At 48.7% G+C, this 141,996-nt stretch overlaps 5 protein-coding genes and 2 long non-coding RNA genes across 13 annotated transcripts; 4 read left to right on the top strand and 3 right to left on the bottom strand.

The window, feature by feature from the left end:
• Positions 1 to 31,956: 31,956 nt before the first annotated feature.
• Positions 31,957 to 46,223, bottom strand: LOC103651506 (uncharacterized). 5 transcript variants are annotated; one of them, XM_008677151.2, is made up of 14 exons: positions 42,097 to 43,134; positions 41,914 to 42,007; positions 38,098 to 38,151; positions 37,823 to 38,004; positions 35,810 to 35,945; positions 35,469 to 35,716; positions 35,186 to 35,389; positions 34,985 to 35,077; positions 34,782 to 34,892; positions 34,347 to 34,700; positions 33,990 to 34,223; positions 33,674 to 33,910; positions 33,553 to 33,604; positions 31,957 to 32,245 (listed from the first exon to the last, which is right to left on the bottom strand). In XM_008677151.2, the coding sequence occupies exons 4-14, from the start codon at positions 37,976 to 37,978 to the stop codon at positions 32,211 to 32,213; spliced, it is 1,860 nt and encodes a 619-aa protein (XP_008675373.1). In that variant the 5' UTR covers positions 37,979 to 38,004; positions 38,098 to 38,151; positions 41,914 to 42,007; positions 42,097 to 43,134; the 3' UTR covers positions 31,957 to 32,210. The 5 variants fall into 5 exon arrangements, 3 of the variants coding, with proteins under 3 accessions (XP_008675373.1, XP_008675372.1, XP_020406144.1); XM_008677150.3 differs by lacking the exon at positions 38,098 to 38,151 and having other exon boundaries at positions 42,097 to 46,223; XM_020550555.2 differs by lacking the exons at positions 41,914 to 42,007; positions 42,097 to 43,134 and adding an exon at positions 39,401 to 41,867 and having other exon boundaries at positions 38,098 to 39,315.
• A 16,226-nt stretch (positions 46,224 to 62,449) lies between these two features.
• LOC111591145 (uncharacterized) lies at positions 62,450 to 66,286 on the top strand. The gene is made up of 4 exons (XR_002750329.1): positions 62,450 to 63,168; positions 63,581 to 63,688; positions 63,802 to 63,935; positions 64,184 to 66,286. It is a non-coding gene; the product is annotated as an uncharacterized lncRNA (long non-coding RNA).
• A 10-nt stretch (positions 66,287 to 66,296) lies between these two features.
• LOC111591146 (uncharacterized) lies at positions 66,297 to 72,471 on the top strand. Its single transcript, XR_002750330.2, has 7 exons — positions 66,297 to 67,094; positions 67,507 to 67,614; positions 67,728 to 67,861; positions 68,110 to 70,089; positions 70,502 to 70,609; positions 70,722 to 70,855; positions 71,104 to 72,471. It is a non-coding gene; the product is annotated as an uncharacterized lncRNA (long non-coding RNA).
• Positions 72,472 to 74,217: 1,746 nt separating this feature from the next.
• Positions 74,218 to 80,550, bottom strand: LOC118476773 (uncharacterized). The gene is made up of 2 exons (XM_035966490.1): positions 80,280 to 80,550; positions 74,218 to 74,550 (listed from the first exon to the last, which is right to left on the bottom strand). Exons 1-2 carry the CDS (start codon positions 80,519 to 80,521, stop codon positions 74,496 to 74,498), a joined length of 297 nt encoding a protein of 98 aa, XP_035822383.1. The 5' UTR covers positions 80,522 to 80,550; the 3' UTR covers positions 74,218 to 74,495.
• A 6,842-nt stretch (positions 80,551 to 87,392) lies between these two features.
• Positions 87,393 to 93,437, top strand: LOC100383534 (uncharacterized). Of its 2 annotated transcripts, none has more exons than XM_008674991.4 (4): positions 87,393 to 90,112; positions 90,303 to 91,216; positions 91,611 to 91,662; positions 91,785 to 93,437. In XM_008674991.4, the coding sequence occupies exons 2-4, from the start codon at positions 90,435 to 90,437 to the stop codon at positions 92,850 to 92,852; spliced, it is 1,902 nt and encodes a 633-aa protein (XP_008673213.1). In that variant the 5' UTR covers positions 87,393 to 90,112; positions 90,303 to 90,434; the 3' UTR covers positions 92,853 to 93,437. The 2 variants fall into 2 exon arrangements, with proteins under 2 accessions (XP_008673213.1, NP_001169653.1); NM_001176182.1 differs by having other exon boundaries at positions 87,544 to 88,010; positions 91,785 to 93,436.
• Positions 93,438 to 94,562: 1,125 nt separating this feature from the next.
• LOC100285315 (protein transport protein Sec61 beta subunit) lies at positions 94,563 to 97,699 on the bottom strand. Of its 2 annotated transcripts, none has more exons than NM_001158208.2 (2): positions 97,462 to 97,699; positions 94,563 to 95,042 (listed from the first exon to the last, which is right to left on the bottom strand). In NM_001158208.2, the coding sequence occupies exon 2, from the start codon at positions 95,024 to 95,026 to the stop codon at positions 94,781 to 94,783; it is 246 nt and encodes an 81-aa protein (NP_001151680.1). In that variant the 5' UTR covers positions 95,027 to 95,042; positions 97,462 to 97,699; the 3' UTR covers positions 94,563 to 94,780. The 2 variants fall into 2 exon arrangements, with proteins under 2 accessions (NP_001151680.1, NP_001400636.1); NM_001413707.1 differs by having other exon boundaries at positions 97,372 to 97,555.
• A 791-nt stretch (positions 97,700 to 98,490) lies between these two features.
• Positions 98,491 to 99,993, top strand: LOC103651502 (DUF538 family protein). Its single transcript, NM_001350199.1, has 3 exons — positions 98,491 to 98,750; positions 99,119 to 99,173; positions 99,308 to 99,993. Exons 1-3 carry the CDS (start codon positions 98,676 to 98,678, stop codon positions 99,676 to 99,678), a joined length of 501 nt encoding a protein of 166 aa, NP_001337128.1. The 5' UTR covers positions 98,491 to 98,675; the 3' UTR covers positions 99,679 to 99,993.
• The last annotated feature ends 42,003 nt before the right edge of the window (positions 99,994 to 141,996 follow it).

The raw sequence follows: 141,996 nt of genomic DNA, 5'->3' as shown, positions 1-141,996 counted from the left end.
CTGCTACTGGTTGCCTTAAGAGCAACAGGTTGAGGCTCGTAGACGGGTAGTGGACCGTTTAGAGCATCATCCACGTATCGAGCTTCCTTCACCATCATGCGCCCACTCACAAATTTTCCAAGAATCTCCTCGGGCGTCATCTTGGTGTACCAGGGATTCTCACGAATAAGATTGACAAGATGGGGGTCAATTACAGTAAATGACCTTAGCATGAGTCGGACGACATCATGATCCGTCCATCTTGTGCTTTCATAGCTTCGGATCTTGTTGACCAGGGTTGTCGGCGTTTCGAGACCGGGGGGTCCCTAAGCCGACGAGTGAATGTCGTCGCGTGCCCCAGCCCAGATGGGTCGACGCGAGGCCGAGCGCGAAGGGGGGAAGTGAGGTGGCCGGAGACAGGCGTGAGAGAGGTGGAAATCCCGCGGCCTTCGTGTTCGTCCCGCGCCCAGGTCGGGTGCGCTTGCAGTAGGGGGTTACAAGCGTCCACGCGGGAGAGGGAGCGAGCGCCTGTCTCGTCCTCGTCCCCGCGCGGCCAACCCTCTCTAAGAGGGCCCTGATCCTTCCTTTTATAGGCGTAAGGAGAGGATCCAGGTGTACAATGGGGGGTGTAGCAGAGTGCTGCGTGTCTAGCGGAGGAGAGCTAGCGCCCTAAGTACATGTCGTTGTGGCAGCCGGAGAGATTTTGGCACCCATCTGGTGTGATGTCGTGGCCGTCGGAGGAGCGCTGGAGCCTGGCGGAAGGACAGCTGTCGGAGCTGTTGAGTCCTTGCTGACGTCCTCTTGCTTCCGTAAGGGGGCTGAGAGCCGCCGTCGTCACAGAGTATGTGGGGCGCCATCATTGCCTATCTGGCGGAGCGAGCCAGATGGGACGCCGGTCTTGTTCCCCATGGCCCGAGTCAGCTTGGGGTAGGGTGATGATGGCGCCTCCTGTTGACGTGGCTGGTCTGCGCCCTAGGTTGGGCGATGTGGAAGCTCCTCCGAAGCCGAGGTCGAGTCTGTCTTCCATGGCTGAGGTCGAGTCCGAGCCCCTGGGTCGGGCGAGGCGGAGACCGTCGGTTGAGGCCAGGGCGGAGTCCGAGCCCTGGGTCGGGCGAAGCAGAGTTCGTCGTCTTCTGGGGCTGAGCCCAAGTCCGAGCCCTGGGTCGGGCGAAGCGGAGTTCGTCGTCTTCTGGGGCCGAGCCCAAGTCCGAGCCCTAGGTCGGGCGAAGCGGAGTTCGTCGTCTTCTGGGGCTTAGCCCGAGTCCGAGCCCTGGGTCGGGCGGAGCGGAGTTCGCCGTCTTCCGGGACTTAGCCCGAGTCCGAGCCCTGGGTCGGGCGGAGCGGAGTTCGCCATCTTCCGGGACTTAGCCCGAGTCCGAGCCCTGGGTCGGGCGGAGCGGAGTTCGCCGTCTTCCGGGACTTAGCCCGAGTCCGAGCCCTGGGTCGGGCGAAGCGGAGCTTCCTATGGCGCCTGCGGCCGGGCCTGACTGCCTGTCAGCCTCACTCTGTCAAGTGGCACCGCAGTCGGAGCGGCGCAGGCGGCGCTGTCTTTCTGTCAGGCCGGTCAGTGGAGCGGCGATGTGACGGCGGTCACTTCGGCTCTGTCGGTTGAAGGGCGCGCGTCAGGATAAAGGCGTCAGGCCGCCTTTGCATTAAATGCTCCTGCGATTTGGTCGGTCGGCGCGGCGATTTGGTCAGGGTTGCTTCTTGGCGAAGACAGGGCCCCGAGCGAGCCGGAAATACGTTAGCTGCTGGAGGGGGGCCTCGGGCGAGGCGGAGATCCTCTAGGGTCGGCTGCCCTTGTCCGAGGCTAGGCTCGGGCGAGGCGCGATCGTGTCCCTCGAATGGACCGATCCCTGACTTAATCGCACCCATCAGGCCTTTGCAGCTTTATGCTGATGGGGGTTACCAGCTGAGAATTAGGAGCCTTGAGGGTACCCCTAATTATGGTCCCCGACAGTAGCCCCCGAGCCTCGAAGGGAGTGTTAGCACTCGCTTGGAGGCTTTCGTCGCACTTTTTTGCAAGGGGACCAACCTTTCTCGGTTGCGTTTTGTTCCGGTGGGTGCGCACGAGCGCACCCGCCGGGTTTAGCCCCCGAGGCCTCGGGGGAGTGGTTTGACTCCTCCGAGGTCTTAATGCCTCGCGTAATGCTTCGGCTGGTCTGGTCGTTCCCTCATGCGAGCTGGCCGTAGCCCGGGTGTACGGTCGGGTCCCAAGTTCTTGGGCTGGTATGTTGACGCTGTCAACGGTTCGGCCGGAGCCGGTTTTGCGAGAGCAGCCCCCGAGCCTCTGCACAGGGCGAGAGGGCGATCAGGGACAGACTCGACTTTTTACATACGCCCCTGCGTCGCCTTTCCGCAAAGAGGAGGGGGGGAGAGCGCCATGTTGCCCTCGGTGGGCGCCGAACATGGTGTCTCCGGTGAGCTGCAGGCGGGTAATTCGAGTGGATGTCCGTGCCCCATTCGTTAGGGGTCGGCTAGGGGCCCAGAGGCACGCCCAAAAGTACCTGCGGGTGATCTGCCGGACCCGGTCCCCTGGCGACGAGGTCCGAGGGCTCGATGCCTCCCTCCGATGGGATTCCATTACAAGATCGTTCCCGCCGGTCTCGGAAATGTCCTAGGGTACCTCGGGAGCACAGCCCGAGCCTTGGTTATGTATCGAACGTACCCATGGTCATCCCTCGCTCTGTGTCTGAGGCGGCTATGAACCCTTCGGGGGCCAGCCTTCGAACCCCTGATCAGTAGTGGGCGCGGAGCCCGAGTAGCCTGAGGCGGCCATTGAACCCTTCCGAGGGGCCGGCCTTCGAACCTCTGACCAGTAGTGGGTGTGGAGCCCACGCGATATGAGGCGACTGTTGAACCCTTCCGAGGGGCCAGCCTTCGATCCTCTGATCAGTAGGGAGGCTCGGAGCCTGTTCCTTCACGGGGAAGGATCCTTTTCGGGGTATCCCCCTTTCCCGGTCCCTGTTGCAAGAGAGAGCAAGAGGAAAAAAGGAAAAGGATACGAAATCGAACGGCGCGGCGTACCTTTTCTGACGCGGTCATTATGGCGAAGGCGAAGCGTCGCCCGCTTCTCCTGCCAGAGGCGCCGCCTGTCCCGCCGCGAGTTAATGCGACGGGGCGAGCGGTTCGCGGGGTGGCCGTTGCGCGTGCGCGAGCCGTTCGAGGAACGGAACACGGGCGCGTTGTCTTCACGCCGTGAGAGAGGGTTCTCTCGTCGCTCCTGGATGGGACGTAGGCTTGGCTGACGACGTGACCGCTGCTCCTGCCCGCCTGCCACCGCCATTACTGCCGGCCCATTTTTGGTCGCATTGACCGTCGCGCCAGGCTGGCGCTGTTGGGTCGTGTTCTGGGTCGCCTCGAGTCGCGGTACTGGTTCCGCAGTCGAGGAGGCGCGGTGGTGGCGCAAGTGGCGGTGCAGTTGCATGCACGAAGCATTCGGCGCGCCGGTTGCATGACGCGTGGGCCTGGGCCTCCATGCTGGGCGTGTTGGGAGTCGGAGAAGTGCGCCCACTTGGCGCGGTTGCATGCCGCCTGCATGGCTGCCCGCCCTTTCGCCCGCTGGTCTGGGCAAAAGTGGAGAGCCACTTGTAACCACTGGGCGGTTGTACGCATCTTGCACGGCGGTTTGTCTTCTTCTCCTTTGAGTCGGCTTGCATGACGTGTGGGACCCAGCCCCCGCGCCGTAGGAGGAGGGCCTTGGAGCGTGTTGGAGAAGACTCAGCCCGCGACGGCTGGGGACGCAAGTAAGGAGAGTCGCCTTTAAAAGGAGGGTGACCCCCTTAGAAGGCGACCATGTCTTCGCGCTTCCTTATGCATAGTGTCTTTCCACCTTCCAAGCCCCCGGATGGGGGATACTCGCCGTCTTTCCGCCTTGTCGTTGGGGGAACGCAACTCCGTGGGAGTTGGTACCTTTCAGCCATCGTTCGGCTTCAAGGATTTTCATCAGCCAGCCCGGCTGCACCCCTCCGCCGGCGGTCACCCGAGACGGTGACCACAGCCCCTGGGTGGGGAGAAGCAAGCCGGGCTGCGATCTTGGTCCCACCCTCAGCTTCAAGGATGTTCATCATCCTCGCTGGGGTGGGGGCCGGGCTGAGCCGGAGCTCTACCTCCCGCGCGGGTTCGTGGGTCGGCCTCTCCTTCGGCGTTCGAGGGAGAGGGCGCTCACTGGCCCTACGGGCGGGCCGGACTTCGACAACGTGGGGCTGGTCGACGGCGGGCGTCGTCAGCCTCAGCGCGTCGGGCTCGTCGGCTTGGCTCCCGGTGCCTCCTCCTGCAAGAAGGCGGCTGCCGCGCCGTGTGCGCGGGAGGACCGCCCAAGATATTGTGCGCTGCCAGGGCGGCGTTCGTGTTCTGGGGTGGTCCTGCCTTTGCACCGGTACGGCGCCCCCGCGCGGAGGTCGGTGCCCCACTCGTCCGGGAGGATCTGAGTGGGGATCTGCCGGAGGGCTGACGGCCCCTGTCGTCGGTGCCGAGGTGGAGGCGGCTCGAGAAGTCCCCGTTGCCGACGGGATCACCGTCACCATCCGCGCTTCGGGCCTCCGGCTCTTTGTACTTGTCCTCGCCCCTCGAGCGTCGGCGTGGGCGAGGGCAAGATTGCAGCAGCGTCCGCCCTGACGCCCCCGCTGCTGCAGTTCGGCCACCCGGAGCGGGGGTCGTAGTCGTTGATGCCGGAGCGGGCGACGACGAGCCGCCCGTTGGTCTTCTGTTGCTCCGCAGCCCCCCCCCCCGTCGAGTGGGGTTGTTCGTACCTGCGGAGGTGGAACCGGAGTTCCATTTTGTAATGGCACTTTGAATGCCAGTGTTTTTGTTCATTGTGGCTGTCGAGGCCTGAACATGTATGTAATTACGGCACGGAGCCGTGTTTTTTCCTCATTTTCGAGCACTAAGACTCGCCTGTTGGTTGTCTGAACCGCTTCACCAAGCGTGAGCCGCCCCGTGTAAAGGTGACGAGTGAGGTATATGTATCCCGGAGGCGTAGGAGTCCCTCGGCTCGGTCAGCCTTGTTGTCCGAGGCTTCCCTTGCTTAGTTAGAGGAAACCCCTCGGCCGCTCTTCGATGAGCCGAGGCCAGGGGTACCGGTGTCAGCGTGAACAGAGGCAGAGTTGGCTCAAAAAGGAGACCTGGTCGGCCGGAGCCTGGCCGGGTCATCCGTTAGCGGGATCGACGCCGGAATTAAACTGCCGAGGCCTCGGGCCGGGCTGATGTCCTCGGAGGCCAGCTGGCCGAGGCCCTGGGGTGATCGGCCGAGCCTCCTGCTCGGGCCGGATTCTCGGAGAAGACCCTGGCGGCGATGGCCCGGGCTTGGTGATGACGTTGTCCTTCAGAGCAGAGACCCTTGGACCGCGTCGCCGTCCGAGGCTAGGTCGGGCCTCGCCGAAGGTGTTGTCGACGCCGAGGGTGCTGCTGCTCCCTTTAGCCGTCAAGATCCGAGCCTGCAGGATCGGATTATCTTGTAGCGTGTGTTTTCTGCGGCCGCCGAGGCCAACACACACCCTCGCCGTGTTGTAAAGCTGCATCCCTTTTCCTCTTGTTTCGAGTATCTAGACTTTTTTGTCGGTAACGGAATTGCTTGTGCGAGCGAGAGTCACTTCTCACGGAAGGTGATGAGTGAGGTATCCGTATCCCGGAGGCGTAGGAGTCCCTCGGCTCGGTCGGCCTTGCCGCTTACGCGCACTCTTACCCGTCCATGGGGTTCTGTCACCGACGCAGTCGAGAAGGCTCGAAGAATCGCTTTGGCAGAAGAGCTTCCGAACGTGAAGACTTGTTCGGTCTGCGGAATCACTTATCCGAACGTGAGTTACTTATCGCAGAAGGTGATGAGTGAGGTATCCATATCCCGGAGGCGTAGGAGTCCCTCGGCTCGGTTAGCCTTGGCTGCTTACGTGTACTCCGTCGTTTTCAGGATCCACTTTCGAAGTAGTCAAAAAGCACGAAAGACATTCTGGCAGAAAGGATCTTTTTTCGAGGAAAAAATTCGACGCAGAGGGGGTTCCCCCCTTTTAGCCCCCGAGGGAGGGTCGGGCTTTGCCGAGGCAAGGCCGACCCTTCCTTGATGACTAAACTTTGCGTGGGAGCGAGGTATATGAACAACTTGAAAACATCTTAAGGGTAGAAGCGACGTAGTTGTTGGATGTTCCAAGCGTTGCCGTAGACCTCGGCTTGACTGTTGGCCAGCTTGTACGTTCCGGGCTTCAGAACTTTGGCGATGACGAACGGCCCCTCCCAGGGGGGCGTGAGCTTGTGCCGCCCTCGGGCGTCTTGTCGCAGCCGAAGCACTAGATCGCCCACCTGGAGGTCTCGGGACCGGACCCCTCGGGCGTGGTAGCGTCGCAGGGACTGCTGGTACCGCGCTGAGTGTAGCAAGGCCTTGTCCCGAGCCTCCTCCAGCTGGTCCAACGAGTCCTCTCGATTAGCTTGGTTGCTTTGGTCGGTGTAGGCCCTCGTCCTCGGGGGACCGTATTCTAAGTCTGTGGGCAAGATGGCCTCGGCCCCATAGACCAGAAAGAACGGCGTGAAGCCCGTGGCTCGGCTCGGCGTTGTCCTCAGGCTCCAGACCACCGAGGGGAGTTCCTTCATCCATCGCTTGTCGAACTTGTTGAGGTCGTTGTAGATCTGAGGCTTGAGTCCTTGCAGAATCATGCCGTTGACACGCTCTACTTGCCCATTTGACATGGGGTGAGCCACGGCGGCCCAGTCCACCCGGATGTGGTGATCCTCGCAGAAGTCCAGGAACTTCCTGCCGGTGAAATGGGTGCCGTTGTCGGTGATGATGGAGTTCGGGACCCCAAAGCGATGGATGATGTTAGTGAAGAACGCTACCGCCTGCTCGGACCTGATGCTGTTTAGGGGTCGGACCTCGATCCACTTGGAGAATTTGTCGATGGCGACCAACAGGTGCGTGTAGCCCCCGGGTGCCTTCTGCAAGGGGCCGACGAGGTCCAGACCCCACACAGCAAAAGGCCAGGTGATGGGTATCGTCTGCAGAGCCTGAGCAGGCAGGTGGGTCTGCCTTGCGTAGAACTGACACCCTTCGTAGGTGTGGGCAATTCTAGTAGCGTCGGCCACCGCCGTGGGCCAGTAGAAGCCTTGTCGGAAAGCATTCCCGACAAGGGCTCGAGGCGCTGCGTGATGGCCGCAAGCCCCCGAGTGTATCTCTCGCAGGAGTTCCTGACCTTCGGCGATGGAGATGCATCGCTGGAGGATGCCAGAGGGGCTGCGGTGGTAGAGCTCCTTCTCATCTCCCAGCAAGACGAACGACTTGGCACGCCGCGCCACCCGCCGAGCTTCGGCTCGGTCGGAGGGTAGCTCTCCTCGGTGGAGATATTGCAGGTACGGGGTCTGCCAGTTTTGATCAGGTGTGACCCCGCTTCGCTCCCCCCGACGTGCAGCGTCTCGCCCTCGGGGGCCGAGGGTACCTCGGGCCAAACCGAGGGTGCCTCGGGCTGAGCCGAGGGTGCCTCGGACTGTGCCGAGGGTACCTTGGGCTGGACCGAGGGTGCCTCGGGCCGAGCCGAGGGCGCCTCGGACTGTGCCGAGGGTACCTCGGGCTGGGCCGAGGGTGCCTCAGGCTCAGGCGTGCCGTCGATCTTGACGGAGGGCTGATGCAGATCTTGGGAGAAGACGTCTGGGGGAACCGTTGTTCGCCCCGAGGCTATTTTAGCCAGCTCGTCCGCAGTCTCGTTGTAGCGCCGAGCGATGTGGTTGAGCTCGAGCCCGTAGAACTTGTCTTCCAGGCGCCGAACCTCATCGCAGTAGGCCTCCATCTTCGGGTCGCGGCAGTTGGAGTTCTTCATGACTCGGTCGATGACGAGCTGCGAGTCACCGCGAGCGTCGAGGCATCGGACCCCTAGCTCGATGGCGATCCGCAATCCGTTGACCAGAGCCTCGTACTCAGCCACATTGTTGGATGCCGGGAAATGGAGGCGTAGCACGTAGCGTAGGTGCTTCCCGAGGGGCGAGATGAAGAGTAGGCCTACGCTGGCTCCTGTCTTCATCAGCGACACGTCGAAGAACATGGTCCAAAGCTCCGGTTGGATCGGTGCTGTTGGGAGCTGGGTGTCGACCCATTCGGCCACGAAGTCCGCCAGGACCTGGGACTTGATGGCCTTCCGAGGGGCGAACGAGATTGTTTCACCCATGATTTCCACCGCCCACTTTGCAATCCTACCCGAGGCCTCTCGGTACTGGATGATCTCCCCCAGGGGGAAGGACAACACCACAGTTACCGGATGAGACTCGAAGTAGTGTCGCAGCTTCCGCCGCGTCAGGATCACCGCATACAGCAGCTTCTGAACTTGTGGGTAGCGGATCTTGGTTTCGGACAGTACCTCGCTGACGAAGTAGACTGGCCTCTGAACGGGCAATGCATGCCCCTCTTCTTGCCTCTCGACCACAATCGCGGCGCTAACCACCTGAGTAGTCGCGATGACGTAGATCAAGAGGGCTTCTCCGGCAGCCGGGGACACCAAGATAGGCGCCTTCGTGAGGAGTGCCTTCAGGTTCCCGAGGGCCTCCTCGGCCTCAGGGGTCCAAGTGAAGCACTCGGCCTTCCTTAAGAGGCGGTACAGAGGTAGACCTCTTTCGCCGAGGCGTGAGATGAAGCGGCTCAGAGCCGCGAGACATCCCATGACCCTCTGTACGCCTTTCAAGTCCTTGATGGGCCCCATGCTGGTGATGGCTACGATCTTCTCCGGGTTGGCTTCGATGCCCCGCTCGGAGACGATGAACCCTAAGAGCATGCCTCGGGGCACCCCGAAGACACACTTTTCGGGATTGAGCTTGACGCCTTTCGCCTTGAGACATCGGAATGTCACTTCAAGGTCGGAAAGGAGGTCGGAGGCTTTCCTCGTCTTGACTACGATGTCATCGACGTAGGCCTCGACCGTCCAGCCAATGTGTTCGTCGAACACATGGTTCATGCACCGCTGGTACGCCGCGCCCGCATTCCTCAAGCCGAACGGCATGGTGACATAGCAGTACATGCCGAAGGGTGTGATGAAAGAAGTCGCGAGCTGGTCAGACTCTTTTATCCTGATTTGGTGATACCCTGAGTAGGCATCGAGGAAAGACAGGGTTTCGCACCCAGCAGTGGAATCCACGATTTGATCGATGCGAGGCAGAGGGTAGGGAACCTTCGGACATGCTTTGTTCAGACTAGTGTAGTCTACACACATCCGCCATTTCCCCCCTTTCTTTCTCACAAGCACAGGGTTGGCAAGCCATTCGAGATGGAATACCTCTTTGATGAACCCTGCCGCCATTAGCTTGTGGATCTCCTCGCCTATGGCTCTGCGCTTCTCCTCGTCGAATCGGCGCAGAGGCTGCTTGACGGGTCGGGCTCCAGCTCGGATGTCCAGCGAGTGCTCGGCGACATCCCTCGGTATGCTGGGCATGTCCGAGGGACTCCACGCGAAGACGTCGGCGTTCGCACGGAGAAAGTCGACGAGCACTGCTTCCAATTTGGGACCGAGCTCGGAGCCAATCCGGATCTGCTTGGAGGCGTCGCCGCTGAGGTCGAGGGGGACGGACTTAACCGTCTCCGCTGGCTCAAAGTTGCCGGCATGACGCTTCACGTCTGGCACCTCCTTAGAGAGGCTCTCTAGGTCGACAATGAGGGCCTCGGACTCGACGAGGGCCTCGGCGTACTCCACGCACTCCATGTCACATTCGAACGCGTGTTTGTACGTGGGGCCGACGGTGATGACCCCGTTGGGGCCCGGCATCTTGAGCTTCAGGTAGGTGTAGTTGGGGACGGCCATGAACTTCGCGTAGCATGGCCTCCCCAGTACCGCGTGGTAGGTTCCTCGGAACCCGACCACCTCGAACGTCATGGTCTCCCTTCGGAAGTTGGAGGGTGTTCCGAACAGACGGGAAGGTCGAGTTGTCCGAGGGGCTGGACGCGCTTCCCGGGGATGATTCCATGGAAAGGCGCAGCGCCTGCCCGGACCGAGGACAGATCGACACGCAGGAGCCCGAGGGTCTCGGCGTAGATGATGTTGAGGCTGCTGCCTCCATCCATGAGGACCTTGTTGAGCCTGACGTCGCCGATGACGGGGTCGACTACGAGCGGGTATTTCCCCGGGCTCGGCACATGGTCGGGGTGGTCGGCTTGGTCAAAGGTGATGGGCTTGTCGGATCAGTCTAGGTAGACTAGCGCCGCCACCTTCACCGAACAGACCTCCCGGCGCTCTCGCTTGTGGTGCCGAGCCGAGGCATTCGCCGCTTGCCCACCGTAGATCATGAAGCAGTCGCGGACCTCGGGGAACTCTCCTGCCTGGTGATCTTCCTTCTTGTCATCGTCATGGGCCCTGCCACCCTCCGCGGGTGGCCCGCCCTGTGGAAGTGGCGCCGAAGCATGACGCACTCCTCAAGGGTGTGCTTGACGGGCCCCTGGTGATAGGGGCACGGCTCCTTGAGCATCTTGTCAAAGAGGTTGGCACCTCCGGGGGGTTTCCGAGGGTTCTTATACTCGGCGGCGGCGACAAGGTCCGCGTCGGCGGCGTCGCGTTTCGTTTGCGACTTCTTCTTGCCCTTCTTCTTGGCGCCGCGCTGAGCTGACGCCTCGGGGGCGTCTTCCGATGGGCGGCCCTGGGGCTGCTTGTCCTTTCGGAAGATAGCCTCGACCGCCTCCTGGCCGGAGGCGAACTTGGTGGCGATGTCCATCAGCTCGCTCGCCCTGGTGGGGGTCTTGCGACCCAGCTTGCTCACCAGGTCGCGACAGGTGGTGCCAGCGAGGAACGCGCCGATGACATCCGAGTCGGTGATGTTGGGCAGCTCGGTGCGCTGCTTCGAGAATCGCCGGATGTAGTCTCGGAGAGACTCTCCCGGCTGCTGTCGGCAGCTTCGAAGGTCCCAGGAATTCCCGAGGCGCACGTACGTGCCCTGGAAATTTCCGGCGAAAGCTTGGACCAAGTCGTCCCAGTTGGAGATCTGCCCCGAAGGCAGGTGCTCCAACCAGGTGCGAGCGGTGTCGGAGAGGAACATGGGGAGGTTGCGGATGATGAGGTTGTCATCGTCCGTTCCACCCAGTTGGCAGGCCAGACGGTAGTCCGCGAGCCACAGTTCCGGTCTCGTCTCCCCCGAGTACTTCGTGATAGTAGTCGGGGGTCGGAACCGGGTCGGGAACGGCGCCCGTCGTATGGCCCGGCTGAAGGCCTTCGGACCGGGTGGTTTGGGCGAGGGACTCCGATCCTCCCCGCTGTCGTAGCGTCCCCCACGCCTGGGGTGGTAGCCTCGGCGCACCCTCTCGTCGAGGTGGGCCCGACGGTCGCGGTGATGGTGCTCGTTGTCGAGGCGACCCGGGGCCGCTGGCGCTGTGTTGCGCGTGCGCCCGGTGTAGACCGAGGCTTCCCGCATGAATCGGGAAGTCGCGGCATGAGGTTCCGAGGGGTACCCCTGCCTTCGGGAGGCGGAGCTCTCGGCCCGTCGGACTGCGGCGCCTTCCAGGAGATTCTTGAGCTCTCCCTGGATTCGCCGCCCCTCGGTGGTTGATGGCTCCGGCATCGTGCGGAGGAGCATTGCTGCTGCAGCCAGGTTCTGGCCAACCCCACTGGATGCGGGTGGCGGCCTGACCCTGACATCATCGGCGATGCGGTGCTGGAAGCCCTGGGGTAGATGACGCATTTCTCCGGCCGGGGGTTGGCCCACCCATGCCTGCCCGACGTTCCGGCGGATCGGCTCAAGCGCTCCTGCTCCCTCGTCGAGCCTGGCCTGCACCCCGCGGATTTGCTCGAGCTGTGGGTCATGGCCCCTCGCCTGAACGGGGACCACAGCTAGCTCCCGTGGGATGTCAACGCGAGGCACCGGCCTAGGGAGATCACCGTCCTCTGGCATGCCGAGATGGTTGCCTTCGGAGGGACCCCCTAGATCGACGTGGAAACATTCGCGGCTTGGGCCGCAGTCCTCGTCGCCGAGGCTACGGCTACCGCCGGAACAGTCAGAAAGGCAGTAGTCGCATGCGGTCATGAAGTCCCGCATGGCACTGGGGTTGCCAAGTCCAGAGAAATCCCAACAGAAGCTGGGCTCGTCGTCTTCCTCGGACCCAGAGGGCCCGTAGGTCGAGACGTCCGTCAGCCGGTCCCAAGGTGACCGCATACGAAACCCCAGAGGGTTTGGACTCGCTTCTACGAGCACGCCCGCCAAAGCGAAGCCGCTAGGCGGGTCGAGGCTGAATCCGAAAGGCGTGGGTTGGGAATCGGTCGGTACCTCTTGGTCGACGGGCGGTGATGAAGTCACGTCGGGGACTGACTGCACCGTCGTCTCAGGTACGAGGGTGACGTCCAGCAAGCCTTTCGCGAGCGTGCTGGCATCGTCCGTTTGCCCGGAATCGGCGCGTTGCGGGGAGACGGCGCTCGTCTTCGTCTCAAGCGCGAGGTCGATGCCCGGTGCGCCCCCCGTTGGGGTGCTGGTGCTATCGACTCGCTCGACAGCCGATGAGGCGCTGCCTCCTGCTTGGCCTTGGTTGCCCCGCCTCCCCCTCCGTCGGCGGGGAAGAGGGCGGGGTGAGCTCGAAGGTTGTTCTTCCACCACGCGGGGAAGACGTCGTCGATTCCGCCGCCGGCGGGCGGGCTGTCGGCCGCCATTGTCGTTGTCGCCCGGCGGTGGAATGAGTATCATGTCGTAGCTGCCGTCGAGGGACATGAACTCAAGACTCCCGAAACGGAGCACCGTCCCGGGTTGGAGAGGTTGCTAGAGACTGCCCATCTGGAGCTTGACGGGAAGTTGTTCGTCAACACGCAGCAGGCCCCTACCTGGCGCGCCAACTGTCGGCGTTTCGAGACTGGGGGGTCCCTAAGCCGACGAGTGAATGTCGCCGCGTGCCCCAGCCCAGATGGGTCGACGCGAGACCGAGCGCGAAGGGGGGAAGTGAGGTGGCCGGAGACAGGCGTGAGAGAGGTGGAAATCCCGCGGCCTTCGTGTTCATCTCGCGCCCAGGTCGGGTGCGCTTGCAGTAGGGGGTTACAAGCGTCCATGCGGGAGAGGGAGCGAGCGCCTGTCTCGTCCTCGTCCCCGCGCGGCCAACCCTCTCTAAGAGGGCCCTGATCCTTCCTTTTATAGGCGTAAGGAGAGGATCCAGGTGTACAATGGGGGGTGTAGCAGAGTGCTACGTGTCTAGCGGAGGAGAGCTAGCGCCCTAAGTACATGCCGTTGTGGCAGCCGGAGAGATTTTGGCACCCATCTGGTGTGATGTCGTGGCCGTCGGAGGAGCGCTGGAGCCTAGCGGAAGGACAGCTGTCGGAGCTGTTGAGTCCTTGCTGACGTCCTCTTGCTTCCGTAAGGGGGCTGAGAGCCGCTGTCGTCACAGAGTATGCGGGGCGCCATCATTGCCTATCTGGCGGAGCGAGCCAGATGGGACACCGGTCTTGTTCCCCGTGGCCCGAGTCAGCTTGGGGTAGGGTGATGATGGCGCCTCCTGTTGACGTGGCTGGTCTGCGCCCTAGGTTGGGCGATGTGGAAGCTCCTCCGAAGCCGAGGTCGAGTTTGTCTTCCGTGGCCGAGGTCGAGTCCGAGCCCCTGGGTCAGGCGAGGCGGAGACCGTCGGCTGAGGCCAGGGCGGAGTCCGAGCCCTGGGTCGGGCGAAGCGGAGTTCGTCGTCTTCTGGGGCCGAGCCCAAGTCCGAGCCCTAGGTCGGGCGAAGTGGAGTTCGTCGTCTTCTGGGGCTTAGCCCGAGTCCGAGCCCTGGGTCGGGCGGAGCGGAGTTCGCCGTCTTCCGGGACTTAGCCCGAGTCCGAGTCCGAGCCCTGGGTCGGGCGGAGCGGAGTTCGCCGTCTTCTGGGACTTAGCCCGAGTCCGAGCCCTGGGTCGGGCGGAGCGGAGTTCGCCGTCTTCCGGGACTTAGCCCGAGTCTGAGCCCTGGGTCGGGCGAAGCGGAGCTTCCTATGGCGCCTGCGGCTGGGCCTGACTGCCTGTCAGCCTCACTCTGTCAAGTGGCACCGCAGTCAGAGCGACGCAGGCGGCGCTGTCTTTCTGTCAGGCCGGTCAGTGGAGCGGCAAAGTGACGGTGGTCACTTTGGCTCTGTCGGCTGAAGGGCGCGCGTCAGGATAAAGGCGTCAGGCCGCCTTTGCATTAAATGCTCCTGCGATTTGGTCGGTCGGCGCGGCGATTTGGTCAGGGTTGCTTCTTGGCGAAGACAGGGCCCCGGGCGAGCCGGAAATACGTTAGCTGCTGGAGGGGGGCCTCGGGCGAGGCGGAGATCCTCCGGGGTCGGCTGCCCTTGTCCGAGGCTAGGCTCGGGCGAGGCGCAATCGTGTCCCTCGAATGGACCGATCCCTGACTTAATCGCACCCATCAGGCCTTTGCAGCTTTATGCTGATGGGGGTTACCAGCTGAGAATTAGGAGCCTTGAGGGTACCCCTAATTATGGTCCCCGACAAGGGTCTTGAGCCTGTTGTAAGTCTGAGTTGGCTCCTCTCTCCTAATCATCGCGAACCTCCCCAGCTCGCCTTCCACCAGCTCCATTTTGGTGATCATGGTGGCATCGTTTCCCTCATGAGATATCTTGAGGGTGTCCCAGATTTGTTTGGCGTTGTCCAAGCCGCTCACCTTATTATATTCATCCCTACAAAGTGAAGCTAGCAAGACAGTAGTAGCTTGTGCATTTTTATGAATTTGCTCATTTATGAAAATGGGATTGTCAGTACTATCAAAATGCATTCCGTTTTCAACAATCTCCCAGATACTAAGATGGAGAGAAAATAAATGACTACGCATTTTATGACTCCAGAAAGAGTAGCCTTCTCCATCAAAGTGTGGAGGTTTCCTAAGTGGAATTGATAGCAAATGAGCATTTGAATTAAATGGAATACGGGAGTAATCAAATGAATAGTTTTGATTAACCGTTTTCTTCTTTGAAGAGTCATCGTCGTGTGGTGAAGAAGACGAGGCATCGCTGTCGTAGTAGATGATCTTCTTGATGCGCCTCTTCTTCTTCCCTTCTCTCTTCTTTTGACTCGAGCCTGAGTCAGTAGGCTAGTCGTCTCTTGGCTCGTTGAAGACGAACTCCTTTTCCTTGTCGTTGACCACCATCCCCTTTCCCTTAGGATCCATCTCTTTGGGCGGTTAGTCCCTTAGATGAAGAGTACGGTTCTGATACCACTTGAGAGCACCTAGAGGGGGTGAATATGTGATCCTGTAAAATCAAACACTAAATAACCACAAAACTTAGTTATAGACGTGTTAGTGTGACTAAGTAATGTTGAGGCGAGTTCTTGTGGACAAAACAATCACAGAGAAAGCAACACAAGAGACACGCGATTTTTATCCCGTGGTTCGGCCAAGTGACACTTGTATACTTCCATGTTGTGGCGTCCTAATGGACGAGGGTTGCACTCAACCCCTTTCAAGTGATCCAATGATCAACTTGAATACCACGGCTTTCTTCCTTATAGTCTTTCTCCCATTTGCGAGGAATCTCCACAAGTTGGAGCCTCTCGCCCTTACAATAAAGATCACAAAGAAGGCACAACAGTAAGGCTAGGAGAGCAACACACACAACACACAAATCCTCAGCACACACACGCACACAAGCCAAGACTTGAGCTCAAAACGTAGCACAGAGAGTTAACAACTCGAACGGAGCTCAAATCACTAACACAATCGATCAAATGTGCGGAGGCGCAGTGTGGGAGTCTTAGAATGCTTAGGTTACTCCTCCATGCGCATAGGGGTCCCTTTTATAGCCCCAAGGCAGCTAGGAGCCGTTGGAGAAAACTTGGAAGGCCATCCTTGCCTTTTGTCAAGTGGCGCACCGGACAGTCCGGTGCGCCACCAGACAACTACTGTAGCCTGTCCGGTGCGTGATTTCCTTCCAATTCGGGCACAGTCGACTGTTGCAGCTTCGAGCCCGTTGGCGCATCGGACACTGTCCGGTGCACACCGGACACTGTCCGGTGCCCCCTGCCGACCGTTGGCGCGACCACGTGTCGCACAAAGATTGCGCGGTCGATCGTTGGCGCTGGCGACCGTTAGCTCACCGGACAGTCCGGTGCACCGTCGGACAGTCCGGTGAATTATAGCCATGTCACCTTTTCCGTTTCCCGAGAGCGACGAGTTCGCCGCGGATGACTCACCGGACAGTCTGGTGCACCACCGGACGGTCCGGTGATTTTTAGCCGTATGCCGCCGTCGAATCCCGAGAGCGGCGAGTTCACGCGGACCAGCCTGGCGCACCGGACACAGTCCGGTGTGCCAGTCCGAGCTGAAGTTTGGCTGCTCACAACCAAGTCTTTTGCAATCTGATTCCTCTCTTTTCGGCACTGTTTCTAGCACTTAGACGATCAATGTTAGTTCACAAAAACAATGTACAAAGTCTTGAAACATACCTTTTACTTTGTTTTGCACCTTTCACACATTTAGCACATAAGTACTCAAATAATGTGTTGGGCATCTAATCACCAAAATACTTATAGAAATTGCCAAAGGGCACATTTCCCTTTCAGTAAGGGTATTCCCTCCTCAAAGAGTCCTCACTCTCCCAGGTAGCTTCTTCTTCTCCTTCTCTGCTCCATTGAACTTTACAGAGCCTCACTTCTGAGTTTCGGGTCTTTCGGATGGTTGAGTCAAAAATCTTCACTAGCTTTTCTCGGTACTGCAGATCCTTCTGAATCTGAATTGACTCTTCTTCGATGTGACTTTCTGGCACTTGCAGGCATTTGCGGATCTGGGATACATGAAACACATTGTGGATATCTAACATGGATTCTGGCAATTCAAGGTGGTAGGCTGCGGGTCCTACTCTGCCAATGATAGGATAGGGGTCGATGAACCGCGGAGCTAGCTTTCCTTTCACTTGAAACCTTTTGACTCCACGCATTGGGGAGACCTTGAGGTAGACGAAGTCTCCTTCCTCAAACCGGAGTTCTCTCCGCCTGTTGTCTGCATAACTCTTCTGCCGACTCTGAGCTTCAAGTAATCTTTTGCGGATCAGGGCAACTTTCTCTTCTGCCTCTTTAACGAAGGCAGGCCCTTCTAGTGTCTTTTCCTCTACATTAGACCACATCAGAGGGGTCTGACATTTTCGCCCATACGAGGCTTCAAACGGTGACATCTTGATACTGGCCTGGTAGCTGATGTTATACGAGAACTCTGCATATGGCAAACTGGACTCCCAATTTCTGTCAAACGTCAACACATAGGCTCTTAACAAATCCTCGAGAACCTTGTTGACCCTTTCTGTCTGACCATCTGACTGGGGGTGATAGGCGGTGCTGAAGTCTAGCTTGGTGCCCATAGCTTACTGAAGGCTTATCCAGAATTTTGAGGTGAACTGTGTTCCTCTGTCTGACACTATCTTCCGTGGAATACCATGAAGTCTGACTATTTCCTTAAGGTATATCCGGGCAAGGGTGGCTCCTCCGAAGGTAGTTTTTACTAGGATGAAATGAGCTACCTTGGTAAGATGGTCAATTATAACCCAGATAGAATCGTTCCCTTTTTGGGTCCGAGGCAGTCCGGTTACGAAATCCATGCCTATTTCTTCCCACTTCCATTTGGGTACTGGGAGGGGTTGCAGTAGACCTGCAGGCTTTTGATGCTCTGCCTTAGTTCGCTGGCAAGTGTCGCACCGGGCCACATACTGTGCTATCTCCTTCTTCATTCCTCTCCACCAGTATCTGGTCTTGAGGTCGAGGTACATCTTGGTGGTCCCTGCGTGGATAGAGTAGGTTGAGTTGTGAGCTTCGTCAAGCAGAATTTCTCGTGCCTCTCCTTTTGGTACACATAGACGGTTTCTGAACCAAAGGACTCCTTCATCTGTCCTGTGGTCCGGGATTTGTTCTTTGCGAATTCTCTCCATAAGACTTGTCGTCTTAGTGTCCAGGCGCTGAGCCTTGCGTATGAGGTCTTCTAGCATTGGCTTGACTTCTAGGCTGCCATTGTTTCCCAGACAAGTATTCAGTTGAGCTGATTCTTTCTTCCAGTCTTCCAAGAAGTTGGTTTCTTTCTTCCTGAAAGGTTTTCGACTGAGGGCGTCTGCTACCACGTTGGCCTTTCCGGGGTGGTAGTGGATCTCTATGTCATAATCTTTGATCAGTCCCAACCATCTTCGTTGACGGAGATTGAGGTCTGGCTGAGTGAAAATGTACTTCAGGCTTTTGTGATCTGTGAAGATGTGACATTTGTTCCCAATCAGGTAGTGCCTCCATATTTTTAGGGCATACACTATGGCTGCCAATTCCAAATCATGTGTTGGATAATTTTGCTCATGCGGCTTGAGTAGGCGTGATGCATAGGCAATGACTTTCTCATTTTGCATAAGTACACATCCTAAACCTTGCCTTGAAGAATCACAGAAGATGACGAAATCCTGGTGGATGTCTGGCAGTGTCAAAACGGGTGCGGTTGTGAGCTTCTTCTTTATGATTTGGAAGCTTTCCTCACACTTCGGGGTCCACACAAACTTATTGTCTTTCTTGAGGATCTCGGTCATAGGTCTTGCTATGCTGGAGAACCCTTTGATAAAACGGCGATAATATCCTGCCATTCCCAAGAAGCTTCGAACTTCACTAACGTTGGATGGCTGCTTCCATTTGGATACTGCTTCAACTTTGGACGGGTCCACTTCTATTCCTTCTGTAGTTAAGATATGCCCGAGGAAGGCTATCTTTTCTAACCAAATTTCACATTTGCTGAGCTTAGCATAGAGTTGATGTGCCATGAGTCTTCCGAGGACAATCCGGAGGTGATGCTCATGATCTTCGCGACTCTTGGAGTAGATAAGGATGTCGTTAATGAAGACTACGACAAACTTATCTGGCTCTTCCATAAATACCTTATTCATGAGATTCATGAAAAAGGCGGGTGTGTTGGTTAGTCTGAAGGGCATTACTGTGAACTCATACTGTCTGTACTAGGTGACAAATGCAGTCTTCTGAATGTCTGCTTCCTTGATTCTCAGCTGGTGATATCCTGACCTCAGGTCTATCTTGGAGAAATACTTGGCCCCTTGAAGCTGGTCAAAGAGGTCATCGATCCGAGGTAGTGGGTACTTGTTTTTTATTGTAACCTCATTCAAGGATCGGTAATCAATACACATCCTCATACTTCCATCCTTTTTGGTGACGAAAAGGACTGGTGCTCCCCAAGGAGATGAGCTAGGACGAATGTACCCTTTCTGTTGGAGTTCTGCAATCTAGAGTTTTAGTTCTGCTAATTTGGTGGGAGCCATGCGGTATGGTCTCTTTGCGATGGGTGCTGTGCCGGGAATTAGATCAATGTAGAACTCTACTTCTCTTTCTGGCGGCATTCCTAGCAATTCTTCTGGGAATACATCCATGAATTCTAGTACATATATGCTTTCTGCTGCTAGATTAAACACCATTGGATCTTGGGCGGGTGGCGGCGCCTGACATGAAACTGACCTTCCTTGGTGGTCAGTGAGAAGAACTGTCTTATTTGCGCAACTTATGATGCCCCTATTCTTGGTTAACCAATCCATTCCTAAGATCACATCAATTCCTTGGGATGGCAAGACTGCTAAGTCTGCCAAGAACACTACCCCACTTAAAAGAATCCTGACTTGGGAGCATTTGAGCTGGCATAGAAGGTCTGACCCTAGGGTTCGGGTGACCAAGGGAATTTCTAGGTGTGTAGTGGGAATCCCATGCTTTTGCACAAAACTAGTGGCTATGAAAGAATGAGATGCTCCTGAATCAAAAAGTACAGTGGCGGGAGTAAATTCAACTAGGAACTCACCGAGCACTACTCCCGGGGCTTGCTAAGCCTCTTGAGCGTCGACGTGGTTCACTCGTGCCCTGCCATGATACTGGCTCTTGCTTTGCTGGCTGTTGGAGGAGGGTGCCTTGGAGGCAGGTGCTGGGGCATTCTTGGGGCCATTCACCGAGTTGAAGTAGGCCCAGATGTCTTCAACTGGGGGCAATTATTCTTGTAGTGACTGGGGTCTCCGCAGTGCCAACATGCATTAGCTGGAGGTTGGTTGCTTGCAACGGAGGGGGGCTGAAAGGAGCTTTGACCCTGCTGACTGAAACGTGATGGAGTGGGTCAAGCTGGCTTGTTGAAGCTTGGTCCCTTGGGTGGAAACCCAAAGGGTCGAATTCTCTGGTGCCTGTCCTGCTGCTAAGCTCGGAGGACCTGGAACTTTCTCTTGAGGTGACCCTTTTCTTCTTCTCTAGCTCTTTCCACTTGTATGGCCTTGTTTGAGAGGTGTGAGAAGCTGAGGAAATCTTGGCTGGCAAGGATAGTCTTGAGTTCTGGTCTTAGCCCTTTCAAGAAACGGGCCATCTTCTTGGCTTCTGTGCTGACATCGTCAGGCGCATAGCGAGCCAATTCTGTGAATTTGTGCACATACTCACTGGCAGATCTTCCACCTTGAGTTAGTTCCCGAAATTCATCTTCCTTGAGCTGGACGATCCCTTGGGGCACATGATGCTCTCGAAAAGCGGCTTCAAATTCTGCCCAGGTAGCATCTCTGACGGCAGTACTGAAGGTATCCCACCAGGATAGGGCCATCCTAGAAAGTTGATGAGCAGCCAGATGAACACGCTGGTTCTCGGGGCATCCGATGGCTTCTAACTTCCTTTTTATTGTGCGCAGCCAGTCATCAGCGTCGGGCGGATTGCTGGATCCAGCGAATGTGGGAGGCTTGAGTCTTAGAAAATCTCTCATCATGTCCTGAGGCCTTCCACCATTCGGGCGCTGGTTCTCAAGGCTTCTGGTGAGGACTTCAATGAGTCGGGTTTGGTTGGCCAGAACTTGGGCTAAATCTAATGGCAGATCCGGAGGTGCGAGGAGGTGGGTCTCACTCCCTTCTCCACCGGCTTCTCCTTCAGCTCCTAGGGGAAACCTTGCTCCAATCCCGGAGGTGGTAGGCGTGGTTTTATCCGAAGCCATCTGCCAGGGGGAGAGAATTACTACTATGCACATGTCAATTTTTTTTCTTCAAACATGTTATTTTATTCATCACACAAGTTCATTACAAGCATATAGTTACCACAAGTCATACTACATACGAGTGCTTTCTAAGGTGCTTCCGAACTCCTTTTCTAAGGTGTCCCCAAATTCCTTGAGAAGGTCGTCAAGGCTAGCTAGGGACATATCCTCAACGTCTGACAAGCTTTCTATCCTGGAGGGAGGCAGTGCTAGTGGGGCTTCCTTTTTCCATTCAGTCTGGCATCCTTGGCTCTTGGTCCGCTTCCGGATCTTCTTAGTGGGGGCGAGCTTTTTTAACTTCTTATCGTAATCCATCTTCAGGGTTCGGTAGGCTTCACGAGTGTTGGCCTCTTCACCTTCTTCTATTTCGAGACTTTCTTGGAGGGACGCCTTCTCCTTTTTAAGTTCCTTGATCTGTTGCTCTAAGCTTTCCACCCGGAAGTTTAGGTGGGTGTAGTGGGAGAAAAGGTTGTCATAGTGGTTATCAAGTGTGTGGAGATATCCGGCCATGTAGACTATGGTGGGGTCATCTTTAGTAGGATCTCTTCCTGATAGGGCCTGAAGTCTTTTCCTCCAGGTAGGGGTATTTTTGTTGCTAGGTGGGAAGTAACGAAGGGGGGTCTCAAAGACTTCCCTATTGTAGTTTTGGCATAGCTGGCGGAGGGCTTTTCGGGCAACATTTTGGCAAGTGTCTGGGAAGCGGTGTCCGGTGAAGGTGACCTGGAAAGGAGGGTGATTTGGGTAGTTTCGGCTTTCTCCCAGGTAGACTGCCATAGAGCATTTCTCTGTTCCATTCTCGTGGTATTCTTTCCAGATGTACTCCAGCTTCTTGCGAATCCCCATGCGAAGCGCGCAACTCTGCAGAAGGTGAGGGAATCCTTCCACCTCTGAGCAGTAGGATGTTCTAATGACAAAAGAGCCTTCCATCTGGTAGAAGAAAAGAAGGGTCTGTTAATATCGGGGAAAGGAGAGAGGATTCTTCTTAGAGGTAAGAGGTCTTTTCTTTTTAAGGCAAACTTTTAAGGTTGGGGCTGCGATCTACGGCCAGTCCTATGGCTCTGATACCACCTGAAGCGCCCCAATCCTCTGGGACTCAAATGTGATACAAATACTAGTCCTAAGAGGCTAGTAATCACATTCCTTACTTCAAATAGTACAGAGTTCGAATAAAAGTTATTACAATACCAGGGTACAAGCTCTAAGGAGCCTGAAATACAAAGCGCAGTGGAAAATAAACTAGCCCAAGCCATAGGCAGAACTGGGTGCAGACACAACCCCCTTCTAGTCGAGCAATGCAGAAAAGAAGTCTTCAGCTGCTGAAAAACATAAATAAATCTGGGTGAATACACTAGGTATTTCGCAAGCCCATCCCGCCCGTAAAGAGAGAGGGACCTATATAATACATGCTTCATATGGTGGAGTTCAAGTCACTCTTCTTTTCCAAAGAAAGGCAATACTTTGATGGTTTTCCCCCAAAGAAAGAAGTAGCACATTTTCACACTCAACCACCACTGAGCTTCCTGCTCCCATGGCATTGTTTTTATTTCCAAAAACACACCCACTCACACATTTCGCTGTTCGCGGAGGTTATAAACACTAATTGTCATACCACACCAGACTCGTCCATAACAGTGGACACGGACTATTCGAATAGGTTTTAACTCTGCGCAGAGGGGTACACTTTACCCACTAGTCCGGCTCTGTGATCTCATGGCCAATGAGATCCGAATCCGAATCTCTTTCTTTCCTCGCATGTCCTTACCTTAACGGTTATACCGGAAGGAGTCAGGCCACCGCCATGTCCAAACCAGACAAAACATTCCCCCTCCTTATCCTCCCGGTGCTCCCCATCCATCATAACCCTGGGGTTTGGACCATACGAGTTCAGATTGAGTGACTGCCCATACAGTCTCGAGTGGTTGTATTTGTCATGAGTACAGGTAGTGAAGGATGACAAATTGGTCCTTATGTGAGGGGACAATCCTTCTGCTCACACCTAACCCGGCTGAGCCAACACTTGAGGCCCTCCCCTAAACTAGGGAGTCCCTGATTATCCCACTCAAAAGGTGATAAGGGTGAATACCCTTCATCATACACTTTTTTGAAAACATCGTTTGGTAAAAACACCGCCCTTTTCTCATCCCACATTTTGTATTCAAAAGATATTCTTTAATGCGGGCTATCTCTCTTCTCACAATGCAAAAGACCCATCCCTTATTCCCGGCTTAGGTAGTGGTAGAAAGAGTAGGTAATTTATGCATCAAGGGAAGAATGGACTTGCCTTCGTCGAAGTTCTCCTGGCACAAAAGATCTATTTCGGAGAGGTCAGGTTCCCGCCCTTCTAACGGAGCTACAAATTCCGGAGGATCGGATCCCTCTTCTCCTAGCAAAAATAGGTAATGAACAATACATCAACCATGGTGACTTGGTGGAGTGTGCCACTTTTAGATGTTATTATTTTGTGCCCTATAATTTATTTAGACTATTTTTGGTGCATAAAATATCAATATATGCATAAATATATGAAAATAGGAAAAAGAAATGGAAAAAGGAAAAAGAAAAGGGATTTCCTGCTAGCTGGGCCAGGGGGGATTTTCGGCACAGCCAAGCGCGGACGTGCGCGCGCAGGCAGGCGGCCCAGCCGGCCCACCAGCAGGGAACGACGCAGGGATGGCGCCGTGGGCGTGGGCCCACGTGCTAGAGGGAGGGGGAGGCTGACGACGTCGGGTGGTCAGACGGGGGAGGGGGCGAACCGGCCGAGGTCGGAAAAACCGACCGCCAACGAGGTTCCACGGTGGTTCTCCGCCGTGGTTCTGGTTTCGGGTGGTTGGGGAGGTGGCTAAGCACGGGTGGGGGTAGGGGATCATGGTGGAGGGGTTAATTTGGCCGAAGGGTGCCCGGGACGGCCGGTCCACAGCGAGGTGGCGGGCGTCCATGGCGGTGAGATCGCCGGTGAGGCTGCCGGACGCAATAGGTGGAGGGGAGGGGTGTGTCGTGTTTGTGAGGGAGTGGTGAACCTTGCGAGCCCAACCAATTGAATGCTAGGCTAACAGAGGAAGGAAGGGGAGCTCACCGGAGCGGAGGAAAGGCGAGGCGGCGCGGCTCGATTTATCTCGGGGAAGGGGTGTGGGAGTGGCCGAGGCCGGTGTGAAGAAGGATGGAGCTCGGGCGGTCCTTTTTATAGGCGCTCGGGGCGGGGAAGGGAGGAGAGGTGGCGAGCACCGGCAAGCTTGTCGCGGCGGCGATGATGGCGCACAGTGGTGGCGACGGGATGGCTCGGGCAGGCGGGTGACGGGATGGCTCGGGCTGGCGCAAGGAGACAGGGCCGCAAGGCGCCAACCTTGCTGGCGAGCGTGTTAATGGCGAGGCGACGGGGTGGGTGGCGACCGGCGGCGATCGCGCCGATAGCTTGGTCACGGGCGCGAGGAAGGGGCTGACAAGCGGGGCCCGCTTGCCAGAGAGAGGGCAGTTGCGAGGGGCCGAGGGCGAGCGTGGCTGACGGGTGGGGCCGGGCTGACAGCGGCGGAGGGGGAAGCGCGGGCGCGCGAGCGGAGATGGGCCGAGTGGGCCGAGCGGGGGGGGAGACGGGCACGTGGGAGAGAGGGGGTTGGGCCGGATTCGGCCCAGCCGAGGGGGAGAAGATTTTCCTTTTTCTATTTCTATTCCTTTTATCTCCTTTTTCTTTTGAACAAATATTTAGCTATATATTCTTAGGTGTCAAAAATATTCTATGTGAGGTGCTACTAACAATCATGGTGTATGCATATGATGAAATGTCTCATGAGGTAAGGTCTAGGGGATAATCAAGGGGGGGTTAGAAGATTAGAGTTTCTAACCTTGGGATTAAATTTTGGGATGTTACAATTCCAATCTGTTGAGCGCAAACAACCCAGTTTGTCTTGGTCATTACTCTGTAGATTGTTGCACGAGATGTTTGGTCGGGATCAGTACCAGTCTCTATTGCGACAATTGTTTCGTATTCATCAGTAGAATAGTGTAACTGAATACCAGGATCGTTTCGTTACATTAGTTGATCAGCTGGCCATTTATGAGTCAGTGCCAGATCCATTATTCTTTGCTACTCGCTTTGTAGATGGTCTTCATACCGACATTAGAGCAGTGGTTATGCTTCAACGTCCTCTAGACTTGGACTCCGCATGTTCCTTGGCTTTGTTGCAGGAAGAGGTGGCATTGCCGTCGGGACGACAGGAGCATCGCAAGGAAGCTTATCAGCCATGGCTGAAATCTGCTACATTGAGTGCCCGACCCATGCCACTACCACCTCCACCCACATCTTCAGTTCATAAGCCAGATTCTTATAAGAAGAAAATAGATGGTGTTCCGTCATCTGTGGATGGTAAACTTGCTGCACTCAAGGCTTACCGACGTGCTCGTGGGTTGTGTGATAGGTGTGCTGAGAAGTGGCATCATGGATACACATGTAACGCAACTGAGCAGCTGCATGCATTGTAGGAGGTGACGGAATTATTGTCAGAAAACTCAGTGGAGGACTCATCAGTTCATGAACAGTACTCGAAGAACCCGTTATAATGGCTATTTCGGCTGAATTTGTGACAGGGTCTTCTGCAAAAAGGTCCATGAGATTTCTGGGAGCATGCTGGGGGAGGATGTCCTGATTTTGGTGGATTCTGGTAGTACACATTCCTTCATTAACTAGTCGACTGTTCTACATCATGCAATTGTTTCAGTGGCTGCAACTCCTTTCAGAGTTCAAGTGGCAAATGGTGGGCTGCTATCCTGTGACAAGGTGGTACATCATGCAGTTTGGAGCATCCAAGGGTGTGAATTCTCTCAAGACTTGAGGGTGTTGCCTCTGCCAACGTTTGATCTCATTCTGGGAATGGATTGGTTAGAATTTTATAGCCCCATGAAGGTACACTGGCAACACAGATGGTTGTGTATACCCTACCAGGACAGACAAGTGGTGCTTTACGGTTGTGCAGCACATGCTACTGAAACTCTTTTGCACATTACACCTGTTTAGGCAGCTGCTCTGGATACCCCACTTGATGTGATGCACCCAACAGTATTTACTATTTTAGCTCAGTTCCACCGGGTTTTTGCACCTCCAAATTCTCTTCCCCCTGTCAGGGCATGTGACCATGCAATTCCCTTGGTACCCGGTGCTACTCCAGTTAATATCAGGCCCTATCGATACCCACCATCGATGAAGGATGAGATTGACAAACATATTGCAGAGATGCTTCAAAAGGGTATTATAAGACCTAGCTCCTCTTAGTTTTCTTCCCCGGTGTTGATAGTAAGGACGAAGGATGGCAGTTTCAGGTTTAGTGTGGACTATCGTTATCTCAATGCCTTGACTATCAAATGGAAGTTTCCCATCCCTGTTTTTGACCAGATAATGGATGAACTCGCTGGTGCATCATGGTTCTCCACATTGGATCTTTTGTCGGGATACCACCAAGTAAGGTTGAAACCTGGAGAAGAATTCAAAACAGCTTTCCAAACTCATCAAGGGCAGTACAAATTCCTGGTCATGGCTTTCGGTTTATGCGAAGCTCCGAGCACCTTCCAGGATGCTATGAACACTACATTAGCACCATTACTCAGAAAATGTGTTATAGTGTTCTTTAATGACATTTTGATTTATAGTACCACTCTGGAGGACCACTTAGTCCACTTGCAACAGCTGTTATCCCTCCTCCAACAAGACACTTGGTTTGTCAAACTGTCTAAGTGTAAATTTGCCCAATGAAAAATTTCTTACCTCGGGCATGTTATCAGTGAGGAAGGGGTAGCCACCAATGAAGTCAAGGTTGAGGCAGTGTTGTCCTAGCCCATACCAAACAATGCCAAAGGCTTGAGAAGCTTCCTCGGTCTTGCAGGATATTACCGCAAGTTTGTGAAACATTTTGCCATTATTGCAAAACCCCTACACAATCTGTTGAAAAAGGGAGCTCTCTTTGTGTGGACTCAAGACCACCTGCTGACATTCTCTACCTTGAAACAAGCTCTCATCTCAGCTCCTGTCTTGGCATTACCAAACTTTGCCAAACCATTTTGCTTGGAAACAGACGCTTGTAAAAATGGAGTGGGGGTTGTTTTATTGCAAGAAGGTCATTCATTAGCGTTTCTCAGTAAACCTTTGGGCACCAAAACACAGGGTCTATCCACATATGAGAAAGAATATCTAGCCATTCTTATTGTTGTTGACCAGTGGCGCCACTATATGTTACACGTCGAGTTCATCATATTCACAGATCAAAAAAGCTTGATCCAATTAAATGAATTGAAAGGGAAATGTGCCCTTGGGCCATTTCTAAGTATTTTGGTGATTGAGTGCCAACACAAAGTGCTTAAATGTGAATTTATGCCCATGGATGAACAAAGTGCAAATCATGAGTAATGGTATGTTTCTAAGCCCTAGTACATTGGTTTTGTGTACTAATATACTTGTCTAAGTGTTAGAAACAGAAAGAAAAAGAAAAGAAGAAAGGTGCAAAGACTTGGCTGTGTACAGCCAAGACTCAGCTCGGTCTGGCACACCGGACTGTCCGGTGGTGCACCGGACAGTGTCCGGTGCGCCAGGCTGACACGGCGCGAAGTGGCCGCTCTCGGGAATTCGCCGACGGCGTACGGCTATAATTCACCGGACTGTCCGGTGTGCACCGGACTGTCCGGTGAGCCAACGGTCGGTCGCGGAATCTGCGCGTGACACGTGGCCTGGCCAACGGTCGGAAGGGGGCACCGGACTGTCCGGTGTGCACCGGACATGTCCGGTGCGCCAACGGCTCCCAGATCTGCAACGGTCGGCTGCGCTGTTTAAGGAAGGAAATCGGGCACCGGACAGTGTCCGGTGTGCACCGGACTGTCCGGTGCGCCCGACGACAGAAGGCAAGGATGGCCTTCCAGATTTGTTCTCAACGGCTCCTAGCTTCCTTGGGGCTATAAAAGAGACCCCTAGGCGCATGGAGGAGAACACCAAGCATTCCTACAACATTCCTAAGCACCAAGACATCAATCTCGCGCATTCGTTTCATTGTGATAGCATATAGAGCTCTTGTGGAGTTGTGAACTCTTTGAGTTGTGTTGCAAGCTCTTGTTGCTACTTGTGTGCGTGTTGTTGCTCTGATCTTTTGAAGTCTTGTGTGCGTTGCTCATTCCCCCCCCCCCTTACTCCGTATTTCTTTGTGAATCTCAAGTGTAAGGGCGAGAGACTCCAAGTTGTGGAGATTCCTCGCAAACGGGATATTGAAAGGCAAAGCAAAACACCGTGGTATTCAAGTTGGTCTTTGGACCGCTTGAGAGGGGTTGATTGCAACCCTCGTCCGTTGGGACGCCACAACGTGGAGTAGGCAAGCGTTGGTCTTGGCCGAACCACGGGATAAACCACTGTGTCATCTCTGTGTTTGATCTCTTGTGGTATTGTGTTTTGTTGAGACTCATCTCTAGCCACTTGGCAATTATTGTGCTAACACTTAACAAGTTTTTGTGGCTATAAGTTTAAGTTTTACAGGATCACCTATTCACCCCCCCCCTCTAGGTGCTCTCAATTGGTATCAGAGTCGTTCTCTTCAAGAAAGGGACTAACCGCCCAAAGAGATGGATCCTAAGGGGAAGGGAATCGTGATCAACGATAAAGAGAAGGAGTCCTTCGTCAACGAGCCCAAAGATGACAAGCCTACCGACTCCGGCTCGGGCCATAGACGGAAGGAAGGGAAGAAGAAGAAGACAAGGCGCATCAAGGAGATCGTCTACTACGACGACAGCGACGAATCTTCCTCTTCCCAAAAGGATAACAACGACAACGACTATGACAAACAAAAGACGGTTAACTCAAACTTTTCTTTTGATTATTCGCGCATTCCGCATAGCTCAAATGCTCATTTGCTCCCCATTCCACTTGGCAAGCCTCCTCACTTTGATGGAGAGGACTACGGTTTTTGGAGTCACAAAATGCGTACTCACCTATTTTCTCTCCATCCAAGCATTTGGGAGATTGTGGAAAGTGGAATGAAATTTGATTGCTCGGATAGCCCTTCGTTTATTAATGAACAGATCCATAAAAATGCACAAGCTACTACTGTGTTGCTAGCCTCTTTGTGCAGGGATGAGTATCACAAGGTGAGCGGCTTGGACAATGCCAAGCAGATTTGGGACACCCTCAAGATCTCTCATGAGGGGAATGATGTCACCTTACTCACCAAGATGGAGTTGGTGGAGGGCGAGCTCGGACGATTCGCGATGATAAGGGGCGAGGAGCCGACACAAACATACAACCGGCTCAAGATCCTTATCAACAAAATAAGGAACTACGGAAGCACGCGATGGACGGATCACGACGTCGTCCGCCTAATGCTAAGGTCATTTACCGTTCTTGATCCTCACTTGGTGAACAATATTCGTGAAAATCCTAGGTACATCAAGATGTCGCCCGAAGAAATTCTTGGAAAATTTGTAAGCGGGCGAATGATGATCAAGGAGGCGAGGTACGTGGACGACGCGTTGAATGGCCCAATCCATGAGCCTCAACCCATTGCTCTCAAGGCAACAAGGAGCAAGGAGGCGCTACCCAGCAAGGTGGCGCAATTTGAGGCGGCCGGTCTTAATGATGAAGAGATGGCCCTCATCATCAAAAGATTCAAGACGGCACTAAAGGGTCGCAAGGGACAGCCAAGCAAGACTAAGACCAAGGGAAAGCGATCATGCTTCAAATGCGGTAAGCTTGGTCATTTTATTGCTAACTGTCCCGACAATGATAGTGACCAGGAACACGGGAGCAAGAGGGAAAAGAAGAAGCATTACAAGAAGGCCAAGGGCGAGGCACATATCGGAAAGGAGTGGGATTCGGATTGCTCCTCCTCCGACTCTGACAATGAAGGACTCGCCGCCACTGCCTTCAACAAGTCATCCCTTTTCCCCAACGAGCGTCACACATGCCTTATGGCAAGGGAGAAGAAGGTATGTAATCAAAACAATGTCACTTATGATTCTTCCAGTGATGATGAGTCTAGTGATGATGAAATAGATTACTCTAGTTTGTTCAAGGGATTGGATAGAACTAAAGTAGATAAAATTAATGAATTGATTGATGCCTTGAATGAAAAAGATAGACTCTTAGAAAAACAAGAGGACCTTTTGTATGAAGAGCATGACAAATTTGTAGAGGCACAAAAGTCTTATGCTTTAGAAGTTAAAAGAAATGAAGTGCTTTCTAGTGAACTATCTTCTTGTCATGAAACCATTGCTACTTTAAAGAGTGTTAATGATAACTTAAATGCTAAACTAGAAGTAGCTAGTAAATCTAATTCTTGTGTAGAACATGTTGAGATCTGTACTAGGTGTAAAGAATTCGATGTTGATGCTTGTAGTGATCGTTTAGTTTCAATTTCTAAATTAACTGAGGAATTGGCTAGTCTTAATGCCCAACTTAAGACTAGCAAGAATGAATTTGATAAACTAAAATTTGCAAGGGATGCCTACACGATCGGTAGACACCCCTCAATTAAGGATGGACTTGGCTTCAAGAGGGAAGCCAAGAACTTAACAAGCCATAAGGCTCCCATTCCCGCTAAGGAGAAAGGGAAGGCCCCTATGGCAACTAGTGCTAAAAAGAACCATGCCTTTTTGTATCATGATAGGAGACAAACTAGAAATGCTTATAGGAGTTATAATACGTACGATGATTTTTCTCATGCTATGTTTGCTTCTAGTTCTTCATATGTGCATGATAAAAATGTTGGTAGAAGGGATGTTGTTCATAATATGCCTAGGAGAAATGTTGTTAATATTCCTAGGAAAGTTAATGAGCCTTCTACAATATATCATGCTTTGAATGCTTCCTTTGCAATTTGTCGAAAGGATAGAAAGGTAATTGCTAGGAAGTTAGGGGCAAGATGCAAGGGAGACAAAACTTGCATTTGGGTCCCTAAGAATATTTGTGCTAACCTTGTAGGACCCAACATGAGTTGGGTACCTAAAACCCAAGCCTAAATTTGCCTTGCAGGTTTATGCATCCGGGGGTTCAAGCTGGATTATTGACAGCGGATGCACAAACCATATGACGGGGGAGAAGAAGATGTTCACCTCCTACGTCAAGAATAAGGATTCCCAAGATTCAATCATATTCGGTGATGGGAATCAAGGCAAGGTAAAAGGGTTAGGTAAAATTGCAATTTCTAATGAGCACTCTATCTCTAATGTGTTTTTAGTAGAGTCTCTAGGATATAATTTGCTATCGGTTAGTCAATTATGCAATATGGGATATAACTGTCTATTTACAAATGTAGATGTGTCTGTCTTTAGAAGAAGTGATGGTTCACTAGCTTTTAAGGGTGTATTAGACGGCAAACTTTATTTAGTTGATTTTGCAAAAGAAGAGGCCGGTCTAGATGCATGCTTAATAGCTAAGACTAGCATGGGCTGGCTGTGGCATCGCCGCTTAGCACATGTGGGGATGAAGAACCTTCACAAGCTTCTAAAGGGAGAACACGTAATAGGTCTGACTAACGTTCAATTCGAAAAAGATAGACCTTGTGCAGCTTGTCAAGCAGGTAAACAAGTGGGAGGAGCACATCACAGCAAGAATGTGATGACCACCTCAAGACCATTGGAGCTGCTGCATATGGACCTCTTCGGACCCGTCGCCTATCTGAGCATAGGAGGAAGTAAGTATGGTCTAGTTATTGTTCACTACACCATGACACATTATTGCCTACGAACTATCTGATGGTAAAACACCTGAATAACGTCTCACAGTCCGTCGGTAAAAAGTTTTAACGACAGATAATGTGTGTCGGCGAAAGTCCTGTCGGCAATACGCTTTACCGGCAGACATATATGTACCGACATACTATCTGTCGGCAATGTTTATGTTTTTGCCGACAGACATATCATTGCCGTCAGACATACTTTTGCCGACAGACATATATGTGTCGACGGCTTGTGTGTCGCTAAAAGTCTATATGCCGACAGATTGTCTGATGTTATTCCCTATGTGCAGTTTAAAAAAAATAATCCATGCATACAAATATATGCTAATGAAACAAATAATAAACCGATTATGATGCACATTGCAGGACAACTTGAATAATATTTAGCTCAGAATATATGAAATTTGATTAGTAAAAGAAAGAGATCAATCTTTGACTTTGAATTCCAACATATATTTGTTTAGAACACGATTCCTGTGATGAACATATAAAAATAATAGCATACACGAATTTCCTAATTTTTTGAAGTGATCTTTCAGTTCTATTACATGCAAAAGTATAAATATACATCTAGCAAACTAAAATCTCTCCATCGGCTGGGTGTTACGCCAACAGCTAGCATGCATGCGAGTAATCATTTTTTTCACACTTCAAGCAATCTGATCCTTGCTTCCAGCTCCTCTTCCTACAACATAATTTGATAATATGTCAATTATTGTATCAGCAGGTCTATAAACTCCCAACAGAAAATACAAACTGAAAGTGCAATAAAGGTCTATTAATACATATATTTATGTAATGAATGCACATGATTACAAAGAAGGGAAAATATCCAATGCAAATGATGGAGAGGTGCATATATATAGTGCACATATACAATCTCAGTCATTGATCTCTGATCCAACAAATGATCTCGCTTGCATCGTCGTAGAAGATGTGATGGTTCAAGCCGGGCGCCTTCAAGCTGGTGGCCTTCAAGAATTCTTTTCATAGTGTTTTTTTCAGAGATTGTATAGAGTAGTTCCTGAAGCTATTTCGACATGGAAGTGATTGTATAGATTGTATAGAGTAGTTCCTGAAGCTATTTCAACATGTGTGAGTGAATGATTTATGTGTATAGATTTCAGATTCCTAGTATCAACCGAGTTCCTGAAGTTATTACAGATTTCAGATTGCAGATTTCAGATTCATGTCTACTACCTGATTGTTGAAGAGATGCATCAGTGAATGGCTTGTAACCAGAAAATGTATCAACCGAGTGGCTGAACAGAACTGAGCAGAACTAAAATGATCGAACCGAACTGAGCAGAAATGATGTACTGATGAACAGATCTGAGCAGAAATGATGTACTGAACAAAACAGAACTGAACTGAGCTGAAGTGATGTACTGAAGAACTGCAGCAAGAGAAGGATTGCAAAAAAAACAGAAACATGACTTTGGGAAAAAATAGCTGAGAGCAATGCCACCTAGGAGGTTTGGTATAAACCGAGTTCCTGAAGCTATTACAGATTTCAGATTTCAGATTTTAGATTATGCTAAAGTGTTGCATCAGTGAATGGCTTGTAACCAGAAAATGTATCAACCGAGTGGCTGAACAGAACTGAACTGATCGAACAGAACTGAGCAGAAATAATGTACTGATGAACAGAACTGAGCAGAAATGATGTACTGAACAAAACAGAAATGAACAGAACTGAGCTGAAGTGATGTACTGAAGAGCTGGAGAAGGATTGTGAAAAACAGAAACAAGACTTTGGGAGAAAAATAGCTGAGAGCAATGCCACCTAGGAGGTTTCCTAAAGCACCAGCAGAAGAGCCAAACATCCAAGCAAACAATTATGATCCATTGCAAACAATTACATATTAGAGACAAGAATTGTCTACAAAATCAGAGAATGATTCAGATGCACAGTTATGCAATAGTACCATTCACTCAGTTTTTAATCCATCTCTACACTTATACACAAATATATATGAAGAAAATATTTACCTGCTGCTGCTGTAGAACCTTGGGTCAATGTTGATTTTTTATTACGACTCATCTAAAAATATAGAACATTAGAAGCTTGTTCTATTAATTACATAAATAAAATACAAGGTTGTAGTATTACCTTGTTCGTTGGCCATGCAACGGGCATAAAAAGAGCATCCCCCATACTCTCTACACCTAAGTATGGTCGTGGTAGAGTACTTTCCCTTTTTAGCACACGAGTCACAAAAACCTGTGTAAACTCCCTTCCAAGAGGAACATCTGCAACCTTTGTGGTTGGGTCGGTTGAGATAATATTTGCTATTGCAACAGGAACTTCTGATCTCATCATAGAATATAATATGACTTCTTTACCAACCTAATAAAATATGCGAAGTAAGATTACAAAGTTCAAATAATAATGAAACATAAATATGAAGTGATAGATGAGAAATTACATGATTATCATCTGCATTTTGAGGCGATCCATGATTTCTTTGAGGTACCGTTGTTGCAATGTCTCGCCTGCGACTTTGCTCTTCAATAGTATTAACATCTTCACGATTCCTTGGACGGCCCATAGTGCTTGCAACTCGCCTAGTAAGGTGCAAGTCATCTTCAACCATATTTGGTGAATGGTCATTACCATTGTAACCATGTGCCACCTCATCTGACCGATGCACCCTTGAGTTCTAAAGAAAAATAAAAAGGGAAAAAGTGTTAGTGAGATAAAGGAAACAAGCCTAATTAACAAGATAGACGGCGAACTGCTCGATATATGCTACACTGGCTAAACATATGCAATATTATATCACCTGTCGAGAATTAGACCCATGTTGTGATGGGCTTTCTATATGTTGCACCCCTTGAGCTGCTACCATCATTTGATAAATTTGATCCATTTTCTCTTTCATTTGATTCATATCCTGTCTTAAGGCTCTAACCTCTTGCTCAGACTGACTGCGAGCTTGCAATGCCATTTGAAGCTTTGTTGATATTTTCATTTGAGTTCCAGGAGTGCCTACATCTTGTGGAGTTGGTCCTAAGCCTAAACCACGAATACGACCTCTTGGTTCTTTCTCTCCAAAAACATGTGCATATAAATCACCATCTTCAATACTTCTGTCCTTCAGTTCTGGGTTCTCAGCAACAGCTTCTTCAAATTTATTCTTAAGAGGACCACACATATATTATATTTTGTTCACTTATATTTTAATTATTACACAAATCAAAAATATGTGTGTACTCACAATGAATATTTCTGCTCCAGGTAGAGGCACAATATCCCCTTCTTTGTTCTTACGCGTGTGTGTTCTAACATATATTTCATCTCTTCTCGCAGGGCGTCCTTGTTGCTCGGCCTACAAGAAAACATGATTTGGTCCAGTAATTGACTAGAATTTTCATAAATTAAACTAATGATTATACAAACTAGTGATTATAATTTTTTTACCAGTTCATGCCCCACACGAGCATAACTCTTGCTACCAGCTGCATGCGACATAGTCAGCTTTGAACGATTATCTTTACCTCTGTTTGTACGAACCTACAACATAAATATGAATCTATCAAAACAATAATACAAATTCATTCATACAATAGTTTAATGAAGGTTTATATCTCAAAAAGCAATTCAAAACAAATCAGCATGTACCTCGGCTTCTGGAGACATCCAATAAGTTATCAACCACTCCCAATCAGATTCTTTCACCCTTTCATCCCTTTTAGCAATAAGCTCTTCAAAACTCAATGTTTCATCAAAATATTTGCTCTTTAGGTCGGCCTTAAACTCTCTCCACTTTTTTGCTGCAGATGTTATAACATAATCTATACCAGATTCATCCACTTCATAGTATTCCTGTTTCAACAAAAATGTAGTTGATTACCAAATCTACTGACAATAGGCTAAGCCAAATTATCTCACTAAATCAGATTACCTTCACTTTTGTCCATAACTCAAACTTCTTTTTAGAATCAACTAGTCTCCAATCCTCACAAGAAACCGGGATATTTTTCCTCACCAAAGTTCCTATGAAATTACCAAACTCTTTGCTGTTCCTACCAACTGGTTGTCCATATTCATTAAGGGTAATGCAGATTTTAGGCCCACCACTACTTGAATATATGTTCTTCTTCAAGGTTGGGCCCCTTCCTTTCCTTATATTTTGATGCCCAATAGGTTGCTCTGCTTATTACAGAAGATAAAACAGATGAAAACCTTTCTAGATAACTATTTTCAAAATTGCTACAATAAATTTAAAGTTTGTTTGATTTTTACCTTCATCATTGATGGGATTTTCAGATTCTTCATAACTATTTTCAGAAGTACTATCCTCGTGGTTATCATCAACAATATCCCTTTCAGTCCTTGATCGCAAAGTAGGACCATTAGTTGAAGCTGCTAATGTCCTCGTCTACACACAAAGAAATGAAAACATTACTAATCGTCAAGACATGAGGAGTACATGCCCGAGTAATAATGAGAGAATCAATAGATCTAGCATGCGAAATTGTATGTGCATGTTTAAACTAATTAAAGATCATCTAGATACAAGCAACATAGCACAAATTCAGACTTGGTCAAACTTAGAGTAGTTGAACTTAGCACAAATTCAGACTTGGTTTCTCTGCCGATTGTAAGTGTTAATGATTTCTTTGCAGAATTGGTCAAACATAGAGTAGTTGAACTTAACACAAATTCAGATTCGTTATATTTCAATGACACGTATTTCTGAAGTTTCAGATTGGTTAATAACTGAATTTTAATTCAGTTCTGAAACCTGAATGGCAGCAAGTTGCCCAGTTTGGAGCTCTATGATAATTAATTTATGGAGATTTTAGTTAAGAGTTATGTAGTAAAGTCAAAGTCCATATGAATGGGAACAATGTTTATGCAAAGGGTTGACTTGTTATTGTGTAGAATTTGGAGAAAAAGGAGTGACAAAACCCTCTGTGAGACTCAGTGTGATGCTGTTTCAGATTTCTGAAACTGAATTTTCAGTGACATTGGCTGTACTTTGGGGCACTGTAACTTTTGATCCTTTCATTTTTGGTCTTGGACTAATGCAACAAACTAATAGAGCTATGGTTGGAGAATGCTTTTGGTTGAAAGGGATGGGTTTGTTGCCATGGTGATTTGTGCAATAACAAGGCTTGAATAGGGAGGTGCAGATGGTGCAGCAGGGCTGTTTCAGTCACGTTCAGAGTTTGGTTTGGAAACTGAACAAGATCATCTCCTGCTGCTCGCCCTTGTTTGTGTTTATAGGCTGAGATGTGTATGGGATGGATGCCTGATGTCTAGAAGCCTCACTCCCAACTGAAAGTATCTAGTTTTGGATATTTGGTTTCTAATGCATGTCATTTGATTTATTCTTTATTTTTCCATTTTGCTACAGAATTCTCAGTCCAAAACCACAAGAATTTGCTGCACCAAGACTCTAAACTGATCACTAACACTGAAATTCAGTCTCTGCCAGATACTATTTCGAGTCTGAAAATTCAGACTACACTAACTGCACTGAACTTCTTCAGTTCGACTGCAGAGCCAAATTCATCTTTTATAGGGACAGAGCTACCTCCCTACATCAAACTTGCACACTAATATATGTTCTTCAACTCTTCTTATAAAGATATGGCTTAATACTCCAAGGATCAAGCACTAGAGAGCTCCAAAGTTGAGCCAAACACACAATGTCTGTGTGCTGAAACAAGACTAAGTCTGAATTTCAGATTTAGCACATTGAATCTTTGAACTACTGTTACTGTCAGTTCCAACTGGTTTTAGTGGCATTACCCTTAATCCAACTTGCACACCAAAGTATGGTCTTCCACTTTGGTACAGCACTCACAGCCCAGAACTACATGGATCAGCCCTTAAGGAGTATCCCAAATCTGCTTCAGACTGAAAAATCAGCAGGACTGAATTTAAGTCTGATTTTCCAAACTGAACACTACATCTTTAGACTCCTTTTTATACCAATTCCATATAAATTTAGAGCTTTAACACTTAATAAAAGTTGTTCTCCTATAGTTAATCTACAAGTTTACTATAGCAACCTTTTGCCAAAATCCCCCAGATTAAATCATACAGGGGTCCAGAAATAGGTAAAGCAAACTGTTTTTAGCTGAACCAAAACTGTATCAAGTTGGAAATCTGCAATTTACTCCAAATTTCTCTTCAAAACTTGAAAATCTCAACACATGAAATTTGCTTGGTTTTGGAAACTCTATAACTGTACTATTAAATTAAATGTAAAAAACATGAACTTATTAAATAGGGAAATATATTAACCTTATGTTTCTTATTGGCTCGATGTGATCCATTTCCTTCTTTATTAACCATAGTACTAGGTACATGGAGATTAAGAGATCTCATCCTCTTCATATTTTCTTTTATGTTGGCAGCCCTTTGTAGTTCATATTCATTGACCTCCGTTTCTTTACCCATTCCTCTTCCTCTTACAAACTTTCCTCCTGAATCAAGACATAAAGAGATTACAATCAAGACAAAGAGATTACAACGTAAAATGAAACATTTTTGTGTAAACAGATATAAACATATCTTACTTGCTAGGTTGGTTTTCGGCAATCATTATTCCATCTATATCAGTCCTAACACAACTACCACCAAAAGATACATTAACTTGTGTGTTTGCATCCAAATCTGGCAAGAAAGAACCTATTTCTGTACTATTGTCTAGCCTTTCTTCCATATCATACATGTCACGTTGTTTTGACTTTAAAACAGCAAACCAATCAGCATCAATAGGATCTTGCACATAGTAAACTTGAGTTGCCTGAGATGCAAAAATAAATGGCTCATCTAATTCCTTGTCACCGGTATTGAATAAATGCTTGAAGTTGACCATTGTCACCCCAAACTTGTCTATTTTGACCCATTTGTCTCGTACTCGGTTATCAATCCAATCACATTTGAACAATACTATTTTTCCCTGGTGATGGTAGTTCAGCTCAAGAATGTCTTTTATAACACCATAATAAGTTTTGCTCATTGATACTGGGTTATTATTGTTTGTCCCATCAAAACTTGTTGCATGTGCAACTAGGGCTACACCACTACACTGCACTGACCTACCCACATCATAAGAATGTGTATGGAAATTTATCCCATTTATAGAATAACTATCATAAGAATGTGCAACCATGTTAGGCTCCTTAGCTAATATTGTTATCTCCTCAGGTACTTCCTCACTCGTTGTTTCCACCTGATGATTTTGAAGATTGTTATTGTACTAAAAAAATAATGTGGAACTATATTCTATATAAACATTTTCCTAGATACTTACATGTGACTTAAACCACTCGTGAAAAGTCTCATAGTGTAAACGACTGATTGCTCTTTGATTTTGATGACCAGCAGAGTAAAGGTATTCTATATGTTTCCTAAACAAACATTATAATTTAGTAATCATGAAATAAATGAATGATATTGATTATAAAATATAATGTTCAACTTACTTCAAGTAAGGCTCTATATGGTCATAGTTGAACAAGACATATCTATGTGCTTGAAGCCATGTTTTGTGGTCTAATGTGACACTACGCTTACCAACCAATCCACGACCTATGTTATGGAAGAAAGGGGTGGTATTGATTAAATCAACATCCAAGCCATCATCATTTCTTTTTTTCCGGTTAAATCTAGTTTCACAATGTAAATAGCGAGAACAGAATGTGAGACTCTCATCAAATAGATAACTTTCTGCAATTGACCCTTCTGGGTGACTCCTAGTGCGAACATGGCCCTTACATCTCATTAAAAACCTATAAAGGAGAAATGGCATATATGTTAAACCTCCCTTTGAGTAAAACTAAGTTTAATTTATTTCTAAAATATATCAAAATTTACCTCTCCACTGGGTACATATTACGAAATTGAACAGGGCCAGCAATTCTGACTTGAGTAGGGAGATGAACCATTAAGTGTACCATAATATCAAAAAAGGATGGCAAGAATATAGTCTCAAGAATGCTTAGAGTCTCAGCTATTTCTGACTCTAGCTTATGCATATCGCTTATACGAATAACTGGCGAATAGATTTGCTTGAAAAAATTGCTCACACGAATCAGTGCAGCACTAACTATTTCTGGTAAAATCCTTCTCACAGCAAGTGGGAGTAAATACTGTAACAGAACATGGTTATCATGGCTCTTTAGCCCAACAAGCTTCTTCTCCTTCACATCCACATTGTTTCTTATATCTGATGCATATCCATCTGGAAATTTTACTCCTTTCAATACCTCACAAAATAACGTCTTCTCAGATGCACTCATTGTATATGATGCTGGTGGTAAATATAACTTGTCACCCACTGGAATAGGATGAAGCTCAGTTCGAATGCCTAGGGACTGAAGATCCAAACGATATTTCAAGTTATCCTTGGACTTCCGTTGAATGCCTAGGAGGGTGTTGACAATGTTATCACACACATTCTTCTCGATATGCATGACATCTAAATTATGTCGTAACATTAAATCCTTCCAATATGGAAGCCTAAAAAAAATAGACCTCCTTTTCCATATGATAGGAGGCTCCCCTTCCTTCTTTTTTGCTTTCTTTTTATGTTGGCAACCTTTCCCATGCACTGTGTGCATATTCTCTGTTTGCAATAAAACTTCCTCTCCAGAAAGTGGTCTAGGCGCTGGCCTGTCCTCAACTTTACCATCAAACGAATCTAGATCAAATCTATATGGATGGTTTGGGCCCAGGAATCTACGGTGTCCCATATAACAATTTTTTGTACCTTGTTTCAATCGTAGAGAACATGTATATGAGTGGCATTCAATACATGCTACTTCACCTGATGTAGTACATGCTGCAATGTACCCTAGGCCTGGATAATCAGATATGGTCCATATTATTGCAGCACGTAATTGAAAATACTCATGCTTTGCAGAATCATATGTTCTCACCCCTTCAACAAACATATCTAGCAGATCATCAATTAGTGGCTCAAAATAAACATCTATATCACTACCAGGAGATCTACGGCCTGGAATGAGCAATGAGATAATGAAATTCGTTTGCTTCATACACAACCATGGTGCAAAGTTATATGGGATGAGAATAACAGGCCAAATGCTATAACTAACATTCATGGACCTAAACGGATTAAAACCATCTGTAGCTAAAGCAAGTCTAATGTTGCGACTGTCAGAAGCAAACACTGGGTGCTTTTGGTCAAAATCCTTCCAGAGAGGTGAATCTGCAGGATGCCTTAGTAATCCATCTTGTATACGCTCCTCATCATGCCACCTCATGTCACTTGCTATCTTAGATGACAGAAATAACCTCTGAAGCCTTCTTTTTATTGGAAAATAACGAAGAACTTTGCATGGAACCTTGTGTACACGTTTTCCATTTAAACTTATCCTTTTTGATTTCCAGCGTGACCTTTCACATGTGGGACATGCATCATACTTAGCATACTCCTTCCTAAACAAAATACAATCATTTTCACATGCATCAATTTTGATATACCCGAGTCCTAGACACTTAATTACTTTCTTTGCTTCATTGAAATTTTTTGGTAATGCCAAGCCATCAGGGAAAGCCTCCATTAGTAGATCTAGTAGCATATCAAAACTTTTATCTGTCCACCCTCCAAGCAATTTCAAGTGAAGAATTCTTATTAAGAAATGCAACTTTGAGAACTTCTTACACCCGGGGTATAGGTCTTGGGTATTATCTATCGCTAACTGATTGATGGCTTCTAAATCTACATCAGTTTCATCTAAACCATCAGATACTTCAAAATCCCCTTTATCATCTAGACCACCAGCTAAGTCATGAACCAAATTGGCTATGTCATCTTCGTCTGAATTGTTTACAGCCTCTGTATCAGTGTAGTCATGACTATTAATAGGCACAGAGTCTCTTTCCCCATGATAAGTCCACCTTTTGTATCCCTCTTGAAAGCCATCACATATCAAGTGCGCACGAACTTCATTTTCATCTTTCCATAGAGAATTAACACATTTTCTACATGGACATAGAATTTTGTTTCCACTTATAGAATTGCTAAACGCAAACTCAATAAATCCAACTACCCCATCTATGTAGACCTTTGTGTGCCTATAAATATTAGGTACAATAACAATATGTTGGTCAAAGGTGATTACTACAAAATAATGGTTTATAGTACATTGTTAGAAATATACCTAGGTTCATTCATCCACCTTTTATCCATGTTGTACCTTAACAAATAATAAGATGAAATGTACCCTTCACAGCTTCATAATGTAAGTGCAAAAAGGGTGGAAAAGGACGAATCATTACAAGTATCAAAGATAAAAGCTGAATTAATTAGTTTTTTCCGGTGCAAATCAACAGGAGATGGAAAAGTAACAAGTAAAGATTACCACTGATCAATGGATGTCGTCCAAGCGTTGTTCACGCACTTCTCCTTCAGGTGGTCCGGCGCCCGCCCTCGTCCTCGCTAGCAGCAGCAGTAGACTTATGCCAAACACAAATAAATATCTTCAGTTCTTCACCATAAATTTTTTATCACAAATTTACAATGGCACTAATAAATATTCTGAAACCTGAACTATCTTTCTTCAGTCTTGGGCACCAGCAGCAGACTACACCACCGCACGATCACAGGGCACAGCGTTGGACGGTGCTGCGGTGGTCGATGGGGGAGGGACCGGAGGAGGACGCGTCGGCGCAGGGCGTGCACCGTCGCCTGTGGTCGAAGTCCAGAGATGGTGGCGCTTCCGTTTTGATTAGCCGAGCAACAAGAGATCAAAGATCCTACAGGAGCAAGAACACGTCTGCGCACCACAGGACAGGCGGCTGGAGGTCCGAGTCTCAAGGGGCAAGAACAGGGCGAAGTAAGACGGCGTCGGGGGCAGCGGCGCGGTGGTTTAGGTTTTTGGCAGCGGCGCGGTGGTTTAGGACTCACGGATAGGAGAAGATGCGTACAGAATAACAGAGAGCGCTTCGGCCAGGGAAAACGGTTCATTAATTTATTCCTATAGATCTTACTTCTTAAGAATATTTCTCCACCATGTAACACAAGTGAACTCTAGCTCAGCTGGTTTGAGTTGTTCCTTAGGAGCGATTGGTGCCAGGTTCGAATCCTGGGTTGCTTTTGTCTTTTTTTTTTGTTGCCTTTTAGGCTTGTAGCGTGCTGCCCACAGGCCAGGCGTGGGCAGGAGCTTAATTGGTACAGTCGTACAGTATATAAATATATTAGTTGAAATTTAGTAATTACTTAAATATATTAGTTGAAATTAATTTATTAATTACTCAAGACATTCATGTACCGACAGATGATCTGATGCTATGTTTTCCCGACAGTCGGTGTGCCACGCATAACCATTTATACCGACAGATGAACCGCCACAATAACTCGAAATTATTGCCGACAGATTTGTTGACGCCAACGCAATAATTACCGACAGATAGTGTGATGGTATTATTTTGTGACATACTTGCTGTCGCCAAACATCTATTTTTACCGTCAGATGTTTGACGCTAAAATTGTGTCATGGTGTAGTGGTTGATGACTTTTCCCGCTTCACTTGGGTGTTCTTTTTGCAGGATAAGTCTGAAACCCAAGGGACCCTCAAGCGCTTCCTCAGGAGAGCTCAAAATGAGTTTGAGCTCAAAGTGAAGAAGATAAGGAGCGACAACGGGTCCGAGTTCAAGAACCTTCAAGTGGAGGAGTTCCTTGAAGAGGAAGGGATCAAGCACGAGTTCTCCGCTCCCTACACACCACAGCAAAACGGTGTGGTAGAGAGGAAGAACAGGACGCTCATCGATATGGCGAGGACGATGCTAGGAGAGTTCAAGACCCCCGAGTGCTTTTGGACTGAAGCCGTGAACACGGCTTGCCACGCCATCAACAGGGTCTACCTTCATCGCCTCCTCAAGAAGACGTCGTATGAGCTACTAACCGGTAACAAACCCAATGTATCTTACTTTCGTGTATTTGGGAGCAAGTGCTACATTCTAGTGAAGAAGGGTAGAAATTCTAAGTTTGCTCCCAAAGCTGTAGAAGGGTTTTTGTTAGGTTATGACTCAAATACAAAGGCGTATAGAGTCTTCAACAAATCATCGGGTTTGGTTGAAGTCTCTAGCGACGTTGTATTTGATGAGACTAATGGCTCTCCAAGAGAGCAAGTTGTTGATCTTGATGATGTAGATGAAGAAGATGTTCCGACGGCCGCTATACGAACCATGGCGATTGGAGAAGTTCGGCCACAGGAACAAGATGAACAAGATCAACCTTCTTCCTCAACTATGGTGCATACCCCAACTCAAGACGATGAACAGGTTCATCAACAGGAGATGTGTGATCAAGGGGGAGCACAAGATGATCATGTGATGGGGGAAGAAACGCAACCGGCACCTCCAACCCAAGTTCGAGCGATGATTCAAAGGGATCATCCCGTCGACCAAATTCTGGGAGATATTAGCAAGGGAGTAACTACTCGGTCTCGATTAGTTAATTTTTGTGAACATTACTCCTTTGTCTCTTCTATTGAGCCTTTCAGGGTAGAAGAGGCCTTGCTAGATCCGGACTGGGTGTTGGCCATGCAAGAGGAGCTCAACAACTTCAAGAGGAATGAAGTTTGGACGTTGGTGCCTCGTCCCAAGCAGAATGTTGTGGGAACCAAGCGGGTGTTCCGCAACAAACAAGACGAGCACGGAGTGGTGACAAGGAACAAGGCTCGACTTGTGGCAAAAGGTTATGCCCAAGTCGCAGGTTTGGACTTTGAGGAGACTTTTGCTCCTGTGGCTAGGCTAGAGTCCATTCGTATCTTGTTAGCATATGCCTCTCACCATTCTTTCAGGTTATTCCAAATGGATGTGAAGAGTGCCTTCCTCAACGGGCCAATCAAGGAGGAGGTGTACGTGGAGCAACCCCCTGGCTTCGAGGATGAACGGTACCCTGACCACGTGTGTAAGCTCTCTAAGGCGCTCTATGGACTTAAGCAAGCCCCAAGAGCATGGTATGAATGTTGGGGCGAAGGCAAAGACGCCACCCTTCGCTCCAGGCCTTCGCTGCAGCCGCTGGTCCGACGGAGGCAAAGCGGGCAGGGACACCCTTCGCAGGACTCGACACTTTGACGAAGACCTGCGGCGACGTCCTCACACGGCGCGGCCTCATTCAGCCCCAAGGCCCACGTGTGATCTGGCCCATTGTAACGGGCCCCGCGTGGCCGCCTCTGTATTACGGGCCTGACTTGTAAAGGCATACTTGTAATTACAGCTTGTAACCCTGCTTTATGGGAATATTCCGGGGATAAACTAGGCGTCTGAGGGCACATGCGTCCTTAAGACAAGACGCTGGGCACTCAGACACCTATAAATACCCCCGCACAGTGCCCGTGAGAGGCGAGATCAACAGAGCTATTGCCCCCGTGCACGTAACCCTGTTGTCGCCATTGTTCACCCCCGTTGGCCCACTTGCAGCAGAGAGCAAGTTCCAACATTTGGCGCCCACCGTTCGTGCTACGACAAAACCACCCGCGATGGCACCCAAGAGAGCTAACCCCAAGGCTGACGAGGCTGCGAAGGCAGCACTGCTGGCCGCAAGAAAGGGCAAGGCCCTCGCCCTCACCCAATCCACCCACCAAGAGCCCATTGAGGACAATGTTCCCCACACCGGCGAAGACGACACCTTCCGCACCTGCGGAACCGAAGGACAGTCGCAGCCGCCCCCAGGCTTCGCCCCACTGGAAGGCGCCGACCTCACCGAGGATGGTGAGGCCCTCGGCGTCTCAACAGAAGAACAGCTGCAGCTGCGCGCCCTGCGCCTCAGGAACCGCAATCTCCAGAGGCAGAAAGAGATACTGGAGGCCAAGCGCCAACGTGTTTCCGCATTAGCCAAAGTGCGGCAAATGATACGCGACGAGGAGCAGAAAGCCCAAGACCTCGAGCGCGAGATCGCGCTGATGCAGCGCGAAGGCCACCTCGGTTTGCAGCAAGAACCACCCCTCCAACAACGCGCTCAGCCGGAGGACATGCGCGAAGGCTACCTCGGCCGACAGCACGGCCAACCCCTGCAGCACCGGGCGCAGCCGGAGAACCCGCGTTTCCCCCAGCATGACTACGCCCCCCAGCACGGCGCGCCATTCCAAGGGATCAACTACCTCGACGAGCGAAGTCCCCTGGCGCCACACCTGCAAGTGACGCCTTGGCCAGCCAACTTTCGAGCGGGGGCATACCCCAAGTACAACGGCAGCACCGATCCGGCGCAATACATCATGAGTTACCAAGTCGCCGTTGCATCAGCCGGAGGGGACGAGGCCACAATGGCAAAGTCTTTCATCATCGCCCTAGAGGGCCCAGCACTCACCTGGTTCACCAGATTGCCCCCGCTGTCCATTGATTCGTGGCGAAGTCTCAGGGACAAGTTCCTCCTCAACTTCCAAGGGTACCGTCCAGACACCGACGCTTTGGCCAAGCTCTCGCTTTGCAAACAGCTGGAAAAGGAGACTCTGCGGGAGTATTACCGCAAGTTCTTAACACTCAAGTCACAGCTGCCCTCTGTCGACGATCAGATCGCTATCCACTACGCCATCAATGGCCTTCGGGCCGGCGTCCTCTACAGCCATTGTATCAGGGATCCACCCAAGAGCTTGCAGGAGCTATATCAGCTCTTCGAAAAATATGCCAAATCCGAAGAGCTCCACCAGCGCAAGGTCGAGTCGCAACGGAAACCCAACAGTCAGACTCCGCAGTCCAGCCGCACGTGGACAAGGACTTCGCAGCCAGACTCCAGTCGAGACAGCCGCAGTCAGCAGCAAGTCCACAACATCGTCAACCAACAGCCTGCTGCTGACCCCCCTCGCCGCCAGGAATATCCCCCCCAAGGCCGCGGAAATGGAACGCGCGGCAGGGGTCGAGGGCGGGCGCAGCAGCCGCCGCGCCGGTTCTATTGCCTTTTCCACGGCGAAGACTGCGCCCACCAGACCAAAGACTGCCCCGAGACGAAGGCCACCAGAGATAGAATGGCGAGGGCGCAGCCGGCCGACAATCCCAGAATTGTCGCGCATAACTACCAGCCACCCACTCCACCATACGTCCACGCCCCCGCTCCGCATCCACCGCACCACGCTTACCAACATCATCAGGAAGTACAAATCGTACCTCCTCCACCCCCACCACCACACCAGCAACACCAAAACATTCCCCATCCCCCAAAGCAAGAAGACTTCGCCGATCAACCTTATCGCGGAGTCATTCACATGATAACAGGGGGGTCAAGCACCGACTTCGACACCAAGCGGCAGAAGCGGGACCACTACCGCAGCATCAACCATGTCGCCGTCACTGGCCCAGTCGTGCAGACGAAGTGGTCCCACATACCGCTAACCTTCGACGCGCGAGACGTCGACCTACGCAGCGCCCCCCCACATCGACGCAATGGTCATCAACTGCAGCGTGGCAGGTTGGGACTTACACAAAGTCCTCGTCGACAACGGCAGTCAGGCGGACATCATCTTCCTCCACGCCTTCGACCGCATGGGCATAAGCCACAGCTTGCTGAAGCCTTCGGACAACCCGTTGTATGGTTTCGGCGGCAAGGGCACCTTTCCAGTTGGCAAGATAGAGTTGCCCCTCTCCTTCGGTGTAGCACCCAATGCCCGAAGTGAGCAAATAACCTTCGACATTGTCGACATGGTATATCCATACAACGCCATCATGGGCCGAGGCTCCATCAACAAATTCGAAGCCGCCATCCACGGGTTGTACCTATGTATGAAGATACCAGGCCCGCTGGGCGCCATCACAATCTACGGCAACCAGCAGACGGCGCGCAACATAGAGCGGGACTTCGTGCCCGGTCAGAGAAATGTACACTGTCTCACGACCCAGCGCGAAGTCCCTGCGCCGGCTAGCCCAACCGACAAGCAGCACGACAAGGCACAGTTGCAGTGCCAAGACGGGACCAAGACTGTCCCCCTCGATCAGGCCACGCCCAAACAGACTGTAACTATCAGCGAAGACCTCACGTCACTTGAAGAAGAGAAACTTCTCTGCTGCCTGGCCAAGAATAAAGATGTCTTCGCCTGGTCTGCCCTCGATCTGGTCGGAGTCAGCCGAGCCATAATCGAACACAGCCTGGAGATTGACCCTTCGGTGCGACCCAAAAAGCAGAAGCTTCGCAAGATGTCAGATGAAAAGACAGAAGCCGCCAAGGCGGAGGTGCATCGCCTCCTGGAGGCTAAATTCATCGAGCCGGTGGCTTACCCCACGTGGCTCTCCAATGTTGTGATGGTGCAGAAGAAAAGCGGAAAATGGCGCATGTGCATAGACTTCACCAGTCTCAATAAGTCCTGCCCAAAGGACAATTTCCCGTTGCCACGGATCGACAAAATAGTCGATAGCGCGGCCGGATGCGAGGTCATGTCCCTCCTCGACTGCTTCTCCGGCTATCACCAGATATACATGAAGGAGGAAGACAAGGCCAGCACCAGCTTTATAACACCCTTCGGCACTTATTGCTTTGTCAGAATGCCGGAGGGTCTCAAGAATGCCGGGTCCACCTTCTCCAGACTCACCAAAACGGTGCTCGAAGGGCAGGTCGGCAGAAACGTATTCACATATGTGGACGACATCGTCGTCGCCAGCAAAAATAAGGAGGACCACCTCGCCGACCTGGCGGAAACATTCGCGAGCATGCGAGATGCACGACTCCGCCTAAACCCGGAAAAGTGCGTTTTCGGTGTCCGCCAGGGCAAGATATTGGGCTACCTGGTGTCCCGCCGAGGCATCGAGGCCAACCCAACCAAGATCCAGGCCATCGTCGACATGTCGCCTCCGCAGTCCGCCAGGGACGTCCAGCGCCTGACAGGCAGGATGGCCGCCCTCAATAGATTCATCTCCAGGTCCGCCGAGCGAAGTCTCCCCTTCCTCAAAACCCTCCGCGGCGCGAAGGACTTCGCTTGGGGACCGGAGCAAGCAGCGGCCTTCGCCTCATTAAAACAGTACCTGGCGGAGCTGGCCATCCTCACAAGCCCAGACTCCTCGCTCCCCTTATTGCTCTATGTCGCGGCTTCGCCGCACGCGGTCAGCGCGGCACTAGTGCAGGAGCAGACAGTCGAAGGCGCAGTCAGACAGTGCCCTGTTTATTATGTCTCCGAAGTCCTGACACCATCCAAATGCAACATGACAGAGCTGGAGAAGATTGCTTACGCAGTTGTTATGTCCTCGCGCAAGCTGCGCCATTATTTTGAAGCATTCAAGGTCCGAGTCACCTCGGACAGGGGACTCGGCGAACTATTCAGGAACCCGGAGGCATCAGTGAGAATCGCCAAGTGGGCAGCCGAGCTCTCCGGCTACCATATCAGCTTCGAGCCCAGGACAGCCATCAAATCGCAAGTCCTGGCAGACTTCGTCGTCGACTGGACTGGGCCAGTAACACAGCCGGACCCATCCACAAAAAAGGTCTGGACTATCCATTGCGACGGTGCATGGTGTCATGCGGGGGCAGGCGTCGCTGCAGTCATCACCTCACCAGCCGGAGTCAAACACAGATATGCAGCACGCCTCAGCTTCGCTCTGGAATCCGACAAATGTACAAACAACATAGCAGAGTATGAAGCAGTCATCCTCGGCCTCCGCAAGCTAAGGGCCCTCGGAGTCACCACCTGTATCATCAAAACAGACTCCAAGATAGTCGCCGGTCAGGTCGAAAAAGACTATGCAGCAAAAGACCCCGCGCTCATGCAATACCTCGCGGCTATCCGAAGTCTCGAGAGGCAGTTCAAGGGATTCACCCTACAGCATGTGGACAGGGCCAAGAATGAGGAGGCCGATGCATTAGCCAAGGCCGCCGCCAGGGGCGAGCCCCTGCCCTCCGACGTATTCTTTCACACCATCGGCACGCCAGCCGTCCGGAGCCCCGAAGGGCTCCAAATAACAAATGATAGCGAGGGCCACCGTATAGTCCACCTAATCATGACCGAGGACTGGCGGGCCCCAATAACCCTGTTTCTACAGGGATACTATCACCCAACCGACGTCAGTGAGGCGAAGCGCCTCGAGCATCGGAGCCGGGACTTCGCGCTAATCGAGGGCCAATTATACAAGAAGGGGGTCAGTCAGCCAATGCTTAAATGCGTCACCGAAACCGAAGGCATCCAAATCTTGCGCGAGGTCCACAGTGGAACTTGCGGCTCGCACGCGGGGCCAAGGGCCCTGGCTGCTAAGGTGATCCGACAAGGGTTTTACTGGCCTGCAATGATCTGCGCCGCAAATCGAGTCGCAAGGTCCTGCGAAGCCTGCCAGAAGTTCTCTCCTCGGTCAGGCAACCCCTCGCAATACACAAAGCTGGTCGCCCATACATGGCCTCTTCAGCGCTGGGGCCTGGACATCGTCGGGCCCTTGCCCACCGCTCAGGGGAACCTCAAGTTCGCCTTCGTAGCCGTCGAATACTTCACCAAGTGGATTGAAGCGAGGGCTGTGTCCACAATCACATCAAAGACTGCCCAAAAATTCTTTTGGCAGAACATTGTTTGCCGCTTCGGAGTACCGTCCGAGCTAACAGTTGACAACGGCAAGCAGTTTGACAATCAAGATTTCAAGGATTTCTGTTTTTCCATTGGCACCAAGCTTGCCTTCGCTTCAGTCTATCATCCGCAGTCCAACGGAGTCGTGGAGCGTGCCAATGGGAAAATCTTCACAGCCATCAAGAAGATGCTCCTCGACGAGAAAAAGGGCAGATGGACCGACTTGCTACCGGAGGCAGTCTGGGCGCTGAACACAACCGAGTGCAGGGCGACCGGGTTCACTCCTTTCCGCCTTCTATACGGATCAGAGGCAATGACACCGCAAGAAATAAAACACGGGTCTCCGCGCACAGCTCCGTCAGCCACCCCTGACGTGGATGAGCCAACCTCCAAAGATCTCATTGACGGAGACCGGGTCTTCGCCCTGCAGGCCTTAAACAAATACCAAGCCCAGACCAAAGCATGGCGCGACCGCGCAGTCATCCCAAAGGAGTTCAGCGCGGGGGACCTCGTACTCATCCGAACAGCTCGGACGGAGTCCAAGGGCAAGCTGGAGCCCAAGTGGGAGGGCCCCTTCATAGTCAAGACAAAAGCTTCCCCCAGCGCTTACAGGCTCGCAACGCCAGATGGCGAGGACCTGGAGCACTCCTGGAACATTGACAACCTTCGTAAATTTTTTGTTTAATTCCTAGGGCTGAGTTCGCCCTTGTAATTCACCGCAAACAATCTTGTACCGGCCCGCACTCTTTTCCTCCCGGGGGGTGAGGTTTTTAACGAGGCGGAGCCATGTAATATATGTGAGAAAAATCCCCCGCAAAAGCATGTGTCGAAAAAAGACCGCGACAACGGTCTTCGGCATTCGACCAATTCGAAGTCACCGCGAGGCTAAGCGCTAGCCACCCTCGCGTGCGACCAATCCGCGCAGAAGTCGCCTAAGGGTGCAGCCGGACTTAGCACAACAAGTGCGCAAAAATCAAAGTCTATCGCGAAGACTATCCGCGCAGAAGTCGCCTAAGGGTGCAGCCGGACTTAGCACAACAAGTGCGCAAAAATCAAAGTCTATCGCGAAGACTATCCGCGCAGAAGTCGCCTAAGGGTGCAGCCGGACTTAGCACAACAAGTGCGCAAAAATCAAAGTCTATCGCGAAGACTATCCGCGCAGAAGTCGCCTAAGGGTGCAGCCGGACTTAGCACAACAAGTGCGCAAAAATCAAAGTCTATCGCGAAGACTATCCGCGCAGAAGTCGCCTAAGGGTGCAGCCGGACTTAGCACAACAAGTGCGCAAAAATCAAAGTCTATCGCGAAGACTATCCGCGCAGAAGTCGCCTAAGGGTGCAGCCGGACTTAGCACAACAAGTGCGCAAAAATCAAAGTCTATCGCGAAGACTATCCGCGCAGAAGTCGCCTAAGGGTGCAGCCGGACTTAGCACAACAAGTGCGCAAGAATCGAAGTCTATCGCGAAGACTAACCGCGCAGAAGTCGCCCAAGGGTGCAGCCGGACTTAGCTCCACAAGTGCGCAAAAATCAAAGTCTATCGCGAAGGCTTTTCGCGCAGAAGTCGCCTAAAAGGCGCAGCCGGAGCCTACCGCAAAAACCGCCCAAGGGCGCAGCCGACCCAGTATGGCAAAAGCAGAAGCGACAGCAAGACCAATTATAATCACACTGGCACAGCACAATCAATCACACCAGTCAAAGTACACAGCGCCCTCGCAGGCACAAGCACGCGAGGGCACACCACTCCATTTTACAAACCCTTGCACATACACAAGCGAGGGCACCACGCCCTACATCGGCTCAACCTTAGGAATAATCCCCATCTCTCTATAATTAAATAACATTATCCTAAGCTCCTCACCAGCAAAAAGGCTTCGCAGCTCCCCTTCCCCCACACCCGAGACGGCCGGCAAAGACAGCAGCTCCTGCCGACCAACCCTACTAACGCGAAGACGAGCCCCTTCCTCCGCACTAATCCTACGCTTCGCAACCGCCCTTCGTCGTCGGTGCCCGGTGCTAGGACCGGGCACGCCTGGCGCGTCCGCAGCATGTAGCGCAGCCTCCGCCGCAGCCTCGTCCAGGGCCGCAAAATAGTCCAAGTCCTCCTCCGACGACTCCTCGGTCCATTCAGCCGAGCTCCCAGAGTCAGTAAAATCAAAAAACTCAGAAACAGACCCACCACATTCATTTCCACCTTCCGCGGTCGAAGCCGCCAAAAAACCAGTAGTAGCGGTTGCGTGCGCAGGCCCAAAATCTTGAACCTGCGCAGCAACCAAAATTCAGTACATCATCCAAAAATCCCTCAACCCTAAACACCACCTACGCCACCTGCGAAGGCCCTGCCGCTGCGGGAGCCTCCGCCGCCGCCTCCGCCGTTGTCTCCGCCGGATCTTCAGCGCCCGGCACAGCAGCTGCGGGGGCATCAGACGCGCCTTCGGCCACCCTTGGGAGTAGGCCTTCGCCGGCCGCAGCAGGTACAAGGGCGCCTGGTGCATCTTCCGCGGTCACCGGGGCGACTCCAGTGGCGGCCTCCGCAGGGGTGGTCTCCGGCTCAGGCGGCGCGCTGTTCAGCGCCCCAAAATCGTCCACCCGCTCGCCGCGCTCCGCCTAAGACAAAACGTACAAAAAATTCAGCAAACACACGCACAAACCGCATCCAGCAAGCACCGAGTAAACGACAACGTTACCTGAGCCCTTGCAGCCTCGGCCCGCGCCCGGACCACCTCTCGACCGTATGAACCCCACATCCGGTCAAAGAGGGCCCCGCCGGACTCCTTCACCACGGGGTCTTCGACCTCAAAGATATCTCGCCCAAAATCTTCATCCACCTGGTCGAGGGCCTCAAAGTGCCGGCAGCCTTCGCGAGAGAGCGCGTTCATCGCTGCCTCGCAGGTGACCAGGGAGGTGAACGACATCAACCCCGCCAAGACAGTGGGGAGCTCCTGCAGTTCCTCCTGCACCCACTCCAGACAGCGAAGTCCGGCCTCTCGCTCCGGCACCTCGAAGTCGCTCGTCCGCACACCCAGCTCGCGATATGAAGTCATGAGCTGCGTGCGCGTCCGTTCGGCCTCCGCTCGCGCCGCGGCCTCGGCCCCCTCCGCGCGGCTCTCGAAGGCAGCAAGCCGCCGCTGCAGCTCCCCGGCGAGCTCCTTGGCGACATTGCCCTCCGCCCGCGCCAGCCTGGCCTCCGCCTGCGCAGACTGCTCCTTGGCGATGGCTTCGTTGGCCTCCCTTCTCTCCTCCATCAGCTGGCGCCGGAGGTCTGCCTTCTCCTTCTCAAGGGCGGCCACCTTCTCCGCCAGCTTGCGGCACTTGCTGTCGGAGGCCGACTTCTCACGGACAGCGTCCGCGTGTTGCGTCCGAAGTCTCTCGACCTCGGCAGACAACGTCGCCGTAAGGGCCCCCGACGCAGTACGGCTGGTGAAGTCAGCCACCTGCAGAACACACATAAGGCCCGTGTTAAAAAAAAAAAAAAAAAAAAAAAAAAAAAAGCTCGGCAGACCTGACTCAGCGCCTCCATTGCTCCTTTCAGCCGGCGGGTCGCCGCGTCCGCCTCGTCTCTGACCAACGCGAGGGCAGTCACCTCGCCTCCAGCGCCAAGGGTCTCTACCCCCGCCTTCGGCGCTGGCGCAGCCGTCGCGACCGCCGCGCCAGGCACAACTAGAGCGAGCGGGCCCTCGTCCAACCCTGCAACGCATCAACAGATTAAAAAAAAAAAAAAGTGTATACATATAGACTCACCCCCAAGATAATCCTCCACATCAATCTCAGTGCCGAAGTCGGCAACGCGTTTGCCGGGCGGCGGTAGCGATCGGGCCGCCTTCGCAGCCTCCGCCACTCCGCTGGCGGACGGCACCACCTTCGACAGCTTGGGGCCTCCGGCGCCCACCGTCGCCTCCGGCGCCTTGCCAGGCGCGGAGGCACCCGCCTTCGCCGGCAATGGCGGCTTGCCTCCGCCGGAGGCCTCAGCCTTCGATGCTCCCCGCTGCCTTTTCGGCCGGGCTTCATGAACCCTCACGGTCGCCTGGCGTTTCCGCGCCGCCGCTTGGCGATCCTTGTCCATCACTGCCCACACAACATGACCGATATTTCGCCCATAAGGAAAAACTTTCCACCGACGAGCCATACGAGATGTAAAACAGTCCTCTTCATCCCAGGGGATAGGAATGTTTTTAGGCCAGCAACCCCCGGTAACCCTCAGCATCCGAGCCGAAGACTCCCGGAGCTCGGGCGAAGACATCCTCTCCCCCGGGGCCGCACACGTCCTCATTAACTCTCTAGCGAAACTATCAGACACCCCAAGCCCTCCCATCGCAGTACCTAATTTTCTCTTTTTCGAAGAGGCGGCGGCCGCCAGCGCAGGGTCGCCTCCGGCCTCCACCGCCGGTTTCTTCCCGCGGCGGTCTGCTTCGTCCTGACCAGGGTAGCCGTCGTACGGCAGTTGATTTAATTCAAAGACCCTGTTCAAGCGATCGTTTGACCCACGGATATCGAAACTGCGCTGGCCTTCCGTCTTCGGCACGTAGCGCCCCACGAGTCGCACCGCCAAGTCTTCTGCATCACGCACGAAGGCGGCCGGGTCACGGTTCCGCAAACTCAGTGCGAAGGCAGGACTTCGCACCTCCCTTCCTCCGTGAAAGGGCATCTGGCGAGGGCATACTTCGCCCAGCGCCCAGCCGTGCGCCAAGGGCCAGACCCCGTACGCCGCAAACTCTTCAACCAAATCACGCCCGCTGCTCTGACCGGCGGCGTACCGTAGGGCCTCTTCGTCTGTATCCTCTTCTGCCACTTCGAAAGGCGGATACGCAGAGTAATAGTGAGAGCACATTACGGACACGGGGAGCCCTTGATGGCCTTCGACAGTTGCCTCAGAAACATAAAACCAAAACTCATTCCAACTGCCCCACTTGTTGCGGGCGCACGGGACCAACTCCACTACTGGCATCGTGGTCTTGCCGGTCTTCGGCGTGAAAGTGCACGACCCGAACTGCGCAACTCCGCCCTCAACCACCCTTTTCTGCCAATGCAAGCAATAATTCTTCGCGAAAACTTCAACCGACGGCTGCCCGCCGTACGAAGTCGTCGCCCAGACATACTTCGCCAGCGCCACTATGGCGTTCGGCGTAAGCTGATGTATTTGAACACTGAATCTGCGCAGGACTTCGCTGACAAACCGGTGCGCAGGCAGGCGGAGTCCGGCGGCGAAGAACGCCTCGAAAACAACCAACTCGCCCTCCGGCTCGGGGACTTCCTCCGTCCCCGGGGCCCGAGCGACTCCGTCGCCAAAGTAGCCCAACCGCTGCATATCTTCAATACGGCCTGACGTCATCCGTGACACACCGAATTCAACAGAGTCGCCGACGCGCAACTCTTCCACCATCGCGTCACTCAACGTCTCCTCAGACGAGGCGGCGGCCGGCGGCGTGGCGGTGGCGGAAGAAGAAGAGGATGGCATGGCTACGTACCGTCGGCGGCGGCGGGCGGTTTGCTTCACTCGAGCCAGAACGACGGCGAACAAAGGGAGCAGCGGAGGAAAAGGAGCAGCAAGGCGGCGGGCGGCTAGGGTTTTACGGAGCGCGGAAAGCAGAATTCAAACAGCGCCGCCCCCGCCCCCCTTTTATAGGCAGGGCGCGGCTCCTCGGGAAACCCACAACCCGACAGGCCGCGACGCTTCGGGAAACCCGCAATCCAACAGTACGCCGTCCATCAACGGTCACATCAAAAACCCCCGCGGAACCACTTCGAGCGAGGGCAGCGTCTCCGCCATCTAGCGACGTCTTCGGCACCAGGTGACTTTGTCGAACTGGTCCCTCGGAGGGCAAATGTTGGGGCGAAGGCAAAGACGCCACCCTTCGCTCCAGGCCTTCGCTGCAGCCGCTGGTCCGACGGAGGCAAAGCGGGCAGGGACACCCTTCGCAGGACTCGACACTTTGACGAAGACCTGCGGCGACGTCCTCACACGGCGCGGCCTCATTCAGCCCCAAGGCCCACGTGTGATCTGGCCCATTGTAACGGGCCCCGCGTGGCCGCCTCTGTATTACGGGCCTGACTTGTAAAGGCATACTTGTAATTACAGCTTGTAACCCTGCTTTATGGGAATATTCCGGGGATAAACTAGGCGTCTGAGGGCACATGCGTCCTTAAGACAAGACGCTGGGCACTCAGACACCTATAAATACCCCCGCACAGTGCCCGTGAGAGGCGAGATCAACAGAGCTATTGCCCCCGTGCACGTAACCCTGTTGTCGCCATTGTTCACCCCCGTTGGCCCACTTGCAGCAGAGAGCAAGTTCCAACAATGAATGCCTTAGAGATTTCTTAATTGCAAATGCTTTTAAGGTTGGGAAAGCCGATCCAACTCTTTTCACTAAGACATGTGATGGTGATTTATTTGTGTGCCAAATTTATGTCGATGACATAATATTTGGTTCAACTAATAAAAAGTCTTGTGAAGAGTTTAGCAGGGTGATGACGCAGAAATTCGAGACGTCGATGATGGGCGAGTTGAACTACTTCCTTGGGTTCCAAGTGAAGCAACTCAAGGACGGCACCTTCATCTCTCAAACGAAGTACACGCAAGATCTGCTGAAGCGGTTTGGGATGAAGGACGCCAAGCCCGCAAAGACTCCGATGGGAACCGACGGACACACCGACCTCAACAAAGGAGGTAAGTCCGTTGATCAAAAAGCATACCGGTTAATGATAGGGTCTTTACTTTATTTATGTGCTAGTAGACCAGACATTATGCTTAGCGTATGCATGTGTGCTAGATTTCAATCCGATCCTAAGGAGTGTCACTTAGTGGCAGTGAAGCGAATCCTTAGATATTTAGTTGCTACGCCTTGCTTCGGGCTCTGGTATCCAAAGGGGTCTACCTTTGACTTGATTGGATATTCAGATTCCGACTATGCTGGATGTAAGGTCGATAGGAAGAGTACATCGGGGACGTGCCAATTCTTAGGAAGGTCCCTGGTGTCATGGAATTCTAAGAAACAAACCTCCGTTGCCCTATCCATCGCTGAGGCCGAGTATGTTGCCGCAGGAAAGTGTTGCGCACAACTACTTTGGATGAGGCAAACCCTCAGGGACTTTGGCTACAATTTGAGCAAAGTCCCACTCCTATGTGATAATGAGAGTGCTATCCGCATGGCGGAAAATCCTGTTGAGCACAGCCGCACAAAGCACATAGACATCCGGCATCACTTTTTGAGAGACCACCAGCAAAAGGGAGATATCGAAGTGTTTCATGTTAGCACCGAGAACCAGCTAGCCGATATCTTTACCAAGCCTCTAGATGAGAAGACCTTTTGCAGGCTGCGTAGTGAGCTAAATGTCTTAGATTCACGGAACTTGGATTGAAGTATAGCATACATGTGTTTATGCCTTTGATCATGTTCGTTCTGCATTTTTGTTGCTTATTGTGGTGCTCAAGTTGTACAAACACTCCCTGGACCTCACAAGTCCGTTGCAAAGTAATGCACATGTTTAGGGGGGGGGGATGTATTACAACTTGACCCTTTGAGACTAACCATATGCTTGAGTTTGCTTGATTTAGTCTCGAAGGAGAATTAAAAGGGAAAAGGTGGACTTGGACCATGAAAGACTTCCACTGCACTCCGATGAGAGGGTAACTTATTCCAAGTCCATCTCATGAACTCTTATTGCCATTTGCTCTTAATTGAAGATTTTGGTGAGGCAATGGGGTTAAAGGGCCAAGATTAATCCCGTTTTGGTGCTTGATGCCAAAGGGGGAGAAAATAAAGGCCAAAGCAATAAATGGATCAGCTACCACTTGAGAGATTTGAAAATAGTAGAGTAGAGCTTTTACAGATTTGAAAATAGTAGAGTAGAGCTTTTAGTTTGTCAAAACACTCTTTTATTGTCACTCTTGTCAAAAGTTGGCTTCTTGTGGGGAGAAGTAGTGATTATGGGAAAAAGGGGGAGTTTTTGAAATCCTTGATCAATCTCTTTTGGAATGACTCTCTTTATGCTTCAACATGTGTGTTTGACTTAGAGATAGAGATTTGAGTTTGATTTGCAAAAACAAACCAAGTGGTGGCAAAGGATGATCCATATATGCCAAAATAGAATCAAAATAAATTTGAGTTTTATTTGAAGTGATTTTGCACTTGTTTTAGTTGCTTTATGTTGTGTTGGCATAAATCACCAAAAAGGGGGAGATTGAAAGGGAAATGTGCCCTTGGGCCATTTCTAAGTATTTTGGTGATTGAGTGCCAACACAAAGTGCTTAAATGTGAATTTATGCCCATGGATGAACAAAGTGCAAATCATGAGTAAAGGTATGTTTCTAAGCCCTAGTACATTGGTTTTGTGTACTAATATACTTGTCTAAGTGTTAGAAACAGAAAGAAAAAGAAAAGAAGAAAGGTGCAAAGACTTGGCTGTGTACAGCCAAGACTCAGCTCGGTCTGGCACACCGGACTGTCCGGTGGTGCACCGGACAGTGTCCGGTGCGCCAGGCTGACACGGCGCGAAGTGGCCGCTCTCGGGAATTCGCCGACGGCGTACGGCTATAATTCACCGGACTGTCCGGTGTGCACCGGACTGTCCGGTGAGCCAACGGTCGGCCGAGACAACGGTCGGTCGCGGAATCTGCGCGCGACACGTGGCCTGGCCAACGGTCGGAAGGGGGCACCGGACTGTCCGGTGTGCACCGGACATGTCCGGTGCGCCAACGGCTCCCAGATCTGCAACGGTCGGCTGCGCTGTTTAAGGAAGGAAATCGGGCACCGGACAGTGTCCGGTGTGCACCGGACTGTCCGGTGCGCCCGACGACAGAAGGCAAGGATGGCCTTCCAGATTTGTTCTCAACGGCTCCTAGCTTCCTTGGGGCTATAAAAGGGACCCCTAGGCGCATGGAGGAGAACACCAAGCATTCCTACAACATTCCTAAGCACCAAGACATCGATCTCGCGCATTCGTTTCATTGTGATAGCATATAGAGCTCTTGTGGAGTTGTGAACTCTTTGAGTTGTGTTGCAAGCTCTTGTTGCTACTTGTGTGCGTGTTGTTGCTCTGATCTTTTGAAGTCTTGTGTGCGTTGCTCATTCCCCCCCTTACTCCGTATTTCTTTGTGAATCTCAAGTGTAAGGGCGAGAGACTCCAAGTTGTGGAGATTCCTCGCAAACGGGATATTGAAAGGCAAAGCAAAACACCGTGGTATTCAAGTTGGTCTTTGGACCGCTTGAGAGGGGTTGATTGCAACCCTCATCCGTTGGGACGCCACAACGTGGAGTAGGCAAGCGTTGGTCTTGGCCGAACCACGGGATAAACCACTGTGTCATCTCTGTGTTTGATCTCTTGTGGTATTGTGTTTTGTTGAGACTCATCTCTAGCCACTTGGCAATTATTGTGCTAACACTTAACAAGTTTTTGTGGCTATAAGTTTAAGTTTTACAGGATCACCTATTCACCCCCCCTCTAGGTGCTCTCAATGAACAAAGGCTTAACACCCCTTGGCAACAGAAGGTCTTTACAAAGTTACTTGGCATGCAGTACAAGATAGTTTACAAATAAGGCTCAGACAATAGGGTTGTTGATGCACTATCAAGACGAGTGCATGATACACCTAATGTCCTGGCCATCTCGGCATTTTCCCCACAATGGTCTCAAGACATCATCGATGGCTATCTGTGGGATGAAGAAGCTAAACAACTTTTAGCCAAATTGGTGGTGAATGGATCATCAGTTCCTCATTTTTCTCTTTAGGATGGTATTATCAAATTCAAAAACATGATATGGGTGGGTAACAACTGGTCAATGCACCAAGCCATCTTGGAGGCCATACACAGTTCTGTTGTAGGTGGGCACTCGGGTTTCCCTGCCACGTATCCCAAGCTGAAACAGTTGTTTGCATGGCCCGGTATGAGGAAGTTTGCTAAACAATTTGTGGCTTCGTGCTCTGTGTGTCAACAGTCCAAGCCGGGGAGGATCAAGTATCTTGGACTCTTGCAGCCTCTACCTGTACCCAATGGGGCTTGGCAGACAATTACAATGGATTTTGTGGAGGGTCTCCCAACTTATGGCAACAAGAACTGTGTAATGGTAGTGGTCGACAAGTTCTCAAAATTCAGTCACTTTATTGCCCTCAAACACCCCTTTTCAGCACTGGTTGTGGCCCAACACTTTATGCAGCATATATGCAAGCTCCATGGCATGCCAGTAGCGATTGTTTCTGACCGTGACAGCATATTCACCATCCAATTGTGGCAAGCTTTGTTTAAGCTAGCTGATGTTAAGCTTCACATGAGTTCTTCCTACCACCCACAAACAGACGGGCAAACGGAACGTGTTAACCAGTGTATGGAAACCTTTCTCCGTTGCTTTGTCAACGTGTGCACTAGCAAATGGATCAATTGGCTTTACCTAGCCGAGTTCTGCTACAACTCCAGCAAGCACGAAGCCCTGGGTCTCTCCCCCTTTGAAGTATTATATGGTTACTCACCAAAACCATTTGGGTTGAATGTTGTTGGTAATTCTCAAAATCAGTCTCTGGATGAATGGCTTCAAGACAAGGCTGTCATAACAACTTTAGTTCAGTAACACCTGCACCGTGCTCAATTGCGTATGAAGGCCCAGGCTGATAAAAGCAGATTTGAAAGAGTGTTTGCGGTGGGGATCAAGTCTACCTGCGTTTACAACCATATATTCAGTCTTCCCTTGCTCCCAGATCGAACCAAAAACTTGCTTTCCGGTATTTTGGGCCCTTCACTGTTCTCAACAGAGTGGGATCGGTTGCTTACAAATTGGATTTACCGGCTTCATCTAAAATACATCCCATTTTCCATGTTTCCCAGCTAAAGAAGGCTATCTCTCCAACTGTTGTTGTTGCTCAACTTCCTCAGTCCCTGGAAGGGTTGCAGGTACCTGACAAAATTTTACAATGTCGTCTGAACTCTGCAGGGTTGTCTCAATTGCTCATCCAGTGGTCCGGCATGCCTCCTTCATTGGCTACGTGGGAAGACTGCGCCAGAAGTTTCCATTTGCTCCTGCTTGGGGGCAAGCAAGCTCTCATCGCCGGGGGATTGTTACAGACACTGCCCAGGGATGTGAGGAGGGAGACATCGCGACATCAGAAGTTGGTGGTGTTCATGGACAGATAGCAGGCCTAGCAAGCAGCCGCAACGACCCTAGGGTCTCAAGTCGCGTCAGGAAGCCCAATGTCCGTGTCTCAGGCTCATAATGGAGGATATAAGGTGTGATGTGTGTGGTGAAGCTGAGAACTTAAGTAGCGCTGCAGGCATGGTGTAACTATCTTTGAACAAGAATTCCCTAAAAGAAACCCTAAGTCGTCGTCTCTCCATCCTACCTGCTCCTTCTCTCTTTCCCTACCTTTCCTTCCCCTTCACACAAACCGTCGTTGGTAACACATGGAAACACGCCGGACCTAGGCGTGATGGGTGAGAAGGATGAGGGGAAGAATGAGCTGGGGATGGTGGCTGGCAGTCGCCGTGCCGAGCTTGAGGGGAGAGGCGCTGATGAGGCCAAGCGCTATGAGGAGGAGAGACGGTGGTGAGGAAATGAGGAAGAGAGAGTGAATGATGGATGTTGGGATAAGGAAGATGAAGAGAGGCGTCCAACGTATGGATAAGGACAGGAGACCTGCTGAGCGGCTTCAGGAAACCACCAGAGGTGGTGGAGAGAAAAAAGATAGAGGATTTTCCCACTATTTTCAAATAAAGTAAAGACACATTTATCACACATTTTGGTTTGGGACTAGTGTTTGAGAGGTCGAAATGGACCGGCTAGAACACTCTCAAATTATGATTTGGGTGAGAAGCAAAACGCTGGATTAAAAAGATTTCGAATATGATATTTTAATCAACGTTTGATTCGATTCAACCCGAAAAACTTTATCTGATATTCAAACACTCGATTTCTTTACCATTGATAATTTGCTGGAAAACAAATTTCAATTCAAAACCTTGTGCACGAATTCTCGGTAACGCGTGCGATCTGGATTACAAACAACAGAGGTTTTTCAAAATCACACTCGCTTACTCGATCGATCCGAACGACACAGAACTTCTCATCTTATGAGATTATTAAATTCCTAAGTCTGAGGAATCTTTTTAATAATCTCGATAGATTAGGTCCATATTTGTTGATTAACATAAGACAAACACCTAGGGTGTTACATCTCTCCCCCTTAAAAGAATCTCGTCCTGAGATTTGGAGCGAAAGACTTCTAAGAGTAGAGAAGTGTGTAACTCCTTTTCCATATGCATCGATAGCACATATCTACTTGTTATTTATTTCACTAACAAGTGCAAGAGATTGTCTAAGGGTTTACAATGAAGTGTTAATGGTAAGAGTTTAGGGCCATTTTGATCATTTGGCAGGATTGTAGTGATTTTGAATCCGAGCACAATAGAGACCGCTAGGAATATATTTTCTATATTATGAAAGCAGAACGAAAACGGCGCTTCTCACACTATCCACGTCATCAAATTAATATCAACCGTAAGATTCAGATCCAGTGGACGCAATCCGTCCTACTCCTCCCACTTGCCTCCACACAAATAAACACATTCTCTGCATCTCCAGTCTCCACATTGCCGGAGACTTCCAGACGCTTCCTCCCCCTCCCGAAATTCCTCTCCCTCGACACCACACCCGCGTGAACACCCTCGTCGCCTCTCCCCATGCTCTCCCATGTCGCCTCCTTTCCATCCCCGTCGCCCCTGCACCGCAGTGGCTCCCGCGCCCCCCTCATCGCTGCCCCGCTCCTCCCTCATCCGCAAGCCCTGGCGCACCTCAGTTCCAACCCCAGTTGCCTTCGTCCGCTGCTTCCACATCCACCATAGGATGTCTCCCCTCCTCAGGTTCTTCGCCGACGAAGACGACGACATCGAGTTCATGGTCATGATGCGCCAGTTCGAACGCATCACCGACGTGCGAAAGACGCTCGATGTTATGCCCCAACAGAATGTGGTGTTCTGGACGATGGTAATCCGCTTTCTATGGTTGTATTTCAGAAAGGAAGAACAATATATGAGAGACAGAGAGAGAGATCAGTATGAGTTGGAAAAGGGGAGGCTTAGAAAATGAAGTGTCTATGGGATGAAGATGGCTCACGCTTTAACAACTTCCAAAATCTTCACCATCGTTATGCTTTCTGTATACTTCAGTAAGCAGCTCCTAAACTGCCAGTAATATCTCATTGCAAGTTAATACATTTTTTCTTTCCTGCATTCCTCATAGCCCCAACATTCTTAAATAAGCACAAAGATCATGTTGCACGCACCTTCAACTATATTTAGGTTCTATTTTATTATGTCCCATAGACATTGCATTTTAACAGGACCCTCTCCAATATATTCCAACTCTAACTCTATCCAAATATTTACAATCAAATTTATACTATGTCAACCATCTTCATTGCATTTGTCACAAAAGAGGCAAGTACTGTCGCATTTGTTACAGAAGAAGATAGTCGTTTCCCCTTTTGCATTTGTTTTTTGTTAATTTATGACTATTGTCCGCTCTATTTATAGTTCAATCATAGACGATAGTTACGCGCTGGTTTTGCCCTGGAACAGGAAAAACGAATTTAAGAGGAAAGCTAATGTACTGCCAACAACTGAATTTGGATGCCTGCTTATCAGGTTTCATTTGGACATGCTGTTAGCTGTGTGAATCCTGAAGTGGTAAGAAAAACAGACAAGACCCGAGGATAAGCAATAGTTAGTTAAAAAAACAAAAAAAACTGCAAATTATTGAAAGTACACCTCCTTGAACTAATATTTGTTTTTGTTTACAGTTGATCCAAGTTTCTATATCAATGCCAGGCTGATTTCTTCCCAGGACGAAAAAGCAAAAGAAACTGCTACAAGAAAGATGCAGTATGATTTTGGCATGACAGGAATCATAAGATTCCATTTGATGGATACTCAGGTATGACAGATGTTGTAACTATTAGATTTGTTTATTCTCTCAATTTAGGCGTAAATAATTCATAGGCTACAATTCTAATGCCTGCGGCTGCGACATCTGCAAGTCGTGACGATGCATGTTTAATACCATTTGATACAGTTTAGTACCATTTGATGATGCATGTTTAGTAGAAATACAATACAAGAGTTATTTGTTTGTTTGCATGTTTAGTACCACTTGACGCAGTGGTGTATTTTCATGTGTAACAGATACAGGGGCTACCTGGTTCATTTTTTTGATGATGTGCAACTTCAAACTGGTATGCCCCTCTCCTAGATCCATCTAAATCGCCGATGGCGACCACCAGCAGCAGTCCCACCCCCACCCCGCTCCTCGCCTCGATGTCTTTCCCCTCCTCGACGTGCTCTACCTCCCATGGTCGGTACTGCTGATTGTGCTCTCTCTGACCTCGCTCTCCTAGGGGAGGAGCCGGGAGCGAGAGGGGGATCTCCACTCATCATCATGACACTCGCTCCAAACACTCAGTGCCGGATTCTCCGTGCTCCTGCACCACCCTGCCCTCGGCAGCGTTCCTCCTCCGCCCGCCCAGTGGAATGCAAAGAGATCCACCCGAGAGTCGGTGGATTTGTTTCTCCCTCTATTGGTAAGTCATTCCTGGTCGGCCTTTGATTGGACGGATTAGTTTTGGTTCCTTTGTCGCCAGGCGAACCGAATCTTGCTCCTCGGACTTTCAAGCACTATATCCTACACGTGCTGCTCTATTTAAGTACCTTAAGATGACCACAATATTTTTATGGAATACTGAGCCCATTCTCTGCTTTTAAGAATTGGTTGTCTTCATGTGTCATTAGTGGTTTTGAGTCCAACCTTGAAGTAACTGTCGCTTCAAAATATCCATCTAGCATTTTGTGAAAGCACTCACTCTGTTCAACAAGCATCAAATTGGAAAACTGGCGCGTCATATTACAGCAGTAATTTCAGTATTTGATACAAGGATCTCCCTCAAATTTGCTGATATAGCTAAGAAGATAATGCTGGTAGGTAATAGTTTCTTTTATTTTAAGTATTTCTGGTGGACTTTGAATGGTAGACCATCCAAATTTTCCCCTATTTTTTTGCGGATCCTAATCTTTTGTAGCCATGATGTTAGATAATAGTTTCTTTTATTTTTATAATTTCTGGTGAACTTTGAATGGTGGTTCGTCCAGTTTTCCCTCTTTTATTTTCCCTCTTATTGTAGATCCTAATCTTTTGTAGCCATGATGGTTTATTTTTTCTAGGGTATGTTTTGTTATAGGGTACTAGGTCACCAGATGTTGCAACTTGCAACTGATAATTGTATTCTTAAATGTCATCCCTTTCTGCCCATTGATTATGTCTTATTGTTTTCATTCAAAGAGAGCTGCAAGTATCTTAATCGATATGTTGTCCTCTTCTCCATGTGTTCAGTTTTCAATATGGAGGACACCAATTCTACTACATGCGCACCTTTTCTATATTATGAAAGCAGAACGAAAACGGCGCTTCTCACACTATCCACGTCATCAAATTAATATCAACCGTAAGATTCAGATCCAGTGGACGCAATCCGTCCTACTCCTCCCACTTGCCTCCACACAAATAAACACATTCTCTGCATCTCCAGTCTCCACATTGCCGGAGACTTCCAGACGCTTCCTCCCCCTCCCGAAATTCCTCTCCCTCGACACCACACCCGCGTGAACACCCTCGTCGCCTCTCCCCATGCTCTCCCATGTCGCCTCCTTTCCATCCCCATCGCCCCTGCACCGCAGTGGCTCCCGCGCCCCCCTCATCGCTGCCCCGCTCCTCCCTCATCCGCAAGCCCTGGCGCACCTCAGTTCCAACCCCAGTTGCCTTCGTCCGCTGCTTCCACATCCACCATAGGATGTCTCCCCTCCTCAGGTTCTTCGCCGACGAAGACGACGACATCGAGTTCATGGTCATGCTGCGCCAGTTCGAACGCATCACCGACGTGCGAAAGACGCTCGATGTTATGCCCCAACAGAATGTGGTGTTCTGGACGATGGTAATCCGCTTTCTATGGTTGTATTTCAGAAAGGAAGAACAATATATGAGAGACAGAGAGAGAGATCAGTATGAGTTGGAAAAGGGGAGGCTTAGAAAATGAAGCGTCTATGGGATGAAGATGGCTCACGCTTTAACAACTTCCAAAATCTTCACCATCGTTATGCTTTCTGTATACTTCAGTAAGCAGCTCCTAAACTGCCAGTAATATCTCATTGCAAGTTAATACATTTTTCTTTCCTGCATTCCTCATAGCCCCAACATTCTTAAATAAGCACAAAGATCATGTTGCACGCACCTTCAACTATATTTAGGTTCTATTTTATTATGTCCCATAGACATTGCATTTTAACAGGACCCTCTCCAATATATTCCAACTCTAATTATGAAAGCAGAACGAAAACGGCGCTTCTCACACTATCCACGTCATCAAATTAATATCAACCGTAAGATTCAGATCCAGTGGACGCAATCCGTCCTACTCCTCCCACTTGCCTCCACACAAATAAACACATTCTCTGCATCTCCAGTCTCCACATTGCCGGAGACTTCCAGACGCTTCCTCCCCCTCCCGAAATTCCTCTCCCTCGACACCACACCCGCGTGAACACCCTCGTCGCCTCTCCCCATGCTCTCCCATGTCGCCTCCTTTCCATCCCCGTCGCCCCTGCACCGCAGTGGCTCCCGCGCCCCCCTCATCGCTGCCCCGCTCCTCCCTCATCCGCAAGCCCTGGCGCACCTCAGTTCCAACCCCAGTTGCCTTCGTCCGCTGCTTCCACATCCACCATAGGATGTCTCCCCTCCTCAGGTTCTTCGCCGACGAAGACGACGACATCGAGTTCATGGTCATGCTGCGCCAGTTCGAACGCATCACCGACGTGCGAAAGACGCTCGATGTTATGCCCCAACAGAATGTGGTGTTCTGGACGATGGTAATCCGCTTTCTATGGTTGTATTTCAGAAAGGAAGAACAATATATGAGAGACAGAGAGAGAGATCAGTATGAGTTGGAAAAGGGGAGGCTTAGAAAATGAAGCGTCTATGGGATGAAGATGGCTCACGCTTTAACAACTTCCAAAATCTTCACCATCGTTATGCTTTCTGTATACTTCAGTAAGCAGCTCCTAAACTGCCAGTAATATCTCATTGCAAGTTAATACATTTTTTCTTTCCTGCATTCGTCATAGCCCCAACATTCTTAAATAAGCACAAAGATCATGTTGCATGCACCTTCAACTATATTTAGGTTCTATTTTATTATGTCCCATAGACATTGCATTTTAACAGGACCCTCTCCAATATATTCCAACTCTAACTCTATCCAAATATTTACAATCAAATTTATACTATGTCAACCATCTTCATTGCATTTGTTACAAAAGAGGCAAGTACTTTCGCATTTGTTACAGAAGAAGATAGTCGTTTCCCCTTTTGCATTTGTTTTTTGTTAATTTATGACTATTGTCCGCTCTATTTATAGTTCAATCATAGACGATAGTTACGCGCTGGTTTTGCCCTGGAACAGGAAAAACGAATTTAAGAGGAAAGCTAATGTACTGCCAACAACTGAATTTGGATGCCTGCTTATCAGGTTTCATTTGGACATGCTGTTAGCTGTGTGAATCCTGAAGTGGTAAGAAAAACAGACAAGACCCGAGGATAAGCAATAGTTAGTTAAAAAAACAAAAAAAACTGCAAATTATTGAAAGTACACCTCCTTGAACTAATATTTGTTTTTGTTTACAGTTGATCCAAGTTTCTATATCAATGCCAGGCTGATTTCTTCCCAGGACGAAAAAGCAAAAGAAACTGCTACAAGAAAGATGCAGTATGATTTTGGCATGACAGGAATCATAAGATTCCATTTGATGGATACTCAGGTATGACAGATGTTGTAACTATTAGATTTGTTTATTCTCTCAATTTAGGCGTAAATAATTCATAGGCTACAATTCTAATGCCTGCGGCTGCGACATCTGCAAGTCGTGACGATGCATGTTTAATACCATTTGATACAGTTTAGTACCATTTGATGATGCATGTTTAGTAGAAATACAATACAAGAGTTATTTGTTTGTTTGCATGTTTAGTACCACTTGACGAAGTGGTGTATTTTCATGTGTAACAGATACAGGGGCTACCTGGTTCATTTTTTTGATGATGTGCAACTTCAAACTGGTATGCCCCTCTCCTAGATCCATCTAAATCGCCGATGGCGACCACCAGCAGCAGTCCCACCCCCACCCCGCTCCTCGCCTCGATGTCTTTCCCCTCCTCGACGTGCTCTACCTCCCATGGTCGGTACTGCTGATTGTGCTCTCTCTGACCTCGCTCTCCTAGGGGAGGAGCCGGGAGCGAGAGGGGGATCTCCACTCATCATCATGACACTCGCTCCAAACACTCAGTGCCGGATTCTCCGTGCTCCTGCACCACCCTGCCCTCGGCAGCGTTCCTCCTCCGCCCGCCCAGTGGAATGCAAAGAGATCCACCCGAGAGTCGGTGGATTTGTTTCTCCCTCTATTGGTAAGTCATTCCTGGTCGGCCTTTGATTGGACGGATTAGTTTTGGTTCCTTTGTCGCCAGGCGAACCGAATCTTGCTCCTCGGACTTTCAAGCACTATATCCTACACGTGCTGCTCTATTTAAGTACCTTAAGATGACCACAATATTTTTATGGAATACTGAGCCCATTCTCTGCTTTTAAGAATTGGTTGTCTTCATGTGTCATTAGTGGTTTTGAGTCCAACCTTGAAGTAATTGTCGCTTCAAAATATCCATCTAGCATTTTGTGAAAGCACTCACTCTGTTCAACAAGCATCAAATTGGAAAACTGGCGCGTCATATTACAGCAGTAATTTCAGTATTTGATACAAGGATCTCCCTCAAATTTGCTGATATAGCTAAGAAGATAATGCTGGTAGGTAATAGTTTCTTTTATTTTAAGTATTTCTGGTGGACTTTGAATGGTAGACCATCCAAATTTTCCCCTATTTTTTTGCGGATCCTAATCTTTTGTAGCCATGATGTTAGATAATAGTTTCTTTTATTTTTATAATTTCTGGTGAACTTTGAATGGTGGTTCGTCCAGTTTTCCCTCTTTTATTTTCCCTCTTATTGTAGATCCTAATCTTTTGTAGCCATGATGATTTATTTTTTCTAGGGTATGTTTTGTTATAGGGTACTAGGTCACCAGATGTTGCAACTTGCAACTGATAATTGTATTCTTAAATGTCATCCCTTTCTGCCCATTGATTATGTCTTATTGTTTTCATTCAAAGAGAGCTGCAAGTATCTTAATCGATATGTTGTCCTCTTCTCCATGTGTTCAGTTTTCAATATGGAGGACACCAATTCTACTACATGCGCACCTTTTCTATATTATGAAAGCAGAACGAAAACGGCGCTTCTCACACTATCCACGTCATCAAATTAATATCAACCGTAAGATTCAGATCCAGTGGACGCAATCAGTCCTACTCCTCCCACTTGCCTCCACACAAATAAACACATTCTCTGCATCTCCAGTCTCCACATTGCCGGAGACTTCCAGACGCTTCCTCCCCCTCCCGAAGTTCCTCTCCCTCGACACCACACCCGCGTGAACACCCTCGTCGCCTCTCCCCATGCTCTCCCATGTCGCCTCCTTTCCATCCCCGTCGCCCCTGCACCGCAGTGGCTCCCGCGCCCCCCTCATCGCTGCCCCGCTCCTCCCTCATCCGCAAGCCCTGGCGCACCTCAGTTCCAACCCCAGTTGCCTTCGTCCGCTGCTTCCACATCCACCATAGGATGTCTCCCCTCCTCAGGTTCTTCGCCGACGAAGACGATGACATCGAGTTCATGGTCATGCTGCGCCAGTTCGAACGCATCACCGACGTGCGAAAGACGCTCGATGTTATGCCCCAACAGAATGTGGTGTTCTGGACGATGGTAATCCGCTTTCTATGGTTGTATTTCAGAAAGGAAGAACAATATATGAGAGACAGAGAGAGAGATCAGTATGAGTTGGAAAAGGGGAGGCTTAGAAAATGAAGCGTCTATGGGATGAAGATGGCTCACGCTTTAACAACTTCCAAAATCTTCACCATCGTTATGCTTTCTGTATACTTCAGTAAGCAGCTCCTAAACTGCCAGTAATATCTCATTGCAAGTTAATACATTTTTTCTTTCCTGCATTCCTCATAGCCCCAACATTCTTAAATAAGCACAAAGATCATGTTGCACGCACCTTCAACTATATTTAGGTTCTATTTTATTATGTCCCATAGACATTGCATTTTAACAGGACCCTCTCCAATATATTCCAACTCTAACTCTATCCAAATATTTACAATCAAATTTATACTATGTCAACCATCTTCATTGCATTTGTTACAAAAGAGGCAAGTACTGTCGCATTTGTTACAGAAGAAGATAGTCGTTTCTCCTTTTGCATTTGTTTTTTGTTAATTTATGACTATTGTCCGCTCTATTTATAGTTCAATCATAGACGATAGTTACGCGCTGGTTTTGCCCTGGAACAGGAAAAACGAATTTAAGAGGAAAGCTAATGTACTGCCAACAACTGAATTTGGATGCCTGCTTATCAGGTTTCATTTGGACATGCTGTTAGCTGTGTGAATCCTGAAGTGGTAAGAAAAACAGACAAGACCCGAGGATAAGCAATAGTTAGTTAAAAAAACAAAAAAACTGCAAATTATTGAAAGTACACCTCCTGGAACTAATATTTGTTTTTGTTTACAGTTGATCCAAGTTTTTATATCAATGCCAGGCTGATTTCTTCCCAGGACGAAAAAGCAAAAGAAACTGCTACAAGCAAGATGCAGTATGATTTTGGCATGACAGGAATCATAAGATTCCATTTGATGGATACTCAGGTATGACAGATGTTGTAACTATTAGATTTGTTTATTCTCTCAATTTGGGCGTAAATAATTCATAGGCTACAATTCTAATGCTTGCGGCTGCGACATCTGCAAGTCGTGACGATGCATGTTTAATACCATTTGATACAGTTTAGTACCATTTGATGATGCATGTTTAGTAGAAATACAATACAAGAGTTATTTGTTTGTTTGCATGTTTAGTACCACTTGATGCAGTGGTGTATTTTCATGTGTAACAGATACAGGGGCTACCTGGTTCATTTTTTGATGATGTGCAACTTCAAACTGGTATGCCCCTCTCCTAGATCCATCTAAATCGCCGATGGCGACCACCAGCAGCAGTCCCACCCCCACCCCGCTCCTTGCCTCGGTGTCTTTCCCCTCCTCGACGTGCTCTACCTCCCATGGTCGGTACTGCTGATTGTGCTCTCTCTGACCTCGCTCTCCTAGGGGAGGAGCCGGGAGCGAGAGGGGGATCTCCACTCATCATCATGACACTCGCTCCAAACACTCAGTGCCGGATTCTCCATGCTCCTGCACCACCCTGCCCTCGGCAGCGTTCCTCCTCCGCCCGCCCAGTGGAATGCAAAGAGATCCACCCGAGAGTCGGTGGATTTGTTTCTCCCTCTATTGGTAAGTCATTCCTGGTCGGCCTTTGATTGGACGGATTAGTTTTGGTTCCTTTGTCGCCAGGCGAACCGAATCTTGCTCCTCGGACTTTCAAGCACTATATCCTGCACGTGCTGCTCTATTTAAGTACCTTAAGATGACCACAATATTTTTATGGAATACTGAGCCCATTCTCTGCTTTTAAGAATTGGTTGTCTTCATGTGTCATTAGTGGTTTTGAGTCCAACCTTGAAGTAACTGTCGCTTCAAAATATCCATCTAGCATTTTGTGAAAGCACTCACTCTGTTCAACAAGCATCAAATTGGAAAACGGGCGCGTCATATTACAGCAGTAATTTCAGTATTTGATACAAGGATCTCCCTCAAATTTGCTGATATAGCTAAGAAGATAATGCTGGTAGGTAATAGTTTCTTTTATTTTAAGTATTTCTGGTGGACTTTGAATGGTAGACCATCCAAATTTTCCCCTATTTTTTTGCGGATCCTAATCTTTTGTAGCCATGATGTTAGATAATAGTTTCTTTTATTTTTATAATTTCTGGTGAACTTTGAATGGTGGTTCGTCCAGTTTTCCCTCTTTTATTTTCCCTCTTATTGTAGATCCTAATCTTTTGTAGCCATGATGGTTTATTTTTTCTAGGGTATGTTTTGTTATAGGGTACTAGGTCACCAGATGTTGCAACTTGCAACTGATAATTGTATTCTTAAATGTCATCCCTTTCTGCCCATTGATTATGTCTTATTGTTTTCATTCAAAGAGAGCTGCAAGTATCTTAATCGATATGTTGTCCTCTTCTCCATGTGTTCAGTTTTCAATATGGAGGACACCAATTCTACTACATGCGCACCTAAAGAGTCAAAATTATATTGAAACAGGTTTGTAAAATTACCTGAACGTCAGCAGATTACTTCTTAGACATGACAAAAGTGAAAATTATATTCTGGATGACAATACATCGAGCAAAATTTGAGTTGATGGTTTTAATGTATACTGCTAAATGCTGATCATTCTAATTGTCTTAGATATCATCGTTGTGTAATCTATACCATCCTTGTTTTTATATATTCATTCTGATACCATTAACAAAACAGCGCGCGCAGGGCGCGCGTCAAACACTAGTGACAATCATCCGAGCTTTCATATCTTTAATGCTTGGCCATGCAGGCTCCAGCCAATGCAAGCACACCTCAGTATAGCTCTTGTGGCTGCGATTTCCATTATTTGCATACTAGCTTCCCACTACCGCCCTCCTTGGCTCTCTCCCAATGATGACAATGGCATCCGATCCCTGATTTCTTATAAATAATTCATCTGTTAGGGCTAATTTAGGAACCTCATTATTTCAAGGAATTTTCATTTTTTTTCTTGGAAAATTAGTTTATTTTTCTTTGGGAAAATAGGAATCCTTTAGGAAAATGGAGCTGCCAAACTAGCCCTTAGAGTTAGATTGGGAACCTCATTTTTCCTAAGGTGTTTTTATTTAACTAAGGAAATTAGTTCATTTTCCCTTAGAAAAATAGAAATTCATTAGAAAAATAGAATTCCCAAAATAGCCCTTAGAGCATGAGGATGAGGAAGTTTTCTCTCACGGGGACGTAAACGGGGAAAATTGTTCCTTGATGGTTAAACGGGGACGGGGACAGGGACAGAGAAGCATTCCCTATCCCTATTCATCGCGGAGACCCATTAACTTTGCACATGTCGATTTTTCATGTAATAGTTATTGATAAAAATAAATAATTACCTTGTCAATAGATTATTTATTGTATAAATGTGTTCATTTTAATGTACACATAAGAATTTTTTACATCTGACAATAAATATAGATGACAATATTTTATATTAATAATAAAGGATGTACGTTCTAATTATAATTTAAGTGGAGATGAGATCTCTATTGAGAATTTATCTCCGTGGGAAAACGAGAATAGGAAAAATGTTCCCACAAATGTTCGTGGAGATTCTCGTGATGAATTTTTTTATCGGAAATTCCTCATTATCGTCCCTACTATAGGCTACCAGCGGTGCTTAGGCGTCGATCGGATCAGAGCCCTTTTGGCCGCTCGGCAGCCTCCCGTTCAACTATATGAATAAATGTTGATTCTTCAAAAAAAAACTATATGAATAAATGTTGGGATCACAGCTGTTGGCTCCCTCCCAGTGATGACAATGGCATCTGATCCCCGATTTCACATGAATAATTCATTCGTTAGAGTTAGATTGCAAACCTCATTTTTCCTTAGGTGTTTTTATTTTTCTAAGAAAAAATAGTTTATTTTTTTCTTAAAAATAGGAATTAATTGGAAAAATGCATTTCCTAAAATAACCCTTAGAGCACGAGGATGGAGAAATTTCTTCCCCACAGAGATGTAAACAGGGAAATTGTTCTCCGATGGGTAAATGGCCACGGGGATAGAGATGCAAAAGCATTTTGTATCACTATTCCCCGCGTAGACCCGTTAACTTTGCACGTGTCGATTTTTCATGTAATAGTTAATAATAAAAATAAATAATTATTTTGTCAAGAGATCCCTCATTGTACAAAAGTGTTCATTTTAAGGTACATAATAAATTTTTACATCTGACAATATGTATAAGTGATAATATTTTATTTTTTTGACAATGGGATACCCCCTATTTCATTAAGAAATAGAAACCAAACATAGTTCTTACAGGAATCACGACAAACCAACAGACACAAGCCGATAAGCCTACCACAATATCAGCTACACAAAGCATTAAACCCAGCAGAAGGAATACGGTCAACCAACAAAAGACCGACAGTCTAACAGATAACACTGAATATCTACAAAGGATATGCCCCAAAAGCAGCCGGGAACATCACATCACCAGGAATGACAAGAACGCTAGTTTTTATCTACCAAAAGCAGACACGCTGTATACATCCAGAAGCAAAAGATGCATGAGCAGCAGCAAAATGTCACTGGAGACGCCTGTCAACCGGCTTCCAACCATGGGCCTTGCTGTAGATATCACTTGTTATCTTTCGAATTCTGCGGCTTCCTTGTTCCACCAGTCTTTTTCCCTTCTTTGTCTGTCGAATAGACCAAGCATCAATCCAATAACAGCAGGAGAAAATCACATTAGATGGATCATCAATCAGCCTAGCATTGAAGCAGCAATCATTACGAGTACGCCAAATAGCCCAAATAACAGCACCACATCCAAAAAGAATCAGCTTCTTTTCAGGATTATGAAAACTGTCAATCCAGGGACCAAAGAGGTCAGCTGAGTTTTTTGGGGTAGAAGACAATTTGAAAGCAATTTGGATGATTCTCCAAATGAATCTGGCCACAGGACAATGAAAAAATAGGTGATCTATGGATTCTAATAATCCACAAAAGTTACAGGCCGTATTCCCATGCCAGTGCCTTTTTACCAAATTGTCTTTGGTCAAAATCTTATTATTTCTGACCAACCATAAGAACACTTTATTTTTTTGCGGAAGTCTGGTTTTCCACATAAAATTCACAGGAACCACAATTCTGGAATTATTTAACATTTTGTAAAAAGATTTTACCGAATAACCTTTGCAACCCAACAACCAATTTGAAGAATCAGCATTTCCAGAAAGCGAGGCCTGGCTACACTGATCCATAAGGTCACTATAGGCCTCACCTAAAGTACCAATAAGTCTTCTTCTGAAAGTCAGCAACTGAAAATTAGAGGAGACAACCTTATGAACAGTGATATCTTTGTCATAAGCCACCTCAAACAAATTAGGGTATTTGTCAGCCAGCGTCATATTGCCACACCAAATATTTTTCCAAAAACTGGAACTCTTACCATCACCAATCTTTATTTTACAGTATTTATAATATTTGTCTCGAACCGAGAGAATACCTTTCCAGAAATGAGAATCTGAAGGTCTATCCTTCACCGAAATAATAGGTTTATTCATAATGTATTTGCTTTTTATAATGGATTGCCACAAACCACTAGTATTTTCTAGTCTCCAAATCCATTTAGCCAACAAAGCTTCATTCATTTTTTGCAAATCCAAAACACCAAGACCGCCCATATTTTTAGGGGAGCAGACTAAGTTCCAAGCAGCCAAATGAAATTTTTTCTGATCATGCCCTCCCTGCCATAATAATCTTTTCCTGAAGATAACTATTTTTTTTAACACAGCTTTGGGGCATTTATATAGAGAAAGCATATACAAGGGAACGTTGGTGAGACTGCTGTTAAGCAAGACTAACCGGCCACCCAAACTAAGGAACCGACCTTGCCAGGAGCCCAATTTATTCTCAACCTTTCCAACAATGGGATCCCACAAAGATTTGCACAATTTTTTGTTATCAATAGGAACCCCTAAGTATTTCATAGGAAGACCACTGGGAGGACAAGTGAAGATATCAGCATATAGATGTTCTCTATTGCAGGCATTTCCCAGGCAAATAATTTCACTTTTATGAAAATTAATTTTTAAGCCAGAAATCTGTTCAAAGATGCAAAGAATAAACTTCAAATTTCTAGCATTTTCCAAATCATCCTGAAACAGAAAAATGGTGTCATCTGCATATTGAAGACAACAGCAGCCACCAGTGACAATATGAGGAATAAGGCCTTTGATAACACCTTCATCCTTGGCTTTTTGGATCAGACAAGCAAGACCATCAGCAGCCACATTAAAAAGGAGAGGGGAGAAAGGATCACCTTGGCGAACACCTTTATGAGTTTTAAAGTAGGGCCCAACCACATCATTAGTTCGGATAGCAACTTTGCCACCTTTCACAGTCTTCAAAACCCAATCACTCCATAAATCTCCAAACCCTTTTTTTATCATCATTTTATGAAGAAAATTCCAATTAACCTTGTCATAGGCTTTTTCAAAATCGACTTTGAAAATAACCCCATTCTGTTTCTTCCGTTTAACTTCATGAATAATCTCATGCAAAGAAAGAACACCATCCATAATATATCTTCCTTTTATAAACCCATATTGAAGGTCACTAATCACAGAAGTAATGCAACGAGCCAATCTGTTAGTAAGAACTTTGGTAATGATTTTGTAGCAAACATTAAGCAAGCAAATTGGGCGAAAAGCTTTAATATCAGTCGCATCAGGGACCTTAGGAATAAGAGTGACAATACCAAAATTAAGTCTTTCAATGTTGAGAGAGCCATCATGAAAATCTTTAAAGAGATTGAACAGATCACTTTTGATCACATCCCAAATTTCCTGAAAAAATTCAGAAGGGAAGCCATCGGGGCCCGGAGCACTATTGTGTTTCAAAGCAAACACCACATCCTTGATCTCTTCCAAAGAAAAGGGGTTGGTGAGCAGAATTCTATCACCCTCCCCCAGCTGTTTCATGTCCAGGTTATTCAGAGAAATATTCGAATCACGGGAAGGACCAAAGAGATTTTTGTAAAAGGAAGTCGCCAGTTGATTAATGCCATGGTCATCATGAGCCACAATATCACCGTGAGAAAGAGTCAAGATTTTCAACTTCCTTTTTTTGTGTCTAGCCATCAAATGAAAATACTTGGAATTCTCATCACCCTCTAATAAGAATTTATCCCTAGCTTTTTGTCTAAGGCTAATGTTTTCCTCATCCACAATCTTCCTGAGATTAGACTCCAAATCTAATTTCATATATCTGTCAGCCTCCGAAAGGCCAGACGACTCACTGGCCTTATCCAGAATATCAATTTTTTCAATCAAGTTTTTCTTCAACTTTTTGTAGTGACCTACCACATTACTGTTCCAACCTTTAAGCTTCTGACGCAAACGTTTCAATTTTATTTTCCAAACATCAAGACTGTTGGACACACCAACCGGAAGAGTCCAAACATTTTCCACTAATTTGTGAAAATCAGGCCTAATCTTCCAACACAGCTCATAACGAAAATCCTTACGCACCATGGGCAGGGAATCAGTGTGAAGGCAAAGGGGAACATGATCCGAAAAGGATCTATTTAACCCGATAACACTAATATTATTATAAGCAAGATCCCAGTCAGGACTGGCCAAAAATCTATCAAGTTTTTCAAAAGTAGGATCATTACGATTGTTAGACCACGTGTATAGTCTATTTTTCAGATCAAATTCAACTAGACCATGATGATCTATAATGCTATTGAACAGAAAACTCCATTTGCTGAGGGTACCAGGTTTATTTTTTCCTCAGCTTTCCTGAGAATATTGAAATCACCACCAATAAGCATGGGGACCTGGCTTCTCGAGCAAACAGCAGACAATTCACTGAGAAAGCGAGATTTGTGCTCATTTTGGGCAGCCCCATAAACGTTAACGAAATTCCAGATAAATTTTTTTTCTCTGTGGAGGACAAGGGAGCGAGTTAAGAATTCACCCGCATCAAATTCTCTAACATCAAACACCTCAGAATTAAAACCCACTAAAAGACCTCCCGATCTCCCATTGGGAGGAGAGGAGAACCAGGCAAAAAGCTTGCTACCCGCAAGCGAGGACAGAAGAGAATCATTAAAATGATCTTTTTTAGTTTCTTGTAAACCAATGAAATCAATTTTTTCTTCCTTAATGATTTCCCTCAGGAAATCAAACTTAGAATCACGACCCAAACCCTGACAATTCCAAATAAGGCCTCTCATGATTTAAAACGGATCAGGAGGGAGGTAAGAACAGATAGACTCCCCTTTTTCGTAGATGGACCTCTACTTTTAGGGGAAGCCTTTTTTTAATCGTTTTTTTCCGATGCTTAATTTTCCTACCTTTTCGTAAAACCATCACATCAAGTAAGTCCTGATCAATATTCAGGTCAGAATCATCATGGACACTACTATCCATGTTTATGTGATCAACAAGGGAAGGGACCTCCACATTTGGGGTCATACTATTTTTGCAAGCTTGGAAGGCCAAAATTTTTCTGGAACGTTCCAGATCTTTGATCAACTCCAAATTATCAATCACATCGGAGTCAGAGGGGCCCAAAGAAACTCCAAGTTTACAAGCTAAATCTATCAAATCATCATAATTAGAATCAAGCAAAGAAAAGGAATTAGAACTCATACCTTTATTGAGGAAAGCATCCTTGGCTTCTGCTCTGTATATCGTTTTATCAACCACCTTCACCTCATCATTCTTCTCCAACCTAGAGCTTTTCCTGACGCCTTCAGCCGTGTTGGTAGGCAAGTCCAGAGGCTTTTTGTTCTTCCCTTCAATAACCATCTCATCATTGGGGGGAATCGAGATCATAGCACCAATTTTTGACTGAAAATCAGTTGGATCTTCCTCCATATCCTTAGCGAATTCTTCCAATTCTTGCGAGCTAAGCAGATCATCTTCATTTGGATCAAAATCCACCTTCTCATCAGAAAGGTTATCGAGTTTCTGTTCATCATCAGACACATCTTTAGAAGGCACAAGATTAGGGTCAGACAGTTTGGCAAACTCTTTGCCTTGAGAAGAAGACTCCCCAATTTTGAGAATAGGATTAGGCTCCTCTTCAGGGACATCATCATCCAGATTCTTGGGTTTTTTCCCAGATTTATCAAAAAGCGGATCATTAGATCCATGAATTTGAACCGAGGCTCTCTTACCCAAATTCACAGAATCATCATTCCATCCTTCATCACAAATAGACTCAATTCTAAAGAAGATATCATAAAGAAAAGGCTTGACAGCCACTTCCACCACAGGAGGGATCATAGCCACACTTTTAATGTGGATTTTAAATCTCACTATATCATCAGAATCCAGAGACATAAGGTCAACCTCCTCCACAGCGCCTATCATTGAACCAATTTCACAGATAGATTGGTAATTCTGCAATTCCTCAGGGACATTTTCAGCAATAACCCACACAGTATGGAGTCTAGATTTAGGTTTGGCCCTAGAACTCCAAGGCACAACAGCGATCTTGGCCCCAGACATCTTCATTTTCAGCTCCGGGAAGCTTATCATTTCATCAAGACGTTCTTGGGAGGGAAACTGCATCAGAAATCCTGAATGGCATTTGGTAGCTTTCCACCTTTTGTTCCAAGGGAAGTGAAACCCGAAATATCTCTCAAGATCTTCAGCAGAGACAAGTCCCTCAACCACTTTAACCAGACCGATGAAAACCCTTTTTGGCTTTTTGATCAAAGGTTTAGCGAAGTGAGACAGATAAAACCCTAAACCATCAGCAGCCAAACCAACAATGGGCATGGTGGGTTTGTTTTGCTTAGGAAGAACACAACGCGAAGTGACATGTGTCTCCTTGCGGCAAATATCACACCACAAAGCGTTAAAACAATTTCTGGCATGATGTCCTTTAACACCACATTTTTGACAGAACGCAGGGCGAACAAGATCGAGATCTTTCTTCAAAGGAACAGGAGAGACAGAAGGGTTACCTGTTTGATTTCCCTCACCAGGATGAGGAGACAGGACACCTTTCTGCTGCTCAGATTTGCCGATATTAGGCTTAAGCTTCCAGCTAAGGTTTCTTGGTCTGTTCCAAGGATGAGAACCTTGCGGCTTCTCCGACGGACCCCAACGATCCCATTGGGAGTTCTGGGGGTTCTCTCCTTTCGGATCCATAGCAGCGATTTTCGCAGGGCAACGAAGAACACCAGAACCCAGACGCGGCCACTCCTCCTCAACCACCGGAGGACGAAAAGACGAAACGCACCAACCCCCACCAAAACTAGACCTCACCGAAGACGGGAGAGACCAGAGGTGCGAGAGGAAGGCGGCACAGTGAGGAAAAGAATGCGCACCAACAAAATCCAGAGGAAACCCTAGCGAGGGAGAGGGTTTTGCGGGCGGAGAAGACAACAGACGAGGCGACTCACCCGAGAGGGGAAGCAGACGCGAAGAGACCAGCGACACCCCTGGACTCCACCCGATCCAAGGAAAACGCGCCTTTAGGGGCCGCTCCGCTGACGGCGTCGGGGTACTGTATCCCTGGGCCAGGGAACGGCACGAGGAAGACGGCCCAACAACAGGAGACCGAGTCCCGCACCGCTGCAAGCCGTGCGACGGAGAAAGGAGAACGCCAGAGGAAGAAGAAGCGGCCCAGGGGACCGGGCGCCATTTTTTCTTTTTTCCTTTGCGTCTCATCTCCCTCGCGCGAACCCCGATGAGGATGCAATCTGCGTCAAGTGATAATATTTTATATTAATAACAAAAGATGTATGTCCTAATTATAATTTAAGCGGATACGGGATCTCTATCCAGAATTTATCTATGTGGAAAACGAGAATACGAAAAATATTCCCACAAATGCTCGTGGAGATCTTCGTGATGATTTTTTTATAGCAGAAACGGATATAAATAGGTCCTGAATAGGTCCTCAATAAAAAAAATTCCCTATTATCGTCCCTACTCTAGGCTACCAGCGGTGCTTAGGCTGTCCGCAGTCACAAACTCTATGCAATACTCTACACAGTTGGAGTCAAGCTTGCAGTAGGAAAAGCGGTGCAGCGGAAAGCGCTAAAGGCTACGGTAAAATAGGACGGCCAAGGAAAACGCTAAGGATAGAGTGCGTACCTCTTTACTCTATGTCCACGCGGCAGCACATGCGGCAGCACACGTGAGGAGGTAGTTGTGTGTGGGAATAGATAATAATTGTAAAAAATTAATATAATATATGGTAGTAGGTATAGAGTTGAGATATAGAGTAAATATGACTGCGGAAGATTGTAAGATAGAGTAGAGAATCTCGCTGACCAGGATAGAATATTCCTTTTAGAGTAAAAATTTAGAGTTGTATGAGTGCGGTTAGCCTTAGGCGTGGATCGGATCAGAGCCCTGCTGGCCGCTCGGCAGCCTCCCGTTCAACTATCGGTGCCGACATCGTATCCAAATCCGATCCCTCGCTCACAATCTAATAACCATCCATGCATGTAAACACATACTATACATGTCAATAAGTCATACAAAAACATCCATTATATTTACGTTAGTTAGGTACTTTCTCCTTTTAAATTTGTAAGATATTATTCTAATGTTTTAGTTTATATAAATGTTTTGATAAGATATCTATTTATATCTAGATACATAGTAAATAAAAAGCTAAAAAATTAGAATATCTCATAAATTGAATAAAAAAATATATCTTTTTTTATTCCACAAGGAGCCTTTTACTATAAGATCCTCCTTTCTGAAATAGAAATATAGAATGAGTATGCTGCTGTGTCAGGCCTGCATGATCTTGACATCTTTTCCTTCACGTCTCTTCTTATGAAACCTTTTTTTTCCAAACAATTATGTAAATATGCTTCATCGGAATTAAGATATCTTTGTCTCCTAGATAAAAAATTTCAAAGTAATATTTTTCTCTAAACATTTCAAGAAAATCTTTCACGACCGCTTTATGATTTTTTTTTTTTTTGAAATGAAACATTTTCCCCTTTTCATCTTTCCTTTGGAAAAAAAGTTGTTCAAAACTTTTCAACTTTTTTCCCAAAAAGTCTTCTTGTATCCTAAAACTTGTTTGTTTAACTATGCCACGAGGCAAACGCAGGCCAAAATATAACCAAAATATATCTCTTGTTTTATGATGTGCAGGTGTGAAGTCTAGAGACAATGGTCGACGATTAAAGTGAAGGTCATGTGAGTTTATTTGGACTAGGAGCGGTAAAAGACGAGTGCTGGATTTTGACTAAGAGATTGGAGAAGCTAGATGACTAGCTACGGTGGCTAATACCTAGGAACATCAGGAGGTTTGAGCACATAGCAGAGCGGTTCATGTTGCCAACGCGGTTGAGGGCCGACAGGACATATGTACATAACATGGGGCACGTGTATAGGGTACGCTACCTGCAGAGTTTTTGTGATTGAGGCTCAAAACCGCATGGCAACAATTTCGTGGGTTTGGCCTCCAAACTCGGTGGCACAGTTTAGGAGGGAATCGAAGGTGGCACGTGGAGCCATCATGAGGGTGTGTTAAGGTGAAACAACTTCGTCAAGAAGGAATTGTGTCCATCAAATCATCAAGATGAGAGTTGGTCCATTTTACCCCTCGCAGAGTGGATAAGATCTATATATCTAAGGTATGTTGGGAATGTAAAATACTCTATAAATAAGAAGGAATGGCTGCACTAACTAACTATCTCTCTAGCTTTTTTCAAACAATTATGTAAATCCGCTTCATAGAAATTCAGACATCTTTGCCTTCTTGATAAAAAAAAATTGAAGTAATATTTTTCTCTAAACATTTCAAGAAAATCTTTCATGACCTATTTATGATTTTTTTTTCAAAAATCAATCATTTTCCCTTTTCATCTTTCCTTTCGAAAAAAAGTTGTTCAAAACTTTCCAACGTTTATTCCCCAAAAGTCTTCTTGTATCCTAAAACTTGTTTGTTTAACTATGCCACGAGGCAAATACATGCCAAATATAAACAAGGTAATTAAACGTCTTTAGCCACCATATATACTACTCTCTCTGTTCATAAATATATGACACCGTTGACTTTTTAAAAAACTTTGACCACTCATCTTATTCAAAAAAATTATGAGTTATCATTTATTTTGTTGTGATTTGTTTTACCACTTAAGGTAGTTTGTGCTTGATTTGAAATTTACATTTTTGAATATTTTTTTTGAATAAGACGAGTGGTCAAAGTTTTCGAAAAAAATCAACAGTGTCATATATTTGTGAACGGAGGTAGTATACGTTAGGTCGCTAGTTCAAATTTGGGCTACTTTGTTGCTATGCAAATGGAGCAATACACCCTCTGTGTTCATGCATGGCCAAATGTTTAATGCTTTGGTTACGTATTCAAATGTAGGATTTGTGATAAATATTAATACAATGTTGAGATGTGCCTTTGTGGTTTGGGTTTGTGATTAGTGATTACCGACAGAATCACGTCTTGGGTTAAATCATGTGGACTAATCAGTGTGTGAGTATGTATGCAACATATCTCTTGTTTTATGATGTGCAGGTGTGAACTCTTGAGACAACGGTCGACGATAAAAGTGAAGTCAGGTGACTACCTATGGTGGCTAATACTTAGGAACATGAGGAGGTGTGAGCACATAGTAGAGCAGTTCATGTTGCCAACGCGTTTGAGGACCGACGGGACATATGTTTAGAAAATGGGGCACATGTATAGAGTATGCTACCTGTAGAACTTTTGTGAATGAGGCTCAAAACCACATAGCAACAATTTCGTGGGTTTGGCCTCCAAAGTCGGTGGCACAATTTAGGAGGGAATCGAAGGTGGCACGTGGAGCCATCATGGAGGGTGTGTTAAGGTGAAACAATTTCGTCAAGAAGGAACTATGTCCATCAGATCATCAAGATGAGAGTTGGTCCATTTTACTCCTCGCAAATTGGATAATTTCTATATATCTAAGGTATGTTGGGAATGTAAAATACTCTCTATAAATAAGAAGGAAGGGATGCACTAGCCAACTACCTCTCTGGCTTTTGGTTTTTGCTCTCTATCCTTATGTTATGAGATCCATAGGTGCTCTTGTTCTTCATGTTCTTGAGAATTAGGAAGTGTGGTTTTAACCATGTCGGGACCTCTGTGTTATATCTCTGAAGTATCTCTTTATACAGTCTTGATGGCTTAAAGTTCTTTCTTTGAGTTTTCTTCTTGAGTTCTTCGCTTTAATCTTTTGTGGGATTTTTTGAATCTAAGTTTTTGGGGTTATTTGGGCTTGATAGAAACATGCCAATACCTCTTAGGGTCGTTGCCACCAAGTGGTATGGGTTGATCCAAGCTGAAGCACGGATATCATATCACTTAAACAATTTTGAGAAAACCAAGATCCAAATTCGTATTTTTATTTGAATTTTAAGTTCAAAAAATTTTGAGCTTAAAGATTATGAACACTTTTGAAACTCACTTGTAAAAGTGTGTCCGAAATTTTAGCTAAATTAGAGTTCACTTGGATTGATTTTGTATTTTGGAACCTTGATTTGGGCTAGTGAAAATAACATGAGTGAGTGCCACTATTTTGGGAAGTTTTGGACTTTTCGGTGTCTATTTTACGATCCTTTTGTCTCGTTGGACTCATGTATAATCATGGAACATTTTCAAAACATTCGATCACTAGTTAGTTGAGATTTTTTTGGTTTGAACATTCTCTTCATATCTATTAAAGTTAAGTGCTCAATTTCCTGATTTTAGAAGGTTTTCCTTGTAAACATTATATGCTTATTAAGGAAACATGTCTCTTGCATTGTGATGTGCAAGTGTGGAGTTCAGAGGTAGTGGTAGATGGTGAAGGTGAAGGTCATGCAGGTTCATGATGATGGACCAAGAGCGGTGAAGGACGAGCTCTAGGCCTTGTCTGAGGGACTAGAGAAGTCGGGTGACCAGTTACGATGGCTCACACCTGAGGACATTAGCATACGGGGAGAACATGGCAATGAGGACGTGGTTGTGGGCCGCTAGGACATGTTTCTAGGACGAGGAACACATATAGAGTGCGCTACCTGTAGCGTTTTGATGGTTGAGCCTCAAAAACCACATAGGGCCGATTTTGTGTGTTTGTCCTCAAAGCCCATTGACATGGTTCCAGAGGGAATCAGAGGCGACATATGGATCTAGGCGAAGCAACTTCACGAATGAAGAGTGGTCGTCGAATCATCATATTAAGAGCAGTTCCATTGCCCCTGACTGAGCAGATGACCTTTATGTATCTAGGGGTAGTTTAGAAATGTGAAAACCCATCTATAATATAAGGAGGAAGAGCTGCATCAACATCCATCAATCTAGCTTGTGTTTTTATTCTCTATTTTCATTTGTTAGGAGATCCTTAGATGCTTTGAGTTGTAGCATCTATACACTTGAGATTTTGGGAAGTGTGGCTTTAACCACATCATGACCTCTACATTTTTCATCTTTTGTTCAAGTCAAGTGTTCTTGTTCTTGGTTTGATTTCCTTCTTTCCAAACTTTTTTGATTGGTGTTTTGAAAGAATTTTTGACACTTGAATTTATGAGGGACTTTGGGTAAATAGAAACTTGAGAAACAATTCTAGAATCATTGTCAGCTCTACTACTGATTGATCCATCTTATGCACAATTATCTAACTGAATTGTTCTTTTTGTGAAAACCCTAATTTAGTCTCAAGTTTTATAATCTGATTCTTCAGGTTTGATCTTTTGACGATCAAACTTCTGGAACCATTTTGATTCTTCTCTACCTCACTTCTCGTAAAGTTTTACCTTATTCTGACCATTTTTGCTCAATCGACAATATCATGTAGGGTTAGCGACATTGCCATGTCCCGACCAGAGGAGCCATACTGCTACTCTGCATAATGAAGTTTTAGTTTGACTCTTTCTGGGACTTTTTAGTGTCCAAACTGAGTTTATGTCTTAGGCACTTGTTCAAGGCATCCTACCACAAATTGGTTGAGTTGTTCTTGGTTTTGAACCTTTTAAAGAGTTTTTTTTGTCATAGAGGTTTCGGCTCAATTTTTAGAAATCAAGCTAAGATTATTTAAGTGTAAAATATTTGATTGACTCTCATTCATCCTCCCCCGACCGCATCTTCCTTCCTTCAAAAATACTTTTCTTGTTGATCAATCATGAAATTTTAATTTCTACAATCCGTGGTATAGACAAGCTTCATGTCTCACCCAAAGTGACGCTATAAAAACTTGACCGTTTCTGTCACATGTCACCAAGAGTATCACCGACCCACCCACGTAGATGCTTTCTCATCCAAAGTGACGCTATAAATGTGTCCCGGGATATCCCACGATCCACAAGACCACAAAAGCAAAGGAATTTCATATTTTCACAAAGGCCAAGTGATACATGTACGCCGTGGAACTAGCTTCACTTGCAAGCGCCGTGGCCCCCACGAATCTTCCTAAAGGATAATGCTAAGCTCACACGGCTTGACTCACTCAGCAGTTTACCAAGGCACATCAAGATATGATTGAAGTGAAAACAAACAGGCTATCATTCGTTTTGCTAAACAACAGTATAAACTCCATTTATGCGCGCAGAGCAATAGGACAAACTCCATTATAGGCATAAAAAAACTATATGTTCTAAGTTATAGGCCATTGCTATTTTTTTGTGTGTGTTAAACTTCTCTATATATGTTCATAATTTTAGTGATTAAGCAAATGGTGTAGTGCATTCTCACGTTGTCTTGAGCAGGTCGTCTATATCATCGCGTAAAACACTATTTTACATTAGATTATAGTGTTTGCATAGTTAAGTTTAAAATATAGAATGACATGACTAGTGCTGGGAATTGGGCCAGGCCGGGTCGGGCATCGTGCTTCGTGCCAAACGGGTTCGGGCCAGCAAAGCCCAAAAGATTTTTGGGCCGTGTCGTGCCGTGCCGTGCCAGCCCGAAGTGTAAAAACAGTGGCCCAGCCCGGTCCTAAACCACGTCGTGCCTTTTTCGGGCTGTGCCGGCCCAAGCCCGACCCGTATATTTGACCACGTAAAATCAAAATATTACAACTATATAAAGTTCATAGCTTACTAATTAAAGATATTAAATAATTCTAGCATCATTTGACCACATAAACTGCAAATATAACAACAATATAAAGTCGATATCTTACTAAATTAAAGAAATTAAACAGATTGGGCTTAATTGGGCCGTGCCGGCCCAAGCCCGGCCATCTATGCGGGCCATGCCGGGGGCCCGACGGGCCGGAAATTGAGGCCCAGCCCAAGCCCGCCTTTGGGTCGTGCTAGTCCGGTCCAAATTATTTCGTGCCGTGCCGTGCTTTGGGCTCCTATTTTCGGACCGTGCTCGTGCTGGCCCGAAAAGTCCGGCCCATATTCCCAGCACTAGACATGACATTACCATCTGTAGCAGTTTACCTAAAATTTATCTAAAAATACTATTTTTCACTATAAACTTCACTATTGGTAAAATAGAGTTTAAATATTGGTGAGTTTGAAGATAACCTTAAAAAGAGTAAGTTGTTAGAACTTAGAAGCAACCTCACCGCCTAATTAACACACCCCAAAAAAACCTGCTTGCACATACTCAACCGCCAGCGTCTCCACTCTCCGGTCTCCCTCTCATGGTGGAGCCCACCTCCGCCTTTGTGGATCAGAGCGAGCATTCCTTTCCCTTCCCTTCCCTGGCATCAGAATCAAACGTGTCCCCGCAGACGCTCCCAATCCCATGCGCCCCTCTGCTCTCACGGTTTGATTTCCCTTTCAGTTGGGCCGCCATGGCCGCGGTAGCAGCTGTGCGCCTGCACCCCGGCCTCCCCCATCGCCGGCCCTGACACTGGGTAAACGTGGTGGCTGAAGCTGCTGCTGAGGATTCGGGATCTTCTTGCTGCCGCCACGAGCTGCCTGCGTGATATTGACACGGCGCGCTCCCCTGGCTCCTGGGCATGACGAGGGGAGGCGGTGGACAAGGAGGCAAGGAGGAGCCGGGGAAGGTGATGGGTCCGCTGTTCCCGCGGCTCCACGTCAGCGACGCAGGCAAGGGCGGCGGCCCGCGGGCTCCGCCAAGGAACAAGATGGCGCTCTACGAGCAGTTCACCGTGCCGTCCAACCGCTTCAGCTCCCCCGCGGCCTCCGCCCGCGCCGCGGGGGCCAGCCTCGTGCCCTCCACGGCGGCTGCCCAGGTGAGCAGCTCGATGTTTGCTTCTGCTTTTTTTTTTCCTGGTGTTATCCAAGCTGCTAATATTAAGCTTTCCCTTTGTTGCTACTTGGCAAAATGGCAAATTCTTTTTTTTCTCAAAAATTGAAAATTAATTCCTGGCATGCAGCCTAACAACCTTTCTGTGAGCGCATTTGCCTGCCTTTGTTGCTACTTGGCAAAATGGCAATTTTTTTTCTCAAAAATTGAAAATTAATTCCTGGCATGCAGCCTAACAACCTTTCTGTGAGCGCATTTGCCTGCCTGCAAACCCACAACGTATATGTTGTCATAGCGCACGAGCATCGGAGCATGTGATCTTTATGTCCACAATTAATTCCTTTAGGGTGCCATCTGCGACCAAGCTTTTGGATTGAGAGCGCTCACTCGTGCGTAGGTTCCACAGCTCAGCGTTCTAGCTATTTTGCTAATTGTGTTGCGTGTGACAAAACTTGGTAGGAAGTTTCTAGTACATAAGTAGAAACTAGAAAGGAGCACAAGCTAAGAGGAGATGATCAAGAATCGGTTCGAAGAAGCTAGAGGCCCAGTGCATGACAATTGACACATTTATTTGCAGGTTCATTTGTTATGATCTTCAGCGTGTATGTTGTAAAGACGAGCAACTATCCAATGCTCTGCGAGTTTGTAGGATAGGAAAACTATTCTAGAATACAAACGTGTGAGGATCACCCACAGGAAATCAATTACTCTGCAAAATGGAGGTAGGTATACCGTATGCAAAAGCAGAATAAATGGCCGGGGCCTGGGGCACAAACAAAAGGAAACTGTGGTTGCTTGATGTCTTAACACTTGTCAGTATCCCTGCTCTCCCCCTTCTGGGGGCCAAGCACCGAGCAATGTGTTCATTAGGTACTCTAATATTTGGTTCCCCATTCCAGGATCAAATTCTTGGTTTGAGGAATTAAGAATTGATATGTGCGCCCCTGTCACCATGTTATTTGCCGCTCTGTTAATCCTCATTGCAATTTGGGCAAGTTGTGTGTAGCTGCATACTTGCGCTTACCTTTAAGGTGGTGTGATTTTAGGAGTTAGACTACTGGTACTGGGACCATGAGAGGTAACATAACAAATGAAAATAACAGTGACGCAGACCACTTCAGATAAACAAGTGATTCAATTGGGTGTTTAGGGAAAGAAACCAAATCTGACAGGTATCTGTACTGAAATTTCCTAGTTTTGCTGGTGGTATCCAAGTTTGTAATATGCTTTGCACGACTTCCTCAGTGATCTTCTGTCTGTGGCTGAAATGTTGACCCTCCCTCTTATAGTTGTGTTACAGTTTAGGCTCCAAATTTTGCTGCTTGGAAAGTACTCCTTATATGAAGCTTAAGTACCTTTTTGTAAGCACACATGCTCTATTTTAAAAACCACAGTGATCTGTGTGTCCAGTGTCCACAAGGGAATACCATCTCCCTAGGGGTTTGTTTTAAGTTATGTTCTTATGGCTATCCTAATTTAATTAGTGGAATTTGCAGCGAAGCTCTTGGACTGAGGCCCTCACTTAGGTTCTGTTTCAGGCCGCCTTTGGAATGCAGGAATTTCATAGGAATCATACAAGAATTTCACAGGAATCAGTTCATTTTCACAGAAAAAACACAGGAAACAGGAAAAAATCCCGCATTCCAAAGTGGGGCTCAACCATCTTGCTATTATAACCATTTGTGATGTTGTTTGGGACTAAACATAATGTGTGTGTGTGTGGGGGGGGGGGGGGGTTGCCTGCTGAGAGTTTACTTTGTAGTACATATGGAAAGGTTCATAAGCAAAAATAAAAGGAAATGATTAACAATAAGTGGGAAAGGCTAAAATTTATTTGCAGGTTCATTTGTTATGACCTTTATATGTATCCTGGCTGTAATGATATGCTTGGGGGGGGGAGGTCCAGAGGACAACCATGTAACAATAACCAGCAAGAAATCAGTTACTTTGCAAATACGGTGATAGAAAGGTAGCTACTTGAGAAGAAATCCAGGGGCTGCCCGCACTCATGATTCTCTGTCCTTATTCTCTCACCATTTTGCGGGGTAAAGCAGTGAGCAAAGAAAGAATTGAGATTTTGACCCTTAGGTACTCAAATGTCTCACCTCTAATCCAGTTTTAAATGAAAGTTGTTGGATGCTTTGGAAGTACTATCTACCAGTTTGCATGGAGGGATCCTAACTGGATGGGCCTTGGCAAACGAAGATAGGAACTTAGTGTTCCATTAACGAATTGTTCAATAAATGTTACAAAGTACTGACAGAGTTTCTTCATCCAGGTTTATGGTTATGACAGGACGCTGTTCCAGCCCTTCGACGTGCCTTCAAATGAGCCTCCTCGTTCATCTGAAAAGTTCAAAGGAAACACTATCAACGGGCAGTCTAATAGTACAAGAAGAGAACCTTTGAGGATGTCCTCACAGACCAAGAACAAGGACGTCTGTGCTTCAAAATCAATTGCCAAGTGCACCTCACAGCATAGAGTGGGCAACACCATCATGTCTTCTGGAAAGAAAGTGGTCAGTGATGATGAATTTATGGTTCCTTCCATCTGTTATCCTAGATTTTATCGACAGTCTACTCAAGATCATGCAGATAAATCAAAACCCCAATCTACTACAAACCCACACAAAAGTCCTGCAATGTCCAAATCATCTGTAGAGTGCTATAGTACTGTGAACAAGCACTTGGACAAAATCAATGAAGCTGATAGGAGGTTAATGAACTCTCCAAAGGTTAAGGAGAAAGAAGCAGTGCAAGGATCAAAAGCTGTGGAAGTTAAAGAAAAGAGTTCATCATTTCAGGCATCAGAAAAGTTCAAAGACAAATATGCTAAGCTATGTCAAATGAGGAATAAGGCAAGTAATATAAATCATTGTGACAACAACGGTTGCCAACCTGCAAGCGTGAATGGAAATTTCACAGAAGCAAAGAACCCTACAGCAGCTAGAAATACATCTTCCTGTAAACCATGTACTGATGTAGATAGCTCTAACAGGAAGTCTAATTTACTGGAAAGAAGCCCACGGGAAGTTGGTGCTAAGAGAAAAAGAGGACATCACAATGGAGAGCAAAATGATGATTTATCTGACTCCTCAGTGGAATGCATACCTGGGGGGGAGATCTCTCCAGATGAAATTGTTGCTGCTATTGGTCCAAAGCATTTCTGGAAAGCAAGAAGAGCTATTCAGAAGTAAGTATATGGTGCTTGAGTAGCTGTTTTGTAGTTTTGTACCAAGTATTTGTAGCATTCTTTAGACAATACTATTCATATGTTTCACTCTGCTTATTTCCTTTTTCTTTTAGTTTTCAGTTAATTGTCATATGGAAGACAAAAGTATGAAGATGATAAGTCTGTTGTTTGGTTTTCAGTACCTAACTATTCTGTTGTACTATTAAATATAAACTGTGGATAATAATGAATGCCTTCAATTTTGATTCTTTTAAGTAGAAAACATGGTAGTTTCATCCAAAAGAATAGTATGTTGCTTGTAAGACTGATATTGTGAATATTTCTTTCTTGCTTTCTGGATTGCTGCATAATGCCTTTTTTTATGTTTTACACTCTGTCCTGTTAAAATCTACAGTCAGCAGAGGGTTTTTGCTGTCCAAGTGTTCGAGCTGCATAAGCTGATAAAAGTAAGTCTCCAGGAAATCGATACATCTTTCTTCCTTTTTCCGTTCATAAGTAGGTTATCTTATGTGATACAATTTTGTGCACAATGCTATTATAACCCCGTTTGTAATTGACTTCCAAACAGGTGCAGAAATTAATCGCGGCATCTCCACATCTGCTTATTGAAGGTGATCCTGTCCTTGGCAATGCATTAACAGGAAAAAGGAACAAACTTCCTAAAGGAAATTCGAAAGTTCAGACCCTGTCAATCACAAACAAAGATGATATCCAGCCAACCCTAGAGCAACCAGAGTTATCAAAACAAGACACAGAAGGAAACTTATTGGCCCATTCTCATGATGATGGACTTGGTGACAACCATCATAATCAAGCTGCAACAAATGAAACCTTTACAAGCAACCCTCCAGCTATGCATGTTGCTCCTGACAACAAACAGAATAACTGGTGCATGAATCCACCGCAGAATCAATGGCTTGTCCCAGTTATGTCGCCTTCTGAAGGTCTTGTCTATAAGCCTTTTGCCGGCCCTTGTCCCCCAGTTGGAAATCTGCTGACACCATTTTACGCCAACTGTGCTCCGTCAAGGCTGCCTTCTACACCATATGGCGTTCCTATTCCTCACCAGCCACAGCACATGGTCCCTCCTGGTGCCCCTGCCATGCATATGAACTACTTCCCGCCTTTCAGTATGCCAGTGATGAATCCAGGAACACCAGCATCTGCAGTGGAGCAAGGGAGCCATGCTGCTGCGCCACAGCCTCATGGGCACATGGACCAGCAGTCGCTGATCTCATGTAACATGTCACACCCGAGTGGCGTTTGGAGGTTTCTTGCATCAAGGGACAGCGAGCCACAGGCCAGCAGCGCCACCAGCCCTTTCGACAGGCTCCAAGTCCAAGGTGATGGAAGTGCTCCGTTGTCATTCTTTCCCACGGCTTCAGCTCCGAATGTCCAGCCTCCGCCCTCATCTGGAGGCCGGGACCGGGACCAGCAGAACCATGTAATCAGGGTTGTTCCGCGTAACGCACAGACTGCTTCAGTCCCGAAAGCCCAACCTCAGCCGTCATCCGGAGGCCGGGACCAAAAGAACCATGTAATCAGGGTTGTTCCGCATAACGCGCAGACTGCTTCGGAGTCAGCAGCGTGGATCTTCCGGTCAATACAAATGGAGAGGAACCAAAATGATTCGTAGCTGGTTACCATATACTTTCGTGTCATCCGATGGCAGCTTAGTGCAGCATTGCAGTTTACAGGGCTACCCGAGCTGCAGATTATGGTGGCTCCTGTATTCTGACCACTGATTGCGCTTTACCCGATCGTCATAGATATTGGATGATATGATCTTGTGTTCTATGCAGAGTTGTAAGCCAAAGTTGTGCCCCTGAAGACTGAAGTGACAGCCCTGAAGTTGGGAGTCCTTCCTGATTGTGCTATGACTGGAATTGGTATATATATAGGTTACTTGAACGGTTTCACTGTGTTGAGCTCACCACACGGCCGCGCTTCTGTAACATACAATACAATAGACTATGAGTGGTACAGTAGGAAGCAGCAGTCAGAAAATGACTGCTGGTACCATGCTACGGGGTCGCTATAGATTGATGTGTACCGGTACTCTGGTTCTGGTAGTATATGCTGCTGTATAATTCAGTGTTTAATTATCTATATATTGTACATTAGCTGTCAAGCCTGTAAGGCATTGTATTGTGGGCAATGAATTTGGTTGCAAATGTTCGTGTACTGGGAACCATCTTTTGATTGTTTGTGTTTTTGAACATTGCTTTGCGCCTTTGCTTGTGGACCGCCGTCGAAGGCTGAGCATATATCCATTATCACCAGACCAGTTCTTGCGTTCCTACAATATTTGCTCTTCCTGTCTGAACGGAGATTTTGCTATCAGATCAAACGCGAAAGTGATGCTGCAATTCATTTCCGAAACATTTGTACTTGTGCTCATGGAGCTTCTGTGCTCACGTGAGCACTTCAAATCTAGTGGGTCAGTGAGCAATTTAAGATAAGTTCTAGAGCCTCAAGATAAAGATAAATTCCCTACGTACTGAAATAGAGCCTCAAGATAAGTTCCCTGCGTAGTAAAACGAAGATGGATGGGAAATTTTAAGTTCAGTTTTTATAGTAAAAATAAAAGTATTTAACACCTTTTCTTTGATGATTACCTGCTAGGAATATATGGAGAACCATCTTCTGTCTATAGATAGACCCTCTAGTATTAATCATATTACTGGGGCTTGGAAATCCAACAAAGAAACTGCGCATAAAAAGAAACTTTTGATTGGAGTTATAGCAATGTTTTGTACCCAGCTACAAGGTCCTAAACAAAGGACATATTCAAGTGGCGCCTACAAAAGATGGCTTGACAGAGATCATTCTAGGATTTGGTATAGAAGTGGTTTCTATGAACATAGCAAATGTGACTACCTAACTAATAATGTATCTGAGAGTTTCAATAACCAAATTAAGGCACCGAGGGCTCTCTTACCTCATGAGCTATTTGACGGTTTAAGGGCTGATTTGGTGACTAGGGATCAAGGGAGGATGGAAGGGGATTGAGGAGGAAATTAGTTTATTTTCCTCTTAATTCCTTCCAATCCTCCTGCGATTCCCTTGTCACCAAATCAACCCTAAGAGAGATGATTGGGAGGGAGTTGGATGATAGTGTTTTACCATCTCTAATGATGGAATTGAACAAAGTTAGCAATAGTCTGAGTTGTCAAGATTGCTAGAGGTGACAACGACTTTGCTAACAGGAAGCACAAGGCTATCAGTGAGAAATAGTGTTTGCCCATTAGGCAGATTGCCAAAGGTAAGCAACAAGGATTGAACGGCAAGATCAGGACAACAGAAATAGAAAGATGCATATGCAAGCACATGCAAAAAAAAAATATGAAGCATAAACAAGACTCGCAGGGATTTATCATAGCCCTGAGCATTGCAAGTTGTGTAGATAAACTTCTATAACAGTTCACAATCCGATAGTCACTTGCTATCCATTGAAATCACTCTACAAGGTTCCTCTCTGATAGTCACTTGCTATCCATTGAAATGGCTCTATAAGGCTCCTCTCTTGGTGGCCTCTGTTTTCTTGGTTATGGTAGTACCAACCTAGTTGGAGGTGCGGTACAGCTTCCCAAAAACATGGAGCATAGCGACAACAGCGATGAACCCAATGCTCATGATCAGAACGGTGTTTGGTGACATTTTGCGGCCCGCAGCCTCATCGGTGTAAAACTGGAGCATCGAGCTGGCACCACCTCCGCCAGCAGCAGCACCGCTTGTGGTCCTACGCCTGCGCAGGCTTGCAGCTGCCGCCGCACTCCCTCTAGCAGGTGCGTCGCCATTCGCCACCATCTTGTCTTAACACACTCTGCATGACAGTGAAAGGGGTTCAGATTACAATATTTGCATTCACTACTGCAACTGTGAGTACACAACATGATGTTGGCTGCCAATAGCAAGTGTCACATATTTAATATTCCATATTTTGGAAATATAGCTAAGAAATACCTGCAGCATGTAGCATTGATGCAGTTGGTCGTTCATGATGAAACAAAAAAAAGCAATCATTTTGCTTTCTTATGCTTACAAAGTCCAACTAAGCACAAAACTCTGAACTCTGGTTTTACTTTACTGGTGCTAATGGACAAATTATGACTGGGATAGTAGGCTGAAATTCAATTTCTAAATTGTTCAAAAATTCAGCTCCTACTTTGGCAGACGACATATTAACCTTTATAAGCTAGAAGTGATTATGATATGTTACAGTAGTATGTGCGCACAAGCTTCACCGTAAGATTATTCAATGCTTGTAACAGAAACAGAAGTGCAGGCAAATACAGTTGCATTGTGAGGAGCATTGCAAAATCAACATGCATGTTGTCATGTTGACATACACAGGGATGATATAACAATTACACACAAATCAAGCCCGAAGCAAACAACAAGGCCCACCAGGACCAACCAAGGATTAGGTTATATAACCAGAATGTATCTGATCTATGTTTGCATTTTGGTTGTATTTGCAAGCCATAATGATCAACTTTAGTTGTTCTTGGTCAATTCATCCAGATCGTACGGCCAGAAAATTGTAGTTTTGTTTAAGTGTTGATTTATTATCTATTGAGCAGTTTAAGTAGAAATGGTGCAAGCCATCATGTTATCAAACACATGCAGCATGCTACTTTGTCATGCAGGATGCAGCATGTTACTTCTGTGTACATGTGTTCAAACGAACATGAAATTGCAGCTGCAAGACCAAACAGCCAGCAAAGGCAAGGGCTGAATTGTGTTAGTAAATGGAGTCTCTGGATTTAGGAGGTGTTTCGTATGAGGTCTACCTCATAGCAGCTCTGCTCTAAAACTCCAGAATGGAGTAGCTCTAGAGTTTTTTAGATTTCAAAGCAGCAAACGAGATACTCAAAAAAACTTGAACTGCAACTCCCAAAACTTCAAAAAGTTTGTAACTCTAGAGTTAGAGTGTTTGGTTGGCTCTAGTCAGCTCTCTTTTGGAGTTTTGTTCTAGAGCCATATCAGACACCCCCTTAGTTAGGGTCATGACTGGAGTAGGATTTTATTCACACAGATCCTGCATTCGTCAGTGATGATAAAATGTGTATGTTTACTGGCAGGAGGAGAAAAGAAAGGTGATCCAATTTGCATTGAATGAGGAGCAACCCAGTAAGTTGCATCCGTGAGAAGTAGAGGATCTCAAATATCTTTTAAAGATTGTGATGCCAGTTGACAGCATGTGAACTGCAAGGATCCCTTGCATTCTCCAGGCTGACAAATATTTATCTCCAAAACATTTATGCAAAATATAGTCTCGTTACTGATGAATGCAGTGCAATAACTGTGGTTGTTAGTATGTTTGTGTTCATGAGAAAAGAATTATGTGTTGGTGAACCTTAGTTGTGTTCTGTTTTTCAGTTTGTGATCTTACACTAATGGCAAAGCATTGTTGTTTTTTGTAGTTTGTGGACTTTTGTTCAAAGGTTGCTGCCTTGCACAGCATCAGGTTCTTGCTGGTTAGGCTTTGACAATCCATGGAACTGCGGCATAGCCAAGAAAATATGTATTCGTCGGTTCAATTCTCAATTCGCTTGTTCTACTTGTGTGGTTAAAAACCATAAAGCATTTGTATAAACAATCGTTCAAGGTACTGCAGGAAGACAACGAGCTCTTAGAAATCTATAAAGACAAATATGTGGGCAAATTGCTTCATCCAATCAACAATGGACCCAGGCCGGCAGATGGCTTCGATCGGAGCATGTAGCGCCACACCGCTAGCTCATCATCCAATCGACCCACCCGATCCATTGGAGCACTGGGTCGAAGCAGGATTACATGTATGGACAGACCGGTGCTTCTGGACTCTGGAGTATTCATTTGGTTCTATGGGTCCATCCGGTTTGCTCCACGGAGCAACTAACCCCATATTTAGCCACGATCCATTACGGGTCCTAAACGTATCTGATCTACGTTATGGAGCTCAGGCACAATTACAGGGCCGGCATAAGCATGAATCAGCAGCGCACAAGTAAAACAAGGCAACCATATGTAGGGGTCAGATCTGGACGAAACATGTACCCTAAACGCAGGAATTCAAACAGGCGAGATATGCAGAATGGAATTCGAATAGGCGAAACATGTCCAATCGACAGAAGAGCAATACGCAGAGTGATCTAACCAAAACAAACCTCGCAACCACCGGCAGAAGAGCGGGTGGAGGGAACCGCCGGCAGAAGAAGAGCGGGTGAAGGGTGGCAGATGGATGTATGCGCACGCACCTGACCTGACGCCTGGCGGTGATGAATCCGCTGTTCTCTTCTCCCTCTCGTCCTTGTACAGTCCCGATGGCCGAGCGAGATCCGTGTACGCCGTACGGTCCGCCTGACCCGCGTTATTCACATGTATATACGCTGGCTTCCGGCTTTGCGTCTGGCCGGCGTCTGGCCTGGTACCCGGATGACGTGCAACGCGCGCTCTGATTGGGCGATCCGGCGCTGCGACGCGAAGGGTAAATATCAAACAGAACACTGGACTGGTGGATTAACGTGCACGGGCAGTTCTCCCTTAACGAAGTGGGCTGAGCTCAGTTGCCCAGGGGCAAGACCAGACGCGGCCCAGTTGCTGAGGGGCAATGGTGGGCCGATCTGTATCCAGGTCACCGGAGCCCATTCTCATCTTTTTGAAAACAGAAAAACAGTTCATTTTAAGAGCAAATATAATAAAAGTCTATAAACTAGCAAATGCTAAGAGAAAGGGAGAGAAGAGAAAAGAGAGGAGAAGCGGGTTGTAAACTAATAGCCTGCTTCGACAAAAAGACCAAAAAAATTTATGAGAGAGATAAATAGGGTTCTGTTCTAATATTGAAGAGCTAACCACTATACAAGTGAGGTAAATAACAGGCTAAAATAATCCTTACGACTAATTGTTGACTATATTATTAGAGGATATATCTGGTGCACATAGAAGCTTAGTGCACACGACACACATATTAAATTATCACTATACATTTTAGATCTAATGTCTTTCGTTGATCATTGTAATTACATCTTCCACCCTTACACTCAGTACGCCGGAGGGTATCCTTAGCAAAATATACCAAATAAATAGAAACCTTAGATCTAAGATAAATAATAATGATTTAATATGTGTATCATATACACTAAACTTCTATATCACTAGATATGTTCTCGTATTATTAAACTTGCTCTAATCTGACCCACCGTCCTAAAAATGGAATTGCCTTAACCACCACCTGTGACGGAGACCAGAACGAACAAGGTTGCCGGCGCGGCCGGCTTTCCCTCCCTCTCCTTCGTTTCGTTCCCTCGCCCACTCCGTCGCCTCGCGCGAGTGGATTCCAATTTTGCATCCTAAAAGAAACAACGACGAAAGATTTGCTGCAGTTCCAGGGTCCTCGACGCTGATTCGGCGATCTCCTTGGGAAGCCGAGGCAGCAACTGGTAGATAGATCGAGGGCGGCAGCAGGGAAGGGATGGACCAGATCATGGGGAAGGTGGGCGGCTACTGGTTCAACCAGAAGGCCAACAAAGAGCTCGACGACATGAACGTAAAGAAAAGCAGTACTTAATCCTCCGTTTTCGTTGATTCCGTTGCTCACCACCCTTTTCTTAGCTTCTTCCTCACAGCTGCTTATACAACCTGCATGACGATGACTTTTAATTCGAGAGATGTATTATTACTATTACATGGCTTTTGAGCGATTCCTCGATGTTTTCTTTGCTACATTCCCTCTGCTGGCTTTGTATCTAAATAAACTACTACTATATGGTCTATTTCTATTGGAGAAATTTTGAAATTTGACACCCAATCTGAAAGCTTTTCAAGATCTATCAAAGTGTCGCAAGACATTCTTTCAACACACGGATCGAGACTCCTCTATTTATGTTGACTCTTTTCACCTTTTGCAACTTGCAGTCGATCTCTAGCAGCATCGGAGATGGAGCTAAATGGATGGTCAACAAAATCAAAGGTAATGTTTGTTGCGATGGTCAATTAGATTTGCAGATCTTTTTTTGTCTGTTATTCTTTTTTGCAAGAGACAACAATCAGATATGGTCTTCCTTCCTGCTCTCCCGTTCCCGTAAACACACTGCTTGGTTTCAGGGAAGATGCAGAAACCGCTGCCGGAGTTCCTCAAGGAGTACGACCTCCCAGCAGGCCTGTTCCCGCAGGACGCGACGAACTACGAGCTGAACGAGGACACCAAGCTCCTGACGGTGTACATCGCGTCGCCGTGCGAGGTGGGCTACAACGACTCGTCGGTGCTGCGCTTCGCCACCACCGTGACGGGGTACCTGGAGAAGGGGAGGATGACCCACGTCGAGGGCCTCAAGACCAAGATCCTCATCTGGACCAAGGTGACGGAGGTACGGACCGAGGCCACCAAGGTGCACTTCGCCGCCGGCATGAACAAGGCCAGGAACCGGGACGCGTACGAGGTCGTCAGGGACGGCATCGCCGTAGACAAGTTCTAGCAGACCTTGTTAATTAGGCGCGTAATATAACAGCTCGAGCGAGCGGAGCCACCAGCAGGGTGTATGCGTGCGTGCAGTGCAATGCAGCTATAGTGGACGTGAAGCTTTTCCTTTCCATGATTAGGAAAGCGTGAACCACGGCGACCCTCTGGACAGGCGGCTGTACCAATACATACATGTTCTTGCTAGTCTGTGACAATTGACAAAGCTGTACTGTTCGTCATTGCGAGAGTGATCATTTAGGCATGTCTGCTCTGTACCGCCGAAAGAAAGAAATGATGTGTACATTGACCAACCTGTAGATTGGGTTGTTTGACCACCTGTAGATTGGATTGTTTGACCTGTATAATATTTACTAGATCGTTCTTACTTATGCATTGTGTAGTTAGGTTAACAAGACTTATACCTGGATTTTTTTTCATATACCTTGTTTACATCTATGGTACTTATTATTGGGTAGACTTGTTAGCGCTCTATTTAGTTTTTGAGATAACGATACATTTCAATTATGATCATGTTTTTATTATGATTTATTATTATTGGCTTATCTATTATGCATATAAGATCACTTTGTTTCATTTAAACATGGAGCGACCTTCTTCCGGAAAACAGAGCAACCACAAGGATTATATGGGTTCTGGTCTTAGCTAATTAATTAGGGAAGCTAGTGTATCAGGACTTTACCCGAAAGAGGTTCTCGACTCATATGTATGTGATAGCTTTTTAGACGAACGGCATGGAGGTATAACAGAAGGCACCAAACGGAGTGATGAACGCCGTTTTTTCCTCGTCTTCTTTTGCCAAACTAATCTGATGATACCCGGAATAGCAATCTAAGAAAGACATCACAGAACATCCAGCGGTGGAATCCACCACCTGATCTATCCTCGGGAGCCCGAAGGGATCCTTTGGACAGTGTTTGTTGAGATCGGTATAGTCGACGCACATGCGCCAATCCACTTTATTCTTTTTGAGTACAAGAACAGGATTGGCTAACCACTCAGGGTGTAATACTTCTCTAATAAATCCAGCCGCGACCAGGCGAGCTAATTCGGCACGGATGGCTTCTCTCTTGTCGGGCGTGAAACGACGTAGCTTTTGTCGAATCGGTCTCGCCTGGGGGTAGACTTTCAGTTTGTGCTCGGCCAGTTCTCTTGGGACTCCCGGCATATCCGCAGGTTGCCACGCGAATACATCCCGGTTATCTTGCAGAAACTGGACGAGCGCGCTTTCCTATTTGTCGTTCAAACTGGAGCTGATGACAGCCGTCTTGCGCTCGTCAGCGAACCCCAGGTTGATTCTTTTGGTTTCTTCAGTCGGCCGCATAGAGGTCGCGGCCTGAGTTTCATTCGTCGGTACCGTGAGGCCTTCCTCAGGCTTAGAGTTCGCCGATGTAGAAGGAACCGTCGACGGCTTGGTGGTGAGGGCTGCCTGAATGGCCACTCGGAAACACTCTGCGGCGCCTTGGAAGTCGGCACGCACAGTTATGATTCCTCGTGGTCCCGGCATCTTCAGTATCATGTATGTATAGTGCGGAATGGCCATGAATTTGGCCAGTCCCGGCCTCCCGATGATGGCGTTGTACCCGCAGTCGAAGTTCGCCACCTCGAACCTCAGGAACTCGGTTCTGTAGTTCTCCGGAGTTCCGAAGGTGACCGGCATGTACATGTGGCCCAGCGGGTATTCCCCTTCCGTCGGCACGATGCCGAAGAAAGGAGTGTCCGACTCGTGGAGCTCTTTGAGGTGAACTCCCAAGCCTTGGAGTGTACGGGGGAAGGTGACGTTGATGCTGCTCCCCCCGTCCACTAGCACCTTCTTTACCCGGCTCTCTCGGATCACCGGATCGACGAGGAGCGGATATTTGCCTGGATGGTCGAAGTTGAGCCACTGATCCTCCCGAGTGAAAGTGATCGGGTGCTCCGACCACCGGTACGGGGCGGGAGGTCCGGTGGTCGCCACCAGTATCTGGCGGTCGTTGAGCTTTTGTTGTCTTTTGTTCTCCTGCGACCCATGTCCGCCGAAGATGATGTTGACCTCCCTGTCAACGCGCGGGAAAGCTCCTCCTCCCCCCTCCTCCTGCCGATGGGGCTATCGTGGTTCATCAGGTCCTCCCCTCGGCGGAGGAGGCGGTAGAGGTTGGAAGGGTCGGCCGTGCCCGACGGAGTGCTTGAAGTCCCGGCAGTTTCGAAGGGTGTGGCGCATGTCCTTGTGGTACGGGCACTGGGCGTCGAGGATGTCGTCCAGCGTGCGCTCGCCTCCACGAGGTCCTCCTCGGGCGCGAGAGGCGGGTGGTCCGGCGGCGTGTACTTCTTCTCGAGGCCTCTTCTCCCAGCGTTTGTCGGACGGCTGGTTCGCGTCACGTCGTGGCGCTGCCGGTGCAGGCTTTGCTCCTCCGATGAGATCCTGGGCCCGCTCGTCGGCGGTGATGTAGAGGTCGGCTTCCCGGAACAGCTCCTCGGAGGTAGTCGGCGCCTTTTGTAGTATGGCTCGGACGAAAACCGAGTCATTGGATCCTCTGTAGAAGTCCTCGATCACGGCCGCCTCCGTGACCTCGGGGATGCGGTTTCTCATGGTCTGGAACCTTTTAAGGTATGACCGGAGAGTCTCGTCCCCCCGGCGCTTGATGGATTTGAGGTCCCATGGTTGCGCCGGCTTGTCAGAGAGGGACTAGAAGTTGGCGATGAAACGTCGACTGTAGTCTCCCCAGTCGTCGATGCAGTGTCGGGGTAGATGTCGCAGCCACTACAGCGCATCTTGCCCAAGGACGATGGGCAGATACGCGGTCATGACGTCTTCGGATGCTCCGGCAGCTCGAGCGGCAGTGGTGTAGACGGCTAACCAACCCCCTGGATCCTGCTTAGGTTCATATTTGTCAACATTGGATACCTTGAAGTTGGGAGGCCATTGGATGGCCCTAAGGCGCGGAGTAAGTGCAGATACTCCGCACGTGTCCTCCTGTCGTCGGGGATGACGTCTGTCCCGGGGAGGGGAGTGGTGGTGGCGGTCCCTCGACCGTCCCCGGGTGGTACCGCCAGTTGAAGCTGTTGCCGACTCAGTCCTGGTGGCCTGGCTTTGAGTCGGGAAGCCATGATCTCGGTCATACTCCTCCCGACGGCGAATTTCGTTCTCATGCCGCCGTTCGCGCGAAGCATTGATGGAGCTTCGCGCGTCTCGGCGACTGTTGATGGTGTGTCGCAAATCGTTCGGCGGGTGAGCGAGCGGTAGAAGATGGTTGGCCGCCTGAGTAAACAGGCGTCGGTATCCCTCGGCGTCGGGAGTCCGAGGAAGTCCGTCAGCTATCCGAGCTAGAACGCCTCCGACTTCGCTCGGCGTGTTCATAGCTCGAGCGAAGTCGGGGTTCAAGTTGCGCCCGAAGAGCGGATTCTCGCGTCATTGCCTTGCATCTTGCTCGGCTTGCTCCTGAGTCCGACGGCGATCCCGTCGTCGAGAGTTCCTTCGTTCCCTGAAGACGCGTTCTTCCGGAGTTTCTCCTATCTCTGAGACCTCGTCTCGCGAGACAGGCTGCTCCGGATCCCTTTCTCCAGCTGCGTGATGTCGTCGAACGTTCCTGCGTCGGTTCCTTCGTCGGCGGGATTCTCGCTGAGGTGGTTCTTCTCCAGGCGCGGTCGGTTCATCGTCGGAGATGGCGGGCGACTCTGCTCTCCCGATGAAGAGGACGTCGGGGTAGAACGGTATTGCTGCTGCGGTGACTTTCTTTCCGTTCTCCTTTGAGGTCGGAGGAACGGGAAGAACGACTTGCCTCTCCCTGGTCTCCTTCTTTCTCACGACCCGTGTCCATTCTTTCGTCGGGGAAGTAGACAGCGGAGTCTTCCGGGTCTGCGAGCTTCTAGCTCCAGCCTCCCCGGAGACGATCTTTTTCCGAAGAGCCGGAGGTAGCGTCTTTCCAGTATTTTCGGAGTTTGTTGGAGGAGACTTCTGTTCCGGCAGACCTGCGAGGCGGTGTAGGATTCCTTCTTCATCTGCTACGGACGAGATTGTCCCGAAGCAGAATACAGATCCGGGACGCACGGCGATTTTGCTGTGGAAGGTGACGGCCATTGAGCTAGCTTGGATCGTCGACACACCCCCTACCTGGCGCGCCAGCTGTCGGTGTTTTGGGTCCGACCGCACACCCGGGGTTGCCCCTCAAGGTGTTTTTAGGAGTAGGACGGTGTCGACGACTGTAGCAAAATGGTTCGTGCCGTTCGCACGAGGGACAGTAGACAAGATTTGCAGGTTCGGGCCGCTTAGAAGTGCGTAACACCCTACGTCCTGGTGTGTATATGAGCGTGGTTACAAGAGGGTCCTCTGGATAGAGGGCGCAGAGAGTTTATGTGGGTGGCTAAGTAGAACAGGGCCGATCGTTCTGAAGGGGTGCCCCCTAGGCCTTATATACTCGACCGTGGGGCAGTACATGTGGATATGATAACAACAAGTAGCTAAAAGATAGTAAACCTCTTGAGTTTATCCCTACGTAACCCTCGCCGACTTATCCTCGCATGGCTCTGTTGCATGGGGGCTTCAGCGCGGGAAAGTCGGGTCTCTGTTGAGATTCATTCGTTCGACGTTTGTGGGCCGTCTGGGTTTGCACTAATCAGTCTCACGTCTTCTTTTCTTTGTTGGCTGTCCTTCCCTAGGCCCACGAAAGAATGACCTTACGAATTATTGGGCCCCTGGGCCTTTCGTGAGGCCTTTTACTTCTTTGGTGGACCCAGGGGATATCTATCCCCCACAGGATTCCTATACTACCTCATCTTAAATCTGTAGCTAGATTTCTCATGCTAGTAGAACTTTATAAAGACATTGTACCATCCCTATGCAATCACACCTTAGAAGTATGGTATTGTGCCTCATCAGCACAACGTAGTTGTGTGCAAAGTTCTTTGAACTTTTATGTGACTTGTGGTTAAAGATGTGCAACCTCTTCAGAGTATAAAACCGATATATCAGTCATGATCATGGTCAAGAGCGCTCGAACTCTCACATGATTAAATTATGGAATAAAAACTGTCGGAAAGTAAACTCCACCTGAGTAAAGGATTGCACCCGCCTAATCCTAAGAACTGGAGGGCAGCCTAGGGTTTGCATGTGAATATGCAAAAATGCAAGAACAAAGTTGTCGGTGTTTCGAGACCAGGGGGTCCTTGGGCCGACGAGTGAAAATGTCGCCGCGTGCCCCAGCCCAGATGGGTCGGCGCGAGACGGAGCGCGAAGGGGGGAAGAACAGGCGGCCGGAGCGAGAGAGAGAGGTGGAAATCCCGCGGCCTTCGTGTTTGTCCCGCGCCCAGGTCGGGTGCGCTTGCAGTAGGGGGTTACAAGCGTCCACGCGGGAGGGGGAGCGAGCGGCCTCACGCGAGCGCCCGTCCCGTCCTCTTCCCCGCGCGGCCAACCCTCTGTAAGAGGGCCCTGGTCCTTCCTTTTATAGGCGCAAGGAGAGGATCCAGGTGTACAATGGGGGTGTAGCAGAGTGCTAACGTGTCTAGCGGAGGAGAGCTAGCGCCCTAAGTACATGCCATCGTGGCAGCCGGAGAGGTTTTGACACCCAGTTCGTGTGGTGTCGTGGCCGTCGGAGGAGCGCTGGAGCCTGGCGGAAGGACAGCTATCGAGGCTGTTGAGTCCTTGCTGACGTCCTCTTGCTTCCGTAAGGGGGCTGAGAGCCGCCGTCGTCAGAGAGCGTGCGGGGTGCCATCATTACTTGTCTGGCGGAGCGAGCCAGATGGGACGCCGGTCTTGTTCCCCGTGGCCTGAGTCAGCTTGGGGTAGGGTAATGATGGCGCCTCCTGTTGACGTGGTCGGTCCGCGCCCTAGGTTGGGCGATGTGAAGGCTCCTCCGAGGTCGAGGTCGAGTCTGTCTTCTGTGGCCGAGGTCGAGTCCGAGCCCCTGGGTCGGGCGAGGCGGAGACCGTCGGCTGAGGCCAGGGCTGAGTCCGAGCCCTGGGGTCGGGCGAAGCGGAGTTCGTCGTCTTCCGGGGTTGAGCCCGAGTCCGAGCCCTGGGGTCGGGCGGATCGGGGTTCGCCGTCTTCCGGGGCTGAGCCCGAGTCTGAGCCCTGGGTCGGGCGGAGCGGAGTTCGCCGTCTTCCGGGGCTGAGCCCGAGTCCGAGCCCTGGGTCGGGCGGAGCGGAGTTCGCCGTCTTCCGGGGCTGAGCCCGAGTCCGAGCCCTGGGTCGGGCGGAGCGGAGTTTCCTATGGTGCCTGAGGCCGGGCCTGACTGCCTGTCAGCCTCACTCTGTCGAGTGGCACAGCAGTCGGAGCAGCACAGGCGGCGCTGTCCTTCTGTCAGGCCGGTCAGTGGAGCGACGAAGTGACTGCGGTCACTTCGGCTCTGTCGACTGGAGGACGTGCGTCAGGATAAAGGTGTCAGGTCGCCTTTGCATTAAATGCCCCTGCGATTTGGTCGGTTGGCGTGGCGATTTGGCCAGGGTTGCTTCTTGGTGAAGACTGGGCCTCGGGCGAGCCAGAAGTTTGTTCGTCGCTGGAGGGGGGCCTCGGGCGAGACGGAGATCCAGGGTCGGCTGCCCTTGCCTGAGGCTGGGCTCGGGCGAGGCGTGATCGAGTCCCTCGAATGGACCGATCCCTGACTTAGTCGCACCCATCAGGCCTTTGCAGCTTTGTGCTGATGGGGGTTTCCAGTTGAGAATTAGGAGTCTTGAGGGTACCCCTAATTATGGTCCCCGACAGTAGCCCCCGAGCCTCGAAGGGAGTGTTAACACTCGCTTGGAGGCTTTTGTCGCATTTTTTGCAAGGGGACCAGCCTTTCTCGGTTGCGTTTTGTTCTGGTGGGTGCGCGCGAGCGCACCCGCCGGGTGTAGCCCCCGAGGCCTCGGAGGAGTGGTTTGACTCCTTCGAGGTCTTAATGCCTCGCGCAATGCTTCGGCTGGTCTGGTCGTTCCCTCATGCGAGCTGGCCGTAGCCCGGGTGCACGGTCGGGTCCCAAGTTCTCGGGCTGGTAGGTTGACGCTGTCAACGGTTCGGCCGGAGCCGGGTTTGCGAGAGCAGCCCCCGAGCCTCTGCACAGGGCGAAAGGACGGTCAGGGACAGACTCGACTTTTTTTACATACGCCCCTGCGTCGCCTTTCCGCAAGGAGGGGGGAAGCGCCATGTTGCCCTCGGAGGGCGCCGAACATGGTGTCTCCGGTGAGTTGCTGGCGGGTAATCCGAGCGGACGTCCGTGCCCCACTTGTTAGGGGTCGGCTAGAGGCCCAGAGGCGCGCCCAAAAGTACCTGCGGGTGATCTGCCGGACCCGGTCCCCTGTCGACGGGGTCCGAGGGCTCGATGCCTCCCTCTGATGGGATTCCGTTACAAGATCATTCCCGCTGGTCTCGGAAATGTCCTAGGGTACCTCGGGAGCGTAGCACGAGCCTCGGTTATGTATCGAACGTACCCAGAGTCATCCCTCGCTTTGTGTCTGAGGCGGCTGTGAACCCTTCGAGGGCCAGCCTTCGAACCCCTGATCAGTAGTGGGCGCGGAGCCCGAGTGGCCTGAGGCAGCCGTTGAACCCTTCCGAGGGGCCAGCCTTCGAACCTCTGACCAGTAGTGGGTGTGGAGCCCACGCTCTCTGAGGCGGCTGTTGAACCCCTCCGAGGGGCCAGCCTTTGAACCTCTGATCAGTAGGGAGGCTCGGGGCCTGTTTCCTTCACGGGGAAGGATCCTTTTCGGGGTATCCCCCTTTCCCGGTCCCTGTTGTAAGAGAGAGAAAGAGGAAAAGGAAAAGGATACGAAATCGAATGACGCGGCGTACCTTTTTGGACGCAGTCGTTATGGCGAAGGCGAAGCGTCGCTTGCTTCTCCTGTCAGAGGTGTCGCCTGTCCCGCCGCGGAGTTAATGCAATGGTGCGGGCGGTTCGCGGGGTGGCCGTTGCGCGTGCGCGAGCCGTTCGAGGAACGGAACACGGGCGTGCCGTCTTCACGCCGTGAGAGAGGGTTCTCTCACTGCCCCAGGTGGGACGTAAGCTTGGCTGACGACGTGACCGCTGCTCCTGCCCGCCTGCCACCGCCATTACTGCCGGCCCATTTTTGGTCGTATTGACCGTCGCGCCTGGTTGGCACTGCTGGGTCATACGCAGGGTTGCCTCGAGTCACGGTATTGGTTCTGCAGTCGAGGAGACGCGGCAGTGGTGCGAGTGGCGGTGCAGTTGCTTGCACGTAGCGACCGACGCGTCGGTTGCATGACGCGTGGGCGTGGGCCCCCATGCTGGGCGCGTTGGAAGTCGGAGGGGCGCGCCCACTTGGCGCGGTTGCATGCCGCCTGCATGGCTGCCCACCCTTTCATCCGCTAGTCTGGGCGAAAGTGGAGGGGCGCTTGTAACCGCTGGGCGGTTGCATGCACCGCACGCGGCGGTTTGGCTTCTTCTGCTCTGGGCCAGCTTGCATGACGCGTGGGACCTAGCCCCCGCGCCGTAGGGGGAGGGCCTTGGAGCGTGTTGGAGAAGACTCAACCCACGACGGCTGGGGACGCAAGTAGGGAGAGTCGCCTTTAAAAGGAGGGTGACCCCCTTTGAAGGCGACCATGTCTTCACGCTCCCTTATGCATCATGTCTTTCCACCTTCCGGGCCCCGGATGGGGGACACCCGCAATCCTTCCGCCTCGTCGTTGGAGGAACGCAACTCCGTGGGAGTTGGCACCTTTCAGCCATCGTTCGGCTTCAAGGATTTTCATCACGCAGCCCGGCTGCACCCCTCCGCCGGCGGTCACCCAAGACGGTGACCACCAGCCCCTGGATGGGGAGAAGCAAGTCGGGCTGCGGCCCCCGCCTCTCCCCTAGCTTCAAGGATGCTTACCATCTTTGCTGGGGCGGAGAGCGAGGCAAGCCGGGGCTATACCTCCCGCACGGGTCGGCTGGCCACCTCCTCTTCTAGCTTCTGGTGGTGGAAACCATCCCCCAGCTCTGCGGAGGAGGCGTCCTCCAGCCATGTCAGGGAAGGAGAACTATTGCTGCCCAGCCAGGATGCAACATTCCGCCCTCTTCCTCGTTTTCGTGGCGAGGACGGGAGCGAGGACCTGCCGGTGCGCTTTGGAGCGGCCCACTCTTTGGCTTTGATGTCTGGTTCGCGTCCCTTGAGCGGGGACGCGAACGAAAGCCTTCCGGTTGCCGCGTCCGTCCTGAGACCATAGCTGCTGCTGCAGAGGTCGCTGGCAAGTCGCCCGGAACTTGTCGCCCGCACGCTCCCCGGTGTGGAGGTCGTTCATACCCGCGGGGACGGAACCGGAGTTCCGTTTGTAATGGCACCTTGGATGTCGGTGTTCTGTTCATTGTGGCTGTTGGGCCTGAACGTGTATGTATTTTTGGCGCGGAGCCATGTTTTTCCTTCATTTTCGAGCACTAAAACTCGTCCGTTGGTTGTCTGAACCACTTCACCAAGCGTGAGTCGCCCCGTACAAAGGTGACGAGTGAGGTATCTGTATCCCGGAGGCGTAGGAGTCCCTCGGCTCCGTCGACCTTACTGTCCGAGGCTTCTCTTGCTTAGTTAAAGGAACCCCTCGGCCGCTCTTCGATGAGCCGAAGCCAGGGGTAGCGGTGTCAGCACAGACAGAGGCAGAGTTGGCTCGAAAAGAAGACTTGGTCGGTCGGAGCCTGGCCGGGTCGTCCGTTAGCGAGACCAACGCCGGAGTTGATCTGCCGAGGCCTCGGGCCGGGCTGATGTCTTCGGGGGACAGCTGGCCGAGGCCTCGGGGCGACCAGCCGAGCCGCCTGCTCGAGCCGGATTCTTGGAGAAGACCCTGGCGGCGATGGCCCGGGCATGATGATGATGTCGTCCTTCAGAGTGGAGATCCTCGGACCGCGTCGCCGTCCGAGGCTAGGCTGGACCTCGCCGAAGGTGTAGTTGACGCCGAGGGTGCTGCTGCTCCCTTCAACCGTCAAGATCCGAGCCTGCAGGATCGGATTATCTTGTAGCGTGTGTTTTCTGCGGCCGTCGAGGCCCAAACACACCCTCGCCGTGTTGTAAAGTTGCGCTTCTTTTCCTCTTGTTTCGAGTATTTGGACTTTTTCGTTGGTAACAGAATTGTCTTGTGCGAGCGAGAGTTGCTTTTCACGGAAGGTGATGAGTGAGGTATCCGTATCCCGAAGGCGTAGGAATCCCTCGGCTCGGTCGACCTTGCCGCTTACGCGCACCCTTGCCCGTCCATAGGGTTCTGCCACCGACGCAGTCGAGAAGGCCCGAAGAATCGCTTCGGCAGAGGAGCTTTCGAGCGTGAAGACTTGTTCGGTCCGCGGAATCACTTATCCGAACGCGAGTTACTTATCGCAGAAGGTGATGAGTGAGGTATCTGTATCCTGGAGGCGTAGGAGTCCCTCGGCTCGGTCAGCCTTGTCTGCTTACGTGTACTCCGTCGTTTTCAGGATCCACTTTCGAAGTAGTCGAAAAGTGAAAGTCGCCTAGAGGGGGGGTGAATAGGGCGAAACTGAAATTCTCAAAAATAATCACAACTACAAGCCGGGTTAGCGTTAGAAATATAATCAAGTCCGCAAGAGAGGGCACAAAACAAATCGCAAGCGAATAGTAAAGTGAGACACGCGGATTTGTTTTACCGAGGTTCGGTTCTCTCAAACCTACTCCCCGTTGAGGAGGCCACAAAGGCCGGGTCTCTTTCAACCCTTCCCTCTCTCAAACGGTCCCTCGGATCGAGTGAGCTTCTCTTCTCAAATCAAAGCCGGGAATAAAACTTCCCCGCAAGGGCCACCACACAATTGGTGCCTCTTGCCTTGATTACAATTGAGTGTTGATCACAAGAGCAAGTGAGAAAGAAAAGAAGCAATCCAAGCGCAAGAGCTCAAAAGAACACGGCAAATCTCTCTCGCTTAATCACTAAAGCCTTTTGTGGAATTGGAGAGGATTTGATCTCTTTGGTGTGTCTAGAATTGAATGCCTAGCTCTTGTAAGTGGTTGAGAAGTGGAAAACTTGGATGCAATGAATGTGGGGGTGGTTGGGGTATTTATAGCCCCAACCACCAAACTTGACCGTTGGTGGAGGTTGTCTGTTCGATGGCGCACCGGACAGTCCGGTGCACACCGGACATGTCCGGTGCCCCCGTCACGTCATCACTGCCGTTGGATTCTGACCGTTGGAGCTCCTGACTTGTGGGCCCGCCTGGGTGTCCGGTGCACACCGGACATCTCCTGTTCATTGTCCGGTGCGCCAGTATGGGCGCGCCTGCCTTTTGCGCGCGCTGCGCGCGCATTAAATGCATCGCAGGTAGCCGTTGGCGCCGAATAGCCGTTGCTCCGGAGTTGCACCGGACAGTCCGGTGCACACCGGACATGTCCGGTGAATTATAGTGGACTAGACGTTGGAGATTTCCGAAGCAGGCGAGTTCCTGAGGCCGCTCCTCCTTGGCGCACCGGACACTGTCCGGTGTACACTGGACAGTCCGGTGAATTATAGCGCGAGTGCCTCTGGAAATTCCCGAAGGTGGCGAGTTTGCGTTGAAGTCCTCTGGTGCACCGGACACTGTCCGGTGTACACCGGACTGTCCGGTGCCTCCAGACCAGAGGTGCCTTCGGTTGCCTCTTTGCTCCTTTGTTGAATCCAAAACTTGATCTTTTTATTGGCTAAGTGTGAACCTTTTACACCTGTATAATCTATACACTTGAGCAAACTAGTTAGTCCAATTATTTGTGTTGGGCAATTCAACCACCAAAATTAATTAGGGACTAGTTGTAAGCCTAATTCCCTTTCAATCTCCCCCTTTTTGTTGATTGATGCCAACACAAACCAAAGCAAATATAGAAGTGCATAACTGAACTAGTTTGCATAATGTAAGTGTAAAGGTTGCTTGGAATTGAGCCAATCTAAATACTTACAAGATATGCATGGATCGTTTCTTTCTTATTTAACATTTTGGACCACGCTTGCACCACATGTTTTGTTTTTGCAAACTCTTTTGTAAATCCTTTTCAAAGTTCTTTTGCAAATAGTCAAAGGCAAATGAATAAGATTTTGAGAAGCATTTTCAAGATTTGAAATTTTCTCCCCCTGTTTCAAATGCTTTTCCTTTGACTAAACAAAACTCCCCCTAAATGAGATCCTCCTCTTAGTGTTCAAGAGGGTTTTGATATATCCTTTTTGAAATACTACTTTATCCCCCTTTTGAACACAATAGGATACTAATTGATAATATTCTTGGAAACACGAAGTTTTTGAAATTGGTGGTGGTGCGGTCCTTTTGCTTTGGGCTCAATACTTTCTCCCCCTTTGGCATGAATCGCCAAAAACGGAATCATTAGAGCCCTTGAAGTGCTATCATCCCCTTTGATTATAAATAAATGAGTTAAGATTATACCAAAGACGACGTCCTTTTGCTCTCTCCCTCAAAGATGGAGAGTCTTTTGGAGCGACGGCGAAGGATGAGTTACGGAGTGGAAGCCTTTGTCTTCGCCGAAGACTCCAATTCCCTTTCAATACACCTATGACTTGGTTTGAAATAGACTTGAAAAACATATTAGTCATAGCATATGAAAGAGACATGATCAAAGGTATATAGAAGAGCAATGTGTGCAATTTAACAAAAGAAGTTCCTAGAATCAAGAATATTGAGCTCATGCCTAAGTTTGTTAAAAGATTGTTCATCAAGAGGCTTGGTAAAGATATCGGCTAATTGATCTTTAGTATTAATGTATGAAATCTCGATATCTCCCTTTTGTTGGTGATCCCTAAGAAAATGATACCGAATGGCTATGTGTTTAGTGCGACTATGCTCGACGGGATTATCCGCCATCTTGATTGCACTCTCATTATCACATAGCAAAGGGACTTTGGTTAATTTGTAACCGTAGTCCCGCAGGGTTTGCCTCATCCAAAGCAATTGCGCGCAACAATGGCCTGCGGCAATATACTCGGCTTCGGCGGTGGAAAGAGCGACCGAATTTTGCTTCTTTGAAGCCCAAGACACCAAGGATCTTCCCAAGAACTGGCAAGTCCCTGATGTGCTCTTCCTATTGATTTTGCACCCCGCCCAATCGGCATCCGAATAACCAATCAAATCAAATGTGGATCCCCTAGGATACCAAAGCCCAAACTTAGGAGTATAAGCCAAATATCTCAAGATTCGTTTTACGGCCGTAAGGTGAGCTTCCTTAGGGTCGGCTTGGAATCTTGCACACATGCATACGAAAAGCATAATGTCCGGTCGAGATGCACATAAATATAGCAAAGAACCTATCATCGACCGGTATACCTTTTGATCCACGGACTTACCTCCCGTGTCGAGGTCGAGATGCCCATTGGTTCCCATGGGTGTCTTGATGGGCTTGGCATCCTTCATCCCAAACTTGTTTAGAATGTCTTGAGTGTACTTCGTTTGGCTAATGAAGGTGCCCTCTTGGAGTTGCTTCACTTGGAATCCTAAGAAATACTTCAACTCCCCCATCATAGACATCTCGAATTTCTGTGTCATAATCCTACTAAACTCTTCACATGTAGACTCGTTAGTAGACCCAAATATAATATCATCAACATAAATTTGGCATACAAACAAGTCATTTTCAAGAGTTTTAGTAAAGAGTGTAGGATCGGCCTTTCCGACTTTGAAACCATTAGCAATAAGAAAATCTCTAAGGCATTCATACCATGCTCTTGGGGCTTGCTTGAGCCCATAAAGCGCCTTAGAGAGCTTATAGACATGGTTAGGATACTCACTGTCTTCAAAGCCGGGAGGTTGCTCAACATAGACCTCTTCCTTGATTGGTCCATTGAGGAAGGCACTTTTCACGTCCATTTGATAAAGCTTAAAGCCATGGTAAGTAGCATAGGCTAATAATATGCGAATTGACTCAAGCCTAGCTACGGGTGCATAGGTTTCACCGAAATCCAAACCTTCGACTTGGGAGTATCCCTTGGCCACAAGTCGAGCTTTGTTCCTTGTCACCACACCATGCTCATCTTGCTTGTTGCGGAAGACCCATTTGGTTCCTACAACATTTTGATTAGGACGTGGAACCAAATGCCATACCTCATTCCTAGTGAAGTTGTTGAGCTCCTCTTGCATTGCCACCACCCAATCCGAATCTTGTAGTGCTTCCTCTACCCTGTGTGGCTCAATAGAGGAAACAAAAGAGTAATGTTCACAAAAATGTGCAATACGAGATCTAGTAGTTACCCCCTTATGAATGTCGTCGAGGATGGTGTCGACGGGGTGATCTCGTTGGATTGCTTGGTGGACTCTTGGGTGTGGTGGCCTTTGCTCTTCATCCTCCTTGTCTTGATCATTTGCATCTCCCCCTTGATCATTGTCGTCAACTTGAGGTGGCTCATTTGCTTGATCTTCTACTTCATCAACTTGAGCCTCATTCTCATTTTGAGTTGGTGGAGATGCTTGAGTGGAGGAGGATGGTTGATCTTGTGCTTGTGGAGGCTCTTCGGATTCCTTAGGACACACATCCCCAATGGACATGTTCCTTAACCCTATGCATGGAGCCTGTTCTTCACCTATCTCATCAAGATCAACTTGCTCTATTTGAGAGCCGTTAGTCTCATCAAACACAACGTCACAAGAAACTTCAACTAGTCCTGAGGACTTGTTAAAGACTCTATATGCCCTTGTGTTTGAGTCATATCCTAGTAAAAAGCCTTCTACTGTTTTAGGAGCAAATTTAGATTTTCTACCTCTCTTAACAAGAATAAAGCATTTGCTACCAAAAACTCTAAAATATGAAATATTGGGCTTTTTATCGGTTAGGAGTTCATATGATGTCTTCTTGAGGATTCAGTGTAGATACAACCGGTTGATGGCGTAGCAAGCGGTGTTGACCGCCTCGGCCCAAAACCGATCTGAAGTCTTGTACTCATCAAGCATGGTTCTTGCCATGTCCAATAGAGTTCGATTCTTCCTCTCCACTACTCCATTTTGTTGTGGGGTGTATGGAGAAGAGAACTCATGCTTGATGCCCTCCTCCTCAAGGAAGCCTTCAATTTGAGAGTTCTTGAACTCCGTCCCATTGTCGCTTCTAATTTTCTTGATCCTTAAGCCGAACTCATTTTGAGCCCGTCTCAAGAATCCTTTTAAGGTCTCTTGGGTTTGAGATTTTTCCTGCAAAAAGAATACCCAAGTGAAGCGAGAATAATCATCCACAATAACTAGACAGTACTTACTCCCGCCGATGCTTATGTAAGCAATCGGGCCGAATAAATCCATGTGAAGGAGCTCCAGTGGCCTGTCACTAGTCATGATGTTCTTGTGCGGATGATGAGTGCCAACTTGCTTCCCGGCTTGGCAGGCGCTACAAATCCTGTCTTTCTCAAAATGAACATTGGTTAGTCCTAAAATGTGTTCCCCCTTTAGAAGCTTATGAAGATTCTTCATTCCAACATGGGCTAGTCGGCGGTGCCAGAGCCAACCCAAGTTAGTCTTAGCAACCAAGCAAGTGTCGAGTTCAGCTCTATCAAAATCTACCAAATATAGCTGACCCTCTAACACTCCCTTAAATGCTATTGAATCATCACTTCTTCTAAAGACAGTAACACCTACATCAGTGAATAGACAGTTGTAGCCCATTTGACATAATTGAGAAACGGAAAGCAAATTGTAATCTAATGAATCAACAAGAAAAACATTGGAAATGGAATGGTCAGGTGAAATAGCAATTTTACCCAAACCTTTGACCAAACCTTGATTTCCATCCCCGAATGTGATCGCTCTTTGGGGATCTTGGTTTTTCTCATATGAGGAGAACAACTTCTTCTCCCCTGTCATGTGGTTTGTGCACCCGCTGTCGAGTATCCAACTTGAGCCCCCGGATGCATAAACCTACAAAACAGTTTTAGTTCTTGACTTTAGGTACCCAAACGGTTTTGGGTCCTTTGGCATTAGACACAAGAACTTTGGGTACCCAAACACAAGTCTTGGAGCCCTTGTGTTTGCCCCCAACAAACTTGGCAACTACCTTGCCGGATTTGTTAGTAAGCACATATGATGCATCAAAAGTTTTGAATGAAATAGCATGATCATTTGATGCATTAGGAGTTTTCTTTCCAGGCAACTTGGCACGGGTTGGTTGCCTAGAGCTAGATGTCTCACCCTTATACATAAAAGCATGATTAGGGCCAGAGTGAGACTTCCTAGAGTGAATTCTCCTAATTTTGCTCTCGGGATAACCGGCAGGGTACAAAATGTAACCCTCGTTATCCTGAGGCATGGGAGCCTTGCCCTTAACAAAGTTAGACAAATTTTTAGGAGGGGCATTAAGTTTGACATTGTCTCCCCTTTGGAAGCCAATGCCATCCTTGATGCCCGGGCGTCTCCCATTATAGAGCATGCTTCTAGCAAATTTAAACTTTTCATTTTCCAAGTTATGCTCGGCAATTTTAGCATCTAGTTTTGCTATATGATCATTTTGTTGTTTAATTACAGACATGTGATCATGAATAGCATTAACATCAATATCTCTACATCTAGTGCAAATAGAAGTGTGCTCAACAATAGATGTAGAGGGTTTGCAAGATTTCAATTCTACAACCTTAGCATGTAACAAATCATTTTTAGTTCTAAGGTCGGAAATAGTAGCTTTGCAAACATCAAAATCCTTAGCCTTAGCAAGCAATTTCTCATTCTCAATCTTAAGGCTAGTAACATAAATGTTTAATTCTTCAATCCTAGCAAGCAAATCATCATCATTATTTCTAGGATTGGGAATTGAAACATCACAAACATGAGAATCAACCTTAGCAATTAAACTAGCATTTTCATTTCTAAGGTTGGCAATAGTGTCATGGCAAGTGCTTAGCTCACTAGATAGTTTTTGACATTTTTCTACTTCTAGAGCATAAGCATTTTTAACCTTAACATGTTTCTTGTTTTCTTTAATTAGAAAATCCTCTTGGGAATCCAAAAGGTCATCCTTTTCATGAATAGCACTAATCAATTCATTTAATTTTTCCTTTTGTTCCATGTTAAGATTGGCAAAAAGGGTAAGCAAGTTATCCTCCTCATCACTAGCATTATCATCACTAGAGGATTCATATTTTGTGGAGGATTTAGATTTAACCTTCTTCTTTTTGTCGTCCTTTGCCATGAGGCACTTGTGGCCGATGTTGGGGAAGAGAAGCCCCTTGGTGACGGCGATGTTGGCGGCGTCCTCGTCGGAGGAGGACTCGGTGGAGCTCTCGTCGGAGTCCCACTCGCGGCACACGTGGGCATCGCCGCCCCTCTTCTTGTAGTACCTCTTCTTTTCTCTTCTCTTGCCCTTCTTGTCGTTGTCCCTGTCACTGTCACTTGATAATGGACATTTAGCGATAAAGTGACCAGGCTTACCACACTTGTAGCAAACCTTCTTGGAACGGGATTTGTAGTCTTTCCCCTTCCGTTGCTTGAGGATTTGGCGAAAGCTTTTGATGATTAAAGCCATCTCCTCATTGTCAAGCTTGGAGGCGTCAATTGGTTGTCTACTTGGTGTAGACTCCTCCTTCTTCTCCTCCGTCGCCTTGAAGGCCACCGGTTGCGCCTCGGACGTGGAGGGTTCGTCAAGCTCGTTGATCTTCTTTGATCCTTTAATCATACATTCAAAGCTCACAAAATTCCCGATAACTTCCTCGGGGGTCATTAGTGGGTATCTAGGATTACCACGAATTAATTGAACTTGAGTGGGGTTAAGGAATATGAGAGCTCTTAGAATAACCTTAACCACCTCGTGGTCGTCCCACTTCTTGCTCCCGAGGTTGCGCACTTGGTTCACCAAGGTTTTGAGCCGGTTGTACATGTCTTGTGGCTCTTCCCCTTGGCGAAGACGGAAGCGACCGAGCTCCCCCTCGATCGTTTCCCGCTTGGTGATCTTTGTTAGTTCATCACCCTCGTGCGCGGTCTTGAGGAGGTCCCAAATCTCCTTCGCATTCTTCAACCCTTGCACCTTGTTGTATTCCTCCTTACTTAGAGAAGCAAGGAGTATGGTTGTAGCTTGAGAGTTGAAGTGCTCGATTTGGGCCACCTCGTCCTCATCATAATCCTTATCCCCTACGGATGGTAACTGTGCTCCAAACTCAACAACATTCCATATACTTTTGTGGAGTGAGGTTAGATGAAATTTCATTAAATCACTCCACCTAGCATAATCTTCGCCATCAAAGGTTGGCGGTTTGCCTAATGGAACGGAAAGTAATGGAGTATGTCTAGATGTACGAGGATAGTGTAAGGGGATCTTACTAAACTTCTTACGCTCTTGGCGTTTAGAAGTTACGGAGGGCGCATCGGAGCCGGAGGTCGATGTTGATGAAGTGTCGGTCTCGTAGTAGACCACTTTCCTCATCCTCTTGTGCTTGTCCCCACTCCGATGCGGCTTGTGGGAAGAAGATTTTTCCTTCTTCTCTTTGTGGTGAGAAGAAGATTTCTTCTCCTTCCCTTTGTTGGAGGAGCTCTTCTTCTTTTCCTTCCTCTTGGTGCGGGACTCTTCCGATGAAGTGCTCCCGTGGCTTGTAGTGGGCTTTTCGCCGGTCTCCATCTCCTTCTTGGCGTGATCTCCCGACATCACTTCGAGCGGTTAGGCTCTAATGAAGCACCGGGCTCCGATACCAATTGAAAGTCGCCTAGAGGGGGGGTGAATAGGGCGAAACTGAAATTCTCAAAAATAATCACAACTACAAGCCGGGTTAGCGTTAGAAATATAATCAAGTCCGCAAGAGAGGGCACAAAACAAATCGCAAGCGAATAGTAAAGTGAGACACGCGGATTTGTTTTACCGAGGTTCGGTTCTCTCAAACCTACTCCCCGTTGAGGAGGCCACAAAGGCCGGGTCTCTTTCAACCCTTCCCTCTCTCAAACGGTCCCTCGGACCGAGTGAGCTTCTCTTCTCAAATCAAAGCCGGGAATAAAACTTCCCCGCAAGGGCCACCACACAATTGGTGCCTCTTGCCTTGATTACAATTGAGTGTTGATCACAAGAGCAAGTGAGAAAGAAAAGAAGCAATCCAAGCGCAAGAGCTCAAAAGAACACGACAAATCTCTCTCGCTTAATCACTAAAGCCTTTTGTGGAATTGGAGAGGATTTGATCTCTTTGGTGTGTCTAGAATTGAATGCCTAGCTCTTGTAAGTGGTTGAGAAGTGGAAAACTTGGATGCAATGAATGTGGGGGTGGTTGGGGTATTTATAGCCCCAACCACCAAACTTGACCGTTGGTGGAGGCTGTCTGTTCGATGGCGCACCGGACAGTCTGGTGCACACCGGACATGTCCGGTGCCCCCGCCACGTCATCACTGTCGTTGGATTCTGACCGTTGGAGCTCCTGACTTGTGGGCCCGCCTGGGTGTCCGGTGCACACCGGACATCTCCTGTTCATTGTCCGGTGCGCCAGTATGGGCGCGCCTGCCTTCTGCGCGCACTGCGCGAGCATTAAATGCATCGCAGGTAGCCTTTGGCGCTGAATAGCCGTTGCTCCGGAGTTGCACCGGACAGTCCGGTGCACACCGGACATGTCCGGTGAATTATAGTGGACTAGCCGTTGGAGATTTCCGAAGCAGGCGAGTTCCTGAGGCCGCTCCTCCTTGGCGCACCGGACACTGTCCGGTGTACACCGGACAGTCCGGTGAATTATAGCGCGAGTGCCTCTGGAAATTCCCGAAGGTGGCGAGTTTGCGTTGAAGTCCTCTGGTGCACCGGACAGTGTCCGGTGGTGCACCGGACACTGTCCGGTGTACACCGGACTGTCCGGTGCCTCCAGACCAGAGGTGCCTTCGGTTGCCTCTTTGCTCCTTTGTTGAATCCAAAACTTGATCTTTTTATTGGCTAAGTGTGAACCTTTTACACCTGTATAATCTATACACTTGAGCAAACTAGTTAGTCCAATTATTTGTGTTGGGCAATTCAACCACCAAAATTAATTAGGGACTAGTTGTAAGCCTAATTCCCTTTCAAAAAGCACGAAAGACATTCTGGCAGAAAGGATCTTTTTTCGAGGAAAAAATTCGACGCAGAGGGGGTTCCCCCCTTTTAGCCCCCGAGGGAGGGTCGGGCTTTGCTGAGGCAAAGCTGACCCTTCCTTGATGACTAAACTTTGCGTGGGAGCGAGGTATATGAATAACTTGAAAGCATCTTAAGGGTAGAAGCGACGTAGCTGTTGGATGTTCCAAGCGTTGCTGTAGACCTCGCCTTGACTGTTGGCCAGCTTGTACGTTCCGGGCTTCAGAACTTTGGCGATGACGAACAGCCCTTCCCAGGGAGGCGTGAGCTTGTGCCGCCCTCGGGCGTCCTGTCGCAGCCGAAGCACCAGGTCGCCCACCTAGAGGTCTCGGGACCGGACCCCTCGGGCGTGGTAGCGTCGCAGGGACTGCTGGAACCGCGCCGAGTGTAGTAAGGCCATGTCCCGAGCCTCTTCCAGCTGGTCCAGCGAGTCTTCTCGACTAGCTTGGTTGCTTTGGTTGGCATAGGCCCTCGTCCTCGGGGAACCGTATTCTAAGTCTATGGGCAAGATGGCCTCGGCCCCATAGACTAGAAAGAACGGCGTGAAGCCCGTGGCTCGGCTCGGCATTGTCCTTAGGCTCCAGACCACCGAGGGGAGTTCCTTCATCCATCGCTTGCCGAACTTGTTGAGGTCGTTGTAGATCCGAGGCTTGAGTCCTTGTAGAATCATGTCGTTGGCACGCTCTACTTGCCCATTCGTCATGGGGTGAGCCACGGCTGCCCAGTCCACCCGGATGTGGTGATCCTCACAGAAGTCCAGGAACTTTCTACCGGTGAACTGGGTGCCATTGTCGGTGATGATGGAGTTCGGGACCCCAAAACGATGGATGATGTTGGTGAAGAACGCCACCGCCTGTTCGGACCTGATGCTGTTTAGGGGTCGGACCTCGATCCACTTGGAGAATTTGTCGATGGCGACCAACAGGTGCGTGTAGCCCCCGGGTGCCTTCTGCAAGGGGCCGACGAGGTCCAGACACCACACAGCAAAAGGCCAGGTGATGGGTATCGTCTGCAGAGCCTGAGTGGGCAGGTGGGTCTGCCTCACGTAGAACTGACACCCTTCGCAGGTGCGGACAATTCTAGTGGCGTCGGCCACCGCCGTCGGCCAGTAGAAACCTTGTCGGAAGGCATTTCCAACGAGGTCTCGAGGTGCTGCGTGATGGCCGCAAGCCCCCGAGTGTATCTCTCGTAGGAGCTCCTGACCTTCGGCGATGGAAATGCATCGCTGGAGGATGCCTGAGGGGCTGCGGTGGTAGAGCTCTTTCCCGTCCCCCACCAAGACAAACGACTTGGCGCGCCGCGCCAACCGCCGAGCTTCGGCTCGGTCGAGGGGTAGCTCTCCTCGGTGGAGATACTACAGGTACGGGGTCTACCAGTTTTGATTAGGCGCGACCCCGCTTCGCTCCTCCTCGACGCGTAGTGCCTCACCCTCGGGGGCTGAGGGAACCTCGGGCTGAACCGAGGGTGCCTCGGGTCGAGCTGAGGGTGCCTCGGGTTGGGCCGAGGGAGCCTCGGACTGCGCCGAGGGTGCCTCGGACTGAGCCGAGGGTGCCTCGGGCTCGGACGTGTCATCGATCTTGACAGAGGGTTGATGCAGGTCTCGGGAGAAGACGTCCGGGGGAACCGTTGTTCGCCCCGAGGCTGTTTTAGCCAGCTCGTCCGCAGTCTCGTTGTAGTGCCGGGCGATGTGGTTGAGCTCGAGCCCGTAGAACTTGTCTTCCAGGCGCCGAACCTCATCACAGTAGGCCTCCATCTTCGGGTCACGGCAGTGGGAGTTCTTCATGACTTGGTCGATGACGAGCTGCGAGTCACCGCGAGCGTCGAGGCGTCGGACCCCTAGCTCGATGGCGATCCGCAACCCGTTGACCAGAGCCTCGTACTCAGCCACATTGTTGGACGCTGGGAAATGGAGGCGTAGCACGTGGCGTAGATGCTTTCCGAGGGGCGAGATGAAGAGTAGGCCTGCGCCGGCTCCTGTCTTCATCAGCGACCCGTCGAAGAACATGGTCTAGAGTTCCGGCTGGATCGGAACTGTTGGGAGCTGGGTGTTGACCCATTCAGCCACGAAGTCCGCCAAGACCTGGGACTTGATGGCCTTTCGAGGGGCGAACGAGATTGTTTCACCCATGATTTCCACCGCCCACTTTGCGATTCTACCCGAGGCCTCTCTGTGGGGGATAGATATCCCCTGGGTCCACTAAAGAAGTAAAAGGCCACACGAAAGGCCCAAGGGCCCAATAATTCGTAAGGTCGTTCTTTCGTGGGCCTGGGGGAAACAACCAGCAAGGGAGAACGAAATGAGGCCAGATTGGTGCAAACCCGGATGGCCCACATCGTCGAGCAAGCGGCTGCAACGGAGACCCGACTTTCCCGCGCTGGAGCTCCCATGCAACGAAGCCGTGCGAGGATAAGTCGGGGAGGATCACGCAGGATAAACTCGAGAGGTTCTCTATCTTTTAGTTACTTGTAGCTATCATACCCACGTGTACTGCCCCACGGTCGAGTATATAAGGCCTAGGAGGCACCCCTTCAGAACGATCGACTCTATTCTTAGCCACCCACGTAAACTCTCTGTGCCCTCAATCCAGAGAGTCCTCTTGTAACCACGCTCATATACTCACCAGGACGTAGGGTGTTACGCACTTCTAAGCGGCCCGAACCTGTAAATCTTGTCCATTGTCCCTCGTGCGATCGGCACGAACCATTTTGCTACAGTCGTTGACACCGTCCTACTCCTAAAAACACCTCGAGGGGCAACCCCGGGTGTGCGGTCGGACCCAAAACACCGACAGCTGGCGCGCCAGGTAGGGGGTGTGTCGACGATCCAAGCTAGCTCAATGGCCGTCACCTTCCGCAGCAAGATCACCGTGCGTCCCGGATCTGTATTCTGCTTCGGGACAATCTCATCTGTAGCGGATGAAGAGGGAACTCTACACTGCATCGCGGATCTGCCGGAAAAGAAGTTTCCTCCAACAAACTCCGAAAATGCTGGAAAGACGCTACCTCCGGCTCTTCGGAAAAAGATCGTCTCCGGGGAGGCTGGAGCTAGAAGCTCGCTGACCCGGAAGACCCCGCCGACTACTTCCCCGACGAAAGAGTGGACACGGGTCGCGAGAAAGGAGGAGACCAGGGAGAGGCAAGTCGTTCTTCCCGTTCCTCCGACCTCAAAGGAGAACGGAAAGAAAGACGCCACGACAGCAGTACCGTTCTACCCCGACGTCCTCTTCATCGGGAGAGTGGAGTCGCCCGCCATCTCTGACGACGAACCGACCGCGCCTGGAGAAGAACCACCTCAACGAGAATCCCGCCGACGGAGGAACCGACGCAGGAACGTTCGACGACATCACGCGGCCGGAGAACGGGATCCGGAGCAGCCTGTCTCGCGAGACGAGGTCTCAGAGATAGGGGAAACTCCGGAAGAACGCGTCTTCAGGGAACGAAGGAACTCCCGACGACGTGATCGCCGATGGACTCAGGAGCAAGCCGAGCAAGATGCAAGGCAACGCCGGGAGAATCCGCTCTTCGGGCGCAACCTGAACCCCGACTTCGCCCGAGCTATGAACACGCCGAGCGAGGTCGGAGGCGTTCTAGCTCGGATAGCTGACGGACTTCCTCGGACTCCCGACGCCGAGGGATACCGACGCCTGTTCACTCAGGTGGCCAACCATCTTCTACCGCTCGCTCACCCGCCGAACGATTTGCGACATGCCATCAACAGTCGCCGAGACGCGCGAAGCTCCATCAATGCTTCGCGCGAACGGCGGCATGAGAACGAAATTCGCCATCGGGAGGAGTATGACCGAGATCATGGCTTCCCGACTCAAAGCCAGGCCACCAGGACTGAGTCGGCAACAGCTTCAACTGGCGGCACCACCCGGGGACGGTCGAGGAACCACCACCACCACCACCACTCCCCTCCCCGGGACAGGCGTCATCCCCGACGACAGGAGGAGGGGGGAGGAGGAGCTTTCCCATCGGCAGGAGGAGGGGGGAGGAGGAGCTTTCCCACGCGTTGACAGGGAGGTCAACGTCATCTTCGGCGGACATGGGTCGCAGGAGAACAAAAGACAACAAAAGCTCAACGACCGCCAGATACTGGTGGCGACCACCGGACCGCCCGCCCCATACCGGTGGTCGGAGCACCCGATCACTTTCACTCGGGAGGATCAATGGCTCAACTTCGACCATCCAGGCAAGTATCCGCTCCTCGTCGATCCGGTGATCCGAGAGAGCCGGGTAAAGAAGGTGTTAGTGGACGGGGGGAGCAGCATCAACGTCACCTTCCCCCATACGCTCCAAGGCTTGGAAGTTCCTCTCAAAGAGCTCCACAAGTCAGACACTCCTTTCTTCGGCATCGTGCCGACGGAAGGGGAATACCCGCTGGGCCACATCTACATGCCGGTCACCTTCGGGACTCCGGAGAACTACAGAACCGAGTTCCTGAGGTTCGAAGTAGCGAACTTCGACTGCGGGTACAACGCCATCATCGGGAGGCCAGGGCTGGCCAAATTCATGGCCATTCCGCACTATACATACATGATACTGAAGATGCCAGGACCGCAAGGAATCATAACTGTGCGCGCCGACTTCCAAGGCGCCGCAGAATGTTTCCGAGTGGCCATCCAAGCAGCCCTCACCACCAAGACGTCAACGGTTCCTTCTACGCCGGCGAACTCTAAGCCTGAGGAGGACCCCACGGTACCGGCGAATGAAGCTTAGGCCGCGACCTCTATGCGGCCGACTGAAGAAACCAAAAGAATCAACCTGGGGTTCGCTGACGAGCGCAAGACGGCTATCATCAGCTCCAGCTTGGACGACAAATAGGAAAGCGCGCTCGTCCAGTTTCTGCAAGATAACCGGGACGTATTCGCATGGCAACCTGCGGATATGCCGGGAGTCCCAAGAGAACTGGCCGAGCACAAACTGAAAGTCTACCCCCAGGCAAGGCCGATCCGGCAAAAGCTACGTCGTTTCACGCCCGACAAGAGAGAGGCCATTCGTGCCGAGTTAGCTCGCTTGGTCGCGGCTGGATTTATTAGAGAAGTATTACACCCTGAGTGGTTAGCCAATCCTGTTCTTGTACTCAAAAAGAATAAAGTGGATTGGCGCATGTGCGTCGACTATACCGATCTCAACAAACACTGTCCGAAGGATCCCTTCGGGCTCCCGAGGATAGATCAGGTGGTGGATTCCACCGCTGGATGTTCTGTGTTGTCTTTCTTAGATTGCTATTCCGGGTATCACCAGATTAGTCTGGCAAAAGAAGATGAGGAAAAAACAGCGTTCATCACTCCGTTTGGTGCTTTCTGTTATACCTCCATGTCGTTCGGCCTCAAAAACGCTGGAGCGACTTATCAGAGAGCCATTCAAACATGCCTAGCCGATCACTGGGGCAAGCGTGTGGAGGCTTACGTTGATGACGTGGTGATCAAAACTGAGAATTCGGAAAACTTCATCGAAGATTTACAGCTGGTTTTCAACAGCCTAAGAAGATATAGATGGAAGCTCAATCCTGAAAAATACGTTTTCGGGGTACCAACAGGAAAGTTGCTCGGATTTATCGTCAGCCACCGGGGAATTGAGGCTAATCCAGATAAGATTGAAGCTATCATGAAGATGGAAGCTCCTCGGTCACAAAAGAAGGTTCAGCGACTCACCGGATGTATGGCAGCTCTAAGCAGATTTATATCCAGGCTGGGGGAGAAAGGCTTGCCGTTTTACAAGCTGCTTAAGAAGGTGGATAAGTTTCAATGGACTTCAGAAGCACAAGAAGCTCTAGATGCATTGAAAAAATTCTTGACAACACCACCAGTACTGAAACCACCTCGGCGAGCTACATCAACTCAACCGGCTGAAGATTTGCTGTTGTACATCTCTTGCACGACTCACGTGGTAAGCACCGCGTTGGTAGTCGAGCGAGTAGAAGAAGGGCATGCCTATCCGGTACAACACCCTGTTTACTTCATCAGTGAAGTTCTAGGTCCCTCGAAGAAAAAATATCCTCAGGTTCAGAAGCTATTATATGCAGTACTTCTAACTGCCCATAAGCTGCGACACTACTTTGACGACCACAAAGTCATAGTAGTCACTGGTTTTCCAATAGGGGACATTCTTCGCAACAAGGAAGCCATTGGCCGAATAGCCAAGTGGGCTTGCGAGTTGGGATCACACGACATCGAGTTCCGACCTCGCACCGCCATCAAAACCCAAGCACTAGTCGATTTCGTATCAGAATGGACCGAACATCAAGTACCGGATAATCCAGAGACTGCAGAAGTATGGCGAATGTATTTTGATGGCTTGCTGAAGTTGCAGGGAGCAGGGGCAGGGATTCTCTTCACTGCACCTGGAGGCGAACACCTCAAGTACGCCCTCCAGTTACTATTCCCGGCCTCCAACAATGCAGCCGAGTATGAAGCTCTGATCCATGGATTAAACATTGCCATATCACTGGGCGTCAAGAGATTGATGGTATACGGAGATTCTCTGGTAGTTATCAGCCAGATAAACAAGGAGTGGGATTGCTCAAGTGATTCAATGGGAAAATACTGCGCTGCCGTCCGAAAGCTGGAAGATAAATTCGAAGGTCTGGAATTTCATCATGTAGAAAGAGATCGGAACACGGCAGCCGATGTACTGTCCAAACTCGGATCCGGTCGAACTCAGGTCCCACCCGGAGTTTTCGTGCAAGAAATTATGCAGCCGAGTATCTCAATGGATCAAACAGAAGAGTGCAACATCGTAGATCAACCCGAGTCAGACTCTGATGACTGGAGAAGGCCGATCATTAAGTATATAAAGAACGAAGAAGAACCAGACGACAAGAACTTGGCAGAGCGTATTGCCAGGCAGTCGGCTCACTACACACTCATTGGGGAGATATTATACAGAAGGGGAGCATCAGGAGTTCTCATGAAGTGTGTTCTTCCGTCCACTGGGAAACAACTTCTGGAGGAAGTCCATGCAGGGCAATGTGGAATACATGCAGCATCCAGAACACTAGTCGGGAAGGTCTTCAGGTCAGGATTCTATTGGCCAACAGCAAAGAATGATGCAGCCGAGCTAGTTCAGAGGTGTGAAGCTTGCCAATACTTGTCAAAGCAACAGCATATGCCTGCACAGCAACTGCAAACCATACCAGTAACCTGGCCTTTCGCATGCTGGGGACTGGATATGATTGGACCTTTCAAGAAAGCTCAAGGGGGATATACTCATGTACTGGTGGCGATTGACAAATTCACTAAATGGATAGAGTTCAAGCCCATTGCTTCTTTAACCTCTGCTAAGGCCGTGGAATTCATACAGGATATAATATTCAGATTCGGGATACCAAACAGCATCATCACTGACTTCGGATCCAACTTCACCAGCTCAGAATTCTTTGACTTCTGCGAGCAAAAAAGCATTCAGATCAAGTACGCATCTGTAGCACATCCAAGAGCCAACGGGCAGGTTGAGCGAGCCAACGGAATGATACTGGAGGCACTCAGGAAAAGAGTCTTCGATAAGAATGAAAAATTCGCAGGAAAGTGGATAAGAGAGCTGCCTTATGTTGTTTGGAGCCTGAGAACTCAACCTAGCCGAGCCCTGCATGGAAACACTCCTTTCTTCATGGTCTATGGGTCGGAGGCAGTGCTGCCTGCTGATCTCAAATTCGGGGCGCCAAGATTGATCTTCGAAAGCATAGCAGAAGCCGAGGCCACCAGGCTGGAGGATATTGATGTACTTGAGGAAGAACGACTGAATGCAGTGATCCAATCTGCACGGTACCAGCAGACTCTGAGGCGCTATCACGACAAGGCTGTGCGGCAACGTTCCTTTTCGATAGGGGACCTCGTCCTCCGCCGAATTCTAACGGGGGAGGGACGACACAAGTTGTCACCCTTATGGGAAGGGCCTTTCATAGTATCAGAGGTCACTCGGCCCGGATCGTATCGTCTCACTCAGATGGATGGCACAGAAGTTGGGAACTCCTGGAATATAGAACACCTAAGAAAGTTTTATCCCTAGCTGTATCTCAAAACTGCTGGGGCAACGATGTAATCTGTAAAGTGGAAATATGTCATCAATAAAAAAGAGGTTTTCAAAGATACTCAGTTCATCTACGATTGACTTGCATTCTTACTTAACTCGGGGTGACCACTATGCCCTGCTAACGGAGCAATCGACTTAAGTCGGCGACGACTTAAGGCGGTGCAACATGCTCACGCTTACTTAACTCGGGGTGACCACTATGCCCTGCTAACGGAGCAATCGACTTAAGTCGGCGACGACTTAAGGCGGTGCAACATGCTCACGCTTACTTAACCCGGGGTGACCACTATGCCCTGCTAACGGAGCAATCGACTTAAGTCGGCAACGACTTAAGGCGGTGCAACATGCTCACGCTTACTTAACTCGGGGTGACCACTATGCCCTGCTAACGGAGCAATCGACTTAAGTCGGCGACGACTTAAGACGGTGCAACATGCTCACGCTTACTTAACCCGGGGTGACCACTATGCCCTGCTAACGGAGCAATCGACTTAAGTCGGCAACGACTTAAGGCGGTGCAACATGCTCACGCTAACTTAATTCGGGGTGACCACTATGCCCTACAAACGGAGTTATCGGCTAAAGTCATTGATGGCTTAAGTCGGTACAGCATATTTGCGCTCATACAATTCAGGGGATGACTTCCATATCCCACAAACAAACTTCATAATCATCGTGTGTCGTTTCATTACTACAAAATTACGAACTAATGAATTCTGATACAATAAAAGAGCAGTTATATCATCTGAATACCAAACTGAGGCCCTCTAACTCGACCATACTAATACGCGCTCAAAGCACGCAAAAGGTTTTCTATTTGGCAATGTCTTTCTCAGGAGCGACCGACGAAGAAGGGCGACTCGAGGAATCAGGGGCAGCGATCACGTCCGCCCTTATGTCCTCAGGAACAACCACGCCGGGTCTCCTCATCAAGATTCGTCCTGCCCGAATAGCCTTGTCCAGGGCTTTATCACGCTGAGCTTTGAGAGTAATAGCAGTTTCCTCGGCAACTTTAGCAGCCAGCTGAGCAGTTTCTAACTCCTGAGCAATGGATTTCTTAGAAGTTCGGAGTTCCTTGATGGTGGCATCCTTCGCTGACAGCAATCGCCTAAGACTGGTCACTTCATCCACGGATTCTTGCAACCTACAGCGCTGATTGTCCAGTTCTTCCATCGTAAAACGGTGGCTCCTCTCCAAGATGGTTAGCGAGTTGCTAGAGTCTCGATACAATCTGTCCAGATTGTCGCGAGAGGCAGTGAAAGGGAATTAGGCTTACACCTAGTTCCTAAATAATTTTGGTGATTGAATTGCCCAACACAAATCTTTGGACTAACTAGTTTGCCCAAGTGTATAGATTATACAGGTGTAAAAGGTTCACACTCAGCCAATAAAAAGACCAAGTTTTGGATTCAATAAAGGAGCAAAGGGGCAACCAAAGGCACCCCTGGTTTGGCGCACCGGACTGTCCGGTGTGCCACCGGACAGTGAACAGTACCTGTCCGGTGCACCAGGGGACTCAGACTCAAACTCGCCACCTTCGGGAATTTCCGGGGCGACTCGGCTATAATTCACCGGACTGTCCGGTGTACACCGGACAGTGTCCGGTGCGCCAAGGGAGGTCGGCCTCAGGAACTCGCCAGCTTCGGGAAACGCCAACGGCTAGCCCGCTAAAATTCACCGGACTGTCCGGTGTGCACCGGACTGTCCGGTGCGCCTCCGAAGCAACGGTCATCTCCGCGCCAACGGCTCTCTGCCGCGCATTTAATGCGCCGTCTGCGCGCGCAGAAGTCAGAATCGCCCATGCTGGCACACCGGACATCAAACAGTACCTGTCCGGTGTGCACCGGACACCCAGGCGGGCCCACAAGTCAGAAGCTCCAACGGTCAGAATCCAACGGCAGTGATGACGTGGCAGGGGGCACCGGACTGTCCGGTGTGCACCGGACTGTCCGGTGCGCCATCGAGCAGACAGCCTCCCAACGGCCACATTTGGTGGTTGGGGCTATAAATACCCCAACCACCCCACCATTCATTGCATCCAAGTTCTCTACTTCTCAACTACTACAAGAGCTCTAGCATTCAATTCTAGACACACTAAAGAGATCAAATCCTCTCCAATTCCACACAAAGCCCTAGTGACTAGTGAGAGTGATTTGCCGTGTTCATTTGAGCTCTTGCGCTTGGATTGCTTCTTTTCTTTCTCACTTATTCTTGAGATCACAACTCCATTGTAATCAAGGCAAGAGGCACCAATTGTGTGGTGGCCCTTGAGGGGAAGTTTTGTTCCCGGCTTTGATTTGAGAAGAGAAGCTCACTCGGTCCGAGGGACCGTTTGAGAGAGGGAAGGGTTGAAAGAGACCCGGCCTTTGTGGCCTCCTCAACGGGGAGTAGGTTTGCAAGAACCGAACCTCGGTGAAACAAATCTCCGTGTCTCACTTGCTTATTCGCTTGGGATTTGTTTTTGCGCCCTCTCTCTCGGACTCGTTTATATTTCTAACGCTAACCCGGCTTGTAGTTGTGTTTATATTTGTAAATTTCAGTTTCGCCCTATTCACCCCCCCTCTAGGCGACTATCAATTGGTATCAAAGCCCGGTGCTTCATTAGAGCCTAACCGCTCGAAGTGATGTCGGGAGATCACGCCAAGAAGGAGATGGAGACCGGCGAAAAGCCCACTACAAGCCACGGGAGCACTTCATCGGAAGAGTCCCGCACCAAGAGGAAGGAGAAGAAGAAGGACTCCTCCAAACGGAAGGAGAAAAAGGCTTCCTCTTCTCACCACCAAGAGAAGAAGGAAAAATCTTCTTCCCACAAGCCGCATCGGAAAGGCGACAAGCATAAGAGGATGAGGAAGGTGGTCTACTACGAGACCGACACTTCATCAACTTCTACCTCCGACTCCGATGCGCCCTCCGTCACTTCTAAGCGCCAAGAGCGCAAGAAGTATAGTAAGATCCCCCTACGCTATCCTCGCATTTCCAAACATACACCTTTACTTTCCGTCCCATTAGGCAAACCACCAACTTTTGATGGTGAAGATTACGCTAGGTGGAGCGATTTAATGCGATTTCATCTAACCTCGCTCCACAAAAGCATATGGGATGTTGTTGAGTTTGGTGCGCAGGTACCATCCGTAGGGGATGAAAACTATGATGAGGATGAGGTGGCCCAAATCGAGCACTTCAACTCTCAAGCAACAACAATACTCCTAGCCTCTTTGAGTAGAGAGGAGTATAACAAAGTTCAAGGGTTGAAGAACGCAAAGGAGATTTGGGATTTACTCAAAACCGCGCATGAAGGTGATGAGCTCACCAAGATCACCAAGCGGGAAACGATTGAGGGGGAGCTCGGTCGGTTCCGGCTTCGCAAAGGGGAGGAGCCACAACACATGTACAATCGGCTCAAGACCTTGGTGAACCAAGCACGCAACCTCGGGAGCGTAAAATGGGATGACCACGAGGTGGTTAAGGTTATTCTAAGATCACTTATTTTCCTTAACCCTACTCAAGTTCAATTAATTCGTGGTAATCCTAGATATACTAAAATGACCCCCGAGGAAGTTATCGGGAATTTTGTAAGTTTTGAGTGCATGATCGAAGGCTCGAGGAAGATCAACGAGCTTGATGATGCCACCACATCCGAAGCTCAACCCGTTGCATTCAAGGCAACGGAGGAGAAGAAGGAGGAGTCTACACCAATTCGACAACCCATAGACGCCTCCAAGCTCGACAATGAGGAAATGGCGCTCGTCATCAAGAGCTTCCGCCAAATCCTCAAGCAAAGGAGGGGGAAGGATTACAAGTCCCGCTCCAAGAAGGTTTGCTACAAGTGTGGTAAGCCCGGTCATTTTATTGCTAAATGTCCTTTATCTAGTGACAGTGACCGAGGCGACAACAAGAAGGGGAGAAGAAAGGAGAAGAAGAGGTACTACAAGAAGAAGGGCGGCGATGCCCATGTTTGTCGGGAATGGGATTCCGACGAGAGCTCAAGCGACTCCTCCGACGACGAGGACGCCGCCAACATCGCCGTCACCAAGGGACTCCTCTTCCCCAACGTCGGCCACAAGTGCCTCATGGCAAAGGACGGCAAAAAGAAGGTTAAATCTAAATCCTCCACTAAATATGAATCCTCTAGTGATGACAATGCTAGTGATGAGGAAGATAATTTGCGTTCCCTTTTTGCCAACCTTAACATAGCTCAAAAGGAAAAATTGAATGAATTGGTTAGTGCTATTCATGAAAAAGATGACCTTTTGGATTCCCAAGAGGATTGTCTAATTAAAGAAAACAAGAAACATGTTAAGGTTAAAAAGGCTTATGCTCTAGAAGTTGAGAAATGTGAAAAATTATCTAGTGAGCTAAGCACTTGCCGTGAGATGATTGACAACCTTAGAAATGAAAATGCTAGTTTAAATGCTAAGGTTGATTCTCATGTTTGTAATATTTCAATTCCCAATCCTAGAGATAATAATGATGAGTTGCTTGCTAGGATTGAAGAATTAAACATTTCTCTTGCTAGCCTTAGATTAGAGAATGAAAATTTAATTGCTAAGGCTAAAGATTTTGATGTTTGCAAAGTTACAATTTCCAATCTTAAAGATAAAAATGATATTCTTCATGCTAAGATTGTGGAACTTGATTCTTGCAAACCCTCTACATCTACCATTGAGCATGTCACTAATTTGTGCTAGATGTAGAGATATTGATGTTAATGCTATTCATGATCACATGATCTTAATTAAGCAACAAAATGATCATATAGCTAAACTTGATGCTAAAATTGCCGAGCATAACTTAGAAAATGAAAAATTCAAATTTGCTAGAAGTATGCTCTATAATGGGAGACGCCCTGGCATCAAGGATGGCATTGGCTTCCAAAGGGGAGACAATGTCAAACTTAATGCCCCTCCTAAGAACTTGTCTAACTTTGTTAAGGGCAAGGCTCCCATGCCTCAGGATAACGAGGGCTACATTTTGTACCCTGCCGGTTATCCCGAGAGCAAAATTAGGAAAATTCATTCTAGGAAGTCTCACTCTGGCCCTAATCATGCTTTTATGTATAAGGGTGAGACATCTAGCTCTAGGCAACCAACCCGTGCCAAGTTGCCTAGAAAGAAAACTCCTAATGCATCAAATGATCATGCTATTTCATTTAAAACTTTTGATGCTTCTTATGTGCTTACAAGCAAATCCGGCAAGGTAGTTGCCAAATTTGTTGGGGGCAAGCACAAGGGGTCAAGGACTTGTGTTTGGGTACCCAAAGTTCTTGTGTCTAATGCCAAAGGACCCAAAACCATTTGGGTACCTAAAGTCAAGAACTAAAATTGTTTTGTAGGTTTATGCATCCGGGGGCTCAAGTTGGATACTCGACAGCGGGTGCACAAACCACATGACAGGGGAGAAAAGGATGTTCTCCTCATATGAGAAAAACCAAGATCCCCAACGAGCTATCACATTCGGGGATGGAAATCAAGGTTTGGTCAAAGGATTGGGTAAAATTGCTATATCTCCTGACCATTCTATTTCCAATGTTTTTCTTGTAGATTCCTTAGATTACAACTTGCTTTCTGTTTCCCAATTATGTCAAATGGGCTACAACTGTCTATTCACTGATGTAGGTGTCACTGTCTTTAGAAGAAGTGATGATTCAATAGCATTTAAGGGAGTGTTAGAGGGTCAGCTATACTTGGTAGATTTTGATAGAGCTGAACTCGACACTTGCTTAATTGCTAAGACTAACATGGGTTGGCTCTGGCACCGCCGACTAGCCCATGTTGGGATGAAGAATCTTCATAAGCTTCTAAAGGGAGAGCACATTTTAGGATTAACAAATGTTCATTTTGAGAAAGACAGGATTTGTAGCGCATGCCAGGCGGGGAAGCAAGTTGGAGTCCATCATCCACACAAGAACATCATGACGACCGACAGGCCGCTTGAGCTACTCCACATGGATCTATTCGGCCCGATTGCTTACTTAAGCATCGGCGGGAGTAAGTATTGTCTTGTAATAGTGGATGATTATTCTCGCTTCACTTGGGTATTCTTTTTACAGGAAAAATCTCAAACCCAAGAAACTTTAAAGGGATTCTTGAGACGGGCTCAAAATGAGTTCGGCTTAAGGATCAAGAAAATAAGAAGCGACAATGGGACGGAGTTCAAGAACTCTCAAATTGAAGGCTTCCTTGAGGAGGAGGGCATCAAGCATGAGTTCTCCTCTCCCTACACGCCACAACAAAATGGTGTAGTGGAGAGGAAGAATCAAACTCTATTGGACATGGCAAGAACCATGCTTGATGAGTACAAGACACCGGACCGGTTTTGGGCCGAAGCGGTCAACACCGCCTGCTACGCCATCAACCGGTTATATCTTCACCGAATCCTCAAGAAGACATCATATGAACTCCTAACCGGTAAAAAGCCCAACATTTCATATTTTAGAGTTTTTGGTAGCAAATGCTTTATTCTTGTTAAAAGAGGTAGAAAATCTAAATTTGCTCCTAAAACTGTAGAAGGCTTTTTACTTGGTTATGACTCAAACACAAGGGCATATAGGGTCTTTAACAAGTCCACAGGACTAGTTGAAGTCTCATGTGACGTTGTGTTTGATGAAACTAACGGCTCTCAAGTAGAGCAAGTTGATCTTGATGAGATAGGTAATGAAGAGGCTCCATGCATCGCGCTAAGGAACATGTCCATTGGGGATGTGTGTCCTAAGGAATCCGAAGAGCCTCCAAATGCACAAGATCAACCATCATCCTCCATGCAAGCATCTCCACCAACTCAAAATGAGGATGAGGCTCAAGTTGATGAAGGGCAAAATCAAGAAGATGAGCCACCTCAAGATAATGGCAATGATCAAGGGGGAGATGAAAATAATCAAGAAAAGGAGGATGAGGAAGAACCAAGACCGCCACACCCAAGAGTCCACCAAGCAATACAACGAGATCACCCCGTCGACACCATCCTCGGCGATATTCATAAGGGGGTAACCACTAGATCTCGTGTTGCTCATTTTTGTGAACATTACTCTTTTGTTTCCTCTATTGAGCCACACAGGGTAGAGGAAGCACTTCAAGATTCGGATTGGGTGGTGGCGATGCAAGAGGAGCTCAACAACTTCACTAGAAATGAGGTATGGCATTTAGTTCCACGTCCTAACCAAAATGTTGTAGGAACCAAATGGGTCTTCCGCAACAAGCAAGATGAGCATGGTGTGGTGACAAGGAACAAAGCTCGACTCGTGGCCAAAGGGTATTCACAAGTCGAAGGTTTGGATTTCGGTGAAACCTATGCACCCGTAGCTAGGCTTGAGTCGATTCGAATATTATTAGCCTATGCTACTTACCATGGCTTTAAGCTTTATCAAATGGACGTGAAAAGTGCCTTCCTCAACGGACCAATCAAGGAAGAGGTCTATGTTGAGCAACCTCCCGGCTTTGAAGACAGTGAGTATCCTAACCATGTTTATAGGCTCTCTAAGGCGCTTTACGGGCTCAAGCAAGCCCCAAGAGCATGGTATGAATGCCTAAGAGATTTCCTTATTGCTAATGGCTTCAAAGTCGGCAAGGCCGATTCTACACTCTTTACTAAAACTCTTGAGAATGACTTGTTTGTATGCCAAATTTATGTTGATGATATTATATTTGGGTCTACTAACGAGTCTACATGTGAAGAGTTTAGTAGGATCATGACACAGAAATTCGAGATGTCGATGATGGGGGAGTTGAAGTATTTTCTAGGATTCCAAGTCAAGCAACTCCAAGAGGGCACCTTCATTAGCCAAACGAAGTACACTCAAGACATTCTAACCAAGTTTGGGATGAAGGATGCCAAACCCATCAAGACACCCATGGGAACTAATGGGCATCTCGACCTCGACACGGGAGGTAAGTCCGTGGATCAAAAGGTATACCGGTCGATGATTGGTTCATTGCTTTATTTATGTGCATCTCGACCGGACATTATGCTTTCCGTATGCATGTGTGCAAGATTCCAATCCGACCCTAAGGAATCCCACCTTACGGCCGTAAAACGAATCTTGAGATATTTGGCTTACACACCTAAGTTTGGGCTTTGGTACCCTCGGGGATCCACGTTTGATTTGATTGGTTATTCGGATGCCGATTGGGCGGGGTGCAAAATTAATAGGAAGAGCACATCGGGGACTTGTCAGTTCTTGGGAAGATCCTTGGTGTCTTGGGCTTCAAAGAAGCAAAATTCGGTCGCTCTTTCCACCGCCGAAGCCGAGTACATTGCCGCAGGTCATTGTTGCGCGCAATTGCTTTGGATGAGGCAAACCCTGCGGGACTATGGTTACAAATTAACCAAAGTCCCTTTGCTATGTGATAATGAGAGTGCAATCAAAATGGCCGACAATCCCGTCGAGCATAGCCGCACTAAGCACATAGCCATTCGGTATCATTTTCTTAGGGATCACCAACAAAAGGGAGATATCGAGATTTCTTACATTAACACTAAAGATCAATTAGCCGATATCTTTACCAAGCCTCTTGATGAACAATCTTTTACCAGACTTAGGCATGAGCTCAATATTCTTGATTCTAGAAATTTCTTTTGCTAGCTTGCACACATAGCTCATTTGAATACCTTTGATCATATCTCTTTTATGTGCTATGACTAATGTGTTTTCAAGTTTATTTCAAACCAAGTCATAGGTATATTAAAAGGGAATTGGAGTCTTCGGCAAAGACAAAGGCTTCCACTCCGTAACTTATACTTCGCCATCACTCCAAGCATCTCTATATTCCTTGGGGAGAAATGAGAATTCAAAGCAAAAGGACTTCGTCTTTGGTATAATCTTAACTCATTTACTTATGACCAAAGGGGACGATAGTACCTAAGGGCTCTAATGATTCCGTTTTTTGGCGATTCATGCCAAAAAGGGGGAGAAATGAGCCCAAAGCAAAAGGACCGCACCACCACCTCCAAATTCAAAAACTTAGTGCTTTCCAAAAGTATTTATCATTTGGTATCCTATTGTGTTAAAAAGGGGGAGAAAGTAGTATTTCAAAAATGGTATATCAAAACCCTCTTGAACACTAAGAGGTGGATCTCTTTTACGGGGAGTTTTGTTAAGTCAAAAGAAAAGCATTTGAAACAGGGGGAGAAAATTTCAAATCTTGAAAATGCTTTACAAACTCTTTTTCATTTACCTTTGACTATTTGCAAAAGATCTTTGAAATGGATTTACAAAAAGAATTTGCAAAAACAAAACATGTGGTGCAAACGTGGTCCAAAATACTAAATAAGAAAGAAACATTCCATGCATATCTTGTAAGTAGTTATATTGGCTCAATTCCAAGCAACCTTTACACTTACATTATGCAAACTAGTTCAATTATGTTTGCTTTGGTTTGTGTTGGCATCAATCACCAAAAAGGGGGAGATTGAAAGGGAATTAGGCTTACACCTAGTTCCTAAATAATTTTGGTGATTGAATTGCCCAACACAAATCTTTGGACTAACTAGTTTGCCCAAGTGTATAGATTATACAGGTGTAAAAGGTTCACACTCAGCCAATAAAAAAGACCAAGTTTTGGATTCAATAAAGGAGCAAAGGGGCAACCAAAGGCACCCCTGGTCTGGCGCACCGGACTGTCCGGTGTGCCACCGGACAGTGAACAGTACCTGTCCGGTGCACCAGGGGACTCAGACTCAAACTCGCCACCTTCGGGAATTTCCGGGGCGACTCGGCTATAATTCACCGGACTGTCCGGTGTACACCGGACAGTGTCCGGTGCGCCAAGGGAGGTCGGCCTCAGGAACTCGCCAGCTTCGGGAAACGCCAACGGCTAGCCCGCTAAAATTCACCGGACTGTCCGGTGTGCATCGGACTGTCCGGTGCGCCTCCGAAGCAACGGTCATCTCCGCGCCAACGGCTCTCTGCCGCGCATTTAATGCGCCGTCTGCGCGCGCAGAAGTCAGAATCGCCCATGCTGGCACACCGGACATCAAACAGTACCTGTCCGGTGTGCACCGGACACCCAGGCGGGCCCACAAGTCAGAAGCTCCAACGGTCAGAATCCAACGACAGTGATGACGTGGCAGGGGGCACCGGACTGTCCGGTGTGCACCGGACTGTCCGGTGCGCCATCGAGCAGACAGCCTCCCAACGGCCACATTTGGTGGTTGGGGCTATAAATACCCCAACCACCCCACCATTCATTGCATCCAAGTTCTCTACTTCTCAACTACTACAAGAGCTCTAGCATTCAATTCTAGACACACTAAAGAGATCAAATCCTCTCCAATTCCACACAAAGCCCTAGTGACTAGTGAGAGTGATTTGCCGTGTTCATTTGAGCTCTTGCGCTTGGATTGCTTCTTTTCTTTCTCACTTATTCTTGAGATCACAACTCCATTGTAATCAAGGCAAGAGGCACCAATTGTGTGGTGGCCCTTGAGGGGAAGTTTTGTTCCCGGCTTTGATTTGAGAAGAGAAGCTCACTCGGTCCGAGGGACCGTTTGAGAGAGGGAAGGGTTGAAAGAGACCCGGCCTTTGTGGCCTCCTCAACGGGGAGTAGGTTTGCAAGAACCGAACCTCGGTGAAACAAATCTCCGTGTCTCACTTGCTTATTCGCTTGGGATTTGTTTTTGCGCCCTCTCTCTCGGACTCGTTTATATTTCTAACGCTAACCCGGCTTGTAGTTGTGTTTATATTTGTAAATTTCAGTTTCGCCCTATTCACCCCCCCTCTAGGCGACTATCAGGCAGCAAGAATACGTTTTTCTTCCTACAAACAAAAATCAACTCATTCAGAATCCAAGCATGTAATAAGGCAAAGCACGGTTTTGTAAATTACCTTTTCAGAGCTAAGCCGAGCATGAAGAGAAGAGCTCAGAGCATTGGCGTCATCCAAAGCAGCGGAGACCTGATTTAGTTCAGTCTGGCTCTGATAATACTTCTCTTCGAAGTCAGCACACCGTTGAGCCATTTCAGTTCGATCTCGGGAATGTTTCTCTTCAAGGGCTGCAATCTGCCGAGTCATTCCTATCAAGAGGTAATCAAACGAAAGGAGGTCAGAAGGTAAAACAATCTACGAATAAAGGCAAGGAAGAAGAATAAGAGCACTAACCAGCGTTAGTTGCCTCCAACTCGGATACACGACAATGAAGCGACACCGGATTCCAACGTTCAAGAGATGAAGCCACTTCTGGGATGAAAGCACCCTGCGATCTCAGCTGGCTGGCCATCCCATCCACCAAAGCCTGATGAGAAGAGCGGATGAGCATAACGACAAAAATTCATGCAACGTAAAGATTAAGCTAAAGTACAGCACAGTACCTGGAGGTTGGAAAAGAACGAAGAGATCCCCAAATCAGGAGAAATCAGCTGATAACCAGGTGCAAGACCACCATCCGAAGTAGCTTGCAACGGACCAGTAGGAATCAGCTCAGTGCCTTCAACAGAGCCAGACGCCAGATCAGCGGGGACGCTGCCCTCTAAAGCGACTCCCAGGTCCGGAGTTTGGGCTACAACCATGCAGCCAGAGTGTGGAGGCGAACCCGCATGAACGTGCATGGAAGTGCAGGAAGGAGACCCTGCTCGGGCACCCTCGGGGGCTGGGACACAGTTGGCACTGCCCACTTGAGCCGGATCATCCCCGGCAACACCCTCGGGGGCTGGGCAGTGGCTTACATTCTTCGCCCGAGCTAAGTCATCCCTGACGACATCCTCGGGGGCTGGGCATGTGTCAGCACCATTCTTGGGGCCCATGCTCTCTGCAGTAACCACATCTAAGGTTGACAGGCCCTCAGCCACTTCCATGGGACCAGGACAATCCAAGTCAGCATCCTGACCCTCGAGATCGCGCTCTAAGGTCGACGAGGCACGGGATGACCTCAGCCCAACATCAGGCGCGGCAGCACAAGTCTCTGTTGCATCAACATCCACAGGCTCTGACAACAAATTCTCCGGGACCATATCCTCTAGAGTTTGATCAAAATTGGCCATGGACAGTTCTTGCAGACCAATAAGGGCAGACAAGGCAGGAGAAGGAACTCCACTACTTCCACCGCTGGCGACGAACTGCCGACTGTTTTTCCGAGTTAATGGAGCTTCATTTTCTTCCTCCTCATCTTCCACAGCAACAGCGCAAGCAGCATCCCCATTGGGGTCAGCAGCAGGTGGAGCACACCCATTGGGGTCAATGTCAGCAAGCCCAGTTGCAGTCATTTCTTCAGCAGCAGGAGCTAAGGTACTGGCATCTTCATCAAAACTGGATACTCGCCGGAGGCGTCTTCTCTTCTTCTTTTGCTCGTCAGCGGAAGGCTCAGGCTGACTAGTCCGGCTGGGGCGCCTCGGGCGAGTACTGACATGTTTCGGGACATCCAAAGTTGTATCAACCTCTGGAAGGGGCACCACTGCCAACGTACCAACAGGAGCAGCGTCGGACGAATCTTCAGCTAACAGATCAAGCATGTCATTTATGTCTGCATCACTAGGGTTCAGGGGCACTTCAAAATAAACCTGCCGTTCATCATCAGGAATCTCCCCGAGTGAAGCAACTAAAGTACAGACCTCTTCAGCAGAGGGTCGCACTCTAAGACCCAAATTGCTATCAGTCACGGGCGGATTAGACACAAAAAGGGTGAAATCTTTGGGAGGAGGTAGGTTCCAAGCCGAGTATGCAACGGGAGCACCAACATTTGAAACTTTACCCCTGAGGATCATCTCAAGTCGGCTTACCAAGTCAACAGAAGGAATTCTCCTATCGGTAACCCGGGTTGAGTCGGCCAGCCCTCGATACAGATATGCCGGATAGGCCCTGTCTTTTAGCGGCTGAATGTCCTTGAAAACAAAATCTGTTACCACAGCTTCAGCAGTCAGACCTCTCTCTTTCAGTAATCCGACTTCAGTAAGCAACACGCCTGCCTCGGCCACTTCCTGATCCGTGGGAGACTCAGTCCAACTCGGAGTACGAACGTCTGGCTGTCTTCCTGACCGGGAGGGGAGAGAATTTCCATAATTATCAACTATAAACCACTCCAGACGCCGACCTTTAATGCTATCTTTGAGGGGAATCTCGAGATACTCGGTCTTCCGCCCACGGCGCATCTCCAAACTAGCACCTCCGACCAGCTGATGTTGCCCCCCAGCCATTCCAGGGCGACAATGATACAGATACTTCCATAAACCAAAATGCGGCAGCACACCGAGGTAGGCTTCGCATAGGTGAACGAAAATGGAGATTTGGAGAATGGAATTAGGGTTCAAGTGGGTCAAGTTGATATGATAAAAGTCAAGAAGGCCACGGAAAAAAGGAGAGATTGGAAGGCCGAGGCCGCGGAGAAGAAAAGGAGCATAAACTACTGACTCGTGGGTATCTTCGGTTGGGACAGTAGTCCCGTGGCAGATCCGCCAAGAACAGAGTTCCCGCGGAGGAAGAACCCCGATGGAGACAAGACGGAGAAGCTCAGTTTCGGAAATAACGGACATGTGGTTACCTGCGAAAGGTAACTGACTGTTGGGGTCGATTGCGGGGATCACCGCAGCTGACGAGTTCGCAGTTTTCCTCTTGGGCGCCATCTTGCTTCTCACTGGCGAACAGAGTAGGAGACGAGTGGCAGAGAAGATTCAGATGCGGAAATGCAAGAACTAGGGCACGAAAAGCAAAGGCGGCTAAAAGCGCAACTCTTATGGGATATTCTTGAGCCAGATACCTTTTCAAAAAGCGCCCAGTCATCACCCGGCGGTTATTTCCGAAACCTCAGCATGCCACATGGACATCTGGCGGTTATTTCCGAAAAAGTCGGCGTGCCACCTCATCACTCGGATGTTATCCTCAAAATAACCCGCGCGGCTGGCTAGTACTCAGCGTTGCCTCTAAAACGCTGACCCTGTATTCTATCGCTCGGCATTACTTCTAAAATGCCGACGCCGACCTTCAAACCACTCGGCGTTGCCTCTAAGACGCTGACTTCGTATTCTATCGCTCTGCATTACTTCTAAAATGTCGACGCAGACCTTCAAACCACTCGGCGTTGCCTCTAAAACGCTGACCCTGTATTCTATCGCTCGGCATTACTTCTAAAACGCCGATGCTGACCTTCAATCACTTGGCACGGTTTCTAACACGCCGACCTCGTGTTCAATCGCTCGACGTTACTTCTAAAACGCCGACGCCGACCTCCAATCATTCGGCGTTGCCTCCAAAACGCTGAACTTGCATTCTATCACTTGGCATTACTTCTAAAATGCCAATACCGACCTTCGGTCACTCGGCGTGGCCTCTAAAAAGCCGATCTCGTGTCCGATTGCTCGGTGTTACTTCTAAAACGCTGATGTCAACTTTCAATCGCTCGGCGTTGCTTCTAAAATGCCGATACCGACTACAATATTACTCGGCAGCTACTTCTGGAAGCGTCAATATGATGTGCAAGT

Source organism: Zea mays, chromosome 3, assembly GCF_902167145.1.
Source record: "Zea mays cultivar B73 chromosome 3, Zm-B73-REFERENCE-NAM-5.0, whole genome shotgun sequence".
Classification (NCBI taxonomy): Eukaryota; Viridiplantae; Streptophyta; class Magnoliopsida; order Poales; family Poaceae; genus Zea; species Zea mays.
The sequence above is the reverse complement of the archived record's forward strand: the minus strand, read 5'-3'. Positions and strand labels throughout refer to the sequence as shown.

Bases quoted from the DNA above. Each gene is read 5' to 3' on its own strand.
- LOC100383534 (NM_001176182.1), top strand. From the start codon at position 87,774: ATGACGAGGGGAGGCGGTGGACAAGGAGGCAAGGAGGAGCCGGGGAAG. The intron at 88,011-90,302 runs GTGAGCAGCTCG...TTCTTCATCCAG, and splicing joins CCTCCACGGCGGCTGCCCAG to GTTTATGGTTATGACAGGAC. The intron at 91,663-91,784 runs GTAAGTCTCCAG...ACTTCCAAACAG, and splicing joins AGCTGCATAAGCTGATAAAA to GTGCAGAAATTAATCGCGGC.
- LOC118476773 (XM_035966490.1), bottom strand. From the start codon at position 80,521: ATGGCGCCCGGTCCCCTGGGCCGCTTCTTCTTCCTCTGGCGTTCTCCT. The intron at 74,551-80,279 runs GTGAGTCGCCTC...TCTATTCGACAG, and splicing joins GCGTCTGCTTCCCCTCTCGG to ACAAAGAAGGGAAAAAGACT.
- LOC103651502 (NM_001350199.1), top strand. From the start codon at position 98,676: ATGGACCAGATCATGGGGAAGGTGGGCGGCTACTGGTTCAACCAGAAG. The intron at 98,751-99,118 runs GTAAAGAAAAGC...TGCAACTTGCAG, and splicing joins AAGAGCTCGACGACATGAAC to TCGATCTCTAGCAGCATCGG. The intron at 99,174-99,307 runs GTAATGTTTGTT...GCTTGGTTTCAG, and splicing joins GATGGTCAACAAAATCAAAG to GGAAGATGCAGAAACCGCTG.
- LOC103651506 (XM_008677150.3), bottom strand. From the start codon at position 37,978: ATGGGTAAAGAAACGGAGGTCAATGAATATGAACTACAAAGGGCTGCC. The intron at 35,717-35,809 runs GTAAAAATCAAA...TGTAATAAGCAG, and splicing joins AAATCCCATCAATGATGAAG to AGCAACCTATTGGGCATCAA. The intron at 32,246-33,552 runs GTAAATATTTTC...ATTATGTTGTAG, and splicing joins AGGTTCTACAGCAGCAGCAG to GAAGAGGAGCTGGAAGCAAG.
- LOC100285315 (NM_001158208.2), bottom strand. From the start codon at position 95,026: ATGGTGGCGAATGGCGACGCACCTGCTAGAGGGAGTGCGGCGGCAGCT.